Below are 107,483 nucleotides of genomic sequence, written 5' to 3' on the forward strand. Positions count from 1 at the left end.
GTTTCTCTGAAAAGTCCAAGGTGTAAGGTGCTTCTTTTGAAAGCCTCTCGGTCCTTCACCAAGAATAGGCCATATTCAGCTTCACTACAGGGTGGTGGTGAGGGTGGGGTGGGTGCTGGAAGGCATGTTTCTGGTTGGTCATGCATATGTCAGTAGGCAAGGGTATCACCTCTTGGGGCCTGTTTTCTTATGTAAAATGAGGGAGTTGTTCCTTAAGGAACTTTCCAGCTCTGAAATCGTATGATTCTCAGTGGGCCAGGAAATCCAGCTTCTGAGCAAACAAAGCATAGAGGGACACAGTGGAATCATTTGCCAAAGGCCATGCAACGACTGTCTCTCTTTTCTGACAACTAGACTCCGACATCCAATAAGGCTGAGGGCGTTGGGAGGGCGATGACCATGCCTATCTTGCTCAAGATTGTGTGTCCGTATGCCTGGCACCTAGCCAGCAGTCAAGAGCCATTTGTTGACTTAATAAATGAAAGGATGAATAGAAATCAGGAAGTTCCTAGGAGCAATCTGATTTTGAGGCTGTGGCTTGCTCAGTTCTGCAGCTTGGAACCCCATGCGATCAACCAGCCTGAATTTCATACAGAGGAGGGCAGCTCCCCAGCATGCTGGAAGACAGACGGACAGAGTGACCATTTGGGAGAATCAAATATTTCTGTCGTTAGCACTGACGACAAAATTTGGCTTGCTATTTCACAGACATACACATCAAATGTCATACTTCTGGAGGCAATACAAGGAAAATCGGATGACAGCTCTGACTCTGGATATTGATGAGTCAAGTGGCCAACCTCGAACCATCTAGGTTGTGCAACAGAATCACTTTGATCGGACATGTGGAGGAAGTAGGTTACTTGAGGACTCTTATAAAACATGTCACAAGTCTTTGAAATAGCACACCGTGACCCTGTGCATACTCACCCAGTGACAATTACAGTTTTATGAGACAAAACTTGCTTTTACTCTGTGCAGTGTACCCCGATACTTTATGATAATTCAGTTTTATTTTTATTTCATTATTTAAAAATGCTCAGTGCAGGACGCCTGGTGGCTCAGTGGTTGAGCGTCTGCCTTCAGCTCAGGGCGTGATCCTGGTCCGGGGATCGAGTCCAGCATCAGGCTCCCTGCAGGGAGCCTGCTTCTCCCTCTGCCTATGTCTCTGCCTCTCTCTGTGTGTCTCTCATGCATAAATAAATAAGATCTTTTAAAAAAAGTGAATAAATAAAACAAAAATGCTCAGTGCAATGCACTAAACGTTGATTTCATGACAAATCCGCCATCTGCAAACAATGCCGAAGGCTATGTTTGAAGTGGGACAGTTTGGGGCATGTGTGCATCAAGTATTATGTTTCATTTTGATTGAAAAAAAAATAGTTTATTGAGATGTACTTTGTGTGCTGCACAATTCACGCATTTAAAGCAGGCAGTTCAGTGGTTTTTAGCATATTCACGGAGAAGGGCAACTGACTCTGCAATTTTAGAGTATCTTCATTGCCTCTGAAAGGAACCCCATATTCTTTTGCCATCACCCCCCATGCCTTCGTTTCCCCGGCTCCCAGCCCAGGCCACCGCTCATCTACCTTTTGTCTCTCTCTCTTTTTCTTAAATTAATTAATTAATTTATTCATGATAGACAGAGAGAGAGAGAGAGAGAGAGGCAGAGACACAGCAGGAGGGAGAAGCAGGCTCCATGCAGGGAGCCCGACGTGGGACATGATCCCGGGACTCCAGGATCACGCCTTGGGCTGAAGGAGGCGCTAAACCACTGAGCCACCCAGGGATCCCCCTTCTGTCTCTTTTAGATTTGCCTATTGTGGACATTTCACACGAATGGAGTCAGAGAACACGTGGCCTTTCGTGACCAGCTCCTATCTCTTAGTGTCGTGTTGTCAAGGTTCATTCCTGTCGTCTCTGTGTCAGGACTCCATCGCTTTTTATGGCTGAATAATGTTCCAGCGGATGCGGTTATACCTCGTCGAGTGTGTCCCTTGGAGGCATTTCATTCTCCTTTACACAGGCTGCCCATCGTTGCCGTTCAGGTCTTCCTGGGTTAGCTACTTGGTGGCATCTGAAAAGATGGGGTGCTGGAGCCCCAGCCCCCCAGACTGGTGAGAACACCTCCTGGGCACCCTCCTCAGCTCGCAGTCCTCACTGGCCAGCCTGCCCGTGTCCTCCTGTCCTCCCACGGTGGTCGGGAGGCCTGGCTGGGGATGTGGGCAAGGGCTGCTGCTGCTGGAAATGAGGGCCACCAAGCCCTTGATCCTCCCCTGGGGCTGGGCAGCCGGGACAAGGGTAGGAGCAGTGCATGTGTCCATCCGTGTGTCGGGCCCCAGGAAGAGCTCTCTGGGACACCCTGTCCTGGCCAGCAGGCAGCCCACGGCCCGGAGCCAGCTGGCAGGAAGGAGACCTTCTGCTGCCTGCAAGATTTCTGCTGAAACCCCTTCTGCAGGAGGACGTTTCTCCCAATTGAATTTTATCACCTCTAGTTTTTTTTTTAAATATTTATTTATTTATTTATTTATTTATTTATTTATTTATTTACCTCTAGTTCTTTAAACTTGCTTTTTTAAGTTTCACAGTCTCACCAAAATCACAAAGACCAACTACTACGTTGCAATGTGAGCTTCTTTTAGGGTTAGTGTTATCATTTTTAAAAAAATTTTATTTATTTATTCATGAGAGACTCCAAGACAGAGGCAGAGACATAGGCAGAGGGAGAAGCAGGCTCCATGCTAGGAGCCTGTTGGGGGACTCGATCCTGGGACTCCAGGATCCTGCCTTGAGCCAAAGGCAGACGCTCAACCCCTGAGCCACCCAGGTGCCCCACTGTTATCATTTTTTAAAAAAGATTTTATTCACCCATTTGACAGAGAGAAGGGGAGCGAGCACAAGCAGGGGGAGCAGCAGGCCCCCCGCTGAGCAGGGAGCCCGATGTGGGGCTCGATCCCAGGATCCTGGGATCATGAACAGAGCCGAAGGCAGGCGCCCAAACTACTGAGCCACCCAGGTGCCCCTAGTGTTATATTTTGAAAAAAAACCATCTCCTTTCATGCTTTTAAATGAGAAAATAAGTGATAGGTGTGCAAATCCCCAGGTGGAAGACAGGGGGTGCGCTCTCTGCCCCGCAAGGACCTTACGATACTGAATAGAGGAATTGATTTAATGTTCAGCAAAAAAGCCACCTTTGGCTGGACCTGAATTCTGGAATCTTCTGGGTGATGGAGGCAGGCTGTGCTGTTGATCGTTGTCTTGCCCTCGTCTGTGACATTTCACGCTGACCTGGCTGTGTCTCCCTGCTCTGTGTCTGAAATGTCCCTGGCATTTTCCCTGGGTGTCTGCTAACCTAGGGTTGTGCAGGAGGGGTTCAGAGAGTAGAAGCCGTGCCCCAGAGTGAGGTGGACAGGAGCTGGCGCCCCTCTGAGGGCACTCTTGGCCTTCCCACACAGCCGCGGGTACTGGGAGCAGAGTGCCGGCGGTGCTGTGCAGAGTCCTTCGGACCATCTGTCTCAGCCTCACCTGGAGGCGCCAGAGGGCAGTCCAGACGGCTGCTCTGTGTGTGTGTGTGTGTGTGTGTGTGTGTGTGTGTGTGCTGGGAGAGTGGGTGGGGCTAGCTTTCTCAGGCAGCAGGCCCTGGGAATAAGTCACATGGAAGGTTCCCGTGAAGGTGGAAGCTGGCAGCTCTTTTGTTATCAGGGGCGTTTGGGACACAGCACTTAGGGGGTTTATTCAACAGACACTTCCGGAGTGCTTACTATACACCGGGTAGCATTATGGGCATTCAAGATAGGTTGCAGGACAAATTAGACAGCGTTTTTCTATCTTTATGGTTTTCTTGTTTTTTGGTGGGGAGGTGGGAATCAGATGATCATATATGCAGGTATAATATGATTCAGGTAGACACAAGGCTTTTAAAGAAAAATAAAGCAAATAAGGAATGTGGAGGGAGGGTGCTATCACAGACAGAGGTTGGGGGAGAGTTTTTCAAGGAGGTGATGCTTAGCAGGGATCTGAAAGGAGCCAGAGAGTGAGCTGATGAAATTCTAGGGATATTTATTTATTTATTTATTTATTTATTTAAAAGATTTTATTTATTTATTCATGAGAGACAGAAAGAGGGAGCCAGAAACACAGGCAGGGGGAGAAGCAGGCTCCATGCAGGAAGCCCGACGTGGGACTCGATCCCAGGTCTCCAGGATCAGGCCCTGGGCTGAAGGCGGCGCTAAACTGCTGAGCCCCCCGGAGCTGCCCTAGGGATTTATATTCCAGGCTGAGGAGGCGGCAGGTGCAAATGTCCTGAGGATGGCGCTTGCTTGGCATGCTAGAGGAGCAGCAAAAGGTACAATGTAGCTGGCACGAGGCAAAATGCAGTGTGGGGAGCAGAGGAGTTGCGGGGCAGCCAAGGACTCCATCACATGGGCCTTGCAGAAGTATGAGCCCTGATGTGAGTCCAGTCCCTGCCTCAGTTTCCTTATTTTATGCCGTTTGAGATCATAGGATGTAGAGGGATGTACACTGGATGTAGGAGGTACTTAGGAAGTGCCAGTTATGGTTCTCCCCTCCCAGGATGGCAACAGGAACATTTGTTCCCGCATCGTCATGAGACTTGGTCAGTTCACCAGGAGTGTCATCCTTTAGTTTTGCTTGGATTGGGCATTTAAAAAATTTGGTTTATCTCTACTCTTGAATATCACCAGATCTCCTGGGTATTGACTCTGATCGTGGTGGAGAAAGGAAACGGAAGATGTATGCCACGGGACCCAAGCTTTCCTTGCCTAGCCGGCAGGGACCGCATTTATAGTTGGTCATTGTATGTGGTGCCCAGAGGACGAAGAAACAGGTGGTGTTTCATGAAGCCAGAGAAGAGGCCTGGGTGCCCTACGATCTCTTCAGCTTCTTGCTGTGATTCCAAGACACTGTTGTGAGTGTTCACTTTACCCCTCAGCACCTGTTGGTTTTTTTTTTTTTTTCTGACACTGCATGACAGAGCTCTTCAGAGACCAAGCCATAATATGAGCATAACGAGAGTGCTACTGGACCGAGTAGTGTAGCTAGGAAGCTAGCGAGAACATTGGTCCACACCTAGGCCACCAGTTATGATATAAAAACATATTTGTTTTGTCAAAGGTCCTGAATCTTCCTGTTGCACCGAACACCAGATGTCATCTGCAGAGTCCTTAGCTCCCAGGCCTTCCCAGAGGGCTTCCTGCCAGCTTCCAAAGGAGTAACATTTAGGTCGATGGTTTCCAAACTGGTATTGGGTGGGAAGGGTAATGTCAAAACTCCAGAAATCGTAAAAATTAAAACCAGGTCAGTAAAGTACTATTTAGTAAGAGCTCATTGTGCACAAAGAACAGTTCACAAACTGGGAATCTTCAAATCCAGAACCGATACGAAGCTCAAAGACACGGTATTACAGGATGGCTTGTACAGTGAAGATGAGGAAGTTGTTTAACTTGACAAGGATTAGTTACTACAACCAGGGTTTTCAGATGGCACGGGGTTGGTGAAAAGTGACCATATTATACCATTTTAGAAAGATGACTTTAAGGTTTTTTTTTTTTTTTTTAATTATCAGAGGCGTTTACAAGAAATAACCTAAATTTCTCTTACATTCATGAAGTAAGTAAGGTAGGTTTAGTTTTGCTTATGTGGTTTGAATGGTTTTGTCTGCCTGAGGAATTTTCAAGCCTGGTCTCCATCTTATTTTATTTCGATGGTAGGAATCCCCCAAGAGTGTGCAAGATGACACTCCACGGGGAGGCTGGAAGAAGATGGTAAGAATTGTAATTTCAGTTTTAAAGATCTCATCCTTTGCCAGTTCCCTCAACTCTACCTCCTGAGTTTTATCCTATACTTCTTGTACTAATTTATTAGTTCAGAGATGGATTTTGGAATCAGGATAACCAGGATTCCAATCCTGGCCCTGCCGCTTCCCAACTGTTTTCCTTTGGGCAAATTTCTTACCCTCTTGGTGCTTTAGCTTCCTGATTGGCAAAATGAAAAAATATTACCACCTGCTTTGGTTGTGAAAATCAGAAGCATGAACGTATATAAAGTTCTTGGATGGGGGCATGGCATACTGTTCTATACTAGCTTGTTTCTATTTTCCTGTTATTACAAGATGACAATTCATTAGTAACTAAAGATGAAAATATTAGGTATTTGTCCTACATTTTGTTCAATGGTGGGGTGGACGATTAAAAAAATTGGAGATCACTCCTTGAGATGATGAACACCATTTTTCTAACAACTGTGACATTAACTTTTATAAGGACACCATTTGCTAGTTGGCTATATTTTTATAAAAGTGGAGCAGGCTTTTGTATCAACACTAGAAAGAAAACATTTGAGATATAAAGGACCAAAGCCCCAGAAGAGTACCTGGTTGCTTTCCAATTATAGATCTACTTTCTGAGGCGTCTCTACAGAGAGACGCCTGTCTTGAGAACATAAGGATGTTCTAGTCTTAAGAGCCCTGTAAAGGCACATTGTTCTGGAATAATTGCATACTTTAGCAACAGATCCAAAGAGAGATTAGTTTTGAAAATCAAGAAGACCTTGGAGACCCTTCAACTAGGAATGTTTTTTTGAAGTGTTGGGGGAAGAACAAAGAAAGAAAGTGAGATTCATTTTGATTCAAGATATATTTTCCAGATACTTCCATTTTCTTGGATCTCCAGTTCTCAGTGCTTCCATTCTCAGTGTTTCATGTTGAAACAGCCCTACTTAACCCATTGTTTGCCAGGCTCGTGACAGACACCAGGCATGAACTTAGCTCTCCATTTTTGAGCTGAAAAGAAGAGTTCCCTTAGGAGCTAGGCATCCCTCACGTCCCTTCCTCTCCCTCCCCCTTCTCTTCCTCTCCCCATGGACCTGAACGGCCTCTCCTCCTCCACCAGTTAATCCTTTATGAGTCACTTGCAGATGTGGGGTGGAGACGCTGAGGGTTCTCTCCAAGTGGCCTTCTATGAGCAATAGATGGATTTCTGCCTTGAAGGGAATCCTACAGCATGAGTTTTATAGGACTTAGTGTTGGCTTTGGCTCATGGATCAGTAGCAGCATCTGTTAATAATAAAATGGAGTGTCTGTGCCCTGACTCTGTTTGCAAAGGGCCAACCTGCTACAGCCGTTCAGAGTGGACCAGACCATTAGCCTAGCTGTCCAGTAGAGAGCTACATGCCAATTCTCCGAAAGGAAACTAAGACAAACAAAACCCAAGAAACACCACTTCTTAACAATAGTAATTAAATGCCTTTTATTATGAGAACTTTTGAATATACACAAAAGTAGAGATTAAAGTATAATAAACTGCCTTTGTACCCATCACTGGGGTTCCAAAATTAGCAATTAGTCTTTCATTTACAGCTCCCTGATTCCCCCCATGCCTTGGAATATTTTGAGGCAAATCTCAGACATCTTATCACTTCATCCCCACACATTAAAAAAAAAAAAAAAAAAAAAAAGAAGACCGTTTAGGATATTGAACCAAAGAAAACAAAACCAAAACTAACTAAAAGCATCTAGGGTACCTGTGAACTCATGGGAAGCCTCTATAAAAAAATTGGGTGAAGAAACGTGCAAACTGTACTCCCTGTGCCAACTCTAAGGCAGCTACTAGGGACTCATCTGGCCATGAGTCTTCAACTCTTTCACAGCAGCAATGGACTAAGAAGTAAGTTTTATGCTTTCACCATTTGATTGTACTTGACCAAAACACCACGACAAAGAACATATTAATAAAGGAATAAGCTAGAATCTGAGAACCTGGTTGGAGTCTGAGAGGAGACCCTGGCATTCCTATCAACTTAGGGAGTATGTTATTGATTCTCAGATATATCAACCAGGGACTTTTACACTTCTGAGGAAAAATGGCAAAATTGGTATAGGAAAAAATAATAAGGCCCAATTTGATTTCCGAAAAGGAACCCAGAGAAGATTTCAGTGGCCTCTCAGTTGCTTTTCATTGTCATCTTGGTGGGGAGTGTGGTGGATGCCCATTCCCTTCCCTCCCTGAGCATGCCAGATGCATGGGGACAAGCCACTTAGATCATTTTTGAAATGTTGCCTACTCCTGATAGAGATACCATCTAAATGAGGAATGTGAAACGAATAACTTTTTTGTTGTTAGGAACTTGAAGTTCTACAATGTTATAGCCAGCAGTTCTACACATTTTTTTTTCCCTTGGAGATCCTAAACAATTTATTTCTTTTACATATTTTGCTCAAACAATTCTATTCTTCTGTATTACTACCTCCCAATGCATCAAGTTCAACTTCCTTTTTCTTTTCTTTCCTTTGTTTCTGTTCTAATGATTTTCATTTGGTAATCAGTGCCATAGGAAAAGACACAGCTTTGACATTAAAGTGATTTTTCTTCCACCTAAGTAAACCATTAAAGACAATGGAAAGGAGAACAAATGTGCTTTTCAAGAGCTGTTTTTCCCTTCCATTGTATCAGCTCACTGCAGATGGCCTGTGTACAATTCACTTTTGACTGAATCATAATAAATATGAGACAATGTGGTATAAACCACTTTTTATAATACGATGCTCACCAATAAATTCCACTTATAGACTTAAATCAAGTTGGTGCAGATGCAAAAATTATGTAAAGCTGGTGGTACTTGCTCTTGACCTTGTGCAGGTCCTCCTGGATTTGACTCAATGAACTTTTTCTTCCCTAATGATCTAGCAGTTATTCCTATCAAGAGAATACAATGGGGGCGCTACAAGGTGGGGAAGTGAAGCAGTGATTCAGAGACCACCAGGGCCCTTAAGAAGATTAATTTGTATGAGGAACCTGAAAAGTTGGAAAAATCTCAGTGCATTTCTGAATACACATATTCATTTTGAGCTGATTTCTGTTCCTCTTGTGCCCTGTAAAATTTCAAGGAATGTAGTTGAGGTCTGGAGATTTCCACAAAGAGATTAAGTGAGGCTATAAACTGAAGAAATAGTGGTTTTGTGTAACTGTTGGACATGAAATATTTTCAATACCAAGATGCCCTGATTTTCAGTATGGAAACTGAGTAAACACCCTATAAACATTTAGGGAATACTTCTATTAATGCTCTTAATAATAGGGCATATGAGTTTAAGTCTAAAAAGGACCTGCATCTGTTATCTTTACTTGGAAGAACATATGAGTCTATTTTTGTACTATTTCATTAACTAGTCAGTGAAGCGGCTAAATTTTTTGTAGACAGCTAGGTCCGACGTTGTGTTTTGTTGAGGAGCCAACCGATTTGGGAATCTTAATGAACACTCTTACTTGATACATGCTGGATCTCATTATACTAGCTAAATACTTATACTTTTTCTACTTTTAAAAGAAGTGGGGTCCTCTTGGCCCCACGAAATCCTGAAATGTTCTCTTGCAAAGTGCAGGCCTTCAGCTTTAGAGCAGGAAGACAGACTATTTCCTGGCTCCTTCTTGCAATCTAGATTGGTGCAGGGGGAGGGGGAGGGTGTTTGGGTGGGGGAGCTTATTTACCTTTTTCAGACTGGTGTGACTAGGGAATCTCATGGAGTTTTACCATAAATTTGGGTATTTCTAGCTGAGAATGGCCCCAGGGGGAATGAGAACAGGGCAAGATTGGAGCAGGTATATAGTGGGGTAGGCCTGAGGGACAGCCTCATTTGGGCTACTTAAGCTGTGTGGACTCAGGCAAGGGACTTCCCCTCTTTGAACCTCTGTTCTCCCTTGTGAATTAAGGATAGTATTACTTACCTCCAGGGTAGATGTTCAGACTAAATGATTTCACAAATTGGTATGTAAAATGGAAACAGTTATTTTATTATCATCATGTAGTTATAGAGTGGCCCAGCATCCTTGAGGGATAAATAATAGGCACACAACTTTGAATGACAGGGAGTTTGATGGTTTTAACACCCTTGCTTGCCCCCATCACAAGGCAATCTTAATTACAAAGATATTATATAAGTGTCTCTGTATGCTAAGGAGAAATTTTATTTCTTAAACAATAGTAACTTAACCTATGATAAACCATATAAATATTATTCAGGCTAATGAGACATGGTGGATGTATTTGGGGACAGATTTACTTCCTGACAAAAAACATAAAACATGTTTGGGAGAAAAGCCTTCTGACCATCCCCTTCTTTGTTAATTGCAACAGTTATGTGAAAACATAATGCTAGAGCTCTAGCAGCCATCTTGCAACCATGAAGCAATTAGCAAGAAATGTCAAGATGCTGAAGACGGTTGAGCTGAAGGAAGGAATAAGTATGATTTTTCAATAATGAAATTGAGCTGCTGCAAGAGTTGAATTCACTTACTTCCAGACTTCATATTTGGGCTTTGGCTCAAATATCCCATTAGATAGATTTTCAGTTATTTGCACATGAATCTATTGGCTACCTAAGGCAACATTCAAAGTGGAGTGTGGCAGGGTGAAAATAGAGGAAGCCTTTTCAGTTAGGGAGGATGAATCAAGTAAGGAAGAAAGGTTAGATGAACATTTCAGTTATAAGGACTAGAATATGCAGTGATCCAGAGGCACAGTATTGTATGGAGTGTTTTAGAGGCTATGAGTAGTAGTCTAGCTTTAGTTAAATGCAATGGCTCTCAGCAGGACTAACCCCAGGGAGAATTTGGGAATATCCCAACGTCCAGGAGGTTACTCTAGCATTTAGTGGTTGGGTTGCTAACTATCCGGTAGTGTGAGGGTTGTGAAATGAATACAAGCATCAAGCAGGAAACCTGGGTGGAAATTAGATCTTGATTGTCTACCTTGTTGATATAGCATATCCCATAGAGACAAGAAAGCTTCTTTTCTTCAAATATTGAGAGGGAAGAGGTGATTTCATTTCTTAGAGGTGAGAGACTATAACCATGCGTAAAGAGTAAGAGGTGGGGGCCTCCTGACAGCCACTCTTCCGAATATCATTAGAATTGTCTTCTTAAACACTTTGAGTGTTTAAGGCCAAGGCCCTCATTCAGAAATTTGTCATTCTTATCATTAAAAGACAACAACCTAGGAACAAGGAATTAAAAATCCCTGTGAATTAAAGGCTGTTCTTATGCTTAGAACAGATCCACTCTCTGTGTAGTAGATGAATTCTAATAGAAAACCCCAGGCTAAACCCTGTAGGTAACATAGCTCATTCCTTTAGAATTTTAAGGACTAAAGAGTGGGCATATTTATAAATGTAAAATATAATATTTTTTTTACATTTACAAAATATGGAAAAAAGTTGAAATATTTGTTTATTTTTATGATTACAAAATAATATGTGCACCTGGTAAAACAACACAGTCAATAAAGTGAAAGTTCTTTACAATTTCCTTCCTTCCAGATAAACACTATTAATAGGTTGATGAGGGACACCTGGGTGGCTCAGCGGCTGAGCATCTTCCTTTGGCCCAGGGTGTGATCCTGGGGTCCTGAGATCGAGTCCCACACTGGGCTCCCTGCATGGAGCCTGCTTCTCCCTCTGCCTGTGTCTTTTCTTCTCCTCCCCCTCCTCCTCCTCCCCCTCCTCCTCCTCCCCCTCCTCCTCCTCCCCCTCCTCCTCCTCCCCCTCCTCCTCCTCCCCCTCCTCCTCCTCCCCCTCCTCCTCCTCCTCCTCCTCCTCCTCCTCCTCCTTCTTCTTCTTCTTCTTCTTCTTCTTCTTCTTCTTCTTCTTCTTCTTCTTCTTCTCTTTCTCTCTCTCTCTGTCTGTCTTTCATGAATAAATAAATACAATCTTAAAAAAATAGGTTGATGAATGAAAACGTTTCTATTGATAAAGCAACACATTTATTTCCATGCATAAATGGATAAGACCTATTCTTACATCTTCTGGAATTGTACTATATAAGGGAAGCCATCTCTTATAAGCACAGTGGAAGATTTATCCCCCAGAGGAGGCCAAGAGGAGGACTTTTGCTTCTTTTATTTCTTCTAGATCTGAAGGGTAAGGTTGATGTGCTGCTGATATGCACCAGTCCAGCTGCAATCTGATCAGATTTGGCAAGCATCTGTTAAATTGGTTGATGCCTGTGCACAATACTTAAATATCTTAAATATTGCCCCTCTTGCTATGGACTGAATTGTTTCTTCTCTCCCCATTTATATGTTGAAGACCTGACTCTCTAGAGTGGCTCTATTTAGAGACCAGGTCTTTATAGAAGTAATTCAGGTTAAATGAAGTCATGGGGGTGGAGTCCTGATCTAATAAAATTAGTGTCCTTATAAGAAGAGAAACCAGAGATTTTTCTTTCTGTCTCTCTCTTTCCATCATGCAAAGACATAGCTGGAAGGTGGCTGCCTGCAACCCATGGAAAGAGCTCTCACCAAACACTGATCCTTGGCACCTTGATCTTGAACTTCTACCTTCCAGAGCTGTGAGAATCGAAGTTCTGTTATTTAAGCCACCTGGTCTGTGGTATTTTGTTATGGCAGCCCTGGCTGACTAAAAATCCTCCTAACAAATATTGATTCTCCTTGGAAATTCCATCAGTGCATTTAGTTATCTTTAGGGTATAATAGCTTGAAAGAAGATTGTGAGTGAATGTGTGTGTGTGTGTGTGTTGTGTGTTTGGTGGCCATTGGCAGTTTATCTGCCCATAAGCAATAACATAAAAGCAGATTTCACATTCAAATTTCAATAGCATCAACTTTCTAGGTTCTGCGTATCCAAGGGGCCACCTCTGCCTCCTCTGAATAGCCTTGGGTAGAAAGAAATCCCGCTCAGCAACATTTTTACCAGCCAAGGGATAAGCCAAGGCCACAGTTCAGACATCTTTCTTTTTTTTCCCCTCATCCTCAAGATCTTAAAGCTTGGGTAGGAAAAAAAAAAAGAAAATCTTCCCCATGGATAGTGTATCTCACTGTCTCTTTTGTCTGGAGATAAACCAAACAATCATTTTGGACAGTGTATTCTGGAATGGGCCATGGAAACAGAAGGGGAGAGACAGAAAAACAATTTGCTTCAGGCCATAGTTGTTGCAGAGATTTGTATTTGTGCTTATTTTTTTTTTTAATTAAAAGTAATTGGTTCTAGTTGTCCATGGGGGATATTTTTCTTCTTACGTTTAGAAACAGGTGAATGTATTTTCTGATATACATTGACATAACAGGACATAAATGAGCTAGGTAATGTTGAGACTTGTGGTTTGTTTGGTTTTTCAATTCAAATTTACTTAAAATCTTGTTGCTTGACAAAATATTCTCAGAAAAAGATTGCTTAACTTTCTTGAGAAAAGTTGGACCTTCTCGTGTTTATCTGAAGATACCTTTATTTTGCAACTGATTGTATTTCTTTCTTGATATCGTTCTTCAATATTTCTTATAAAAAGTTTATTGGTTTTTTATTTATTTCATTTCAAATAGCCATTGAGAGGTTTCTTATGTAGATATGAAATTTCTTTGGTTAGATTGAAATTTATTTTAGTATATGATACAAAGCTACTTTTTACTCATTACTGGAAAAATCTAAAGAGTAGCTTACTATATCAACACCCCCTGAAGGGTGGGAAAGACCCAAGCCTCAGTTATTTAATAGAAATTCCAATTTTCTCCTTGCCAATGTTCATACCCATTGAGATTTGTCCAGAATGTCCTCAAGATGCCTGTGCACCTTGCTCCCCAAAATGACCACATCATGTTTAGAATAGAACGAACTTTTCTTTGCCATGTATGGCAGTTGCAGTTAGAATTTTCTAGCATGAGGAGAAGGGAAAAACTAGGTTGTTCATGCCCCTTTCCTGAGCCATGGGACAATTTAAGGTCGAAGCTGAATTATATTTCATGGTCATGGTGGCTTCACCATGATGACTGGTTGTCCATGTCTCCCTTCACAAAGCAAAGCCAGGAAGATCATCAATGGGAAGAACCTTCATGTCCCTATTATTAAATGGCCTATTCCCATGTCGCAGTTGGAGAGAATATATTTCATATATTCTCTTTCTGAATGCAGCAAATTGCGATTGAAAACTTCTGTCATTTATAGGCCTTTTATCCTCTTGGAGAAAACAAAGCCACAGAATCTCAATGCTGTGAGCCTGTGGCTTCAGACCATGGTGAGTTTTTTGGGAAAGTGCCAAAAAAGCTTGTTTCTGGAGGAGAAACATCAGCATTTTTCTTGTGGAACTTTAATTGGAAATAGGATGGTAGTTCAGCCTAGACAAGAGATCAAAATGAAACGAGCTGTGTTTTCATCCTTGTCCCTTAATGGACCATAATCCTGGTCATAAAAACCCACCACTTAAACTTTGGCAGTCTTGCTTTCCCAGGAAGCTTTATTACTAAGTATTAGCTCGACTCAAGACATAGCTTCTCCAAGCCAGGTTTGAGCCAAGGCCATGGGGGAAGAGAATGTGTTTGTGGGCAAGTCAGGGCTCCCCTAAGGTCCTGCAATAGCTGTGCAGTGGTCCTCCGAGGCCTGATGACATTTTTCTGGGTGGAAAGAATATGCGTTAGCCCATTCCTTACAAACTATATCTTGGGCCAAGGACACAAAAGGAAGCGTAGAGAATTCTGAGCCTCAGGTTTTCCTGAGAGTGGCAAACCGATACACAACTGTAAAACACTTCAAGCACATTTCCTCCCCCCTTCAAGTGAACCCAGCATGCTCTGGATTGTGCAAAAGGGTAAGGACGTGCAGGGCACCTAGGGATGGTGTTCCCAATCAGCTCTTGCTCGTTTATGCCTAGTGCTTGGTCTGTTTATCTTTATGCCAATCCGTCAACTCTGGGTGCTCTGGACCTTGGTGCTTGGCCCTGGATGTTTCCTGGTCAGATTGATCTTTTCCATTCATCCTGCCAATTAGGTCTTTTAGTATGTACGCAGTTGCATGCTGAGCAAGCATCCCAGGTTCTTGCCATACCCCTCGGCTTCCCCCCCGATAGTAATGAGGAAAGGAATTTATTCCAGCCAAATTTCACCTGCGACTGTTTTAGGTAGCCTTAATGTCAAAAGTGGACCCACTCCAGGGGGCTACCTAGACTGGGGATGAGCCATACTTCTAGAATTCCAATAAAAGATCATTCATATCCAAATTAGGAATTTCTCTTTTCTGCTCCCTCCTGCAGCTTAAAAAAAAAACAACAAAAAACAAACAAACAAACAAACAAAAACAATGGAGATGAAGTGTTTTCACTTAAGATGACTAAGTCTTATTTTTCCAAATATATTATTAAAACATTTAGATTTCTGTTGCCCACCCTTCTCACCCTAAAGCACTTTTCAGATCCCCCAGAGGAACACTGACTGCTTTGCTGCACTGCGCCCACTCCACAGCAATGGGGTGAAAAGCCAGCACAGCCCTTCCTGGCTAGCTTTCAGAGGATGAAATGAAAATCATTTCTGTGCCTGAAATGAGAGGGGGGATATTGTGTAGGCAGGAGGCAATTATCCAGGTTGGACTTGGGCCAGGCCAGTAAGGTTCAGTTGCTCCTCTTGCAAAAATTACCATCTGGTCTTTAATGACCCAGAGTGGTCAGGCTGGCATTAATTTACACCTCATCTCAGGAAGGCACCTCTGAGAATGAGAATGCCTGGTAAGGTAATACTGTTCCTTGGCTCCAAAGGAAGGGGTTGGTGTTAAGTGGGAACTGTTTGTTCACAAGACAGTGTGTTCTAGAATGAGGGCAAGAGTTCACGAAGAGGCCACCCTTTGAAACAGAAAGCAGTAAGAGCCAACACAAAAGGGACGAGCCCCGACACTATGGACCCATCCCTGAAAAGGTGCTAGGTCCATTTGTATCATTTACCTGTTCATTTGGCAAAGGTTTATGGGAAGATTACCAAGTGTCAAGCACTGAGCACCACGCTGGCAAGCATGGTGGCACCGTGACATACAGTGATGAACAGGCAGTGGTCTCTGCACACAGTCCAGTGGGGATGTAGATATGAACACATGTTTTCATAGAGGTCTGTTCAAGGTGCTATCACAGTACAAGAGAGGCAAGGAAGGACATTTCCTGGGTTTGGGGGTGAGTGTAGCATGAATCAATGTAAGGAGTTTTCAAAATCCATTGAAGGTGACCTAAGTATTGAAAGATATGCTTTAATACAATATTTTTAAAAAAGTTACAATAGTAGTTTACATTCATTTGAGCCTTACTATGTATCAATTGCTCTTCTAAGCACTCTATATTATGAATAAACTAGATTAATCCTTCCAACAACCCTGTGAAGGAGAGGCTATAATTATTTCCATTTTCCAGTTGAGGGAAATAAAGCATGGGGAGATGAAGCCAGTTGGCAAGGGCTATTGAGACTAAGTGGCAGGGTCTCAATTTGTACTCAGAACAAGACAAAATTACGTAAAACAACATGACAAAGAAATCAGTATAAACCAAAAGATTACCTTGTAAAATGATGAAATTTGGTTATTAATGATGAAATATATTTTGTTAATATTAAATATATTCATAAGGAGACCAAACCTGGTGATTCTTTCCTTTTGAACAATGCAATATTCCTTAACACGCATTATGAAGAGAAGATGAAGCTTTTAACTACAACTTTGAAAAAGTCTTGTTTCAACAGCTGTTGAAGATCATTTTGCTCAATACAAGTATCTGTAAACTCTACAAATAGTTGCAAGAAACTAGTTTTAATGAATTAGTAAATTTGGAAAATTCAGTGAATTTGAAAAATTCAGATAATTGGGCTCTTTGGCTATTGATTTTGAGCAAATTAGTTTTTGACGAACTGATTCTCTGTTACTGACTTACAGCAAATTGTCCCTCCTGAGAGAACTTAAGGTGAGGGCCTTCTCTTGTCCCTGTAGTCTATGGGCTGCAAAAGCCATCAAAGAGATCTACCAATGTGACATGATAAAGAAGAGGTGAGGTGGGTTCTGGACAAGAGAATTCAAGGGCTGCAGCTCTTCAGGACTTGAGAAGATTCAGTATTCAAACCCAGTGTAACCCCAAATTCCATGTCTTTTCTATGATGCTCTTTTGCCTCACAAAAACATCGAGAGCATCAAGATCCCAGTGAAATATTTGCAGATCAAGCTCTGAAATCTCATTAGGGCTCCTTCCTGGGATAGCCTTGTAGAATTATACTTACTATGCCCTATCTCTTACAGATTTCATGCAGAGAGCCTGGAAGCAAATGTGAAGGAAATTAAAAAACAAAACAAAGCAAAGTAACTAACGTACCCACAGTCCCCAGGTGAGTAATAGATAATGCTAGAGGATACACTGCCAACTCTCCTGAGAGCCTGCTTGATGGGTCCAGACACTGGCTATGAGACCTCCTGCAGCCCCCTCCAGTCTTGTGCATCTGACAGCTGATGGATTTTGAGGGATGTTTACCGTTGGTTGGATCAATGACTTAGCTGTACCATCTCGAAGGGCTGCCAGGGATGTGGCCTCCCTGAAATGTTGCCATAAGATCCTTCCTTCTTTGCATTTCTGTACCCATCCTCTTTAGAGTTTCCTAAAGAGATTCTTTGGAATAGGTTCTTCCAGTTTTTCAGCACATCATTCCAGTGAGCCCAAGCTGTGCCCAGCATTACTACACCACATCAAATAGGTGTTGATGCCATGTTGGCACAAATTTGGTGCTGCTCTGCACACACTGCACGTGTCTGGCTTGTACACATAACAACACTGAGCTTTCATTAGGGTATGAGGCAAGTCCTAGCACTTCTTTTCCTGCCAGAGTGCCCTGATGGTAATAAATTCGAGGCACTAACATCACCCTGGTTAGCATCTCTTGAAGGCAAGCCCTCCTTCCAAGGATGTTGTAATGTGTGGCCCTTTCTCTTGGGCATTTCTGCATTTTATATCTATTACATGTGCCCTGTGGTGGAGCTCTCCTTTTTTTCCCCATAAAGCTTTTAATAAAGTATGACATTCTTAAAGAGTATTTTCATCAAAATCCTCTTTGGTGGCTATCTAATGATTTTTTTAAAGCATAAAAATAGGCTGTTAATACTGGAGGCATTCTTTAAACAGACCTACCCTTTGCCAGGGTCCCTGGAGGATTCGTATTTCAAATGGCAGTACTGTACAGGGGGAAGCTTTCATGGCTGGAAGAACCATTCTGCTTTATAGTTCTGAAAATTTGTTTTTGAAACAGGTTTTCATGGATTTACAATACTGCATCAGCCTGGCGACCAGAACCTTCTGTAGTTTTGCAAGATTTTGCTCACTTCCCTTCTCCCAATATCACCTTCATCATGCATCACAAATAGCTCCAGGGGGTCCCCATTTCCACTGTCGTGGCAAAATATGGTACAAATTAAACTGCCCTGGTGGTATACGGAGAACTGCCAACATTTTCTTTTTTGGTGCTTTTATCTTCAAAAGAGCAGAACTGGCCCTAACCATGTGTATTATATTTACCTCTCACACATACATGGACAAGAAGAGTTAACCAGAACTAAGCCATCTGACATTTCTCACCACAAATTTGGTAATATACACAGTACAAATGCTGTAACAGCTCATAGGTCTGTTTTGCTTTGCAAGCCACCTTGATGTGCAAAGTTCTATTTTCAAGCTAACGCTTTGTTTTCATTTGTCAATGCAATTTTGGCCTTACAATAATACAAAATTGAAGTGTTTTCGTAGTGCTCCAAATAGAACTATCAGGAAAAAAATTGCAACTGTTAAGGATTATCATGGGCCTTCAGTTCCAAGATAGTAATTAAATTGATGTTACCAACTTGTTTTTCATCTCAGGGTCATTTGGTTTTAGTTGTTCTGTCCTACATTTATTATTTGGAAATAGAAAATAGAAATGGTTTGTGTATGCGCTATGACATCTTTTGGAAAGAGATATGTTTTTTTATGATTTGTTTACTTATTCGAGAGAGAGAGAGAGAGAGTGAGCACACAACCAGGGGGAGTGGCAGGCAGAGGTAGAGGGAGGCAGAGGGAGAGGGAGAAGCAGGCTCCCTGCCGAGCAGGGAGCCCAATGCAAGGCTTGATCCTACGACCCTGGGATCATGACCTGGGCTGAAGGCAGATGCTTATCCGACTGAGCACCCAGGCACCCTGGAAATAGATCTTTCTATTGGTGATGTGGGAAATGGCGATGAGTTGGTTCCCATTGCAAATGAATAAGTGAATGAATATGAAAACGTTTAATGTGCCTCTGAACTTGAGGAAACATATTGAGGGTTTGGGAAGATAGGGAGGTGAGTAGAAGCACCCTACAAGACAAGGGATATCTCTGGGCAAATGGTGTGGAAATGATTTCATCTCCAGAATTCCTACAATGATAGAGGCGTAACTGAGAAAGAATTGGTTGTGTGGATGGCAGGGTGAAGGGAAATAACCTGGGAAGAAAAATAATAACCTGAAAGGAAATAAAATAACATTTATGCATTAGATTGTTGGAATTATTTATGAATTGTTGGGTTTATTACTAAACCAAGAATGAGGAATGCTCTTGTGCTTAGTAATAGATACGAAGTATGGTTCCTTCACAAAGTCAGCTGTGTCTAAGTCATGGCCTTCCTCTAAGAAGTTTGTTCTAGAAAATCAAGAGGAGGAATTCCTTCTACTTATTATCGAGGAGTGATGTTGGGGAAAAGAGCACAGCATTTGTCATGTGCCTTGAACATCAAGTGCTATGGCCCTGCTGCCAGGCGGAGAGAGGGTCTCTGGGGACATAATTTCCTTTTTTTTTTTTTTTTTTTTGGGGACATAATTTCCAAAGAGAATCTTCTCTCACATCACATGCCATCTCTGACCACAGTAACACGTCTTTAGCTTTTCATATTCTCAAAAGAGTGCTCCTTTTTCACAGTAGAAACCATTTTTCCTGCATTTGGAAATGGGCTTTATGAATTAATGAGTCCCCGTTCTGTATTTCCCGGCCGACCTGGATATGCTCTTTACACAGCACACTCTCCTTTTAAGTCAGAAGAGGGAGTAATAGACTTTAAAAAAAAAAAAAAAAAAAAAGGAAACCAGAACTTTTATTTTAGTTTCCTAGTGGCAGAGCTTTTAAAAGTTACGTACATTTTCAAATAAAAAACAATAGGAGAGAGCAGATGGTTCAGAACCGCTGTGTATGCACTCCGTGGCTTAACGGTCACTGCCGTTTCACCGAGCTTGTCCCACTGTCTTTATAAAGTACAAGTGTCTGGTGACATTTTTGCAATTAGACGCATTCCTGTGAAGAAGCATATTGATTGAGCTGCTGTAAAGATATTGGGAATCTTCTCTTAAAAATCATTTAAGGAGGGCGGCCTGGGTGACTCAGTGGTTTGGCACTGCCTTCGGCCCAAGGCGTGATCCTGGAGACCCGGGATTGAGTCCCACATCGGGCTCCCTGCATGGGGCCTGCTTCTCCCTCTGCCTGTGTCTCTGCCTCTCTCTCTCTCACTCTGTGTCTCTCATGAATAAATAAAATCTTTAAAAAAAATCGTTTAGGGAAACCCATTTGTTAAAGTGAATAATCATCCCCTTACTTTGTATTGTAAGCAGAGTGTGCGTCTTCTCTCTTCCCTTCTTCCCTTCCTCTTTGCCTTTTTGATTCAATAGGGACAACTTTTTGCCATATGCTGGGCCAGGAGGTTGTCCTTCTCCACAGGATCGTGTCCTCTGATAACTCTAATGAGACAGTGAAGGGTGTTATCAAGAGGTTTGTGGTGGCGTTGTTATTTAATAACTACATGTTCGGTTCCTGTTTTATGGCCAGTCTTGAATGAAGAAACCTTGAAACTACTTGCTTGCAGAATTCACACCTGGATCCCATCGTTGCTCATTCTGCTCAAGGCATGATGTAAGTCAGGATTTAACCCCCTAGGAGTTTAGGTCAAAATGATCCCTCTTAGGGAGTGAATGCCTCAGGTTCTTGCAGGAGTCTTGGGGAAGACAGCCTGTTTCACGGAAGTGGCCCTCTCCTCTGGATAGAGTTCGGTAACTAGGAATGCACTGTGGTAAACTCTGCTGGAGACCCTCCCAGCATCCCCCTTCCCTCTGTCTCACTGAGAGAAACCTAACTCTACTTGGGGAGGTGATGTACCCAGCTGCAAAGTGTCCCTACCTCCCCAGTGAGATGATTAGTAAAATTTGCTGGAGATTGGAAGGAAAGATTTTGCTTTTCTGCTGCAGGCTGGTGTCACTTTCTTCCATTCCCCTTTCTGTCTAGAACAGGAGCCTGGGGGTAGACTGCCATCTGGGGACCATGGTAAGAAGCATGAGGATGAGGTGAGCAAGTTGGGGACCTGGCTCACGTTGAGGAATTCCTGCACTTGCCCAGATCAGTCACTTCAGGACTTCTTATTATGTTTGGGAAATAATTATCATTTTTAAAAAAGATTTTATTTATTTATTAGAGACACAGAGAGAGAGAGAGGCAGAGACACAGGCAGAGGGAGAAGCAGGCTCCATGCAGGGAGCCTGACGTGGGACTCGATCCCGGGACTCCAGGATCATGCCTTGAGCTGAAGAGGGTGCTAAACCGCTAAGCCACCAGGTGGCTAATTATCATTTGCCCTAATTATCATTTGATTAAGTTGGTAGAGTCAGGTTTCTGTTGCATGTGTAGAAATGCAATTTCAAACGGACACCCGCACATAGGAAATATGACCATGACTTCTGGTAGCGTCTCTTGAGTTAGAGAAACCTTCTCAGAGAAACCTGAGACAGGCACTCAGCCTTCCAAGCAGTGAATATCCTTCTTGAAAATAATCCATATTTTCTATGGAGGACATGCTGGAAATGTTCTTAAAAAAAAAGGAATAAAACCCCTCTTATTCCCAATCTGTACTGACAAAGTGAAGTAGAGAACTGAGGAAATTGCCTGGAGAGCACTGACTTCTCGGGTTCATCACAGGAACTACTCATGAGGTCAAGTCACAGATGATTTTTAGGCACTTTATGGGATCATTTTTTTCCTTGGCGGGTGTAGATCTGCTTTCACTGTCTAGGAGTACTGCATACATAATCCAAGAGAGTTAGATTTGTGTCGCTCTGTATTTTAAAATGCTTTTGTTGTTTAGCTGGGACGGTGCCACGTGAGGGTGGTTTACTCTGAGGCAAGTAAGCAGGGCATAGGATACTATCGTGGTGCCTTCAAATACTCAGAGACTACTGTGCATAGGAGGGGCATTAAAGATTGGTCTTTTTGAGAAGTGACAGATTACCTAACACAGTAATCCACGCTATCGGACAAATTGGTTTGAAAAGGAAGACAGCTGGCTTTGGTCCAACACCAATAATACCATTAACAGCAGTGGCGGAATGATGCCAGGAGGGCAGGGGGAGGCCTGCGTGGCAGACGTGGATCTGGGCCAGCCGAGGCGAATAGGCCCAAAGACCTTTCTCCCCCCTTGTCTTTCTGTTTACACTTGGCATTTGGCGGCCACAGAAGGGCTGTTAACATTGGCTGTTGTCTAAATCTAAACAGGCGAAGAACAGAACCGATCTCGAAGACAGAGAATCGTCCAGCAATTCATCCTGAACACAGGACTCCAGCATCCCTCATGCTCTGTGAGGCCTCCCGCTCCACCACATAATTTATGACTCCCACATCCTGGCATTTCGTTCAAACCCAAAGCATTTGACAAACTATATATTTTTTTTTTTTAAAAAAAAGTTTTCCGTGAGTTGGTGCCTTAGCGGGAGGAATTTATGATGAGTTGACTTAATCCTCGCTTTTCAGAGACTTCTAAAAAAAGGTCTTTCTCCAAACAACGGAATTATGTGTAGCGGACCGTAGAGCGGGCGGTGGCTGAGATGTCAGGGCTGCCGGTGGCAGAAGTCTCAGCGAACGGCTTCGGGAAGGCCTCTCTGTGCAGCCCGGGCCCGGGCCTGCCTCCGGCTAATTGCGCTGTCTGAGGCCTGGCGGGCGGCCAGCTCTACCTGAGCCAGCTCTGCTCCCGGGCCCAGCCAGGTTGCCTCTGTGTTCGCTTATTACAACTAACCGCTGTGAAATCATTCACAGACCTTGGAAATAACAGATGTAAGGTGATTTATTTATATATTTTGACTAATAATCTTAACTTGTCATTTCGTTTTTAAAATTTGATAAACGGACTGGGAATTTGAAGAGGGAGCTGTGTGTGTTAAATTTATAACCCTGCTTCCTGGCATTTTGGAATTGGTTATTGCTTTTGGATTCCTTTTTTTTTTTTTTTGTCAGAGGTGTATGTGTGTGTGTGTGTGCACGTGTGCATGTGCATGTGTGTGTGTGTGCATGTGCATATGTGTGTGTGTGTGTGTGTGGTGTGTGTAGAGGGTCCCCTGCTCACTCTCTTCTGATTTTTCTGCTGTATCAGCATGATGTTATAAAAGCAATCTTTGAGAGGTGGAGGCTTCCCAGGATGGACACATTGGTGTTTTTCACGTTTTTATGCATCAACAAAGGGGGAAATGGAAAAATGTGGGTAGTGTTTTATGAGTGCAGTTTTGCAGCCCTACCCAATATAAAATCAAATGGCATTTTCAGCAACTGTTGTTATTTTAATAGGCAAATAGAACATTCAAACCTGCCCCTCACCAGTAGATTTCCTTGTTTGTTTTACCAGCCATCGCCACCTGCGCGGGGTTCAGTAGTGTTCACGACTCCGCATCACCTTGACCTGAACAGACATCCTTATCTTCCTAATCCTTGTCTATTTCTGCCACCAAAGAGACGTGGGTGAAGAGCCCTGAGACGAGTGTTCGAATTTTCCATATCACAGTTGCCACCACTCGAGGGAAAAATAGGCGGACAATTATTTTGCCTAAATGCAGTTGACTGATACATTTCCTGCTAGTCTCTACCTGTGAAGACATAGGTCTCTGTGGCTTGGGTAAACAGCAATCATTCTGGCAAAGAAAATGAGAGGTGTGACAATAACCTGCTTAATTCGGGTAAAAACTACTTGCCCTTGAAATATTTTCAAAGGGAAATGGTTTTGTGCCCATTTTTAAATTTTTTAATTTTTATCTTATTTGTGAGGACTTTTTAAGATCAGAATCTAGCAAACTTTCTGGAAAGGGCAAAATAGTAACTATTTTAGACTTTGCAGACCACAATAGACTCCATTGCAATAGACTGTTGCTGAAGCAGCGGTGAAACAGCCACAGAGAACACTTAAAAGGGCTAAGCATGTCTGTATTCCATAAAACGTTATTTTTTTTATTTAAATTTTTTTAAATTTTTATTTATTTATGATAGTCACAGAGAGAGAGAGAGAGGCAGAGACATAGGCAGAGGGAGAAGCAGGCTCCATGCACCGGGAGCCCGACGTGGGATTCGATCCCGGGTCTCCAGGATCGCGCCCTGGGCCAAAGGCAGGCGCTAAACCGCTGCGCCACCCAGGGGTCCCCATAAAACGTTATTTATAAAAAGAAGCAGTGGACTGGATTTGGCTGGGGGGCTGTGGTTGCCAATCCCGGATTTAGTCCCATGTCTTCATTTTACTGATGAGCAAATGGACCCAGTGAGATGCAGCAAATCACTCAGGATCACCCAGCCAATCATGTGAGGCTAGAATCTCTAACTTCTGGCTCCCAGATGCCAGATTCCTCACCCAGACAGCTTCCCTTAGATACTCCCTGTGGATCTTCGTTCTTGAAGTTGTGTAAACCTAGACAGCCAGTGATTGCTCTGCCTTGTGGGAGTAGCAAGTGCATGTGTAAGGATGTGCCCATGGAGAGCTGACCAATGCTATTTATGGACGTTAAAATGAATCAAGATATAAGAAATCTGAAGTATGTGCAAGCTACTTATTTTCAAAATCAGTAATGTTTTTATATGGTCTTTTCTCCTGTCAATCTCTTAGGTTGTCCAAGCTTTCCTGCATACGTGCTGGGGGAGATCAGGGTCTGGGACTGGCTCAGAGTGTTGACAGGCTGTGGGAAAGGTCTCAGGCAGAGGCTAAAAAATGGAAAGCTGACACTTTATAGAAAGCGAAGAAGATGACATGGTCTGGGATGTGTGAAGAAGTGAATAAATGGGGTGTTAAAGCTGAATTAGGCTGTGAAGCCTTTCTGGGGTTCAGAACTCATCTGTCAGGGACTGTTATTACTTTGGTCTGCCCATGCCTGTTCTGTGAGCCATAGCAACTGGGGCAGGATTGTCCCATGTCCCCACCAGGTCAATCGGAAGTCTTCCCCACAGAGTTAGAACACGGTTCTGGCAGTGAGGGTGTTTTTGTATAGAGTGACCATGCTCTCTATAACAAAGAAGGCCCCTTGGCAGTAGAGAAAATAGCCAACAGCATACAGACCCAGAGAGATAACAGAAAATGTTCTGGTGCCTGGCTTTCCTCTGTCGATGCCCAGATCAGCTCTGATCCCTGCAGCCCTCCCTGGCTCCATGAACCACAGCAATACTTCCCCAGGCCCTGATTTTGCTTGACCAATTTCTAGTTGAATATCTGACACCCCAAACCAAACAATCCTGTTATTTTTTTAACCATATCATTGGCAAAAGTATCTGTCTTCGAATGTCAGGTTGTATATAAAATCTATATCTTCATATAAAATCTGTTTCTTTTTAGCAACATGGGTGCCTGCTATATTCCTCTGACACTCATTATGCTCCTAAGAGAAGCGAAAGGTAACTTTCAGTATCTTTTTAGGAAGAAGTGTATAATTGTATCCAGAACTCTATGAGTTTATGTGCACACACTCATAGGACACACACATACAATCCTATCTACTCCTCTCTCTCAGTCTGCAAGAAAGGTTGCTGTTTTGAGACACAGCTACCTTTCACAAAAAAGAATAAATAATAAAAAGAACAAAGAATAAAAATTTCTACAGGGGTTTAAGCCACTATAGGAGGATCGAGCATTTCTTTTAAGGGTGCTTTTATTACATAAGGGAATCCTCGGAGATTCGGATTCCTAGAACCATATAATTGGCCTCCTCTGATAAAGTGAAACAGAAGCTCTGTGACAGAAAGCCAAGTGGAAAACTGGAAATGAATATAATCCGTGTTCACAAACAAACTATACATTTCAAGGAAAAAGATTCCATTTGATACACCAGTTTTGTATGAGGCAGTCCGTAACACTCTTGATAAATAGTATATTTTCAAGTATCTTCTTGACTCTGGGAAATAGCTGTGCAACCAAGCCAACAGTAGAGACAAATTTGTGGAAGAAAACGTCAATCCTTTTAATTTCTAGTAGTCAAGACATAAGACATCCTTTAGACTGTTTAGAACTTACAAACAGCAAAGTTCTCAATCTGAAGTATACAGTTTACTTAATGAATTTTGATGTGGGATCACCACTCAAATCAAGATTTGTAATATTTCTAGCACTCCATAATGGTCCCTCACCTCCCTCACCATAAATATTCCCACCAAAGATAACCACTATTCTGCATCCTTCACCGCACATTAGTTTTGCCTGTTCTTAAGTTTCATATACCCGGAATCAAATGCCATGTACTCTTTGAGGTTTCGCTTTTCTCACTCAATATATCTGTGAGAATCATCCATGTTGTTGAATGCAGAATTATTGTTTTTTTTGGCTTGTTTTTTAAAAAATATTTTATTTATTTATATTAGCTATTGAGACAAAGAAAGTGCTCGTGTGTGAACCCGGGAGAGAAACAGAGAGGGGAGTGAGTGAGGGAGAAAGAATCTCAAGCAGAGATGTGGGGCTTGATCTCCTGACCTGAGACCACGACCTGAGCTAAAACTGACAACTGGTCACTTAACCAACTGAGCCACCAAGGTGTCCCTATTTTTGTTTGTTTCTTTGTCGTGTGTGTGTGTGTGTGTGTGTGTGCGTGTTTTGTTTTTGTTTTTGTTGTGGAATATTCCATTTTATGAGTATACCATGATTTATTTAACGATTTTGTTACTTATGAAAATTTGGGTTTTTAACGTTTGGAGCTATTACATGTTAAAGTGCTAAGAATATATATATATATATATATATATATATATATATATATATATGTAATCAATGATCAATGTGGGGCTTGAGCCCACAACTCTAAGATCATGAGTCATATGCTTCAGCAACTGAGCCAGCCAGGTGCCACTCTTGTATATATTTTGGGTGGACACATGTATCTTTTCTCTTTGTTAATATACCCAAGAGTGGAATTGTTGGGTCATAGCACAGGCATATGTTTAGATTTGGTAGATACTGCTAAACAGTTTTCCAAAGCGATTGTACTAAATAAAATACACTACACCTGTCAAAAATATTCCATATCTTCATCAACACTTGGTATTGTAAGCCCTTCTAATTTTAGTTCTGTTGATGGTTTTGTACTGATATCTCATTGTGGTTTTCATTTGCATTTCTCTGAAGACTAGTAATGTTGAGCAACTTTTATATCCTTATTGGCCACTTGGCTTCCTTTTGTAAAGCTCAAGATTTTTGCTCACTTTTACAAAACACTGGGTTGTCATTTTCCTTATTGATTTGTAGGAGCTCTTTATATATTCTGGGTATTAGTCATTTGTCAGATTTGTGAATTATAAATAATTTTCTTTAAGTCTATAGTTATTTATTTATTTATTTATTTATTTATTTATTTATTTATAAGATTCTATTAATTTGTTCATGAGAGACACAGAGACAAAGGCAAAGACATAGGCAGAGGGAGAAGCAGGCTCCCTGCAAGGCCCTGATGTGGGACTCGATTCCCGGACTCTGGGATCACACCCTGAGCCAAAGACAGACACTCAACCGCTGAGACATCCAGACATCCCCAAGTCTATATAGTCTTTTAATGTTGGGTTATGATAAACAGAATTTCTTTATATTAAGAAAGTTCCTTTTTCAAACTTTTTTTTTTATTTTTTATTTTTTTTAATTCATGATAGTCACACAGAGAGAGAGAGAGAGAGGCAGAGACATAGGCAGAGGGAGAAGCAGGCTCCATGCACCGGGAACCCGACGTGGGACTCGATCCCGGGTCTCCAGGATCGTGCCCTGGGCCAAAGGCAGGCGCCAAACCGCTGCACCACCCAGGGACCCCCTCAAACTTTTTAAGCCATGTTTTTTTGTGTTCTGTTTAAGAAATCTTTGCCCACCCCAAGTTATAATATTCTCTCATGTTTTCTTCTAGAAGCATAATTATTTTGACCTTCACATTTAGATCTATGATCTGTATTGAATTAATTTTTGTACATAATGTGAGACAAGGGATCAGAATTCATTTTTCGATACGCAGATCCATTTGACCCAGCATCATTTATTAAAAAGATTCCTCACTGAATTATAATGTATCATCATTGTAAATCAGATGACTGTGTATGCATAGGTCTATTTTTGGGTTCTCTATTTTTTCCATTGGCCCATTTCTTGATGACTGTGTTTCCATTACTATCTTTACTGCTTTTGTTATCCAATTACAGCCTTCCAGATTTGATCTTTAAGATTTCCATGGCTTGTCCTTTGAATTTTCATATACATTTTAAAATTAACCTGTTAGTTTCCACAAAAAGCCTACTGGGATTTTGATTGGGATCACATTGGATTTACAAGTCCATTAGGAAAAATCAACATTCTAATGATACTGAGTCTTCTAATCCATGAAAATGTTCTATCCCTTAGTCTATTTCAATCTTTCAGTAGTTTCATCAATGCTTTGTAATTTTTGGTGTATAGATCTTACACATCTTTGGTTAGATTTTATTCCTAAGTATTTTATGATTTTTGGTGCTTTGTATCTGGCATTTTAAAAATTTATTTCTAATCGTTTTTAGTGTACATAAACATACAATTATATTTTGTATCCAACAACCTTGCTAAATTAACAGTTTGTAGTTTCATTTGGACTCTTTCTGTATACTTAATCAAGTCCTCTGAATACTGATGTTTTCCTTTCTCTTTTTCAATCATTTTACCACTTAATTCTTTTTCTTACCTTATTATACTAGGTAAGAGCTCTAGTATAATATTGAATAGAAGGACTATAAGAGTGTTGGTTGTAGAGTTTTGCAGATATCCTTTATCAGATTAAGGACTTTCTCTGCTATTTCTAGTTTGCTGAGAGCTTTTTATTTTCTTTAAGTCATGAAGTTATCAAATTTTATCAAATGCTGTGTCTATGAGTATATTTGAGATGAGCGTATTTATTTCTCATTTATTCTATTCATATGATTAATTACTTTATTTTAGAATGTTAAATCAACTTTGCATTCCTAGAGTAAATCCCATTTGGTCATGATCTGATATCTTTTATCAGATATGTTAGATATGATTCATATCTTGCTTAGGATTTCTGCATCTGTAGTTTTCTTATACCAGGTTCTGATATCAATATTATGGTCCTCAACAAAAAGTTGGGAAAAGTCCTTTTTATTTCGTCAGAAAAGTTTTGTGAAGAATTCACAATTGAAGCCCTTTGAGCATGTGATTTGTTTTGTGGAGAGTCTTTAGGGATCTATGTCTTGAATAGATGTGAGAATATTCAAATTTTCTATTATTCTTATGTCTGTTTTGGTAAATTGTGTTTCCTGAAATTTGTTTATTTCACTATATTTTCAAATTTATTGTTATAAGGTTCTTCATAATATTGTGTTATTATTTTTTAAATATCTGTAGGATTTCTGGGGATATCCTCTTTTTAATCCTTGGAACTGATTACGTGTGCTTTCTCTCTTTTTAAAAATCAGTCTAGCTAGGTGTTTATGAATTTTATTAATCTTTACAGAATACCAGGTTTTTGGTTTGTTGATTTTTCTCTATTGTATATTTATTTTATTATTGATTTATGCACTTACCTTTATCATAGCTTTCCTTCTATTTATCTTGGATTTAATTTGCTGGTTTTCCTTCAAGTTTCTTAAGATGGAAACTTATTTTTTTTTAAAGATTTTTATTTGTTTATTCATGAGAGACACACAGAGAGAGGCAGAGACATAGGAAGAGGGAGAAGCAGGCTCTCTTCAGGAAGCCTGATGCAGGACTCCATTCCTGGACCGGGATCACGCCCTGAGCTGAAGGCAGACGCTCAACTGCTGAGCCACCCAGGTGCCCCAAGATGGAGATTTATCAACTTTCAGTGTTTCTTCTCTTAAAATTTATGCAGATGCTTAATATACTCATTTATGTTTTAATATATGCACTTAAGTCTATAAATATTACTTTAAGCACTGCTCTAGCAGCTTTCCAATGGTTTTGATATGCTGTATTTTCACTTGACTCAAAATGTTTTTTAATTTCCATTTTGATTTCTTTGATGATCTATGAGTTCTTCAAAAGTATGTTGCTTAATCTCCAAGTATTTGGTGATTCTCTATTTCTCTGTCTGATACTTATTTCTTACTTGATGCTACCGTGATCAAAGAAAATATTTTTATTTCAATCTTTCGAAATTTGTTGAGACTTCTTTTGGTCCATTTGATGGCTTATTTTGTTAATGTTTCATATGCTCTTAAAAAGAATGTGTATTCTCCAGATGGTTTTAAATACACCCATTAGGTCAAGTCAAGTTGGTTAATCAGGTTTCAAATTGTCTATGTTTTTTACTGATCTTTTACCTGCATGCTCCATCAGTTACTTAGAGAGTTGTTGCAAGCTGGTGCCAGTCTGGCTTTGGAGAATGTGGGCTGTGCAGCGGCAGAGGCTAGCCCTGCATGGAATATGTGAATGGCACTACCTGGAGGTGTGGGTTGGGACTTAGGCTGGAAATGGATGTCAACTTTAGGTCTTGGGCCTCGATAGGCTAGGCAGTGTCAAGATGAGCCAGAGGCCTGGGTTAAACATTTAGTGCCATATTTGAATGACAAGTCAAACTCTGTTATTTATATAATTGGCTTCTGGTTGGATTTTTTATTTCTTTGCTCTGCTGTTTCTTCTTTAAGTAAGACCATAAAAACACCAGCTTTTCCCAGGCTACAGAGCACACAGGAAGGTCCTGACCAAAGTCTATGTGAAGACCCTGAGGAATGTGAATGTGAATAAGCATAACACAGATCCTGGGAACTATAAAGTAATTGCTTTTTACCTATGGAGATTTACCTCCTTTGTAATTTGTGATTTGGGAAGTGGCTGAGTTCATGGGTTCCAACATCTCCCCTAAACTTATTTCTAAGTGGTGAACATTTCCAAGTGGGCATATGTGCTGACTCCAAACTGTGGCTCTGGGCTTGGTACTGGTGAGGGGCTGTCTTAAGCGTAGATTTCTTTGGAGCATCTGGATGGGGAAGAACAAAGGCTTTTGAATTCAGAAAGATCTAGAATTGAATGCTGTTTTGCACTTTCTTGCTCTGTGGCAAGGACAAGAATCCCAAGCTATCCAAGCCTCAGTGTTTGTATCTGTAAAATCTGATTCATAGGATTTGTGGTTAGGATGAATTAGGAAGCTTCTAGCATGGTGCCTGGCTGTAGAGAAAACTAGCGTATAGTAATTCCTCCTCCTCCTTTCAGTGTCTCAAGTGAAAGAACTGAAGAATGACTATTTTTTTGGGGGTTTAGTGTGAAAGATAAGAGTACAAGGTTGGCTGAGGAGCCCAGTACTGGAATAAGGCAGGGAGTTGAGAGGATTGGGGTGCCCAGGACTGAGGCCTATTAAACCATACCCAAGTTTTCTCACAGAAGGAATGAGGACTGGTTCACAGCAATATTTCTCACAGAAGGAATGAGCCCGTTACCTTCATTGATGCCAATGTAGTTACTTGCCTCAGGAGAATTGTGAGCCCGCCAGGAAAGACCTGACTGGTACTCCAACTTCTGCCCAAATGTAGAAAAGGCCCTCACACATAAGAACTCGACCCAAATATAATTCTACTGTTTTACTTTTGCACAGGACTGGGATCTGTTAGCACTCATCGAGTTCTGAGAGCTGCAGTAAAGCACTTCAGAGGAAAATGTTCTTGCCAGCGACTGAAGGCGGCCTGGTAGTTTGGGCTCAGCAGGAACTCCAACAGAAGTGGAAGCAATGGCTCAGGCTGGTGGAGGGCAAGTCAGGCACGAAGACTCACTTTGAGGGCTTGTGTGGGAGATTCTGTTAGCCTTAGCGTTTCTGGTAGGGTATCTAGGTTGACCTGGGGTAATGGAGAACAAGCATCCTGGGTAGCTATGAGCCTGCCTAAATTGTGAGAATAAATTACAGGCAAAGCATGAGGCAGGTACACGTTGTGTAAGGTTTAGTCCTGGGACAGGCTGCTTTGAAGATTCCAGAGGCTCCTGGAGGGAGCTTGGTGGGAGATTAAGTAGCAGCTGATTAGTGATATCTGCCGTGGAACAGGGGAGAACCTGGTTGACCCCATGGGCTCTTTCTTTATTGATTTTTTTTTTAGAATTTAATTTTAATTTTTCTCAAAGGAATATATTTACATAATGGGAAAAGGCAACGATACTATAGGGCTTTCAGGAGAACAGGGGTCCATGATCTCACCTCTCCCCATACCTGAGTCTTGCCTCTACCCCCATAGCCCCCTCTCCAGAGGCAAACCACTACTACCTTTTACAAGCTATAGATTCTTTTTTTTTTTTAAAAGATTTTATTTATTTTTTCATGAGAGACACAGAGGAGAGATAGAGACATAGGCAGAGGGAGAAGCAGGCTCCCTGCAGGAAGCCTGATGCGGGACTTGATTCCAGAACCCTGGGATCATGCTCTGAGCAGAAGGCAGACACTCAACTGTTGACCCACCCAGGTGTCCCCTATAAGCTAGATTCTTATGTCCATATTTCTTTTCTTCTTTTCTTTTCTTTTCTTTTTTTCTTCTTCTTTTCTTAAGGAAGAATTCAAATAGGAAAGTTGAGAGGATAGTATGAGAAACCCCTGGTCCCATCACTTGGCTCCAACCGTTATCATCACATGGCCAGTCTTGTTTCATTTCTCTCTCTGCACTCCCAGATGAGTCATTTCATCTCTAAATAATTTACTATGACTCTACAAAAAGGAATCTTGTTTTTAATATAAACATATACCATCATGCCTTAACATCATCAAATATCTGATGTTCTAAAGTATTTGATGATCTTATCATTTTTTAAAAGATTTTATTTATTTATCTGACAGAGGGAGAGTGACAGCACAAGCAGGGGGCAGGGGCAGAGGAAGAGGGAGAAGCAGGCTCCTCGCTGAACAGGGAGACCAATGTGGGGTTGGATCCCAGGACCCCGGGATCATAACCTGAGCCAAAGGCAGACACTTAACTGACTGAGCCACCGGGCACCCCTGATCTTATTTTTTTTGATCTTATCATTTTTAAAAGATACTTTGCCTCACAATTTTTAAATAATATGCTTATATTTGAGCCACTTATTTTCAAATCCGATAGCATGGGTACTCTCCCATCTATAGGGATCCCCATCTATTTTAGAATAAGTCTGCAAATCACCGAAGGGCATAAAAGTGGCTGCAGGTGAGTCCTGATGGTTTCCCAGCTGGGGTCTTCTCCCCTGTGGCTTTTGCTGTAGACGCTGGCATTCCAAGCAGCTGTGCCCTGAGATTAGCTAATGTGTGGCTTTGTGTTTTAACTTTGTGAATGAGAACACAGTGTTGGAGACCAGTGTTGTAAAGTGCACTTACGTAATCACATTCATTCATTCTGGACACCTGGAAAGTGGCAGTGACAATGCCAATTGTTTCTGAGGTAGCCAGTGTGGTGTAATGGAAAGATATTCTGGGCTTTGGAACTAGAGATCTGGGGTTTAAGTCCATGCTCTGTCACCTAGCAGCTATGTGACCTTGGAAAAATAACATAACCTCTTTGTGTCTCAGTTTTCGTATGCATGATACAAGGATCACAATGCTTACGTTCTAGGGAAGTCGTAAGGACTCAACAAAACAACACACACAACACACTGGAATAATACCTAGCACATAGTAGGGACTCAATAAATTCACATGTCCTCTGTCTCTCGATATAGGCACATAGATGCTCATATATGTGTGTGTGTGTAAATATATATATTTCCAAATATAATATTTGACCTTTTAGAGATAGATGGACAACAAATCCAACTCAATTTTATTTTGCATATTTACCATTGTGTTTATTAAAAAACTATCTAGCCTTTCTATTTAAATCTCTACTTATGACTGCCTAAAATAAAAAAAATATAAAAAATTCCTTTTAGTAAAATGTCCTCAATTCAAATTAAGGATCCAAATGATAGAATTAAAAAAAAAATAACTGGGTATCCCTGGGTGGCTCAGCAGTTTAGTGCCTGCTTTTGGCCCAGGGCACGATCCTGGAGTCCTGGGATCAGTCCTGCATCGGGCTCCCAGCGTGGAACCTGCTTCTCCCTCTCCTGTGTCTCTGCCTCTCTCTCTCAATATGTCTATCATAAATAAATAAATAAATCTTTCAAAAAAAACCTTATTACTTTCACATAATGCTAACTCATTGAATGTAAATTCTTTTCTTTTGGCTGGCCTTGCTTTAATAGCCATGTGACTCACATAGTTAAAAGTGGCTCATTCAGGGCTCCTCTGCTTGCAAGAGACAGAAAGATGGCACCAACTTGCTTAAGCAAAGAGGAATTTTACTTGCTCGCAAATGTGAGAAATCTAGAGATGGAGTTGTTTCTAGTTAGGCCATGGTCCAGGGGCTCATCAATCAAGCATTGTTAGATTTTCCTCTTTCTTCTGCTGTCTTTCAGCTCTATGCCTTGGCATCATTCTGTAGTTTCTTCCAATTTTCTAAGGTTCCGATGTTCAGGGTAGCCAACTAGCATCTCTAGCTGTGTTTTCCTCACGGCCCTCAGTACCAGAGGAAGAGGAACTCTTCTTTCCCAGGATCTGCAAATCGCTCAGGGAAAAGACTCTTGTTGGCTTGCTTTGGTCATGTGCTCACTCAGATGGTGAGAGCACAGCATGGGGACAGGGGTGGTTGCCAGGATAGACAGCAGGACCACATGGAAGGAAAGAGGTGATTCTCCAGAGGAGAAGCAGAGAGTTGATACCATGTAAGGATACTGTTTAAGAAAAATAATTGTATCATTTACATAGTTTATTTGTCAATTGGTTATTGGTTATGCTAGCACAATCAATATATTATAATTATTATCCACATAAAAAGCTTGTTTCCAGTTGAGCTGCAAGGGTAGAACATATATGGATTAGCTAAAGTGAAAAGTGAAGCCTTGCTCATAATAAGCAATAGGTATCATGGCTGACATTTATTCGTGCTGCCATGTACTGGGCAATCTGCTGACGCCTTCATGTGCTCTCTTATATAATCTTCACACAGGATGGCCCTTTGAGGCAGGTATTGTCATTATCCTCATTTTCAAATATGAAGAAACTAAGTCATAGAGAAGGTTAGGAAATGTATTCGAGGTCACATAGTTGGCATTCATGCTGAAGTTGGCTGGTTGTAGAGCCCCAATTCCTAACCACTATGCCCTTAGATATACCCCATTAGAAAAATTCTTTTAACAAAATAGTGAACTCTATCAGGTATCAAGTATGCTGGTAGGACTGATAAAGCATCCATTTGGCTCTAGCTGTGGAGAAATACCCTTGGGTGTCTGGTGCACAAGTGTGTGCTGAGTTCCACCACCTTCACCCACGTGGCAGAGCAGTTGACCTGGCAAGGGACATTTGCAGGCATGAGTAGTTCAGTGAGATTGAGGCCAAGAAACGCCCAGGCTCCATTTTTGTCCAAGCTGGATCATTGCAGTAATTTGCATGGGTGTCTTTCCTGGAGCCATACATTATCAAGGGTCTGCTAAGAAAGGGAAGGTTGAACTACAAAGTATCAGTCCAACCTTAAGCCAGTGAAACAGCAAGGCAAAAATATTCAGTTTGCTCACATCAGCATAATCTGAGTGAACCAACCCCAAGGACAAGCCAAAATGAGCAAGGAAAGGCATGTAAATGACATACGATCATCAGAGGCAAGGGAAAAGGCACAAGAAGTTGATGAAGCCAACTATCAGACATATTCTAACCAATTTTCCATCATCTTTTTGGCTACAGGGGCCACAGGTACACCCCAAGTCCCCAAGTCCTTGACATTGATAAGGAAGAAAAAGGATGTGTGTGTTTATTTTGTGTGCATGCATGAGAGTGTGTGCAAGTATTTAAATTCATGGCCAGCAACTCTGTTGTACGTGTTAAGTGGCTGAAAAATTAGGAGAGTGCCAGGCTCTGCTTTAATTGGATTTTCCAACGCATAAATAAAAGGAACGGGAGGGAGATGCATTCTTTGATCGATGTCTTCCCTCAGAGTGTGCACAGCTGGTCCAGAGTCCCTTTCTTGCCTAATTAAGGGGCCTTATTCTGCTCACGCTCAGAGCTGCTTTCTGTGTGCTGGTCTGGAAGCTGACATCACACCCGTGGGATTGGAAATGCCTCTAGAGGTGGAGCAGGTACGGAAGACTGGAACCGATACAAGAACAGATGATGACATAACGGATAGCAGACAAACATGTCCAGCTCTGGTATGAAAAAAAGTCTCTAGAAAAATGGCTTCAAAATACACCCCAAGGGTTAACCTTTAGGAGACTTAATGAAAATAAACCCTGAAAGCTTTTGAAGATAAGCCTGTTTTGGTGGGAAGTAGGTTTGGCCAGGCTAGGAGGATAGAAACCATCCTGTAGTCTTGCTTTCTATTGTCCATTGTCCTTACCAGGGCTGGGACCCTAGGGAGGCAAGGAAAGTATTTAGGGCACAGAATTTAAGGGGACATTCACTCTCAGGTACTTCAATATCAATATCACAGCTAGAGGGATCTTATAATCATGCAAGTATGAATGCCTGGAAGATGGAGTCCAAAAGCCTCAAGGCTTACAGAGGTGCTTCTCCCATATTGATGTGCCTATAAACCATCTGGGCAGCTCTTGAATGTAAAATGCAGATTTGATGTGAGCAGGTCATGGGCTGGTTCTGAGACTCTACATTTCTAACAAGCTCCTAGGTGATGCTGAGGGCTACTGGTCTGGGAACCACACTCAGAACAGTGAAGATTCCAGCTAAATAAGGCCATGATCAATATCCAGTCTGCCACCCGTTCTTATAAAGTTTTGTTGAATGCATTCATTTACATATTGTCTGTAGGTATTTCCTTGAAACAGAGGCAGAGTTGAGTAGTTTTGACCAAGACTGTATCAACAGCAAAGCCTAAAATACTTACCATCTGTCCTTTACAGAAAAGTTTGCTGATCCTGGTTTACAAAATCTATTTTTGTTTCTCATCACTCATATTTCAGACAAATGCCATGTACTTCAATTTCTAGAGTTTTGTAAATGGTGTTGTTTCTCTTTTGATGGTTTATACCTTCTCTTTGCTAACTTTTACCTTGTCATTCTCAGCTTAGATTTTTTCCCATGATGTCTTGTCTGACTTCCCAAACCTGAGCTAGATGACCCTCCTATATATTGTCATAGAGTCTTGAACTTCCTGTTGAGACACTAATTGTCCTGGACTATCATTGCCTATTTCATCCTCCATATCTCCCATTAAACATAGACTTCTTAAGGGTAAGGGCAATATCGGTTAGTTCTCGAATTCCAAGCACCAGGCACATAGTTTTCAGTTTTAAATTTTATAATTTTTTGACAGCTTTGGACAGCTTTCTTATTTTTGATCCCCTTGAATGGAGAGAGGTCTTGGCATTACAGAGAAGCTCAACCCAGTCTGTTTCCCATTACTGGTCTCCTTGAAGAGGATGAAATCCTCAGTGGTCATCTACTCTAGTGAGAATAATGCCACCACACACACACACACACACAGAGCAATTGTCAGCTCAGATTCCTGCATTGGCCCGAGGATCTACACATCTTTTAAGATTAAAAATATTTGACAATTGAAGAATCGATCTGTTTTTTCCTGGGATCTTCTGCACTAGGATGCTTAAGAGCTTCAGTAAAAGTTTTAGCCGGGGAGGGTAGTGAACTCTTGCTTATAATGATCCTTGGATTGTAGCTATCCCTGCCCTCCTTTAATAGGGAGAATGGAAATCCAAGTCAATGGACCATTTTGAGAAAATAATCAACCATTAGGTCAATTACCTCTTTTAAGGGGCCAAGCAGTGGTTTTCAGAGCTCATTTCCACTCAGCAGGGCCAGTGGAATCTTGGGTGAAGAGCCAGAGTCTGCCCAACGAGTCGCTGTGGGCTAGCCTGGGGTCTGGCTGCTGCAGACAGGCCCCACACTTCACACAGATTCTTCCTTGAACAGCCCAGTGTGTGCTTCCAGGGTGGCCCTCCAACAGTAGAAAGAGCTGTTAGTGGTGAGACTTGAAGACGTTAAGCCAACCATTGATTGAAAGTTGGTAAGATTATCTTGGTGAGATGGTCCGAGATAACCAGATGCACCTCATACTGCTGATTCTTTCATTCTTCCCTGAGATGCTTAAATCATCACCACGTTGTTTGCACATCACGAGGCATTTACCTCCTTTCCTCACACTCTTCATTTCTGCCCGTTTCTGGTGAGTTCTACCAAGCTCCATTCCCCCGAGTTCATAGTTAACTATCAGAATCTATGTACGTCCAGTGCCGCTGCTTTTTCTTTATCACAGATGAGTACTTAGGACTTTTTAATATCATAGGCATTTCCTCCACAATTTCTCTGACTGTTTTTTTTTTCAGAGAGAAAAAAGCTCCTTAGGAGAAATTATGTAACTCTAGAAACACCAGCCAGCATTTGAGGCATCCTGTGACAGTGAAAAGCCAAATTCCAGATGTTGGGTTTTCATTCTCCAAAGCAATGTGCGCAAGGGAGAAATTGCAGGCATGTCAGGAACTAGTTAGAGAATTGCTCGCCTCCCCAACCCCCTGACACATTCACAGTTAAGAGTTCAAGGCAGGCAGCTGAAAAGGCTTTAAGGGACAGGTCAAGGTGAGCAGCATGTTGACCCCTGTCTGTTGAGCAAGCACCAGTTCTCCAACTTCAGATGCCTGGCCTAGCTTCCCTCCTGATGCTCTCAATAAACTTTTATCAATGGCCATCTGAGGAAGGACAGATAGGACGAGGTGCTTGGGGGAAAGGATGTATTCATTTTCCTTTGTGCAGTCTGAGTATGTTGAATGAGTAACTTCTGGAATTTTTTGAAGTTCGACCCTTCTTCCCCCTTTAAAACATGAAATAGCTGCTTATTTCTCTATTTTGCTTTTGTCATAGCTGAGATTTTTCAGGCCACACACAGACATACATTTTAGTTTTGGCAAGAAGTAAACAGCCAAGTCTCATAAATTACATTCATAAATATTTGGTGTACTTAAATGCGTTGAGGGGTTTTAAAGGGAAGGAAAGAAAACCAAGACTGGGTAAAAACAAGCTTTATCTAGAGGTAAATGAAATCCTTTATTGTTTGAAGACTTGAGAGCAGTCATCAAGAAACAAAAATGAACTTTTGAAGTTTTCAAAGGAATCATATTCTGCTCCCAACTTAACAGAAAGGAAAATATCTCTTGATTTCAATATTTTTGGATTAAGTGTCCCAATGACAGGGTGAAGAAATAGTTGCTTTTAAGAGTCAATGAATCATGAAGGAAAAGAAACGGGTCCTGGAACTAATCAGTGATCTAATATGGAACTGCTCTGGGGTCAGACAGTGGGCATGAGTCAGAGAATCTAGCTTCTTGTCTTCCATTCCTGGGAGAAGCCTGCTTTGCCCTCCTGTGGCTGAAAGAGACAACTAGGTGTACATTATGTTAAGAGACTCTAAAGCACAACTATTTGCAAAAGTCAGAAAAGGTGCTGGGTAGAAATGGTGCTTGCATCAGGAAAGGATTCTTCACTTCATAAGAGTATTTACCTCCAGATTTATCTAGTAAATTGCTTCAGTGCATTTAAAATAAGATTTAATTTCTAGATTTTTTTTTTGATGAGTGAAGGAAATCTATGTTTTCTTTTCTTTTACATTTTTTAAAATTTAAATTCAATTTGCCAACATATAGTATAATATGTATATGTATAATATGTATATAGTATAATACCCAGTGCTCATCCCATCAAGTGCCCTCCTCATTGCCCATTACCCAGTTATCCATCACCTCCCCACATCCCCTTCTGCAACTCTTTGTTTCCCAGAGTTAGGAGTCTCTCATGGTTTATCTCCCTCTAATCTAGACCTTTGATTGGCAGAATTTTTTTTTAGGACTCTCTTTACTGCATAAAGCGAGATGTTCTTGTGCTTACTAACTTCCTCTCAGATTTATAAGGGTATCAGCTCCAACATTATTTTGTCACATCCCTGCTCGTAACCTCCAGTGTATCCCCTTTGTCTACTGCAAGCTTCCTAAGCCTTGGCATTCTTTTTTCTTTTTTTAAGATTTTATTTATTTATTCATGAGAGACACTCACGCACACGCACACACACAGAGGCAGAGACACAGGCAGAGGGAGAAGCAGGTTCCACGCAGGGAGCCTGATGTGGGACTCAATCCCGGGTCTCCAGGATCACGCCCTGGGCTGAAGGCGGTGCTAAACCACTGAGCCCCCTGGGCTGCCCAGCCTTGGCATTCTTGATACTAGGGCTGGACAATTCTTTGTGGTGGGTAGCTAGCCTGGGCGTTGTAGGATGTTTAACAGTGTCCCTGGCCTTTACCCACTAGCTGCCAGTAGCATCCCCACTCTTGGTTGTAACAATCAAAAATGTCTTCAGACGTTGCCAAATGTTTTTCCATGGGGTGGGGGTGCAAAACTGCCTCCAGCTGAAAACCACTAGTCTATCAAGTAAAGGGTATAGGTATTTCTTTCTTCACCACCAAAAGATTGATCCCCACCCTCTTCACCCTCTCCTTAAGGTACATTTGTTTCCAGTCACCATGATACATACTTTGTTCACTATTGATTCTTGTTCATGTGTCCTCCTCCCTTGATGTCTTTCTTTTTGCTTATTCCAGTATAAATCCTTCCCCATCTTTAGATATGTTTCCAGTTCCATCTTCTTCAGAGTTCCCAACTCATATTTTTTTCTTTCCTAACACAGGTGATGTTTATTGTCTGCCTTGCACTATTTGGGCCAATGGAACTCTAGGTATGGTTAGGGCAATCTGAGAGCAGGGAGATCTTGAGTTCTTGGGGACAGCCCTTGGGCTCTTGGGGCCCAGATGTTGCTGAGAGAAGACTAGATCCAATGAAACTTTTTTTAAGGTTAGAGATGATGCCTGGTGATCACCTGAGTAAACTGATTCCAGAAATTCAGATGGGGACAAGGAACATGGCCATTGGAGATGGATGCCAACATTGAGGACTATTTCAGTGCCAATGTCTTGGCATCGTATAACCTATTTCAGACAGTCAATGGTGACACCAAGTGGGTAGCTTTAAAGTTTAAATACCCAACAATCCCATCAGATTCCTCTCTAGCCATTTCCTATGATGATGATGATGATGATGATGATGATGATAATGACAATTTTATTATTTAAGAGTTATCAACTGTCCCAGCTTGCCCTGGATTGGGTTTTGAGGAGAGCCTGGGACTCTCACTTTTAAACTGGTGAGAGTCCTGGGCATATGGGGATGAGTTTGTCACCTTATTACCACTATTAACCACTGCAACGATCACCACCATCATTACTGTAGCTTCTAGGGCTCTCTGTTATGTACAATTTAAGTTGTCTCGATTTTATGCAAAAGTAACTGAAAGCTACTTTAGAAAAGTTTTTTTTTTAAATCTGTAACATATAATCCAAGAAAAAAAACCTATGCCTATCCCCTAACACCTTTCAGTGGGAGGAAGTCCTTTTTTTTAAAAATAAATTTATTTTTTATTGGTGTTCAATTTACCAACATACAGAATAACACCCAGTGCTCATCCCGTCAAGTGCCCCCCCAGTGCCCGTCACCCATTCACCCCCACCCCCCGCCTTCCTCCCCTTCCACCACCCCTAGTTCGCCTCCCAGAGTTAGGAATCTCTATGCTCTGTCTCCCTTTTTGATATTTCCCACACATTTCTTCTCCCTTCCCTTATATTCCCTTTCACTATTATTTATATTCCCCAAATGAATGAGAACATACACTGTTTGTCCTTCTCCGATTGACTTACTTCACTCAGCATAATACCCTCCAGTTCCATCCACGTTGAAGCAAATGGTGGGTATTTGTCATTTCTAATAGCTGAGTAATATTCCATTGTATACATAAACCACATCTTCTTTATCCATTCATCTTTCGTTGTACACCGAGGCTCCTTCCACAGTTTGGCTATCGTGGCCATTGCTGCTATAAACATCGGGGTGCAGGTGTCCCGGCGTTTCATTGCATCTGTATCTTTGGGGTAAATCCCCAACAGTGCAATTGCTGGGTCGTAGGGCAGGTCTATTTTTAACTCTTTGAGGAACCTCCACACAGTTTTCCAGAGTGGCTGCACCAGTTCACATTCCCACCAACAGTGTAAGAGCGTAGTGGGAGGCAGTCCTGATGAAGCCCATCCTGTACAGAATTCTGGAGTTCCCACTGCTAATAGGCTTTCATCATGACACCAGCTGGGATATTTTTCCATCTTATGGGGGTCAGAACACATGTGGTCACAAGGTTTCACGGTCATGAAAGAATATCCAAATATTTGAATGAGTAGGTTAGGTTTTCTTTTCCATTTCCTCAGCCTGGGCCTCTGTACTGATTAAGTCAACTGGGTGAGTCCACCTACATGGTTACATTGCAGTCAGCAACTGTTCCATTTAGAAAACCCCTTGAGTTCCAGATACCTTAGTTAGTTAATTAGGATTCTCCAACAAAACAAAACGAGTTTAATTGTGTAAGTCTGTGTAGACTTGGCCACAGAAATACTTGTCTTGAATTCCAGTCTCATATACATTACTGACAGGCCTTATACCAGCATAAACCAGCTAATGCTCCCCAACCCCTGGCTTTCTCATCTGTAAAATGGAGATGATATTGCTTCGTTTATATCAGATGAGATGAAAGCATGCTGAGAAGTGTAAAATGTTATGCAGATGAAAGTCTTTGTACTGAAAATGCTTTCTTTGAGTGACTTTTAAAAAAGAATGTTATGTTAACCTTATCCTGGATTTGTGTTCAAAATCGTTTGATGCATTAACACTCAATTTCCCATGTGCAGTATAGCTGTTATTTTTGGCTAGTGTCATTATTCCCATTCACTGTGCGGTCCTGAAATTTGGGCCCTGAGGCAGCACAGGTGGAATGGAGACAATGGCATTCTCTATCCCTGGGCTCCATTAGATGCTCTGGACTTCACACAGGCGCCCCGTGATGGTAACTCTGAGCCACAGCACCCCAAAGAATGAACTACCACAACGTATTAAAAGCCTTATTGCAGATGGACAGAGGTGATGGCACCTAAACCCAACTTCAAAATTCAAGGTCAGAAAACCATCCAATTCTGACTCTTATGTCATATTTCAGCCTGGGCTATGAGGGGGCTAGATGTCAAGTGGGATGTAAGGTGGGGCCTTTTTATTTTTTAAATCATATTTTTGGTATTGAAAACATCATGGAGGTTCTTAGAAAGGGAGAGAGAGAGAGAGAGAGAGACAATGTGTGTGTGTGTGTGTGTGTGTGTGTGTGTGTGTGTGTAGGGAGGGTGCAGGAGTGCATTTGTTTTAGAGTTAGATTACCGTGGGTTTAAAGAGCTCTTTACCTATGACTTTGGTTTAATAATTATTGAATTAACAATCCTAATATTAATAATGAATATAATATCCTAGCTACATTGAGATGAAAATGTGGTCTTTGCAACAAAAATGCCTACCTGGCTGGCTCAGATTAAGACAAACCCAGGAGGTTGCTTGAGGGAGGATGATTTAGGACAGGAAGAATGAGCTTTGACCTCATCCTATTAGCTTGACTCTCCTGGAGAAGAAGAACCACCTGGGAAGTAGAGGTGGAAGACTGATTCTCAGTTGGTCTACTGGCAGATGGAAGAGGAGTAGAGGAGAATTGTCCCATAACCATCAGGCAAAGAAAAAAAAATCCTTCAAAATGTGTGGCTGGGAAAAGAGTCTCCAGGAGCCAGCTGCAGCTAGACCCAGACCAGGCCTATGGAAGAATGGAAAGGTGGGCTTCAAGGTGATGCCTCTTGTTCTTCAGGAGCCTGGTCTGCCAGCAATGCAGACTGCTTAGGGGTGCTCAGATGAACCTTACTCTAGGCCAGGGATACAATGCCCCAGTCTTCCTTCTCTTCTTGTACCCTCACCAGGTTCTACCTACCTCACAGTCATTGCCATCTGTTGGACTCCAGCCCATCCTTTGAGCCCATCTCAGATGACTCCTTCTCCATGGAGTGACACAACTGAAAGTGCTTTCTTTCCTCTCCAGCTGTGGTGCTGGGATCACTGGGGTGAAAGCAAAATAAAAACAAAAATGGAAACAATGTGAGGATTTGGGAAAGGTGGATTTTGGATTGGCAACTTTTAGTTTACTAAGTAAGGAAGTTTAAAAATGTATAAACAAAACTATTTTTTCCTATTTTTTAAAAAAAGATTTTATTTATTTATTCATGAGAGACACAGAGAGAGAGGCAGAGACATAGGCAGAGGGAGAAGCAGGCTCCCTGTGGGGAGCCTGATGTGGGACTCAATCCCAGGACCCTGGGATCATGACTGGAGCCAAAGGCAGATGCCCACTGAGCCAACCAGGTGCCCTAAAACTATTTTCTTTTAATTTTATAAAAGTCAACATTTTGATTTCAAAGATAAAAAGGACATGTCTCCAGAATAAACAATGCTTTTTGAAATACAACAAATTTAACCTTACATGTAAATATGTTGTGTTGTCCTTTTTTTTTTTTTTTTTTTTTTTTGCCTCATTTCACCTTTGATTTCTAAAAAATTCACTGTGGTCTTATATACCCCTGCAGACCATGATATTTGATAATCTTGACCCTGTAACCATTTATTGGTTCTTTTTTGGCTTTTCTCAAGGTCCCCATTATGCTGGCATATTTTAGGTTCATGCCTATTTTATCCTAAGCTCCTTTTGGTAGGATCCCATTCTTTCTTATTTCTGTGTCCTGTAAAGCTCTTGGCCTAGAGTCAATCCCCATAAAAGTTTGAATAGATGGATGGATAGGTTATGTTTGAACAAGATGGACTTCTGAATGGACCAGAACAAATTATAGGGGCTTTCCCAGGTGACCTTTGATGCCCTGCTTCCAAACTGGAACCAGTGCTATGGTAGGTTGATTGCATTAGTTGTCCTTGTCCTGTAAACTTAAAATGCCCTATAAAGGGCCCAGCCATATGACTTTTTTGAGATAATTGGATATTAGCACACATGATACAAACAAGGGCTTGAAAAGTTACTTGCTTTTGCTTATTCCCATTTGTGCTCTTGTACTGTTGTTATTGCCTTGAGAACATGTTGGGGCTACCTGCTGGGAAATAGGGTAAGTGAAGAAAGCCAAGTTATCCCAGTTAAAGCCGACCTACGTTAGCCAGCAGAGAACCAACACTCAGACCCACAGCAGGAAAACCACCATTATTGGCAGAGGCAACTGGTCAACCTGTAGCTAAGAAGAGGATCTCGAGATTTCAACGAAGATCATCTTTGTTAAAAGCTGAAGTGAACAAAAAGAAGACTGAGTCAGAAGGAGGAACGGAAAGAAAAGAAAATCTGCAGGGAGGGGACAAGTCAAAGACCGCTTTTGCCCACTTAGCAGTTATCCCAGGGCCTGGACTTAGTGGCAACCCTCAAATTCCTGGAGACCAGCCAAGAGGGCTATGGCACCTAGAATGCAGGCCCAGGTTCCCAGGAGACACTCCTGTATTTCCCAAGGGTCCTGACCCTGTAGTCCCAACCTCCAGCAAATGATTTTTCTGGTCTGAACTATGCAGGTAAGTACTCACCTACTGCTGACTTTGTTAATTAAACACATAAAATGCATCTCAATATTTTCAAAACAACATGCCATAAAAATACTGAAGTTTTGATATTTAAACCTAAGTCAGACTAGACAGGCACACTGCCTCTTGATGCTTCAACTTCATCATGCTTCATGGTTTCAAATCTTTCAGCCAAGAAGTAGGGGGGGCGGGCAGGCTTTTAAGTTTTGCAAATATATGATCAACCAGTACTATCAGCTTTTCTGAATTCACTAGAAATATAGAAAATGCCTTGCCCAGCTCTGGCTACAAATTTCCCTGCCATCTTGGTGAGACTTATTGCCTTTTAACACAAGCCTCTGGTATCTCCCATCAAGCCATAGGTCAGGTGCAAATGAACCATTTCATTCTGGGTTTTCCCAAGTTTTGAAGATTCAGCCTTTCCTGTAAGGTAGGGAATTCTGCTTTGAGGGGGTTTGGGAAGAGAATAAATAGAACAAATGTTGGCCATTCACCAGAAACCACTTGGAGCCTGAAGCCAAGTGGTCTGTGTAAGATGTGATTGTTGTACTTACCTTCTAGAAAATGTCTGACTGCACCTCTTGGCTACACCTACAACTGTACCTACAGAAGCCACCACGCTACTTTCCCTGGGGAAAAAAAAATAGTACCTGGTTTAGACAAATACATCATGTGTCTCTGTCCTGGGCAATTTTTTAATGGCTAGGCAGTCTTTGGTTTTGAAGAGGTTGCAGGAGGTTGTGAGTATGCGGAATGGCAAATTAGTGGCTCCTCACCCTGGCTATACAGAAGAAGCATCTGTGGCTATACAGAAGAAGCATGTGTAAAATGACCCATGATAGTTAATTTTCTGTGTCATATTGGTTCTGCCTCGGTATTTGGTTGAATATTATCCTAGATGTTTCTGTGAAGGTGTTTCTGGATGAGTATGACATTGAAGTTGGTGGACTTTGATCAGAGCAGACTGTTCTCCATAATGTGGGTGGGCCTTACCCAATCAGGTGATGGGTGGTAGCCTGAATAAAACAAAAGACTGAACTCTCTCCAGTAAGAGGGAATTCTGCTAGCAGACAACCTTTGGACTTCAAGTGCAACCGTGGCTTTCTGGGTTTCCCACCTGATGGCTCCCCCTGCAGATAAGTGAACTTGTTGGCCTCCATAATCACATGTGTGTAACAATTCCTTAAAATAAATCTCTCTTTGTATAAACACATCCTAATGGTTTCTGTGGAGAATACTGATGAGTATAACATCCATATCTAAGCCCTTTCCCTGGTCATTCTGTTGTGGTTGTGGTTGTCATGTGGTAGGCCAGAGGACTGTAATTTTTGAAAGATCTCTGGGGAGGCCCACATGACCAGTGTTGAGGACTACCGTCAGGGCTACTCTCTTCCCCTTACACATGAGCTAGGTCCTGGTCCAAACATATCACTGTCGTTTGAGTCCTGACTCTGCTACTAACTGGCTGAACAACCTTAGACACCTAATTCTAAACCTTTTTGAGGCTCAGTGTACTTATTTATCAGGGACACCAGAGTGCTGGGATATCAAATGAAATGAGGTATGGAAAGGTGGGTGAGAGTGAATGTGTGCGTGTCCTAGGCCTATTACTTTTGTAATCCCCATGTGTAACAAAACACAAGGCTCTGTAAGTAATGGTGGGGCTCTCTTTTTTTTTAAATTTTTTCATTCTCGAGTGCTAACCTTTGGCCTCTCCTCTCAGACAGGCAGCTCAGTGTCTGCCATTTGCCTAGTGTGGCCGAGAGCCCTGGCTCTGACCCGGTTTCAGTGCAGTAGGGGCCATGTCAGGATGGGTGGGACCCTGGACACTCCAGATTCAGCAGCCCTAGTGGACTTGGGATCTTTGTGGCGGGGGCGCTCTGCACAGGGGGACTCTCTGGGGCTTTGGGTGAAAGCCTAGGTGGCTTCCCAAATGTCGGTGAGACAAATTGAGATATTGTGGTCAAATCGAGCCATGTAAGAGATCAGGAGACACATCTGAAGGATTTTCATGGTTAGCCGAGAGGCGCAGGATCGCCTGGGGTGAGAGGCCTTGGCTCATGCGTGGCTGAAACCGATCCTCCTCCGGCTCTGGCCCAATGGGCGGCCTGCTGGCGCTGGCGTGTCACTTGCAGGTGGCCACGCTCCCGTTCAGGCATCAGACGGCCTGGCTGGGAAGCACGCTCCTTACTGCAATTTCATACCAGGACATTTGAGAGGGTTACGGGAAACCGTCTTTCCCTGACTCTATCATCTTGAGTGAAGCGGATGGAGGGCCTGTAAAAAGCGTGTCCTTTAATTTATGGCAACATAAACAAACCTGAGCAGCCTGGACTGAAAGTCAGAGATGAGGGGGATAGGGGAGAAGCGTGGGCGTGGATAATGCGGTTAAAGTCCTTTTGCCTCATGCGGCGGGGCTCTGGGAGGGATGGCTTTGGCGCTTGGGCCACTTGCACCATGCTCTGCTCACACCGAAATTGTAGAAATAGATGGATTTGTTTACTTCCCGCATTGGAACAGGGTATTTTTAATAGCTGCAGGAAAGTGCTTCATTGGCAAGGATCGGAGAAGAGCAATTCGGCCCACATTCAGGAAGGCATACAGTAGGTGTGTGAATTTTTGCCTTATTCAGAAAAATAAGCTGTTCAGCGGCTGCTAGTGGAAACCACCTATTAAGATCGTGAAATTCTTGCTGGTTTGGGGTGTAATCGATTCATTTCAGCATATACTTAATAGGCCGCCTCTGGGTAAGGTTCTGTGCTAACCCCCGAACAGGAAAAAAGATGAATTCATCTAATGTCAGCCTTAAAGGGACTTAGAGTAAAATGCAGTGGTTAACCTGTACACAAGTTCCAGATTTCACTAGTGGAGCGGTTACATGCAAATTCCTGTAATGGGTTTGATAAGTGGGGATGATGCTGATGCTGACTATGGTTGTAACAAACATGTATTGAGCACTGACTGGGTGCCAGGCTCATGAGGAGCTGGGTTATAAGAGTTTTTCACGTATTCCTTATTCAGTCCTCTCAACAACCTGACAGAGTAGGCTGGCTATTATTTCCATTTGCATTTCCTTCATAGGATAAAGCGAGGATTAAAGGAGTTAATGTATTTAGAGCACTGAAGACAATGCCTAACATTTGCAAACTGCAATAAATGTTAGCAATAACAATAAGTATTACATTATAATTGGTTGCTAGAAGCCAGTCCCCAGATAATTGTCATAGTTGCTCTAAGACAGGTATAAGCAAAATGCTTTCAGGGTTCAGAATTGGGAGAGAGCACATCTAGGATGAGTAGAGACTCCATGAGCGAGGTGGTCTTGGAACTGGGCTTTCCAGAAAAGATGTGATCATGACAGACATCGTGGCCACAAAAGCATGTAAGCAGGGGCACCGGCATGGACATGACCCACACAGCGACCAGGAAGCAAACCAGTGCAGGACACATCTGGGGCAACTGTCTGTCAGTTTACACCAAATCTTGGTAGACAGAGAAGCCACTAAAGGATTGTAAGTGGTGAAGACCATGGTCAGAGCTGTTTGCGTCCTGAACACAGTGGTGCTCCAAGAGTTTCCGAGGGAACACATAAAATATTGGCAAAGCCATGGGTCCCAAGATTTAAAACCAACTCAGAGCCAGGCCACAGTTCAAAGTGGATGTGAGTTTGGCTTTAAGGATAGGATTAAATCAGTCCTGAAAACTCACATGGACCAGATTTCGCTGGTCTGGCCCCGGCATCAGTTGCAGTGCCAATATTTTATTTGTTTTTAAAATGATCCGTGCCACCTTGCTTTCACCTTTCGCCCTCTGACAGAGACTGTTGTAAGGAACAGCTCCGAGCACCAGCACACAGCACACATCTGACAGTGAGCCATGCTGGGTGAAATTTGTGTAAAACTTGCCACTAAGTGTTGTAGCATTTTCTTCCTACTCCTTATTACTTCTAACTGGGACAAAGAGTGATTTAAGGACAATAGATTCCTTGTGTATGCCTTGCTTGATTTCAACACGCAGGCACAGAGCTATAAAGCTGTGTCACATGCACCATGTCCTCTAAGAGCTTAGAGTCTCGTGGAGGACACAAGACTAAGACATGAGCATAAATAGCCATAAGATTAGGTGAAAAGGAGGTAAGAGCATTGGACAGAGTGCAGACAGTGTGCTTGGGTGGTGGGGGTGCAGGTGATGACGACTCTTCTTTGGACAAAGACCCCTCCCCCCTATTTTGTCCTTTATAATGTAATATACCCTCTATTGTGGGCTGTTTGATAGAGTCTTGAAGTTAGACCTTGGTTTGAATCTTGGTTCCATCTTTCACTAGCTAAAACTCCCTGGTAAAGTTTTTGAGCTTCATTTTCTACAAAATGGTAATGATACTGCTTACTTCACATTGGGGCACAACCAGGCAACTATCAGTTAGGATATGCAGATAACTTTGTCCGCCAGTGGAAGAAAACCCAATGCAAACTGGCCAAATGAACTTCGTAGCTTGGAACAGAGGCACTTTGGAGTGGAGAGCCTCGAGTGGAAACTTCCTATCAAGGGGCAGGCTCGTTCAGCATCTAGCCTGCCACCCACAGTGGCAGCTCTCCCCAGATCTGCTCTACTTACGCCATAGCACAGATGCCAATGTCCACATACTTCGTCCATATTCACTTCAGTTGGCCAGTGTAGGTCAGTGCCCACTTCTAAAGCAGGGACAGTCAGCGTAGGTTCCTGTGTGAACTGCTGGAAAGTTGTGAGACCTTGCATCAGTCATTCAATCCCTCCGTGCCTGAATTCCCTTATCCCATCAAATGGACTTGCTGATAGTACTCACCCCATAGGGGGGTGTTAGATTTTAAAGAATGATGGTTATCTTAGATCAGTGTTCTATATTTTACCCCCCAGACCATATGCAGCAACCTACTGGTAAATCATGAAATAAATTTAGTGGACTGTGCCCATCCTGAAACCACAAAGAAAAGAAACAAAACAGAACGGTGGTGAATAGAGAATCTCAGAGCATATGGCAACTGATAAAGGCAGTGATTCATGAGACATTTGCTTAGGTTTTATATGTATTTGTGCATGTACTTGGTTAAATAGAAAGATTTTTCATGGGCTCAGCATGTGGAAAAGGTTGAAGAGCATCAGCCTAGACTCATCAGAGTGAATGACCACGGCTGGGGCTCTTCCTTTCACCAGCTCACTGGGACACAGGAGAAACTAACGTTGGGGAGAAAGACAAACCACAAACCCTTCTATAGGGTTTAGCAAATGCCAGGCATTGATTTAAGAACTTTTCATATATTAACACGTGTAACTTTTGCATCAACCATATGAGTTAGGCACCTTTATTAAACCCATTCTCCAGAAGAGAAAACTAGCAAAGAAGTTAAGTAACTTGAACAATGTCACACGGGTAGCAGCAGGGGAACGAGGTTCAAACCCATGCAGCCTGGTTCTAGAACCCACAGTTTTACTACGCTACACTTAAAATCAGCAGTCAGCATTCGCTCCCTGGAGGGAGGGTCAGGCACAGAGAATAAGCTCGTCATCCATAGTAGTTAGGGTGAGGAATGTTGTTTTGAGAAGATCAATACACAATTATGAAATGCCCTTCTTTGGTTTCTCTCCAGTTCAGGATGTGTAGACCAATTTATGGGAGGGAATGCAGCTTTGACTTTCTATCCAAGTCATATGTTTAATAAAAGGGGATACTATGTAGTCCTCAAAAGATCTTTTAGGGCACAGCCCAGTTTTTCTTTTTTTAAGAAATTCTTAAATAAAGATTTATTTATTTATTTGAAGAGAGAGAGAGAGAGAAGGAGGACAAACAGAGGGAGAAAATCTAAGCAGACTCTCTGCTAAGTGCAGAGCCCTAAGTGGGGCTCGATCTCACGACCCTGAGATCATGACCTGAGCCAAAACCAAGAGTTGGATGCTTAAGTGACTGAGCCACCCAGACACCCTACAGCACAGCCAAGTTTTTCAAAGACTGTTCATATGCATGTGGTGGCACTGGTCAGGGACAAAGGTAATTTCTTTTAAAATGGGCCACCTCTGTCTCCCCGAGTTGTGTTAGCTAATGGTTTCAATGATACATCCAGAAATGCATAGCATTTCTGAGAGCATGCGGTGCATGAGGGTCAGTTTGGTTGTTGTGTTTAGAAGACACTCTTTTTTTTTTTTTTTTTTAGAAGACACTCTGATCTCCTCCTGGGATGTCCGGAAGGGATCCTGGAAGACTAAAGTGTGATCAGCATGTGCCCTGGTGTACGTGGGAGCCACAAAGAAATATTCTGGAGAATATGACCTTATTTTACACAGGGCGTCTAATCTAATACAGCAGAGGAAGAATTTTTAAAAAGAGTCCCAAGAGGACTCATAAAATGGCTTTGAATTTCATTACGTTTGAGAGGGAGGCACTAATTCAATTAGCCACAAAATGAGAATTTTCCTATCCCTTCTGTTTGGAGCAGCGCTGAAGATAGACTGCCCCCGAGGAAGTCCTGGGCTGCCCTTGGATATGGACTTCCTTGTGGGGAAAGGCAGTTCTTGTCAAGTTTCAGGCCAGCTTCCAGATTTTATGTTTCTGCTCTGCAAAATTACTGTGGGCGGGGAGAGCATAGCGAGTTAGGGCATACACCTTGGAGTTGGCGCTCCTCCTTTCAAATCTCAGCACTGCCATTTATAGGGGTGTAACTGTGAGCAAGCCATCTAACCCTTCCACGCCTCAGTTTCCTCCCCTATAAAGTGGGAGTAATGAAAGTAGCTATCATCATTGTAGGACCATTGTGAGTGTCAAGTTGATTGATACATGTTAAAGCGTTTAGACGAGTACCTGAGGAGATTTCTGCTCTTCAGGTCGTAGAGTGAGTAGACAAGCAGACAGAAGACAATCATCACACAAGCTGTTAGTGCTCTGACATGGTGAAAGGCCTAAGGAGGAAGCAGTTGTCTCTGGAGGAATATGTGGGGAAGGCTTCACAGAGAGGGTGAATTTGGATCTCGAAAGATTCACAAGAGGCCTCATAGGCAGGAGTCAGGAATGGCATGCCTGAAAGCAGGTCTTGCATGCCTATAGCGTCTCCAGGGATTAGTGGGCATTTACCAGGGGGTGAGGCCAAGGATTTATGGGGCAGACTGGTGAGGTATGAGGCTGGGAGGTCACAGGGGGCAAGCAGGGACAGGACTGTTCATTTTGGCAAGGCAAGATTGTTCCATTAAATTAGGAGTTCTGTGAGCTTTACAGAATTCAATCATTCTTGTCTAGGTTTTTTCTTGGATAGAGTATTTCAAATAGTTTTGGAGAAAGCTCATTCCATAGCTAAACAGTCCTGTCTTGGGGTTGACATTAGATCTCTCATTGGTGGCTGCTCTGGTGACCCCCCACCCCCAGCCCCTCGCCCTGTCCTGGACACCAGTGGGGAATTTGCCATTCTGGTTAAAATGATTCTGTCAGGATCAGAAAGAAAATGTCTCAGTTTGCTCTTAAACCTGCTAAATTGTTAAAATCACTGTTAGAATTTGATACATCCATGGAATATGTGGTTTTTGACTTTGGCAAAAAGTGTCATTCTGCTCTTGAAATTATTCTCATCAGTTTTTCTATTTGTCCATTTAACTCTATTTACTGCATAACCCCTACTTATAAATGGGCAATGTTCTAAAAATTTATTTTTAAGTCCGTTGTTTGGACCACAGATTGCATAGTTCCACAGAAATGACCGTACAATTTGTTGGTAGGTCTTCAGACAAGTTTGCCAGACTTAGTTAACACAAACTGGAACTGACTCGTAGCTAACATTTATTAAGCCGACAGCACAATTGCAATAATAACAACTTTTGTTTTGAAAAAAATAGAAAGACAGTAGTGTTGAATAGAAACTTTAAATTTCTATTATGTTTAAAACATATATCAGCCTTCCTGGATTGCTAGTCTATCCTATCCCTGACAGTTTACAAGTCATCTTTGGAAACATCTAATTAAAACCTCAAAACCAGCTGGTGAGGTCGGTGGGGATAAGGAAATTGCAGTTCAGAGAGGCAAACTGGCTTGCCCGAGAGCATACAAATTTTGTCAAAACTCTTTTTAGAAAATGAAGGTACAATATAAATGAATGATGAAGTAGAGTTAGCTTCACAATGTCAATTGCATAGAAATCTTGCCATATTTTGATTAGAGATTTTGGAGGAGATGTTGGTTATAAGATGATATGAGCTTGCAACTACTTAACTAACTAATCTAGTAAATATTTATTGAACCCCTACTAATCAGTTCTGTTTTTTGGCAGGAGGCAGGGGGAATGGTAGAGAATCATGGGTATTTTTTTTTTAATTTTTATTTATTTATGATAGTCACACACAGAGAGAGAGAGAGAGAGAGAGAGAGGCAGAGACACAGGCAGAGGGAGAAGCAGGCTCCATGCACCGGGAGCCCGATGTGGGATTCGATCCCGGGTCTCCAGGATCACGCCCTGGGCCAAAGGCAGGTGCAAACCGCTGCGCCACCCAGGGATCCCGAATCACGGGTATTTAAGGCACAGCTGCTGGTCTTTATTAGTTATTGTGGTAAAAATTGTAGAGTAGAAGATCCCTTATCCAATGCAGTTGGGGCTGGGAGTCTGTTGGTTAATCCAAAATCAAAATCATGGCTTAAGGTAAACACGAGAACAAAAAATTACATGTTTTCAATAACAAATATTGCTGTGTCTTTCTAAATAAACCTGTTTATCCCAAACCAGCCTTTGAAAAAGGTAATAGAAAAAGCAAGTTGGTTTATAGTAGAATGAATGTATCTTGCCATTTCCGGAGGACAGGAGGAAAAAAAACCCAAGAAAATGGTAGGCTGGGAGTATGTGGCATGAAACAGTCACTTCCTAATATTGAGTATCTTCCTTGGGCTGTGATGGCAACTTTTCCAGGATTTATTATTCTGTGATGTTTAATTTGCACGAATACTCCTAAAAACCAGAGACCCTGCCTTATTTTTTGTATTCTGTGGCAGCTAATTCTGTGCTGAGTACCTAGTGCTGGATAAATGTTTGATGACTGAATGAAGGGATGATTTAACACAATATTAGTTATGTTAGTAGAATAAATAACCTGAATCGGTGGCCCAAAGAGTCAGCTTTTCTTTTGTGTTTAACTGTCTCCCAGAGGCAGCCTTAGGCCTTGGGAGATGAATCTGCTTCGGCTGATTTTTCAAATGACACGGCCAGCTTTCTCAAGAATGGATTCTACTCCATTCCATTGCATACTTTGTTATGAGCCTTGGCCGGCTTCCTCCACCTTGTGACAAATCCTCATGGAGCAAATACCTTCTACCATCGGGACATGTGCCAAGAAGAAGAGAAGTATAATTCTACCCCCTACCATATTTTCTTTTTTAATTTAGAGGATTCTAAAAGAAATGTGGGGCACTTTCATCTTACCTCCAAATTTTTCCTGGAATTTATTTTTGCTTTCTGTGGTGCATTTAAACTCTATCGTTCCCAGTGTATTTATTTGTGAAATGGATTTAATTCTGTTCTTATAAAGCCTTGAGAAAGGTCTGTCAGGGGCACGCAGGGGTACACAATGCTTAAGAAAGATGTTAAAGTTTTAAAAGAGATTTATTTGACCCCGAGGCCAAATGGCACAGCCTGCAAATGTGATAAATCTAGCAAATAAATAAACAAATAAATAAATAAACATAAATGCCTTTGAGGAGGCAATGGGCCAATAGGCAGCTTCGCAGCTGGCACTTACTTTTACAAGAGCACTTGTTAATCCCACATGCTCAGGACAGTTATAAAGGTTGCATTTCCTCCCCAGACCTTTGCTACCCCCCCTCCCCCCCGGGTGCATGGAGTGGAACGCTTTATTTGAGACTGGAGTCGTGAACGGACTCCCTGCAAGGTGATGACTTCATGTATATTGATACTGCCAGTAGGGGTTTATTTTCTTTCTTGTGAGGCTGTGATCCTTTGAAGTCAGGAACCACGACTAGCACAGCTCTTTGCTCAGAGCTTTATACTAGAATGTGTTCGAGAGACATTTGATAAATGGATGAATGAAGAATGCTCTGTCTACAGCCGTATCTCCAGCACCAAGCACCATGCCAGCCCATGGGAAGCACTCAATAAAGATTTGTGAGAGGAGTGAATAAATGAATGAATGATGTAAATCACAGTTTTAGCCGGTGCTTCTATCTTCAGGACTCTAGCAGAGCGGAGGCAAGGCGTCCTTGGTTGCCGGAATGGCACATGGCCATTATCCAAAAAAGTCAGTGTCAGAACTTATCTCGGTGACATCAGGTGCTAGATTGGAGGAGAGGGAGGAGACAAAGAGTAGAGAAGCCGAGGAGAGAGAATCAGAAGCACAAATGCCACAGGTCCTTTGTCTGTCTGTGTATCATCCGTCCATGTGGCATCTGTTGATGCATTTACCCAAGGATACATGAAACTGGCTGTTGACAGTTATTAGTGTGGAAAAGTTTACCTCCTCCAGTCTATTTCTATCTCCGTCTATTTCTATGTAAATATAGTCTGTGCCTTTCTCCTGAGTGGAAGACCCGTAGTGCAACTGCTGTTGGACATTCCTGCTTTGTCTGCCCATCGACAGCCTGGACTCTGTACTTTGTCCTTGAGGACTGAGCAGATGGGCCACCATTGAGGTCAGCTGTATCCTTCTCGGGATGCACCTTAGCTAGGGTCTCTATCTCAGTGATCCTCTCCCACTATTTTACATGGGAATTTTCTATGGGCTTCCTCACTGACATGTTGCAGATTATCTGTGTGAAGCCTAGTCTTGCCACTGCTTCTCCTGCTCAAAACCTTTCCGTGGCTCCTCATCATTTACAGGTTAAAATTCAAATGTCTTAGTCTTGTTTTCAAGGAACTTTATCACCTGCCCTTGGAACTCTCTCATAGGACTCTATTTAGAAGCCCTTTCTTCCAGCCACACTTGGACTAACTTCTAGAGAAACAGCTGTTCATCTCTGTTTCCCCCCCCAGTGACCCTCACTGAGCACCCTGCCACATACCAAACTCTGGGTAACATTTCGTCTGTGTCTTCACCTGTTTGCTGGAATGCTGCCTCTCCCTCCTCCCAGCTCAGCTAAGTCCTAACAGGGCTTTCAGGCCTATCTCCCATCCCTCTTTCTCCAAGTAGCCTGCCTCGACAATCCCAGTCCAGTCCCCTTCTCCCTATGTGAGCTAGTCCCTTACTATTTTGTATTGTTATATGTTTTCATGTTTATCTTGTCCCCCTAATCACATGGTGATTGCATTGTCTGCTCCCATGATGGAAAAATTCTGTCATAGGTTCCGTGTGTGTGTGTGTGTGTGTGTGTATCGCTTGCTGAAGGCACTCATGAGCAGTGGGCTAATTGATTGTGTAACTACTTTCAACATTTTGAAACTCTTATTATTTTCTCAATTTGTACCACTTTAACAAATAGGGCTCTGAGGTACACGTTATTTACTAGATAGTCATGCTAACATTTCTCATACTAAAATTTCAAATATCAATATTAATGTATGCACCATTTTAAACAAGGACATTTAAACATGAATTTGCCCTTTGACCTCTATTTACTAACATTTTTCCCCCCTGGAATGTTAGTAAAAAAGTAGACTTATCCCATTTGTTATTCTACTTCGTGAGCTTGAAAGGATTGAAGAAAGGTCTACTTAGGGCTAAACCTTTCCCTTGTCCTTTGTGGAACAGTTGAAGGGTCATAAGGAAAGGTTGCATTTCTCAGGAGTCTAGACACTTCCCCACCACTAACTAACTCTGCCACCTTGCGTGAGGCACCCACTGCCTGTGCTTCAGTGTCCTCACATGTAGAAAGGGGGATGATGCCAGCTGGGCCAGAGGTCATGCAATGCTCAGGAAAGAGTTCTGAGAACTATAAAGTTCTATCTAAATGTTAGGTCTCATCATTGTCATCATCATATTACTAACATCTCCATCATTTTTTCACCTCTGCCACCATGTGCCCTCAACTCAGGCATCAAGATGAGAAATGCCATTGTAGCTGGTGACTTCGTATAGGATGGAGCAGTCTGCCATTTTCCAAATGTGAATGGTTCACAGGCCATACCTTCTTCTGTAAGTTACAACTTCTGAGGAAACTGAGTGGGGTAAGCCATTTACCACTCTTGTGGCACTGGGATCTCTTCCAGTTTTTGTTTCTCCTGCTCCCACTGCTACAATAAGTCTTTTGGAGTATGAGATGTCTCTGGGGAATGGATAGGGAGTTTCAGTTTAATGTACTGAGCAAGTGGTCCTGAATATAGTACTTTGTTGAATCTAAAAAAAAAAATCGATTGTAAAATGCACCATTATTTCAAAAATCCCCAAGAAAGGAAAAGCTAACAATTTTCAAGTATGACACACCATTGATTACAGATGCATTCCTATTCCAGAGTTGTTGAAATGTGAAAAATGAGTCTGGGATTTAGTCACATACAGTGGGACCATTGCTACAAGAGTCTGGTCTGAGTCCTCTAAGCTCCAGACATAGTGGGTCCTGGGATCTCCCTGTCCCCCCACCCCCACCCCAGCCTCCTTTGCAGATTCATGTTGCTAAGCACTCCTATGGTAAGTTGCAACTGGCTGAACTCCCACTTCTCCTAGGCTTTCTGTTTTGTGGTGGGAGGAGGAGCTGGTGTGGGCAGAGGTTGAGGAGAGGCAATGCCAACTTCTCGGTCCCCTTGTTGCTATGTTAAATCAATATGGTAAGAAGTTGCCTCAGCCACAGACCCTTCCAGTTCAGAAGAGGCACATCGCTGGGCTTATATGTTCTCTTATCTAGAAGCACTAGAGGATCAAATGCCCACTTGAAGTTTTTCCCAGTCCTGAGTGGCTCCTATTTGGTAAGGATTCATCTTGTGAGAGAGACCTGCCAAAGTGACGAGTAACCTGATGCACTAGCCCTGGGCCTAAGAGCAAAGTGGTTTTCTTTTCTCCCTAAGACAGAAGTGAGGGCTGGAGGTGAGCAGAAAAGTTCAAAGCTATTTGTAGCAAAAGGCACAGTCCCTGCCTTTGCATGTGTGGGGTGGGGGTGGTCACCCATGTTCTCAGGTGTCACCGCCAACTGCAGATGCTTCAGCACCTCTTTTCCTTCAAACATCTTAGGTTTCAGAGAGGGAGGTAACCAGACCCTTCACATTTGTTACAGTAATGCTGTTTCAGGCCTTATTCCTTGACCTTACAAGTCACCTGCTCCTCTTGAGATATTGTCACCCTGTGGGGTGAGGCCTCTACTATCCAGATTTTGCTGACAATATTGGGAATAACATGTAGGTCTAACTCATGTTATCATTTAGTGTGGCTCTTTGGGTAGGTTTCAACGGCCAAATATGTCATTCTGCAGCAGCTGTAGAATGGGTTTAACTTCTTTCATTTGCATAATGAATTAGAAGGTTCTGTGGATTTTGCCTCTGCCCCTGAAAGGTTGTTTAGTCTTCCCACAGACTTTCCGTCTGCAGTAGAAGTCTGCTCTCTAAGCATGGAAGAGAGGCTTTCCAGTGGCTTTCCAGCCTGCCTCTTAAGTCCAAACTCCTTAGCATAACCCTCATCGTTGTACGAGTCAGGACTCTTAGCTCACACTGGCTCAAGGGAAATCAGTTAATGACTCATGCAACTGAGAAGTCCAAGGATGGATCTAGGGCTTCAGACAGAGGTGGACCTGGGGGCCCAAACAATGCCTTCTGGGTATCTCCTGGCTTCCTGTCCCATGTCATCCTGGCTTCACTCTACAGGCAAGCTCAGCTCTTTCCTGCGAGATGGCTACCCACATCCAAACTGATATCTTTTCATCCTAGGAAGAAGAGGCACTTATTTCTTCTGGTATCGTTGCATGAATCCAGGGAAGCCCTGGTTAACCGTGCTTGGATCTTGTGTCCAGCCCTGGAGCACTCATTAATATGGGCTCTGATTAGCTCGCCCTGGGCCATGTGCCTGCCCCACAACTGTGGGTGCCTGGACACAGTGATGACAGCACTACTGGGAGCAACTGTCTAAAGCCACTATAGGTGGTGGGCAGACAACACCTCATATTTCTATAAATGGTTGGGCCCCTTCTGTCTGTCCAGCCCCTCCTAGGATTGTAGGCTCTTACCTACCAATCATATTGGACTATTTCCTTTGGTGAAAATCTGACTTCAGCTTAACACTTCAATGTCTTTACCCTCGGTGTTCCCTGGACTTTTTTCTTACCCTTCTACACTTGTCAAAATTCTTCTCAGTCTTCAAGGATTAATTAAAATGTTACTTCCTTCAAAACTTTTCCCTATATGTCCACTCCTTCCACACTGCAGTCAAAGAATTTGGCTGATGGCACGTTTATGGAGTTCATTATTTTTTCCTCTCATTGCACCTGCTTCCATCTGCCCCAGAAATGCAAAGCTTAACCTAACTATTTAGTATTCTTCCAGTGTCACATGGGAGATGTGCAATAAAAATCTGTTGGATGGATAAATGTTCTCTCAAGATCTTTTTTGAGAGGATCTTACGTATTGGATCTACCCAAATACACAAGTGCATACACTGTCAGAGCGAGTCCATGTCTGTAATATCTGCTTAACCACACACAGCACTTTTGTATATTCCCAGCAGCCCTCTGGGGATGATATTGTTATTTTAGTTACAAGTATACTGTCTTATCTGGTGACTTTTCTTTCTCGGGATTAGGGAGCAGCATGAGCTGGGAATGGGGTCATGGAAAAAATTCTTTCAAGCCAAAAAACCCTGGATGTGTTATGGGATTGAATTGCATCATCTCTGGGAAAAGAGCAAAAGCTAGGAGAGGTAGCTGGGCATAAGGGGTAAGAATGAAGCCTCCAGGTTTGAGGCCAGGTCCCACTACTTGTTAGCTGTGCGATCTTGGGCAAGTTAATATCTCTGAGCCTCAGTTTCTTTGTAAAATAGAGAAAATAGAGTTTTCACGTGGCAGGCTGATTGTGAAAACAACACAAGATAATGCATGCAGAGCACCTAAAATAACACCTGGCTTCTAGTAGGTGCCGCCTCTGTCATCTCCCAACACACACACACACACAGACTGTGGTGCAAATAATTGCATGATTTTTCTTCGGGGTGACCAGCACGTTGGGCAGGTCAGTAAGGGAATGCATTAAAGGATGCTCTCTCTTTGTTCTGATTGTGGTTATCTGGCTAATACTGTCACTATCTAATTACCAGAATGATGGATGCTCTGACAGGCAGGAATATGTGGATGGCCAGAAGCCTGTTGAAGCAGGAGAGCGAGGTTCTTGTCTCATGGAGTCAAAGAATGAATCTTGTGGACAAAGGAGAATGAGTAAAGCCATAGAAGTTTATTAAGCAAGGATACAGAAAAAGCTCTCAGGAATGAGAGGGGTCCTGACAGGGTTGCCAACATGGGCCTCCAAGGACCCAGTCTTTTAGTTAGAACTGATCAGGGAGCCTGTGGCCTTCTCAGTTTTGTGATGTCTTGATTTGAGTAAGGACTGGTGATAACATCTTTAATGGCTTACTTCTTTTTAGAGTCTGGTTATTCTTTTCTGGTTACAGGTGACTGTCATAAAAAAGACACTCTCGCCGCCCACACCTAGGGCAGGGCAGTCTGGTTTGTTCCCTTATTTCTGGTTTCCTAACACCTCAGCATTTTGGGGACTTCTGTGAGCCTGATCCCGTAGCCCCTTACCCAGCTCTGACTGTCCCTTACACACAGTCACCTCTGTTGAGATCTGTGCTGGCGGCTGCAGCAGTAATGGATGATGGGTTTTTATTTCCACGCAATCTGAAATGTGTAGTTAGCCTGGAGAGGGAGGAGGTCAGAACCCCCCCTTTGTCCAGATAACACTTGATGTGTGGAGGAAGACCCATTATCTCTGGCTGAAGGATCTGCATGTTGAGGGAAGGAGACTAAGCCATTTTCTGGATTAACTGTGCTTATTTGTAATAACCTAATTGTAGGCTCTATAGGAAAGGAGCCCCAGAAAGTTATCCACTGCCAGAGTGATGACAACTCCAGCAACTTTCTCTAATTCTTATTACCCCTCCTATCTTACCCATCATCTTAGGTATTCAAATGCTTTTTGTATTTGTAGAGAACAGCTACGATGCTTCACCCAGACCGATGCACATCACATCAGAGAGGAAGACACATGTGTGATTCATTTTGCTAAGCCTCAAGTCTAAGGATTTACCTAAGGACCCAGGAATGTTGTGAGGTAAGTTTTGGAAGTGTCTGTGGTGGTGTGGTGATTATCCATTGGCAGGCTCACCTCTTCTACTAATTGGCCATGGGCTTGCGTTTACAAGCTGTGACCTACTGTGTTAATAATCTGATGGAATCTTCTAGGATGCAGAGAAAGGTACACTGCTTTACTAGTAAATGGATGGTCAGGGGCACGCTTGTGCCCTGTGTAGCAGCCCTAGATACCGAAGGGAGGCCTTTAGGAGTGAACACTTCCCTGAACCATGGAATGTCCGGGATGAGGTCAGGGTGGGTGGACTGTAAAGATTATCTATGCAGACCCAGGCATTTTACTGATAGAGAGCCAAAGAAGCAACACTTCCTATCCAGAGCTCCCCAAACATTTAGTTTCTCTCCTCACCTAAGGATTTGTCACGTTGCATTGTGATTGCTTACGTGCCTGTCTCCCTCCATCAGCTCAGACTCTTTCAGCTGCAATAACAGAAAACTCAACTCAAACTACTTTAAGCAACCAGGGGACTTTATTGTCTCAGTCACCTAAGAGTTCAGCTGGATCCAGAGGCTTTAACAATGCTCTTGAGATCTAGTCACTCCATTTCTCAGTCTTCCTTCCAGCTAGCTCCATTATTCAGGCATGCTTTGCCTGGGGAGGACAATGGCTGCCAGCAACCCTACAAATTGATCTCCCTGACTCCAAATCCAGAAGGAAAAAGAATATACTTCTGTTTGCTAAATTGGCTCACATTGGCTGTGAACCATACTCCTGAACAAATCACGTAGCTCTAAGTGGCCAGGCCTGGGGCATGTATTCTGGAGCTGGGGAAGGAGTGCCCTGGAAGCAAAATGCCTGATGTGGGACTTGATTCCAGGACTCTGGGATCATGACCTTAGCTGAAGGCAGATGCTTAATCAACTAAACCAGCCAGGCACCCCTTAAGAAAATATTCTAACTTTGCTGTTCAAAGTCAGAAATGTCAATAGGCGTTGTTTTCGCCAACACAATATATTTTGGCAAATTGGCGCTCTGGTAGTTCTTGGGAACTTATGGGTACGACAACCTCTAGTTACAGCAGGGATTGAAGTTGGCTAAATTCATTTGTACTGGACACATCTCATAGGGGTTCTCAGATTCTCCCAGCATTGCCTCCAGGCTCTCAGCTGTCTCTCCGCTCCCTCCATGCTGGGATTTTCACTCCTTGAGGGCTGACTCCATGCTGCAGCCTGATGCCATCCTGTCACACACCCACCTCTCTGGGATCTCCATGACATCCCAACTCTGATGGAATGCTGCCCTGCAGGCCATGGGCTGTGTCATAGGCATTGGATGGTACAACTCAGAAATACGGGATGTTCACTCCCGACGGTGTGTTCTTTGCCAATGGCAAAAAGGAGATAGGTAGGAACCAATCGGATAATTTCCCCTCCCGCCTCCCTCTGTGGAGTCTTTGAGGCCCACTGTGAAGCGAAGGCCAATATAGTAAAGTATCACTTTGCGTGGCTTTTATCCTTCCCTGCCTTGCTTCTCTTGCTTCTCTTTCCTTGCATTTTCGTTGCCCTGAGATTTCACCTGCCAAAGAAAGCATCAGAACTTAATTCTTGCTTCAGGCTCCTTTTTCTAGGAAACCTGGTCTAACACATTATTTTGTTTTTATGTAACTTATTTTTTTTCTCAAGGCTGCAGAAAACGTGTTTTTTTTTTTTTCAGAAAACGTTTTTAAGTTCAATCGTCTTGATTGGTTTTTAATAAAATGGGGTTTCTGTTTCTTTCCCTATTTGTAAGATAAACTGAAACACACAGTGGATGTAACTTGTTGAACATTATAGGCTTAATCCTTGGGCCACTTAAACACAGAATCTGAGTTTCCTGTCTTCCCACTGAATGTTCTGCACTCAATCACAATTTAAACTTGGATCTGCACCTACAAAGTGTAGAGAATAATTGGGAGAATTATCCCAATCATTCAAGCCAGGCAACCAAACCTAAAATAGCTACATAATTGATCTCAATGTCTCCACTTCACACTGGATCTCTGGAAACAGCCAAAGACATGCTACCCAAACCTTGCCATTGTGTTGTTGTAAGTGCTACTGATGATGGTGGGTATATATTTTTTAAACGGTTGGTTCCATTTCTTGAAGTATTTTGTATTATGGGCCAAATTTCTCTGCTTTTTACCTAATGGAGACAAAAATAAAGTTCCAGCAAAGATAATAGACTCTTGACAGGAGGGGAAATGTCATAATTATAAACAAAACATTTCAGACTTGCCTGGAGGCGTACTATAAACATGTAGGTAAGGTTAATTAGTAAGTATGTATTTTGTGCTCTGATGTCATAGTGATTTCAAAGTGACTCCTTGCCATTGTTGTATTTACTAAAAATAAGTTGGTTTTTTTTGAATGATTGAAAGTATTTTCAAATACTTATAGAAAACCAGTAATAGGGGCGGCCTGGGTGGCTTAGTCGGTTAAGTGTCCGTCTGACTCTTGATTTTGGCTCAGGTCATGATCTCAGGGTTGTGAAATTGAGTTCCACATTGGGCTCTGCACTGGCCTGCTTGAGATTCTCTCTCTTCCTCTCCCTCTGCCCCTCCCCCACTCATACACATGCTCTCTCTCTCAATAAATAAATAAAATCTTAAAAAAAAAAACCGGTAATAAAGAGGAATCTATTACAAAAAAATTCTGGTGATAGAATAAGCTCCAATCCAAACTTAAAAGGAAAATGTAGTGTTTCTGGCCTTTTCTCTGTGTGGTGGTTGATATTTAGGGTGGAGAGTGGGAGCGTGAATTGCCCTAGTTTATATAGAAATTTATTAAATTCACTATTATTTATATTCCCCAAATGAATGAGAACATATAAATTCATAACTGTGTTAATGTTGGGTATCCTACTCTCTTTCAAGCATTTTTAAAGTACTATTGAGGAACTGGTGCTCAGAATGCAGTGGCTTCATCCTACGGCAGGCAGACACCACAGTGTAGTTTACCTATGAAAGAGAACGCATCAATAGAGCAGGAAAGCCGCTCTTGCTCATGAGGAGCCCGAATCATGAATGTCCAAACCAACACTAAGAGCACCATAGTGTTTTCTGACACCTTTTTGAAAGTGCATGAGTGGTTACTGTTCTAGCAGAATATCCAATTAGCTAAACATTTCAAGTACCTAAAGTAAACTCCCAGTTTTAATGAATGTGCATCTAAAAGAACCTTAGAAAAGTTTTAATTTGCTTGCTGTTTACAAACACATCAGTTTGAAAAAGACTTGTTTTAGGTGTTTGTTTGGCTCCCAGCTTGGTTTTGATTTTCCCTTTCGCTTGGGCCACAAAACAAACAGGGAGAAAGATCAAGATTTTCTAGAAAATCTTTTTTTTTTTTTTTTGATTTCATAGAAAATCTTAATCAGGCATGCAAAGAAAGGCCATAAGTATACACTGTCCTGGCAAGACCCATATGAAATACTATTCATGTTATGTAATTGGGAATTAGAGAGGGACCAGTGGCTTGGCCATGGTGTCCTCGTGGGAGAGACTGTTAGAGAGAAAGTGACATCGTTGTCACATGTGACATGAATGTGTGGCTTACACCATTCTCCCTTGTCAACCTCAGCTCAAGTTCCACGTTCACATATTCACCTAAGAGATGACTAGGAAATGGGTCAGGTGTTGATCGATTCTTATGGAAAACGGAGAATTTAAAATGTTCTGATCGAGTGTATGGAACAAATGAAAACCAAGATGAGCCAGAGTTTTTTCTTTCTTGATTCTTTCATCTCCAGTCTCAGAAGAAACTTGGAGATTTCAAAAAGCTTCCTATTTCCCAAGAAAGATAAGGAGGTTCCAGAAAGGAATAAGAATTGGCTATTTAGTCTTGTGAACTTGTCAACACTTGACAGAGAAACAAATTGTACAAGGCAAGAAAACTGAGCCTCGGACCTTGGAACATTTTAAAACAAAGGTCTTCTGCCAAAGATTCCTTAATGTCTATTACTCCTTCTAAAATTATAACAAATATACCATGAAATTCAATGAAACACGCTCATTTTCAATATATAAACAATGCTAGGCTTTCAGTCCCAACGAAAGGCACGTTTTCCCAGGGTGTTGTGATTTGTGAAAATTTGTTTTTTCACAAAAGGTCAAATAGCACTTTCATATAAACCGCTTCAGTTTCTAAATGCATAAAACGTAATAAATGTTAAAAGTTAGGGGAAAAAAAAGGTAATGGGATAGAATTTGTTTGGCTATTAGCTCCTTTAGGCTATGGAAAAGCATCATGTTACTCAACTTCCTTTTGGAACAAGTTAACCTCTCTCATTGCTTAGTTTGGTCATTAATTGAACATCGGCTTCTTGAGAACCATCATCTGTGGCTGGTTCATTTTTGTGCAGCTCCAATTCATCTTTTGGGCTCTGTGGCTTTTTCAGCCCTCTACTGAGCTAATAATAAATGCACATTTCAGGGGTGAATCGTTATTAACCTTCGTAACAAGCTGAGCCATATTACTTTCTTACCTCTTCACTAGTTCTCTTATCTCCTTTTCTTCGCTTTCTGTATTTAAGAACAAAACAAATGTTTGAAAGTTAAAGGACACAATATTTCTCAAAGCCAGTCAATTGCATAAAAGGAACAAGAGAAGTCTTAACTATTGGGATTAAATGTATAGTCCACTGCTATTAAGAGGGCACTCAATGCTCAATACACAATACTTCCAATCAGAGTTAATTTTACCTTTAGAGTGACTTTTCTTAGTAAGTTCCCTTTTAAAAAGCCAGTCTTCTCCTATATAATGATTATTCTAGTAAAGTCATTATAATCCATGGGGTCTAGGAAGGTGAAGCTAAGATTAATGTGCCTGTGTATCTTTAATCCCTGGTCTGAGATCATTGTTGAGGTTTAGGTCTTAACGCGGAAAAATTTAGCCTAATTACTGTTTGAGGATCTGACTGCTGTCTCTGTACTTTTAATAGATCAATTCCACTCATTTTTTCAAATTAGCTTTTCCAAAATGCTTCTGTGCGGTGCCAAGAATATACTTCTTATATTTAGATTTAAGGCTGGTATATTGGATTTTTTTTCCAAATTTGTCAATTATTTTTGTTTTTTTCCTGACTCATTCTGTATCCCAATTCCTTTAAAGTTATTGCTATTTTTTCATGAAAGCTGTGAAGCTGTGAGTGTGGCTAATAGAAAATGTGGATAATTTTTTAAAAGAGGAGACTTTATATACTTTTCCATATGGGTACATATGATTCACATATTCCAAGGAATTCACAACGTTCCAAGGAACATCTTAGAGTCATTCTCATGGGATTTGTCCCAGTGGGGATCAGAGGCAGTCATTCAAATCCCTACTTTCTATCCCATTGTGGAGAGAGATAGAAAGATAGAACTCTTAGCACAAGGCAACATGCTAAGCATTTATATTCCTGGTTCAGCATTATCCCGAGTTGGAAAGTGGGGAAGAAGTTAGGCATTTTTTTGTCGGGTGTCTCGTACCGCACCTCAAGGTTTGCATGGGAGTGAAAATGAAAGATGGAAGAGAAAAAAAAAAAGAAAGATGGAAGAGTGGTGTTTATGATAGGTTTTATTGCTCTTTTATAAGAACCTGAGAGGAGTGGGCTGCTTCACAGTGGGGGTATCCTCTCACATAAGTAAGAGTGACTTGTCTAAACTTATGTATAGACTAAATAGTAGCAACCACTTATTCCATCAAATTAGAACTGTGACAGGTTTGGTTTAAGGTCATTCCCATTGTAACCAGTCAGTGGAAAAGACTATAAAAATATACAATTCAAAGAAGGTGGTACCCCATGGATATCACAGGCAAACAAGGAAGCCAAGATGGTTGTCTTTCCCGCACAGATAATATTCAGATCTTATACTACTGGGCCTTCCTCTGAGAAACATTTGGAAGCCATTGTCTATGGTAAGGCCAGACATGTGAGCGTCTCACAATCCTGGATCTGAAATCCTTGTGAAAAATCATGATGAGAAGGGATTGGATCCTAGGGCTTTGGTGGGTGATGGGGAGCCCCAGGATGGGAACCCATGTCACCATTCAGCACCAGGAGCTCCAAGCATCTGCTCACATGGGGCTACCTACCAAGTAACGTTTTTGAGGTAATCCTTCCTGAGTGAAATGCTCCCAGCATCTTTTTTATCCAGTAACCACAGTTCTTTTGCAGCAGGGCCCCCAGGAACTTAGAGCTCCTTGCGCATGTCCCTGCCTACCTGCCCGATCCCTTAGGTTGGTTTCCTCTTGGCCTGAGTAATGAAGAATGTGCAGCGATCTCATCTAAAGACATGCAAAGCAATTTGGAAACGTTCCTTCGTTAGCGAACTCTTAGTATGTCCCATGACTGCTACAATTTCTGTTGGTGCAGATGGCAAAGGGCTGGCTCTTGAGTGTGTCTTCCTGAGGCTGTGGGGCAGGAAGTTGACAATCAAGTTACCTCTTTCATTCTAATTATGCTGTCCACTTGCTCCTCTGCATATAACCCCAGTGCCAAAAATCTGGCTAATTCCGCATTTCCCCAGGCACAGTCTTCATGTAGGTGGTACGTATCCGAGACCCAGCATCTGGATGCCTGAGACCAGTGTATTGCTGTGTGGACAGATTTCAGCCACTCCAGATGGGGATTATGTTCAGGAAGTGTAGGACCCCTGCAGAGCTTTCAGAATGAGGGAAGAAATAAGCGATACAAAAGAGATCGACGTCGTCGTGGTCCTGGCAGCAGGGAGAGAGCTTTATGTTCATGTTCTTACAGGGTTTGGCTAAACATTTTGTACAGTTCATATGAAAGTGTGAAGCACCGTAATCCCCCTCCCTGAAGCGAAGCAGAAGTATTGCAACACAAAGGCTGGCCATGGGGCTTGGCAGTGGTGCTCTCCAGCACTCAGTTTGGTACAAAGTGCTGTCATTGCCATTTGGAAGTAGCTCCCTGTAATGTGAAAAGGCTACCAGGGAAGCGCTAGCAATCACAAACACAGCTATCACAGGACACGGAAGGGCAACCATGTAGCTTTGCAGGTTGCCATCACGGCTCCCATGTACCTCTCTTGTCTCAGGCAGAGTCCAGAGAGGGGAGACAGAGAAGAGGAGGAGGTAGGACCCAGTAAGGCAGTATTTTCCAGCCAAGCCAGGAAGCTCAGGTAAATGTACCCCTCCTTTGTAGTTTTGAGTCTTCAGGGTCTTTTGGGGTGATCCACTGAGGCCGAGGAGTGTCTGGGGCAAACCCAAGTTAGCCTGTGTGCGTCTGGCCTTGGGGAACGGAGAGGGCAAGGCAGAAAAACAGAAAAGTGGGAAGTGGTTGCTTGGTGCTGAGTTTGGCTTAGAGTTTTGAGCTCCATTTGAGCCTCTGGGCTCCAAGCAAAACTCAGGGGGGAATGAAAGCCACAGGAACCCAAACAAGGTTAAGGCTTGGCAGGAAGCCGTTTGTGGGGCCACACAGCTTTTCACACAGCTCTGCCTCTGCAGGCCTTCGGGTGGTTGAGCCACCTTTCACCATAAATAGCATTTCTCTGGGCTCGTGTGAACCACTCATTGAATGTGTTCAGTCAGGACTTCAGTTTTCCCTGAAGCAGAACCCCTTTCTGACACCCAAGACCATGTCCTTGGCTGGCGAGTTATTATGTACCCCGTAGCCCAGCCAGGCAAGGAAATGATGTTTTTGTGAAGAAATTCACCCCGGGGTTGAAGAGATGTGAGGGGTTGTGAAACGAAAATATGAACAGAGATTTGGAGCTGAGACTCTTCGACTCTGTTGGGTGAGCGCCCCCCCCCCCAACCCTCTTTCTCTATAATAGTCCTGGAAAAACAGAGGTGATGTCGTCATAGCAGCTGCTGATGGCCTGACAGACAGTTTCCGCAGCGCTACATGAGGCCCTTTGGTGTCCCTGTCAGGAGATTGGCAGCTGAATGACACCAATGAGGCCGGGCCCGTATTCCCTCTGGGAACGCCGCCCTAATTGATAGACAGAAGGCAAAGAGAAGGATTGTTTTTGAACCTGAAAAGAATCCCCTTTTTTTCTCCCTAAAGCTCATGCCCCCACTCTCCGCAGCTCTACTTCTCCCTCCCCCAACCCCGACACTTTTTTTTTTTAAAGGTGTTTTGTTCCACAGCAGTTACAGAGCTTAATGGAACCGAATGACTTTTACCCTTCACAATCTGTCAGTCAAAAGCCCGACTCCAGGACTGTTAAATAAAGTCCTTTCAGAGGCAGACAGGAGAGGAATGTGTCAGTCAGGCAACAGACCCTGTTGTGTTTTCATCTGTCAGAGGGGTGATGGGGGAGGGCAGCGGGCCCCAGGCAGGGCACATTCCCAGCAGCCGTTAAGAGGCCTTGACAAATCCAGGTGTAGAGCCAAAATGTCACCCAATCACCAACATTCTTGAGGTGTGGGCTCAGAGCCCCCAGGCACTCGGGTTTGCAATCAACTATGAGATGTTTGGGCAAACTTTCAGCACAGGTTTCAGACGGAGCATTTTTAACATAAAACCAACCACTAAGTGCTGGGTATCGGTACAAGGCATGGCTTTCAAATTAATACACCGCTTAGCTGCGAGCCCCGCAGACAGTAATCCTCCGGCTGAAGGGCCTTCCCGGAGACTCCAGCTCCAAACCAATTTTGTAGAGCCACTTTCATTTTTTTTTCTAGTACTTTCCCTTTACATTATATGACAATCCATTAATCTTGCCCATTAACTTAAAATTGCTGGGCAATTTTTTTTTTTTTTTTTTGGTGGGGGGAGAGTTTTGAACAGTTGCTTTTGTTCAGTATGGATTCGGAGCTTTATATAATAAAAAATGTCCACCGTTGGACAGACTAATGATCTATTCCTTATGTTTTAGTGACATTTCCTTTAAGGGCTTAAAAAAAGATTGGAGAAGGATGGGGGGAGCGAAGTTAATATTGAAACAACCAGGGTTTGTTCTTTTTTAAAAATATTTTATTTTTTGTTTTTTTTTTTTTTAAAGATTTATTCATTTATTCATGAGAGACACACACACACACAGAGGGAGAGAAGCAGAGACACAGGCAGAGGGAGAAGCAGGCTCCATGCAGGGAGCCCGATGCGGGACTCGATCCCGGGTCTCCAGGATCAGGCCCTGGACTCAAGGCGGCACTAAACCACTGAGCCACTCTGGCTGCCCTAATATTTTATTTAAATTCAGTTTGCCGACATAGTGCTCATGCCATCAAGTGCCCTCCTTGGTGAAGGGCTTGTTCTTATTGGAGTGGTATGAAGTAGCAAGGAGCATGTCTTTACCCAGGGGGCAAGGCTTGGGGTTGGGGCAGGAAAGGCACTCACTGCCCACGAAGGGGTGGCTTGCTAACGGTGGCAGGGCTGGTGGGAGAGGAGATCCAGCGAGCTTTGTTTTGGCTCAGGGGTACATGTGGGCATGTGATTCATTACTTGCTTCCTTGTTTCCCTCTCCTTGAGAGATTTTGCATAAAACAAAGGAATTAGCCACCCCCAGTTTTCTTTCCTCTGATATGCTCTCTTCCAGCTTCCAATGTACTACACCCCAGATAGGCAGAATGAGCAAAAGATTCCCTCTCCCCTCTTTTCCTCCTTTTCACCCTGTGCCCAGATCCAGGTACGGAGGTGTCCATCTCCTAGCCGACCCTGGGACCGCTTTTGATACTTGGCTACAGTGAGCAATGAGAACTTCTCCTCTCTTCTCTCCTTCCATCCCTCCATGGCCAAAATGGAGATTCTGGCTTCTTTCTATCCACGTGTTCAGAGTTCTAGGGCCAAGCTAGTTTTAGGCAGACTAAAAATGAGGTTGGAAAGGCCTCTGGCATAGCTGATAAACTCTGTCAGCCTGAAGTAGTTCTAGACATGGTTAAAATAAAGACAGCACACTCTATGTTACTAGAGCTAAATGTTTTCCAAAGAAATGGATCTTCAGGGGGCCTGGGTGGCTCAGTGGTTGAGCTCAGGTCACGATCCCAGGGTCCTAGGATCGAGTCCTGTGGGGAGCCTGCTTCTTCTCCCTCTGCCTATGTCTCTGCTCTCTCTGTGTGTCTCTCATGAATAAATAAATAAAATCTTAGAAAAAAAAAAAAAGAAATGAAATGGATTTTCAGCATTTCACAATGTTACATCAGACTAGAGAGTCAAAGTAGGCAAAACCTGAACTGATTAGGAACAAAGCAGACCCACTGATTTCCTGCATTGGGGTAGAGAACTGTGCTTCTCTTTCCTCCACTGAGAAAGTTCTGGGGCTATCCTAGAATCTACGACTCCTCCATTGTTTACAGAGCCGAGTTAGATCGGAGGCCCAGAGAAACTTCACGGGAGTGATCTTCCTCCAGAATATTAATGAAGGCTTCAACTTCAGCCCTAGAAATACGTGCGCTGAGGCTTCTTGAGTCCATCCTTCACTGATTATTAATGATCTGCCACACTTAGAAAAAAAAGCCATTTCTCGGCTCACTTTCCGCCTGCCTTCCTTTCCCTCCGCCTAAAACAAACATTGCATCTGGGGCCCTGCTGCAGACACAGGAGCCTTCTGAACAAGGGGAACAGTTTTCCTTTATGCCCGAAATGCGAGTGGATGCCAGGGCTTCTGTTTTTAACATTGATGGTGACACAAAACCTTGCACGCATGGCTGATAGAAGTGCTCCTGAAAATGGCAGTGTGTACGACAGTGGGAAGGAAAAATCTTTCCATAAAGCCCTCATTCCTGCAAATTCTCTGGAGGTGGCACTCAGAACCATGCTCTGGTTAAAACTCAAATAAACACACAGAGGAACCAGCAAACAAAAATAAACCCATATCCTACTCATTTCTCTGAAGGTCCCCAAATTCAATCAAAGCCCAATTAGGAGCAGTTTTTCATCCTTCCTGGGCCATTTCTATGGCTATCGGTGGGGAGCGGCAGACAGGGCCTGCTGACCCGTCCTGCTCTGCCGCAGAGTGCTGACCTTCTCAGCACTGTCTGGCTGTGCCCACATGTGAGCAAAACCTCCCATCCTCTCACTTGTAAGTATAGTGAGTCCTGTGGTTTGTTGGTGGAAAGAACATTCCCATGCTGGCCATAACATCTCTCAGTCTTCACACTTAAATGATTCTTTTTTTTTTTTTTTTTAAGATTTTATTTATTTATTCACGAGAGACACAGAAAGAGAGAGAGAGGCAGAGACACAGGCAGAGGGAGAAGCAGGCTCCATGCAGGGAGCCCGACACGGGACTCGATCCGGGGTCTCCAGGATCACGCCCTGGGCTGAAGTCAGGCGCTGAACCCCTGAGCCATCCGGACTGCCCTTAAATGATTCTTATTAAACATATGTCCAGTTACGTTTTCATTTGGTTGGCTGCTAAATCTTGTCTCGGATGAATGCCATAATGACAGTTTCCTTCCTCCAGTTGTTCATGGAAGCAACTAGAAGCCACATTTGAAAGTGGTTGATAACTCTCTATTCACTTTTTTGGGGGGATTGATTTAGTTTCAAAATTCTTTTTTAGAAGTCTTGTTATTTTAACATTCAGCAACTTTAGTGTCGATTGTGCAAAAACGTACTCTTGGAGTTTCATCTAAAGATGCCCAAACCAGATTACCAGGGAGCCTGAGGGGTTGTCTGTATAGGCAGGGCCTGGGGACAGGAGCTGCAAGTGTGTAAGTCAGTACGTCAGGGACGTCGGCAATGGAAACAGACTTCGGCACCTTGGCCACCGCTGGTCCAGTTCCTTTGTCCGGTTTCTTATGTGATTTTTGGTCAAATGAGATCAATTTTACTGTCAGTTATTTGAAATAATAATTTTAGTAAATGATTATTAATTATAATATGACCAGACATTATATATCATTGGTGGAACAATGGGTGCCCGCTTCCATTCTATATACATGATCTTACTTACAAGGCAAACCACATTCCCCCCGCCCCCCCCCACCCCCCGGGTTTGGGGCAGTGTTTATAGCAGTTAAGAGTATGGCCTCTGGTAACAAAGCGTGTGCTTTCAAATGCTGGTAGTGCCACTTACTGCATGTGATCCTCATCTATAAAACAGGGGTGATAATAGCATGCACTTCACAGGGCGGTTGTGGGGCTAAATGAGTTCATGTGTGGAAAGCCTTTAGCACTGTGCCTGGCGCATCATCAGTGCTTTGCAAGTGTTAGTGCTTGCTCTCATTTCCCCCCACTGTGTGCAGCCCACATCAATCATTCAAGGGGTGGCTTCTACCGATGAGAAACAGCATTCTTTATCAACAACAATAAGCCACTCGTTGTTCTGCTGGTGTATAAAATGGCCTGACACTGGTGGCCGTGAATTTCTGGGGAAGAAGTGGTTTATGAAGAAGCTTCTGGGGAAAGCTCCCTGGTGAGTAGACGACCCCGACGGGCTGGCCGCCCCAGAGCAATGCTGAATTAATCCCCAGGCCGGGCAGTGTGCCCCAGGAGTGGCTGAAAACTCCTGAGGGGGCCACTGGGTGGCACCTTGTCCTCCAGGCCCCTGTGCATTCTTGTCCCCGTGCAGTCTCAGAAGTGCTGGCCCGGCCCGGGAGCCCATATTCTTTCAAGATGTTTGACCCTCGTCTCATTAAACCTGTCGTGGTTCTGCCCCAGGCTGCTCTTGATCCGCACTGAGAAGGATATTGAAGCAGCAGCCTCTGGTAAGAAGATACGTTGAAACCAGAGAAGACCTCATCACAGGGCACACAGCGGAGCAGGACTGCCTAGTAAGGGTATTCTTGAAAACCAACACCTCCTCCCTTGGCCCACCCGGGGTGTCCTCAGGCCATCTCCGCCAGTGGATCAAGTCACACCCTTTGGGCTGCCACCAACTGCGGGACGGCCTGCCCGCTGCTTCTTGGCTGCTCCCAGATTGGCCACTTCCCTTCTGGGAATACCACTACATCCACCAGTCATGGCATGCTTGCTTATGCGATTGAAAGACCAGACAATGCCTAGTTTAATCCAGTGTAATTTAATAAATATCCATTAAACACTTATACATGCCTTTAATATTTGTTTTCTTTCCTACCAATAAATCTCTAGGTACATATTGTCATGAAATGAGAAAATCTGCACAAACTACTTTAGCTCCATTTCCTGGATAACCTTGGCCGTCCCCAAATTAATTGTGAAATGCCTATGATGTTTGCCTTCTTCTAGAAATGCCACGTAGCTTGCTCTCTGGTTCTCCCCTCTTGCAGGTTTGCCGAGGCGTGATAGGTTTGTATGGATGCCCACTCACAACTTTGGTTTAGTGTAAAGTAAGGGGCACTTGATTTTGAACCTTGACCAGGTCTGACCTGGCCGCAGTATAGTCTGCAGCCCCTTGGCCCTGACAAGAAGCAAGCTGTGGAACCCTCCTGTCCTTAGGGAGGTGAGGGTGGGGGGTGGGATGAAGGGTGGAGGAGGGGAGGGTGGCATTGTCCTCATTAGAGTAAGTAGTGAGTTGGTTTTTCAGCCTCATGAATACCAACTTTGTAGTAAGGACATAGTTCATCAGCAAATACATTTGCTGTATTGGTAGGATGGTTGGCACGTGAAGATGGATGGGCAAGGCAACACTGGACATCTGTGGTTTTTCTGCTTCCCTTCTCCTTCCATTGGGAAATTTCTTCTTCTCTGTCCTAGACGGTTCTGCGGGATTATTGATAATAGAGCCTCATCCCTGGCTATCTTAAGTTTGTTCAGGCTGCTATAACAAAGTACTATAGACTGAATGGCTTACAAGCAACAGAGATTTATTTCTGACAGTACTGGAGGCTGGAAGTCTGAGATCAGGATGCCAGCATGATTGGGTTCTGATGAGAACCATCTTCTACTTTGTAGACTGCCGGTTTCTTGGACCCTCATGTGGCAGATAACAGAAGCAAGCAAGTTCTCTCATGACTTTTATAAGGGCACTCACCTCATGCCTGAAGGCTCTGCCCTCACAACCTCATCTTGGCCTAATTATCTCCCAAAGGCTCCATCTACTAATACCATCACCCTGGGAAGTAGGGTTTCAAGATAAGAGTTTTGGGAGTACACGGATATTCAGTCCATAATGCTGGCCCATGGGGGTAGCCCATGACCTCGGCTTGGCCAAATCCAATCTTCCCCTCCACAGGGATTGGACCGAGGCTTGGGCATATGGCCTAAGTAGGTCAATCATATCCTTCCATGGAGGCCAGTATAGGGCACTGGGGCAGATTTAGGGCCTCTTGCTTTTATATGTAGGGAAAGCCTGGGATATAAGAGAATGAGGCCAGGATATAAAAGAAGAGAGATAAGTAGAATAAAGAGATGGAAAGAGACAAAGCAAAAAAGAATATTGCCATTATTGGAGTCCTTGTGCCTGAAGAAACCCATCTTTTAACTTCCCAGTTTACCAGCCACTAAATCTACTTTTCTATTAAGGTTGTTTACACTGGGTTTCTTTCACTTATGATGGAAAGGTGACTAACATATAGGGTTTAGGAACCAATACAACAATGGTTGGCCACTCGTCGACTAACTACTTGGCTTTGGGAATCTCCTTACAAACCTACATATCTCTTTCTTCGCTTGTAAGTGGGGTTAAGCGTGGCTAAGTGGTGGGCACACAGCACCTCTTAGGAAATGTATGTGGAATAACAGGAATAACGTAGGTGGAAAGTAGCTAACCATCCATCCCTATGGATGGTATTGGGTTTCACCCTATGCGATGGCCAATATTTGATCATTTTTGCCCTACAAAAGAAGCAGTTTTGTGTGGTTAAACTAATAGCATTTCTAGTTTACTGAGAAAGTAGAGCCACATTGTCAGTTAACATTTATTGAGGGCTTATTACGCACAGGCTTTGCTCTAGATACCGTGAGAGAATTAAAGACGGAGAATCCAAGGTCCCTGTTCTCAGGGAGACCACAGCCAGTGAAGGACACACAGCTCACTAAGAAACCATTGCTATAGTGCTGGCCTCACTCTATAAACTAATGAAAAAGAACAGTGCTTTCTTTTCTTTTTTTTTTTTTTTTTTAAAGATTTTGTCTTTATCAATGAAATGTGCCTCATGCAATCTAAGAAGGATCAAGATAGTGTCAAATTCAAAGAAGAGCTCTGACACCACACTTCCTAGAACCCCTCCTTTTGCAACTTCTCTCTTTGAATCTTTTTGGAACTGTCACACTTCAGCCCCAAGAGTCAAGGATCAAGGAAAATGCTCAACACAAGACGCCTTTTCAGTCATCTCTGTGCCTATTTGCCCTGTCGGCCTGAGACTTTTCCCCTTTTGTCCCTTTTGTCTGGGAGAGAACCAACTTCAAATCTTATCTGTGCTGCATCAAATCCCCAATTTACATCAAGCCGAGGCTGGGGAATAATAATGGGACAGAGCTCAAGAATAATGCAAATTTTGCTATGACTTTCACTCCCCATGTGTAGCTGTGGTGTTCGAGATGCCCGTTTATGTCCATATTTTTTGGTTTAGATTTCTAGGTGTGGTACAGCAATCTGCTGTGATGGCTGATTCTAAATATCCCAGTTTCAGGGTGTTTGTCCTCCAGTTCTCCGGCAAGTAAGATGTACTTAAAACAGAGCCTTGCAATTTGCCTAAATCAAGCTGGCTGCTGATAGAAAAAGAATCACCCATCAAGGACATGGCTCTTAACCTTCTTTGAGTGGCCATGTGGTTAGCTTTCCTTTGCCGACTTGCAGGGGCCCCATGACTTCTTCCCAGGAAGGGGTGCTTCTCAGCTTTGAATAAACAGCATTCTTTTCCTCTCTTCTCTATTTTAGGTCCGGCTCCCTCCTTTTACTTAAAGAAAAAATATCACCTTTATGTGAAATAACTTACTCTCTTGCCAAATCTGTCCATCAACAGAAGAAACTTGGGAATGCCTTAGCTGGCCTATAGAACAAGGGCTCTAATTTACGTGCAGTGGGCTGACCGAGTAAAAATGCGTGTGGGAAAGGCCGTAGTCACTAGCATGCAACCCTGATGTTTGAATTTATCCTTTGTAAACAACAGAGATGTTTTTCTTCTACTTGTACACAAACACAACAGTTTAGTGTAATCCAAGCTGTGGTATGTGGCCGCAGAGCTCTTCTGGCACTGGAAACCCTCACGCTTGTGTACACACATGCTACAAGGGCTATTCCCGTTGCTAAAGGAACTCATGTCACTTTTTCGTGAATGTCCTGTGATTGGCAGGAATGCTGGCTGTTGTAAGTATCATATTGTTCCGTGGTGGAGAATATATTTTATTGCTAGTTCAATAGCATTTCACAGTTATTAAACCAGAGTCATTGTCTCTGGAAGCTCCCAAAGGCTCAGAAACTTTGGGGCACAGGGAAAAAATACACACGCACAAAACCTGTCAGTTATCCCCATTGTTGCGATGTGGCTGTCATACTCTGCCTGTGGTGTTTAAAATGTTTTGGGGCAAATGTTGAGAAAGTGGTTTTTTAAACATATCATTTGTAGCCATTTTTTTTCATGAATAAGAATTTGGGGCACCACATTTGATCACAAAATTTATTTTGAAATGCTTAAAAATAAAAATACTTAAAGAATGGCACACTTATATTATTACAACTACACATTAAAGCACGTAAATTAAAAAAAATGCTTGCAGTATTAGCAGATATGGCCAAATATCTCATAAACCCCAAGATGAATACCTGTCTGAAATCATGGCTATGCCCAAGTAGAAGGATCCAAGCAGGAGATGGATGGATGTTATCAGGGGGGACTATATATATATATATATATTTATTTATTTTTTTTGCAAGTAAGAGCTCCCCCAGGTTATCTCGCAGATAATGGAAATATCCCGAGTAGATGACCTTGCACAATTGGCAGGTGTTAAGTGACAACTGAAAACTTGCCAGGAAAAAAAAAAGGCAGTCCCTTTGACAAATCTAAGTGTTTGTAGGGGGAGATAGTGCAGGATCTTGGCTGTTCTGTAGGGCTAATATGAAATCCCAGCAGGAACACATTGCCTTATGTGGGTCACCCCAAGTAAGAAGCACTTAGGGTCTTTAGCAAACACCCAACTTCTTGGAAATTTGACTAATGTTTCGTTATTTCTCCTGACAGCACTGAGCCAGCTCCTGCAGATTTTGCTCTCTTCAGCTCTTTGTGTACTTTCTGTATTGTTTTCTTTCTCTTCTTCAGAGTAGAGTTTGCGAGGCCCTGAGGACCACGCCGACACTCCAATCGGCCGATGCCTGGTTCACCTTCTGCTGAAAGAAAAATATATTCTTATTTCTCTTCAAGTGTTTCTAGCAACAACTGGGCGTGGGCAGAAACTTGTGTTTATCTAAACAAGGACAGAAGATGTATGGCCTCTCTTAGCACTTCCGGCAAACTCTTCTCTGATGATGGCACTCTACGGCTAGTTTCTAAGAATCTTCTATCTTTCTAGAAGTAATTGCAACTTTAAAGGAATGTACTCTGCTCCCGGTTTAGAGGAACATGCCTGGAAGGATATATACCCAAATGGTAGCATGGTTATCTTCAGGGGATTTGGGGTCATTTTTATCTTTTTTATATCATTCTGTATGTTGTGAGTTTGTACCTACACCAAAAAAGGGTAGGGTATTTTGCTAACAGCCCTTTCCACAAGCTATTCAGCGTTGTGGTGATTCTTAAGGGGTTACTTGTAAAATGATTGCGCCTCCAAAGAGGATCTGAGTATAAAGACTGAGTCTGCTACCTCCATTTGTGCATCACTTTGAATAAGTCATGTTTTCTCATGTAAGATGAGGACAATGTCATCCACTTGTAGAAATTATGTGAATCTAAGGACATAATGAATGGGGAAGGCTTTGATATATGTGAAGCGCTACCCATACAGGAGGGCTAGCAATAGCAATCATTTGTGAGCAATCGATGGGCCAAATGTTGACCAAGGAATCTGCGATGAGAGAATGAGCACCGTGGTGACCTGAAACACACAATATTTCATTTTCGTTAACGTGAATGGAAGAACGCTTCCCGGGAGCCTTCCAACTTGTGCCAACAGTTTAATATTCTTAGTGCCAGTCTCCAGCATTGTTTTGTGAAGGGGAGGGGTGTGTGTGTGTGTGTGTGTGTGTGTGTGTGTGTAAGTGTGTGTTTTAGCAACCGAAGAGCCCACGTGTAATACGCAGTGACATTGAGCTACATTTAAAAGTCATCATCAAGGCACCCATATAACCCCACTAGCAGACTGATATGAGGGGTTTCTGAAGACTGTCGTGTGTGGTGCCAGATGTTTAGTAAACTGTCCCAGAAAGGTAAAAATCATTAAAAACAGAAACCAAAACCAAACAGAAATCATAGCAGTCTCTCACAGAACAGCCGGCTAACCCACTGAATGAAACAGCTGGTTGCTGCCACCAAGAGCAGTGGTGTTTTTCTGCATCTCTAAGGAAGAAGCGGAGGACAGGGTATGGCAGTGATGTCTTCTGGGGGAAGAGGCAGGTGGTAAAAAGCAGTGTGTATTGAGAAATACCTTGGCCATCTCTGAAAACACGGGATGCTCCTGGGTCTTGGTGGAGATACCCTGTCTACATGGGCTCTGAACCGTGTTCGACACGGTTCATGTGCCAGGAGGGGCTTCTCATCTCAGGTCTGGACTGTCCAGGAGGGAAGGGGTTACACATAAGAGTGATCAAAGATTTAAACTGTCTTGTCGACAGTAAGCCGGGGAACTGGCTATGCAGGGGCCTTAATAAATCTGCCCTTGACTTATGGCCGAACTTCATTCAGCAGAAAATTATTTCTGCAGCATATTGAGTGCTGTGCTCTGATGGAGACAAATAAAAGAAAGGTGGAAATGGGGAGAAGAGAATGGAAATTCAATCCACATGTGGTGGGGAGGACTCTTCAGTACATTCTTTCCCAGATGAAATAAGAAACAGAATGTGTAGGACTCTCAGAATATGGTACATTCCTTTTCCTAAAATGTCTTGGGGGGAGAAAATGGGCAAGGAGTGATTCTCAGGGAGATACTGACATAGAGGCTGGGGAGAGGGAGGGAGGGAGAAAATCCGAGTGGTTTAGACATGATTATTCATTCATTTGTGCATTGGGCTAGCCAGGCTCCTTTGAGTGCTTACTATGAGTGAGACCCTGAATATCAAGATGAGCATGACATCTTGAGGAGTTCACAGTGAATGAGTTGGATCTACACGTTCAATGTACACCAGAGATTTGCCCACCACCCAGCTCAGTAAAATCCCACATGATGGAGATGCTGTGCTGTCCAGAAAAGCAAAGTGCTGCGGGAATCTTTGAATAAAGTGTGAGGGTGGTAGTCAGATTTTAGGCATCACAGAAGGGTCAGCACCCTTTCCCAATAAATTTTCTCAATTCAACATCAAAGAATGAACTTTTTATTAATTTTGATGGTCTGATTTTAAAAAACCAGACATCTCTTTCTTAGCGGATATGTGATTGAAATCTTCTCATTGCTTTTCCTTAGGCCATTTTAAAAAGAGAAGAAAGGGTTAAGATTGGGGGAGTCTGTATTTTTCAATCTGGTTCATAAAGACGTGAAGAGTCCTTTCAATCCCAGACCAGAGATAATTTGAATTCAGGAGACAATTTAGGAGGCAGGGCCTATTTTTCTCTATTGGTTTTGAAGCTATCGGGAAAAACTCAAGAAAATAATGAAAGCTTTTCCTCTTGTAATAATTTATTCGCTGTTTGTTTGTTTGTTTGTTTGTTTTTGTCTCCCTATACTTTCATTCCCAGAGCTGTAATGAGTTTTAGGAACACAAGGTGTCAGATATTGGCTTGTTACTCTTGTTGAGATCTCCAAATTCATGACCCCTCTGGGCATTCTAGGTGCAGATAATATGTAATTTATAGCGATCTGCAGTTTTCGTGTTCTCTTTCTTCCAAGTTTTGGAGTTTTTATGTTCAAAGGGATGATTTGTTTCTCTGTAGTGGAATCAGCCTCATTTCCAGAAGTTTTAACACTGGACCCGACACTTGGTGGTATCCTTGAGCTCTGGCCGAGCCTTGGTAATGAGGCTCCACACTTCTAAGAGCTGGGCTTGTGGGTTCTTCCTGCCTAGTAGAGGAGAGGGACCAAGGCAGAACCAGCTGGTTGTCTTGAGGCATTAAGGCGAAGGCTAAGGCTCAGGGCCTGTGCTCAAATAAAGATTTTCATCTGTAGCAAGTATGATGGTTGGTTGAATTGAAGTAAAGATCTGGTGGTCTGCAAGGGAGGAACTATGCTTATGTTCCTCTCTCAATGCTTCAGAGAACAAGGATACAGTTAGCTCAGGGATGGTTCATGAAAGACTAGCCTAATAGTTGATATCTGGGTTAACTGTCCACCATGAAATACCCCAGGACAGTTTGTCCTCAGTAAGGAGTGTGGGGGTAGAACCAAAGCACATGATCTTTTCTGATTTTCCTATCTCTATCCCTATCCCTCTCTCTATCTTGATTCGCATCCCTCTTTCCCTTTCTGAGAAGGGAGAGTTGAACTCGGAGTGGCCCAAAGGGGCATGGGTTTGTGGTTGGCTCTCCAGGGAAACCGTGGAGATAGACCGTGGGGCTTATGAAATGAACCATTGCTAAGTAGGCTGACTGCTTGATGAGCTTCTCTTGCTGTGTTACACACGTAGTGATATATTTTACTATTTGAAGGCTGTTATTCATAAACTCAATTTAATATCTTCTTATGCATGCAATTTTAAAAAATCTTACTACCTGTTCAGCTGTACAAATAAATTTCATCCTAACAGGGCAACCTGGTGAAGAATATTACATGTGGATGCATAGAACCTTGCTCTTACTTTGGCCACCCCGGGTAAATTTTATCATCACTCTCTTCCTAGTTTTCCCCACTTGTACAAGAGAATACACCTCTTGTACTTTCTGCATGGCAAATAAAGACTGAAATGATCTCCCCCTTCATCCTATCCCAAACCAAGATTCAAGTTCTCTGTGAAACTTCTACCCAAGTAAAAATCATGATGACTTAAAATTTTTTATCATTATAATTTGGCCACTTTAATTTAGAACCAGAAGCTACAACCAAAGTTGTGGACATTTGATGGTGTCATGAACAGCATAAGTTATATGATCTACTTTAATTCATAATGATTAAATTCCCGTTGTCTCCCTCCGAGGTTATTTATCTCTCTCTCTCTCTCTCTCTTTTTTTTTTTTTTCCACAAATCCTGCCACAAATATGTACCAAACTGAGTTCTTGGAAGACTTTTCTCTCTTCACTTAAGAGGTAACTGTTAGCATCGAGCGCAGGTTTCAGGGTCGCTGAAGCCCCCTTGGGCTTCCTCTTTTCCCTGGCCAGCCTCCCCTTTTCTTACCTAGACCAAATTCCTGCTCTGTCCATTTGAATTCAGAGAGTTCACACCAGACAAAGGGGTTGAAGACCTCAGAGGGAACTTCTGACAAATGTCTTGGTGTGAGGGGTGAACAAGAGGTGAGAGAAGCTAAAGGAAAAAAAAATTTTCGGGAAAGAATGAAGAGGAGGTGCAGGGGATCCGGAGGAGGGTTTGGTTATCAATTCCTTTTAACATTCCTGCTTGGGCCAGAAACAAAGACTACTTGATGCTTTTACAGAAAGGAAAGCCCTGGAACTCAAACAAAGCTGCTAAATTATAAGAGAGAGCTTCAGGACAGTTGGTCCTCTGAGGTGGATGGAAATTCCCCCATGGCTTGATTCAAACTCAGGAGAAAATGAAAAGAAAGGAATGTGCCAGACTACACATTTTTCCAAACACAATCTTTTTTTTTTTTTTTTAAGCTTGCTGTACCTAAGTCTGAAACTTATCCAAATAATTGCAGGGAAAATATTTGGTTGGGTTTCAAAAGCCTGTTTGGAGAAACGGAATAGTTGTAAAACGGAATATTTGGGATGGCTGTCTGGGAAAGATAAACTTCAAAACTGGAAAGGTACACCCCACAGACCTTAGAGAAGAAGCAGAGAGGAGGGCATGGTATTTTGTGTTTGTGAGGGTGAGAGCGAAGGTGTCTAAATAGTAGTTACTTTGCCAAGTTTTGAGTTGTGCATTTTCTTGATGTGGCTTCCAGGAAGGAGTATGATATTAATTTTTTTTAAAGATTTTGTTTATTTATTCATGAGAAACACACAGAGAGAGGCAGAGGCATAAGCAGAGGGAGAAGCAAGCTCCTTGCAGGGAACCTGATGTGGGACTTGATCCCAGGACCCGAGGATCACACCCTGAGCCGAAGGCAGATGCTCAACCACTGAGCCACCCAGGCTCCCTGACGTTAGTCTTTTATGCAAAGTGGTGTCTTATAATAGAACAACAAGCTATAGCCTCCAGTGACCATATCTAAAATCCCCAAGTTCTGCTTTAGGCATCTGTCTCACATCCAGTGAACTGTAGAAATAAAATCGGAGGGAATTTGGCCTTCAGGTTATAGGGCTGGAAAACGCTTTGAGAGGCCTTCTGGTTGGATTACTTCTAAACCCTCCCTGACAGATGAAAATTTATCTTATTTTTAAATGTTCCCCAGAGAAACAGTGTCCACCGACTCCCTTGGTAACTCATTCTAGTTTTTAACGACCTCCACATTCAGGAAATTCCTTCTTCTGACTTACCTAAACCCGCTCTGCTGCAGCTTAGGTCCATTTGCTTTTGACCTGCCCCAGAGAAACAGAAAAGAGGTCATCCCTTTGCATAAACATCCTTTCACGTGACTAAAAATTAATTCTTAAGATGTAAAAAGTTCTGTATCTCCTCGCCCTGATCACATCAAATCCCTCTACTTCCTTTAGCTTTCCTTCAGGGGTTCCACCTCCCAGGCTCTTACTCCTCTTTGCTGTGGTCTCAGAAACTCTCTCTGTGGTCTAGAGTCATGGCTGTGGGCTGGTGGAGAAGAGAGAACGTGGCAATGCACTCATTTCCTCATTTCCTTGGTTTGCCTGTGCCAGAGCTGATGTCAGAGGCTAAATGGTACTGATCATTTTTCTTGTCCATGTTATATTTGTTTTCAAAGTCGAATTTTGCTCATATGTGAAATCTACAGACATTGAGAGGGTACATATCTTTAGGTTTTGGAAGTGGAAAAAGGAATTATGATAGTCCATGAATCCAATATATTAAGACTCACTCAGTATACAACACAAGAGTTCTTGCCATGGTGGCTCGTAGTTAGGCAAAAATCTAGTTTCTCCTATGGGGTCCTTCTACGAGGTATAGGTATTTCACAAAGTATCCTTTCAGCTCTGCCCAGATTTTGTTTGACATTTTCTATGAATCAGTTTCTGTTCCTTGGGTCAAACCACTGATCTTGCCCTTGTTCTTCGTAGTAAAATCCTAGAACCTAACTAGACTCACTGTTGCCAGAACTTTACTCAAATACAAAAACTTGACCCAAATACTCAGGGTAAGGCAAAATCTTGCCTTATTTTCTTGGGCATCAAAGCTGTTGACTAGACAAAGGAATGTACCTTTTATAACTTACTTTTGCATGAAACTAGATCTGCCTCTTATCTGTTTGCACAGTTTCCAACAAATTTAGACATTCGAGGTGAGGGGAATCGGAGATGGCTTTATTTTAACTTGCATTTATAATTTCTAAAAAAACTCTAAAAATAATTTGAAGCATTCTCAGATTTCCTTACAGGTTTCAAAACATACTTATGAGGGTGTTAAATAGGAAACAGGTGCTTTAAAAAACCTATTATTACTTTTATAACTCATGTGTTTATTCTTACTTGTGTCTTAGCAACAGATCACAGAAGAAGCCAGAGTTGCTTGTCAATCATCATGAAGAATGAGTTCATAGCAAAGCAGGGGACAGTGCTGATCCTGAGAGGGAGTCCCAGAGCCCTCTAGGACTCCACATGTGGCTTCTGGGACTCCACATTTTCATCCATTTCTGTTCTTATCTATTAAAGGATGCCTTGCCAGGCCAGGCAGTAGTCTAAGTACCAGGGTTACCATAGAGAATAAAAAAAGAAAAAATCACTGCCCTCAGAGAACTTACACTGAGCTTGGTTTTATACACTTATCTCCCACAGTACCTAATAGAGTTGAAAATTTTACCTTTAAAAATGTATCCCTTGTTTTGTAGCCATTAAAAATGATCATATATGAGAAACTTATAATAACATAGAGAATATTTTCTGGGTTGTAATGTTAAATGAAAAGAAGGACATAAAGTTGTATGTACATATTCTAAGTTAAAACTAAAATCAATAATGTAATCATCTCTTTAAACACACATACACAAATAAAGATTACAGTAAATAGACATGCAGAAAAGAGGCACCTGGGTGGCTCAGTCAATTAAGCATCTGCCTTTGGCTAAGGTCTTGGTCCTGGGTCCTGGGATAGAGCCCCACATCAAGCTCCCTGCTCAGTGGGGAGCCTGCTTCTACCTCTCCCACTCCCTCTGCTTATGCTCTCTCTCTTTCTGTCAAATAAATAAATAAATAAATAAATAAATAAAAATAAATAAGCAAATAAAAAGATGAAAAGAAAATGCAACATAATGTTAATAGTGCTTGTCTTTGGGTAGCAAGATGGCACATAATTTTTCTGCTTTGCACCTTTCTGCACTTATCTCTCTCTTTTTTTTTTTGGTAGTAATCACATATTACTTTTAAAACAGAATGACACACATTCATTTAAAAAAAGATCATCTTTAAAATATGCAACTAAACGTGACTATAATTTTGGCAACCTTGTCAGAATTTTTTCCCATCAATTCATTCATAAATCAGAAAAATACTGGAATGACATCATCAAGATGTCGGCATAAGTTATTCCTGACTTTGCTCCCCCCCCACCCCCGTATAAAAAAACTAATATCTATTTGTGAAGAAGACACCACTGAGAATCTTAGAACATGGGGGTAAGGCTGAAGCACTCTTGGCTGCCCACCACCCTCCCAGAGATCAAGACAGATTGCATTATAAGGTTAAGAGAAGCAGCTTCACATTGGCCACATTGCCCTTTCCCCAGGACAGCACAGCTCCATCTAGACAGGTCCCCCTGAACCTTTGGTTCCTCTACTGGAAAAAGGGAACCTGGCAGCAGAGGACAATCAACTTTACTCAGCATTGTGTGTTGCTTTGAGGAAGCCCCTAATTTGATCTAACACTATGGGGATTACAGGGGATCTGGCTGTGGCAGAGAAAGGGGAAAGGGCAAAGGGCTTGAAACTCCCAGCACAAGAATTTCTGTAAACCATATTCATATCAGCAGTGCCCAAGTAGTAATTATAACCAGTGGTTTGGCTCATCTGCTGAACCATGTTAGCTGCTCACTCTGACCAGGGAACTTTGTGGGATGCAGATATGCCAGATTTGGATCCTGAAATAAGGAATTTTGCTGGATGTAGAGCCCCGTTTGCCCCTGCCCAGGCAAGGTGCTGAGTCACAGCCCCACTCATTGTTGTGAGCACCTTCCAGCTCCATCTGACAAGAAGGGCTGGTGACAGCTTCTTGAAGCTGTATGCCTCAGCTGAGAGATGGGTAAACAAAGCTGATCAACTCCAGAGCAAAGTCAGTGCCAAATGTGAGTCTTCCCATGCTAAACATTGGTAGCAGTATTAATTCATAGCCAAGTTGGAGGGTAGCTCTTAACTCCCCTCCCCAACTGGAGAGCCTATTTGGGAAACTGAGAGTAGCCTGGAGTGGCCCCTCCTCCTCCTGCCCAGGTAGGGGGCTGAAACATAGCCGGGCCTGCTGTGTTTTCTGGCTCCATATGACTATATGAAGGACTATGGAAACACCTGAAATCTGTACAACCCAGTGGCACTCAAGTCAAGAGAAGGGCAGAGATTGCTGACAGTTTGTAGAGCAAAGCCAGTGGCCCTGTTCAGTCAAGGAACTTGGGGTGTGGGTTGGCTTGAGTTAAGAGAACAAAGAACTTTACTGGTTTTAGAGCTGATTCTCCCATTCTACACAGGCAGGGAATCTAATCCATAGCCCCACTCATTGTTGAACACTGTCTTTAGCCTGTCTAAACAGGGAACCTAACTAGAGCACACAGGAACTTGTACAGACCATTCAATGCCCCATGTACAGTGGCACTCGAAGAGAGAGCACAGCCTGTATCTTCCCCTGTCTACAAAATAGAACTGGTGGTGGCCTCACCTGACCAGGGAATTCATTGCATGCTCAAACTTGATTCAGGCCCTCAAACAATGAGCTGTATAGGACTTGAGCTCTGGTCTGCTGCCTTGCCAGGGCAAGGAAGTTAATTTATAGCCACATCTACTACTGAATAGAGTACCCAGTCCTGACATCTAGTTAGCCTGGCCAGAGAATTCAGGTAACTTGAGAACACATCCTACAGCCTCGCCTGGGTAGGAATATTTATCCAACTGCTCTCAGCCAGTGGTATAACCCCCCATCCTCATTCTTGGAGCTTGAACAGTTGCCTTGCTCTCAAAATAGACCAGAATAGAAGGCCCCACTTGCCCAAGGACATTACCAGCAAACATACCAAGAAACCCAAACTAGACTGAGTGAAGAGCTCTCTCTTTCCCAAAGCAAACCTGTAAAATCTGGAAGAGTAGCTCCATTGCTTAAATGAACAGATATCAACATAAGGAATCATGGATCACAAAAAATCAGGTGAATATGACACCATCAAAGGAAACTAATAAAGCTTCCATAACTGACCCTAAAGAAAAGCATATCTATAAACAGCCAAAGAATTCAGAATAATCCTCTTAAGGAAGCTTAGTGAACTATAGGAAAACACAGATAGACAATTAAACATAATTTAAAAAATAATGCATGAACAAAATGAGATTTGACAAGGAAATAGCAACCATCAAACAAACTAACAGAAATCCTAGAGTTAAAAAATATAGTAACTGAACTGAGGAATTTCAAAAGTAGACTCAAACATGCAGAAGAATCAGCAACTTGGAAAATAGGACATTGGAAACTACCCAATCAGATGAGAAAAAAAAAAAAAAAGAATAAAAAAGTGAAGACAGCCTATGGCAATTATCAGACACAACGAAAACAAACAAACAAACAAACAAACAAACAAACCAGTATTTGCATTATGAGAACTCCAGAAGGAGAGGAGAAAGGAACAGAAAGCATACTTAAAGCAATAGTGGCTGAAACATCCTCACCGTGGTGAGAGAAATAGGCTTCCAAATCCATGAGGCCCAAAGGATCTTAAGTAGTTTGAATACAAATTGGGCTATACCGAGACATATTATAATTAAATTGTCAAAAGTCAAAGACATAGGGGTGCCTGCATGGCTCAGTTGGCTAAAGGTCTGACTCTTGGTTTTGACTCAGGTTGTGGTCTCAGGGTTATGGGATCTCACCCTAAGTCAGGCTTTATGCTCAGCATGGAGACTGCTTCAGATTCTTTCCTTCTCCCTCTCCCTCCCCCTCTGCTCCCTGCCAAGCAGGGAGCCCAATGCAAGGCTTGATCCTAGGAATCCAAGATCATGACCCCAGCTGAAGGCAGACTGAGCCACCCAGGGGGCCCCAACATAGAAAGAATCTTAAGGGCAACAAGAGCAGAGAGAGAAGTTACATATAAGGGACCCCCTGCAAGACAGCAGATTGCTCAACACAGTCTTTTCATGTCAGAAGAAAATGGGACAACATATTCAAGATATTGGAAGAAATATTAGCCGAGACATTCTATATCTGCTAAATCTGTCTTCAGAAAAGAGAGATAAAGACTTTTCTGAACAAACAAAAGCTAAGGGAGATTATTACCACCACACTCGCCCTATAAGAAATGCTAAAGGGAGTTCTTTGAGCAGAAATAAAAGAACACTAATTAACAACATAAAACCCCAAAAGGTAACATAAATATCATTGGTAATGGTAAATATAGTCCTAATTAGAATCTGCCATATGGTAACGGGGTGCATAACTCATGACTAGTTTAAAAGTTAAAAAATTGAATGTTGCAAAAATAACCATGAATATAGTAGTAATCTTTTATTAGTTACGCAATATAAGAAACATGTAAACTGCAACAGCAATAACCTGAAATGTGAGCGGCAGGGCAGGTAAAAATGTAAAAGTATATGAATTCTATTGAGGTTAAGTCATTAGTTTAAAAGAGAGTGTTATAAGTTTAAGGTATTTTATGTTTGCCTCATGATAACCACAAAGAAAAATCTTGTAGTAATTACACAAAAGAATATGATAAAGAAGTTAAAGCATACTGATACCAAAGATATAAAACAGAAAAAAAGACAGCAGGGTAAGAAACAGGTATAAGAGGTCTACAGAACTAACAGAAAATGATAAGCCAAGGGATGCCTGGGTGGCTCAGCGGTTAAGCGCCTGCCTTTGGCTCAGGTCATGATCCTGGAGTTCCGGGATAAAGTCCCGCATCAAGCTCCCTGCCTGGAGCCTGCTTTTCCCTCTGCCTATGTCTCTGCCTCTCTTTCTCTGTGTCTCTCATGAATAAATAAATATAATCTTAAAAAAAAAGATTAGCCAAATGGCAATAGTAAGTCCTTACCTGTCAATTAATGATTTTATTTTATTTTTTTATGCTCAACATAATTATTTTAATTATTTAATTATTTTAAATGTAAATGGATTAAATTCTCCAATAAAAAGGAAAAAAACAAAAACACCAACCAAACAAACAAACAACCCTCTAATCAAGAGAAATGGAATGGCTGAATGGATTTTATTTTATTTTATTTTTATTTATTTATTTTTGAATGGATTTTAAAAATGTTTCAACACTATGTTGCTTACAAGAGACTCACTATAGCCTTAAAGACACACAAAGGCTGAGAGTGAAGGGATGGAAAAGACACTTCAAACAAATGATGACCAAAAGAAAATAGACAAATTTTTTTTTTAAGAAAGTTCTGATTGGCTTTAATGTTTTAAAATGTAAAATATATTATTACTTAAGTCAAGCATTTCATGTAGTAGACAAAAATCTTTTAAAACATGGGGAAGAGCCCTGAGGCCAGGAGGATAACAAAACAGTTCTCTGTGGCTAACCATGTTAGCAGCTATCAGACCAGTGCGGGGCTTCCCCAACCCCAGCACTGTTGGCATTTGAGGCTGGATAATCTTTGTTGTATGATGCTGTCTTGTGCATTGTGGGATGTTTAACAGCATCCCTGGCCTCTATCCATTGCAAGCCAGGAGCTCTACCCCATTGTGATGACAAAAATGTCTCTGGACATTGCCAAATTTCTCCCTGGTTAGGAAAAATCATGCCCAGCTGACTTAATGTGGTTAAAAGAGGCAAAGAAGGTCATTGTATAATGATGAAGGGGTCAATATATCAAGAAGATATAATGATTGTAAATATTTATGCATTCGATATTAGAGCACCTAAATATATAAAACAAAAGCTAGTAAAGCTAAAAGGAGAAATAAACAGTAATACAGTTGGGGACTTTTTTTCTTTCCTTTTTTTTTTTTTTTTTTTTTTAGAGAGATGTGTGGGAGGAGAGACAGAGCAAGAGAGAGAGAGAGGGAATATCATGCAGGCTCTACACTTAGCATGAAGCCTGATGTAGGACTCTATCTCCCAACCCAGAGATTATGACCTGAGCCAAAATCAAGAGTCAACGCTTAACTGGCTGAGCCGCCCAGGTGCTCCAAGTTGGAGACTTTATACCCCTCTCCCAACGATGCGAAGATCATACAGACAGAATCAATGAAAATACAGTGGATTTGAACAATGCTATAGACTAATGGACCTAACAGATACATCCACAACATTCTACCTAATAACAGCTGAATATACATTCTTCTCAAGCTCATATGAAACATTTTCTAGGATAGACCATATATTAGGCCATAAACAAGGCTCAGCAAATTCAAGAAGATTGAAATCACACCAAGTATATTCTCTTGACCCCCAACAGTATGAAACTAAAAATCAATAACAAGAGGAAAACTGAAAAATTTACCTACACATGGAAATTAAATAACATTCTCCTGGACAACTGGGGATTGAATAAAAAAATTAAAGGGGAAATAAAAAAGTTTCTTGAGATAAACAAAAAATGGAAACACAACAACACAACATACCAGAACTTGTGAGATGCTGCCAAAGCAGTTCTGAAAGGGAAGTTCACAGGAATAAATGCCTATGTTAAGAAGCAAGGTAGATTCTCAATAAACAACCTAACTCTATACCTTAAGAAATAAACAGTGTCCAAAGTTAGCGAAAGAAGAAAATAATAAAGATCAGAGCAGAAATAAATGAACAGAAAAAAAAAACAATAAAAAAGATTAACCGGTTAAGAGTTAGTTCTTTGACAACATAAACAAAATTGACAAACCCTTAGCTAGATCAATCAAGGAAAAAAGAGAAAGGATCCAAATTAACAAAATTATAAATGAAAAAGGAGACATTACAAATTCAAAGACATTACAGAAATTCAAAGCACCATAAGACACTACAATGAACAACCATATACCAACAAACTGGACAACCTAGAAGATATCAAAAAGCTCTTAGAAACATACAACTAAAAAAAAAAAAAAAAAAAAAAAAAGAAACATACAACTTACCAAGACTGAGTCAGGAAGAAATAGAAAATCTGAACAGACTAATTATTAGCACGGAGACTGAATTAGTGATCAGAATCTTCCAACAAAGAAAAGCCCAGGACCAGATGGCCTCACTGATGAATTTTACCAAACATTTAAAAAGGAATTAACACTAATCCTTCTTCAACACTGCCAAAAAATTAAAGAGGAGGGAACATTTCCAAGCTCATTTGATAAGGTCAGTATTATCCTGATACCAAAACCAGAAAAGAGAACTACAGGCCAATATCCCTGATGAATAAGATGCAAAAGTTCTCAGGGCACATTAAAATGGTCATTCACCATGATCAAGTGGGATTTATCCCTAGCATGCAAGAATGGTTCAATATATGCAACTCACCCAATGTAATACATCATATTAATAGGATGAAAGGAAAGAATGATATATATCTATATGTCATTATAGATATATATCATATAGATAACATATATCGTATCATATTTAGATATATATCGTATATAGATATCATATATCATATCATAAAGAATGATATATATCTATATAGGTATATATCTATATATGTGTCAATAGATTTATATGAAGATATATATCATATATATGAGTTCAAGATTTGTGCTGAAAGTCTCTTAGTTCTTGCAGTCCTAATATAGCCACAGAATCTCTAGGTCTGACTGCGTTGTGAGTTTAATCAGAATTCTAGGAAGGTTGAGAGGTATTAAGGTTTGCCTTCAAAGGACCAGAGGCTGTGGAATGATCTACTTAGCATTTTGTTTACTGTTTTCTTTCTCAACTTCTAGGCCTTCGAGGTTACTGATCACTGTGTTGGGGATTCACTTACCTTCCCACGTCAGAGGAGGTATAGTCAAGAAAGTTTGAGTCAATCGGTTCTGTGTTCAAATATCCAGAGGTCACCCAGCACTGGGGAGTTGGTGAACTAATGCACTTTGGACTTGGGGATCCAAGTAAATTAGCTGTTGAGCACACTCAGCATTAGTCACTCACGAACGTCTGAAACCACCATAACATCAAACACTTGGATGAGACTTAAAGAAGAAGCAAAAGCTGCCCGGGTGAATTTTTCTTTTACTTTTTTGAAACCAGGAAACTCGATCAAACTTTTGCATAAATATATGATAAAGTTCTATTGCTCAGCTTTTAATGCTCGCAAGAATTCTAAGTAAACATAGATGAAATACAACTTGTCAGCACAAAAATACCGCCTGTCATAGTCATTTGTGTATAAAATATGACCTGCAGGTTTGAACCATATGGTTACATGAGTTCTAATTTACGTGGCATCTTCTTAAGTCAGCAGAATGTGTCCTGGCCTGCCGGTGGGAGGTGGAGTCAGCACCTCACCCAGTGAAGTGGAAAAGGCTCCCCGGGGCTTCGGCCAGTTTGGGCTGCCACAGTGGAGATCGGAGATTTGCAAGGCCAGTGGCTCGGGCCCAGGCCCTCGAGGGCCCTCCCTTGCGGTGGCATGGCTGTCCCTATTATCAGCCTACAAAGTCGGACAGGCAAAATTGCAAAATATTAAACATCACAGCCTGTGACTTAGGCGTTCCTTCTGTTCCCACTGGCAGGGAGGGGTAGGTAACCCCCCACCCCCCCACCCCAGATGCAATGGGAAGAGCGGACGTTTGGATGCCATTTTAAAGCAACGTTTAATGAAGTGAGAAAATGCATTTGTAGCGTTGTGCTTCGTGGCACATATATGCAAGCCCAGAAGTGCACAATGGACACATTCTGTGATTTAGACATGAATTGGAAAAGCCAAGGAAATGCCGTGGAAATAAAAATCAGACTCCAAAATCTACGCTGAGCCAGAAACAGATGTACTTTTTGCTACTTAAAAAAGAAATTCTTCTGTCTTCTCTTCCTTTTCCCCCTCAAGCTGTGCCCTGTCACTATCTTAAGATGACCTTTCCACTGGGTCCCCCTGAGATGCTTTCAGTGAACTGGTTGGAGCAAGTGACTCTTGACCTTTCTGCAAATTCGCGGGGAGCCCCAGGGTTCTCCGGCTGCCCTCTGGGTGGTCCCTGAAGACACGGTTGCAGATGTCTGCTCCTGATAAGTCTGGAGACCCAAGGCGGGAGGAGACCCATCAGGGCTCCGCCGGAGGGTGAGGCAGCAGCCGTGCCAAGTGCTGGGCCCCAGAGCAGCTGTTGGTGCTGGGACTCGAGCGCTGAAGCCTGCGCTTTTTGTTTTTTTGGCAGGTGTGGGGGAGGTTGCTCTTGCTTTCTGCGGATTTCTTTTTCCCCTGCCACTGTCCCCTGACAATAAAATCTTTCTGGTGTTGACATTCTGCTCAAGGATACAATCAACACTAAGACCAAGAGTAAGGCTTAGAGAGTCATTGGAAGTAGGTCTCAAAGTGGAGGCTGCCATTCGCATGGCTTTGTTGTCGTTTTTGTTTTTGTTTATCATTCACATTGCTTTGGAAGAATAAACAAAGCAGCCTTCCTAGGAAGGGATGTCTGTCCAGCAGGTATGAAAGGGGCATAACCGATGAAGCATGTGTATAACAGAGAAAATCTATAAATCGTTGCTGCAGGTGCTGATAAATCACCATCGCTACAGGGAAAAGCGGAGATCCAATGTTTCCGGAGTCCCTGCTAAGGATCAGGTTTAACCCTGGCACTTTCCAGGACGTGTCCCTTCACACCATCTTCACCACAACTCTGTGAACGTGGTGCAATTCAGCTTTCAAGTTGAGAAACTGAAGTTCACAGAGATGCAGACACCTGCCCTTGGGCACAAAGCTAATAAATGGGTGAGCCAGGTGACTCCCATGGGTCTGAGTCTGAATCCAACCTTCTTTCCGGGGACTGGCCTAGTAACAGTGGGGCTGAGGGAATAGGGGGCTGTTGTTTAAAGGTAAGCATGTGGGACGCCTGGATGGCTCAGTGGTTGAGCGTCTGCCTTCTGCTGGGGTCATGATCCTGGGGTCCCGGGATGGAGTCCCACGTCGGGCTCCCTGCAGGGAGCCTGCTTCTCCCTCTGCCTGTGTCTCTGCCTCTCTCTGTGTGTCTCTCATGAATAAATAAGTAAATAAAATCTTTTTTAAAAAAGTAAGCATGTTTTCTGCATTTCAGTAACAAGCTGGAATTTAGTTTATCGTGGCCTGAGAGGCGGTGTTCCTATCTGCGAGTTTTTCTGTACAATGAAGTTCATCCCTTTTTGTCCCTTTAAAGGGATCCTATTTCTGTTTGTTTGGCTCACTTGTGTCAAACTGCCCCAGGTATGGAGATTTCGTCTTCGGATTTCATCTAGCCCTTTTATTATTGCTTGTCTGCTCTGTTCTGTTTTGCTCTCGCATTTCTTGTTTTCCAACTTCTCCTTCTGGGTATTTGGATTCTGGGTCTTAGCTACTGTTCCCTCTCTGCCTTGGTCCCAACAACAGAGTTTGGCCTTCCCCTTTGGGTGCTGACATGGACCCTGCTCCCAGGTCTCAGGAATGCCTGTGCTGGGCAGGTGGTTTTGGAGGCCGCTACCCCCTGGCCTTCCTGGTCAGCATGGGAGGCCTCAGGCCACCCTTTCTCTGCATCATAGCTTTAGTGCCATGATTTATGGCACTAAAAATAAATTATGATTTATTTGTGCGTAGAAATACTCTGACAGTGCAATACACGTTTCTGCTTTCTCAAGGAATGATACTAAAATTATGATAATATGGTGGAGCAATGTCATAATATGGTCAGGCATGGAGAAGGTCAGGTCCGGGAGCCTCTTGACAGTTCTGCCTCTTTGTTTCCTCCTGCTTCTGGCTTTTGCAGTTAATACCTTGTCTTTCTGCCATTGGTGGAGTTTTTCACACGCAATTGCCTTAGATAAACATGAAGGTGCTTTTTATCATGTCCAAGGTAGGAAGCCTAGGCTTTTGATAAGTCTCTCATTTTTTAAGGAGATCTCCTTTGCTACTTACCTCTACCATGCTCTGTTCTACAGGATTAAAGTTGCCTGAAGGGGGTGGTGTGTTGCCAATTAAAACCCTGCTTTGAGAAATATATCCATGGTTCTCAAACTATCTGCCAACCAAAAGCACTTCACTATTTTCCTTTCTCATCTGTCCGGTGTTTTGAAAGACTTGATCAGCAAATTGTGTTTGTCTTCCCCATTATTCTATTAATTTCCCAGAAACACGCAGTTATTCAGCGGCAGACTGAGATTCAAACCCTGCTGTTTTTTTTTTTTTTTTTAAGATTATTTATTTATTTATTCATTCATGAGAGACACACACAGAGAGGCAGAGACACAGGCAGAGGGAGAAGCAGGCTCCCTCTGGGGAGCCTGGTTCAGGACTCAATCCCAGGACCCTGGAATTACAACTCGAGCCAAAGGCAGATGCTCAACTACTGAGCCACCCAGGTGCCCCTCTGGTCTGTTTATTGACTAAAGCCTGAACTCTTGGCCCCTATGCTACAGTCAAATTGAGATAGGACCAAGTTAAACCATATGTGATGGTCAGTGTTTGACTATTTTTGATCTACAAAAATGGCAATGGCATATGGTTCCACCAAACAACCTTGTTAGAGTTAATTAATATCATTTCAGACAAAACCAGTACATCATATGTCAATTGGTCTACGTAGATTTATCTTGGAAAACATACAACTTCTGGGAAGACTTTTGTAGTGATGGCAGTAACTCCAACACCACATTCCCTGCCATGTAGCCTTCCCCCCATCTGCCTTGTCTGTTCAACCGTTAGATTTTCCAGACTCCTTGGGACTGGGGACATTAGCTTGGGAAACAATAAGGTGTATAACACAAATCTTGTTCCATTTTTTTTTAAAGCTTTGTACTCACGCATAATTAGTATTCAAATAGGATTCTGGGGCCTTTTCACCTATACATAGTCTAGTTCTTTATCCTTAGTCATGAAATAAAGGAGAAACTTTGAAGAAGAGAATATAAAACTGGAGGGAAGAACCTTGGACTTGTGTACACTCGAGTGAAGACTAAGGTTGCTTATTTCTAATTATATGCAGACTTCCCATGTAGAAGCCATTCACCATCATCATCATCATCATCAAAATAGCCAGTATTAGTTTTATAGCTTAGAAAGAACTCTTACACACCTTGGATTTTCCTAACATTCCTGTGAGACAGATATTAGTTCCCTAATTTTTCAGATAAGGAAATTGAGTGAGGCTCAAGCTCACAGTAGTGGAATCTTTGACTCTGGAGCAGAGGGCTCTGCGTCTGCTCTGTTCAATATGGTGGCCACAAGCCACATGTGACAATTAAGCATCTGAAATGTGGCTAATATAACTGAATTTTAAGTTGGAATCGCCACAGGTACCCTATTAGTGCAACTCTAAAACCTGCATTCTTGCTTTTGCCAGGTTTTCTCCATTTGGGTAGAGATTCTGAAGACTGAAGGGAAAGGGAGGAACCCAAACTATAGAATCTGATTTGATGGATACAAAGTTTTTCCAACACTGAGAGGAATCGCAAGAGGTTACACACGAATCTTGCACAATTCACTTGTGTGAAGGCTGCTAGACTGCGTGATACCCTGATTTGTCTGGGGTTCTTCAATTCTCTTGTCCCCAAAACCCCTCCAGGACAGGCTAAAACCATACTCTCCCAGTTTCTTCCTAGCCATATGGTCTTATGACAAACATGACTAATTCCTGCTCTGTTTGGCCTGACTCTTGTTAATCTGCCAAATGGTTAGTACCCATTATAAAGCAGCTTTTATCCAGAGACTCTCATTAGCATAGGAAATTAGTCTAAGCCTAAACTCCAGTTTGCCAAATCCCCCGTCAGTCTGCTCTTGAAATAGAGTCTGTTCACAATAGAGGTTTTGTTTTTTGAGTGTCAGGCTATCTTCCATGAGGTCAGACCATTTGCTTTAGAAATGTTCTTATTTTCAGATATATAACACTATTTGCTGCAGCCTAACTTTTGGAAGAATTATATAAATACTTAAAAGTTTTACTACTTCTACAGAGAAAAAAATATCTTTTGTGGCCCAACAAATGAATTTCTCATGGCTTCATAAAAATAAATTTTGATAATTATTTTGTTAAATTTCACCTTATCCGCTGATGCATCTAATTACTCCCTTTTCACTAAAATCTCTCAACATTGCCAAGAAACCTTGATTTTCTATACTCTTCTAACAATGATGATAAGTAATACAAAGAATCACAGATGGATGGGTTAAGAAAAAATTAAAAAATAAAGTTAAACTAAGGAGGATAGATATGTCTATATGGTTCCCCAGAAGTTTGTGGTTTATTTCTATCAAAATATTTTTATTAGTTTTTATAAAACAATCCATACTGATCAGGAAAGTTAAAAATTCAGAAAGTTACCCCAAGACTTACTTGAATGAGTAAAATTTTTTAGAAAGTAGTCGTTATTTATTTTTTTTTAACTGACACAAGGTGGCCAACTCTTTATTTGGTCATATAAAGACAATTTGAAAAAAGGAAAAAGAAAAAGAAAATAAGCATTTTTTTATTATCATCACTTCTTAGAAGAAAGGATTTTATAGTGCCAAAAAAAAAAAAAAAAAGACGAGAACAATCTCAGAAGAAAGAATAACCATTTAAAGTAAACAAATGAAATTGAACACCTATAAAAAATAAATTTATAAAAAAAAATAAAGTAAACAAATGCAGCCTTATAAGCCTCCTTGTGATGTCTCCTCGTCTTGACTCAGACCTGGGAATGTTTTGTCGGAAGGAAGGCATTTGCAGAGACGATAACAGCCCACCTTGCAGGCTGTTCAGTGATTTCATTGTTCTTTATGGGAATAGTTATGACTATTTGTGAGAGAGATCTGCATCTCTGTTGGTTTCTCCTGCCTGTCTCTGCCTTGTCTCTCTCCTTTTCTAGCTTGTTTGCAAAGCCTGCCCAAAGGACAAGGCTATGGGAGAAATGATTGCAAGTCACACTCTCAGTAGACTCTTGAGTCACAGGTTTTTCCCATCTTGTTGACTCTCCTTAAAAAGTACTTATTAGTTCAACAAAAACAAGATGGGAGGTAACTTGAAAAGGAAACATGCGTCCTAGATTCCTCTGTCCCAGCCAAGATTGGGCACCAGGCTGTAGGAGGACTTATGGTACACTGGTTAAGAGCTTGGGCTTCGGAGTCTGCTGCTCTCAGCCCATCCATTTACCAGCCTGGTAATTTTCTGAGTGTCAGTTTTCCCATCTGTAAAATGGGGATATCTGTGTCTTCCTACCCATTGCAATTGTCTCAAAGATTAGCTGCCAGTTGGTTAACACAGGATGCGGGCTGTGGTCATGGCCCAGCGAACAGCAGCTGTTCTTATTTTATCTGCAGGACACTGGGCGCTGGGTGGAAGGTAAAGGACCTTTTGTGTTTCTCATTGTTCAGGGTGCATTGTCACTGCTCACTAAGTATCAATCCTAATCATCATAGAAAGTGGGTGCATGCTTTTTTGGAAAGGGCATGGAGGGTCTCTGCGGGGCAAATGTCAGCCTCTTTGATGTGCTGCTAGATCATAGCTAGCTTCTTAGAAATTCCAGCTGAAATGTCGATGTTCTCTGAGGTGCAGGATCCAGGAGGGAGAAGTTGAGAGAAAGCTCCAGTGTGGGTGGGACTCCCTGCAGAAAAGCTGTCTGAGGAATGCAGGGGGCTGGGGCCGGGATCATCAATCCTTTGTGAAGGGGTCCAAGATCTCAGATGCTCCCTGGGAGGGCTTAGCTTTCAGAGATGACAAGTTCTAGGAAAAAGTTTGTCGCTTGAGGGAAAGTAAATATATTTTTATTTCTTCGTCTTTCTTCTGATTTTGTTTTTGTCGAGAGGCAGGGGGAGGTTGGGGGAGATGGAGTGGGCCACAGAAGGACGGCGAGACTCCTCTACAAATCTACTGGGCTAAAGCAACTCATGTTCTAAACAATATCTTATTTTTTTCTGTTCACCAAAACTGGCTTGATTTTCGTTGGAGGGGTTTTGGTTAATGGGAGATGAATATTTTTGCTGTGGATCACGTTTTTCCCCTTTTTTCTTGGCTATCTCCCTCAAGAGGAAAGAACACTTGACAGCTTGCAGTGCTCCAGATGGTATTGTTTGAATCTAGAAGCGTAGCTTGACTAAAATATTGGGGCTATAACTTGGGCAAATTATTTAACTCCCCTAAGCCTCCCTTTCCTCATCTCTCGGATGGGGATGATAATACCTAACTTATAAGGCATTTGTGAAGAACAAATGTAACAATCTTTGCAGAAAATCGATGAGCACTGTGCCTGAGCAGTGAGTCCCAAGTGTCAGTTGACAGTGTGACTGCCGTGGGACAGGTGGAGCCAGGCTACATGGGTCACAATTCATGTCCCTGATTTCTTCCCTTGGGAACCTGTGGAGGCATGTCTACCCCAGCCCCAGACCCCAATCCGAAGCCAAACTAAGGGTAGTGGTGAGAGGAATTGTTGCTTCTTCTGAGCACAATCTTAAAAGAGTCTTGTTTAACCCTCTTGTTAAATTTCATCTTATCCACTGATGCATCTAATTATTCCCTTTTCACTAAAACCTCTCAACTTGGCCAAGAAACCTTGATTTTCTACACTCTTCTCATTTAACACACAAGGGTAACAGATTTGTTTCTTTTTAAAGATTTTGTTTATTTATTTATTCATGAAAAACACACAGAGGGAGGCAGAGACATAGGCAGAGGGAGAGGCAGGCTTCCTGCGGGGAGCCCGATGTGAGACTTGATCTCAGGACCCCGGGATCACGCCCTGAGCCAAAGGCAGACACCCAACCACTGAGCCACCCAGGTGCCTCCAGATTTGTTTCTTTATGAAAAAAGATGGTAGACAAAGCCATGAGAAACATGTCATTGGAACACAATCAAGTTAGTTAGAGTGGGAGAGAAAGAACACTCCCCCACCCCTGGTTTGGTCCTTGGCCCCTGCACCCTCAGGCTCAACCCACTTCTGCCCTTGTGCTTCCCAGTACTAGGGGCTCAGTACCCCCTTTGCTCCTACTGCTCTTCGCAGGGTGGAGTCATGTTTTCTCTTGGAAACTGGGGCTATGTAAGCTCCCTCTCCCTCAGCGGCTGGAACTGAAGGTAAAATGATGCAAAGGTGCTCAAAGACTGTAATAAAATTCAAGAAAACAGCCTGTCAGGATGTAGGGCCTTTATGAGATCTCTAAGCGTGGTGACAGATTATGTTGCCTCTTCAACATCCTCGAAGACCCTTGGGATAAACACTTATTAAATGGGTTGTGAGGCTGGGGATGCAAAGGAGTTTGTGCTTTGACTTTGGTTTCTCCCTGCTTAAAGCAAACTACTCTACTATGGGGACACAGTGTATGCCTTTCAGTCTGGTGAGTTAAATATTCTGTTCTCCATGTACCTCTAAACTCTGGCCGCGTATCAGAAAAAACCGGGGGCAGTGGTTTTCCAGCAATCCTGGGCCTTGCACTTGGGGATAATTCAGTGGCTCTGGACTGGGGCCTAGGGATGCTCACTGTTATCATCTATCCTGGGAGACTCTGATGGACTCAGCTCAAGGACCAGCGTTTAGGAAGCACTCTTCAGTGATAATCATGCCCCCCCCCCACCACACTCTTGCTCCCCAGCAGATAATAAATCCCTCCATAGGATTAGAAGCGCGGGGCCTCCCTTTTCCAAAGGAGACAGCCCTCAAAAAAGATTTTGAATGATAAGAAGCCAAGCCTGGTCAAATTCCCAGGGATAGAATTTTACAGTGACTGAGTACTCATCATCTGCTGGTTGAGTATCATAATAAAGATGAATGGGAACTTGGGAAAGATATCTCCATAACTCACCTCGAGCAGCCAGTGCATTGGAGACCACAGGGCAGGCTGCTGGGCCCTGAGAAGGGCAGTTATTAGTTAATAGGTACACGCTGAGCTTATAAAATGTTTTATTAAACGACAAAATCCTAAACATTATACAGAGTTCTATTTTGTGGTCCGTATGCTGACTAAATCCCCAGATGACTTTAATGAGCAAATGGCAGCCCATTAAAATTACAGTAGTTTTGCAAAGAAAATAGCTCCCCAGAGGAGGGGAAGAAAACCACCAGGCTGCTACTGTGTTGATAGTTGTCCCAAGAGCTCCTTTCTCTTGCCCAAAGCCCGCTGGTGGAAGAAAGTCGGCCGTCGTGAAAAATGTTCCCTCCTGCCTGTCCTTCTGTGTCTGGGAGACACCGCCTCTTCTAGCTCATCAGTTCCCAGCCTTGCTGACCTTGAAGCAACGGAGAAAACAACACCTTGTGTGCATTTTGCTTAATAAAGAAAACGTGATCAACTGCCGGGAAAGAATGTGTTTCTTTTTCCATCTTGGTGTAGAAACCTCAGCTTTCTTTCCAAGAGACGGCACGGTAAAACCATAACCTCTTGCTTGTGCTCAGTTATCAAACTGGAACCTCTGGTTGAATTTAGGGGTCACTAGAATTTTTGTGTTGGCTCGTCCTCAGAAAAGACATGGTTCCATGCAGACCAAAAAGATGGTTTCTTATTTCCTCTCATGCAATGTCCAGACAAGCTTAGGACAGGGGTCTCAGGGCTGGCTCTTCGGAGATGGCATCTTGAGGATTTCTTCTGTGCAACATCACCGTGCAAAAGTCCTTCCTACTGAGGTGTGGGAAGAGTTGCTAGTAATGTCTGAGATGATAGGCCTTCTGTTTCAGCTCCCGTTATGTGATTTGTGCTATATGCAGTATTCTCGAACCCTGGCCATTACCTGTCCCTACGTGCAGATAAACATTCGATAGTCAAATTCTCTGGGGCAACAGGAGAAAAACGATATTCATTATATTAAATAATATTATAGTATACTGTATGTACTATAATTCTGTGATGATGGAAATGTTTCATATCTGTTCTGAAAGGTAGCCACACATGGTTATTGAGCTCTTGGAATATGGCTAATGTGACTGAGGAACTGAATTTTTAAATTAATTAATTTTTAAAGAACTTACTTTTTTTTTTTTTTTAAAGATTTTGTTTATTTATTCATGAGAGACACACACACACACACAGAGAGAGAGAGGCCGAGACACAGGCAGAGGGAGAAGCAGGTTCCATGCAGGGAGCCTGACGTGGGACTCGATCCTGGATCTCCAGGATCATGCCCTGGGCTGAGAGTGGTGCTAAACCGCTGAGCCACCTGGGATGCCCAACTTACTTCTTTTTAGAGAAGTTTTAGGTCCACAGCAAAATTGAGAGGCAGTCACGGAGAGTTCTTACATCCCCCCTGCCCTGACTCATGCAAAGCCTCCCCCATTGGCATCAACCTCCATCAGAGCAGAACATTTCTTACAGTTGATAAACCTACATTATCACCAAAGTCCATAGTTTATATTAGGGTTCAGTCATTTTTTAAAAAAGTAGTCTCCACCACAACGTGGGGCTTGAACTCACGACCCTGAGATCAAGAGTTGCATGCTCGGGATCCCTGGGTGGCCCAGCGGTTTGGCGCCTGCCTTTGGCCCAGGGCGCGATCCTGGAGACCCGGGATCGAATCCCACGTCCCACGTCGGGCTCCCGGTGCATGGAGCCTGCTTCTCCCTTCTCCCTCTGCCTATGTCTCTGCCTCTCTCTCTCTCTCTCTCTCTCTCTCGTGTGACTATCATAAAAAAAAAAAAAAAAGAGTTGCATACTCTACCGACGGAGCCGGTTAGGTACCCCAGGCTTCACTCTTGGTGTTGCACATTCTATGGGTTTGGACGAATGTACAATGACAAATGTATCCATCACTATAGTATCATCCAAAGTATTTTCACTGTCTTAAAAATCCTCTCTCCTCTGTCTATGCATCTCGCCTCCTACCTCCCACTCCCAACTTCTGGAAGCCACTGACATCTTTTCTGGCTCCATAGTCTTCCCTTTTCTAGCATATAATATGTAGCATTTTCAGATTGGCTTCTTTCATTTTGTAATATCCATTTCAGTTTCTTCTATCTTTTTTCATGGCTTGGTAGTTCATTTCTTTTTAGCACTGAATAATATTCCACTTCCTGGATATACCACAGTTTATTTATCCATGCACTCATTCAAGGACATCTCGGTTGCTTCCAAATATTAGCCATTATATAAGTAAAGCTGTTATAAACATCCATGTTTAGGTTTTTGTGTGGACACACATTTTCAAATACTAAGGCACAGGATTGCTGGGTCATAGGGTAACTTAACTGAATTTGGGTGAATTAAAATTAAAATAACCAGATGTGGCTTACGGCTCCTGTATTAGGTGCCTACTGTAAAAGCTTTTTCCAGAAAGAATTTGAAGCAAAGTAGACAAATAGTAAAACCTTAAAAAGAGGGATAAAAAGGATAAAGGAAAGCAAGTGGCAATGTGGAATCAAGAATAAAGGTTCAGAATATATAGCAGAGTAAGATACCTCCTCTATGAACTGGCCCTGACCTGAACTCTACGTTTTCTAACAGACAATACCTAAAAAAGAAAAAGATCAATTACCCAAATAAGGATGTCCAAGAACCCAGAACAAAGCAGTCATTTAGGAGAATTACAATGTATTTCTACGATTAAACAGGAATTCTTCTTAAACATTCTGTGCTGCTTTTCTGCTTAAAATCCTCCAGTGACTTCCTATTGTCCTTAAAATAAAACTCCAAGTTCTGACCATGTTGTGTTGGTCCAAGTTCTGATGCAAGAAAAGGCAGTAAACTGTGGGTGATTCCTACAGCAAAGAAAGTTATTGAAAAGATATGAGAGTGGGAAGCATAGAACCTCTAGGGAGGCTGCAGGAGAGGCTCAGAAAGCAATCAGGAGCAAGGAAGGTCAAATGGAGTTAGACCACAGCCAACATCTCACCACCAGGCGTTTAGTGAGCACACTGCTCCCACCGTGGTTGAACATTCCAGACCACTGTGTTATGACCACCCTTCCCCTCATGAGATGCTGGACTCTACTCTGAAACTCTGGCCTCTATTCCCCGCTGGAAGCCTATTCTAATGTGTTGCTGCATCACCTGAACTCTAGGTGGATTCTCCAGAATTCATGCTTCTTTGTAGCAATAGTTTCTGGTTTAAAGACTGGGGCTTGTGCATTTGATTGACTGAATGTAGATCCTATGCCAGCACCTAGCTGCAAGGGAGGCTGCGAGAGCAAGTCTTTCCTGTTTTCAAGTTTATAGCAAAATGTGTTATGCCTCTCATAAAGATCCAGCAGCTGAGAAACTCCAAAAAATCCTAAAACATAAGAAAGGGGTTTAGCCACTGGGTACACAACCAAGGAAGAAAGGAAAGAAGGGAAAGAGAAAGGGCAGAGGGAAGGAAGACCCACCAAACATGCCACAGTGTCCTATGTGATCTGGCCTCTGCCTGACTCTACACTCTCTCCTTTGGTCACTATTCTTCAGTCCTACTGACTTTCTTTTGTTTCCATAACTCAGTTCTGCCTTTGTACCCACCATCCCCTCTGCCAGGAAAGCTGACTTAAATCTTTTCATGACTTTTGGGTGATTTGGCTTATTTAGGTCCATTTGTAGGAGAACATACGGTAGTCAAGCTTCCAAGACTCCAGACACATCCAAATGAAAAAAAAAAAAAGAAAAAAAGAAAAAAAATCTTTTCATGACTGACTCTTCATCATGTAAGTCTCCTTTACAATGTCACCTCCTCAGTAGAGCTCTCTCTGACCAGAAGCTCTAACTCCTAGTTTGTCCCACCTGTCTCTCTCCATCTCCTCACTCTAGATTGTATCATCCTATCTTGTCTTCAGTGCAACACTTGCCACTAGGTGATACCATCATATTCATTTATGGGTGTGTTTATGTTTGTCTCTCCCATCCCTCACCCTGGAACAGAGGCGTCTTGACAGCTGGGATCTCGTACATCTTGCTCACCACTGCATCTCCAGCACTTCCAAAGGCACTTAGCCCAGGGTGAAAGAAGACAAGATTCACTGAGTAATCAAGTAAATCCTCACAACATCATATTTGATATAACAGTATGTTTCATTTAACCAGTTACAACAACTGGAGTACTACTAGTAGTTGAATCCTTTATATTGGAAGAACACTTTACAGCTTTTATAATTCCTCTTCATTATTTTATTTATTCCCTAAAAAGACCCAGTGACAGTTATATCAGCATCTGTGTAGCCCAGAGCATAGAGGCAATCACACCTGTTGTCTGCTACCCATCAGTTGATCCTTGAGATCACAGCCCTGGGTATCTTGTACTGTTAAATTATACTGATTGCCACAATATTTTGATTGCTAAGATGTTAATGACCTTAACACTAAGAATTTAAAAAATCCAATGCAGTGGCACCAAAGTGGCTCAGTTGGTTAAGCATCTGCCTTCAGCTCAGGTCATGATTTCAGGGTCCTAGGATCAAACCCCACACCTGGCTTTCTGCTTATTGGTGAGCCTGCTTCTACTTCTGCCTCTGCTGATCACCCCGCTTATGCTCTTTCTCTCTTAAAAAAATAAAAAATCCAATTTGGTGAGTCCCATAGAGAAAAGCACTTGGTAGGACTTAAAAAAGGAGGCTGTTTCCTACCCCCCCTGCCTGCTTTGATCTGCCCACTCCAAAGTGGAGCCAATTTTTAAGTCCTTGAGCTTCTCTCCATCTCCACCCCAGTCTGCTAAGTTCTCACAAGTTTTGTTTTGGCATCTCCATCCTTATAGTTCATATTCTACTTTTTGAGTGACAGAAATGGTCTCCCACTAAATTTTCTTCTTGAATCATTGGTGCCATATTTATTTTCAGTTTAAGGAGCCTCTGCCAATAGCTTTTGAACATTATTTGTATTTTGGGATTGATGCTGTCTAATGAGGAGATTGCATCATTGAGACTAACTATGGTAAAAGATATTGTCCAGGTTAAGTATCAAACCATAGGGCAGGGGAGGAAGTCACTTTTTCTTTAATCCCACATCATTATCCATTTTGAGGTTTCCAGAAAGGAATTCCTGTTGCTCAGTGTGCTAGCTAGTTGGAAGCCGAAATCTACATTTAGGGCAGGAGGTTGTGAACCCTTTTGAAGGATCTTGAGGATCAACAGGTAAACTGGATTAGGTGAGCCATTTGTAGGTTCTAAGTCTCACATTGCCTCTAGTCTATAACCTACGTGTAGATATTTGATATTTGAGAGAAGGATGAAGTCGTGGGATAGAAAGCCCACCCTGGGGGTTCCTTGGATACTCTAGGAGATGACTGGTCCTTGAGATCAGCCGCTTATGTGATGGGTCTGATCACATAAGGCTTAAACATTGTCCCAGATGCAAACTCTGGCCAAATTAACTTTACTGTAGAATCTTTTAGATGGGCCTGAAGATGGACAGTTCTTGAACTGTTTCCTACAATAGTAGAAGCACACC

General features: G+C 42.4%; 1 long non-coding RNA gene across 1 annotated transcript; it reads left to right on the top strand.

Moving 5' to 3' along the window:
- The first annotated feature begins 15,604 nt into the window (after nt 1–15,604).
- Nucleotides 15,605–74,711, top strand: LOC144288295 (uncharacterized). Its single transcript, XR_013356255.1, has 5 exons — nt 15,605–15,702; nt 17,057–17,142; nt 57,565–57,665; nt 61,652–61,774; nt 74,342–74,711. It is a non-coding gene; the product is annotated as an uncharacterized LOC144288295 (long non-coding RNA).
- The last annotated feature ends 32,772 nt before the right edge of the window (nt 74,712–107,483 follow it).

Source organism: Canis aureus, chromosome 18 (genome assembly GCF_053574225.1).
Source record: "Canis aureus isolate CA01 chromosome 18, VMU_Caureus_v.1.0, whole genome shotgun sequence".
Lineage (NCBI taxonomy): Eukaryota > Metazoa > Chordata > Mammalia > Carnivora > Canidae > Canis > Canis aureus.